Source organism: Scleropages formosus, chromosome 21 (genome assembly GCF_900964775.1).
Source record: "Scleropages formosus chromosome 21, fSclFor1.1, whole genome shotgun sequence".
Lineage (NCBI taxonomy): Eukaryota > Metazoa > Chordata > Actinopteri > Osteoglossiformes > Osteoglossidae > Scleropages > Scleropages formosus.
The window spans coordinates 21126134-21268956 of NC_041826.1; the positions used below are offsets into that span (position 1 = coordinate 21126134).

The 142823-nt window shown below is 44.5% G+C and overlaps 5 protein-coding genes across 12 annotated transcripts; 4 read left to right on the forward strand and 1 right to left on the reverse strand.

Moving 5' to 3' along the window:
• The first annotated feature begins 3184 nt into the window (after positions 1-3184).
• LOC108920970 (anoctamin-4) lies at positions 3185-34647 on the forward strand. Of its 2 annotated transcripts, XM_029247294.1 has the most exons (29): positions 3185-3637; positions 6737-6814; positions 9570-9794; positions 20433-20636; positions 20960-21093; positions 21878-22033; positions 22390-22490; positions 22648-22692; positions 22810-22941; positions 23494-23600; positions 23786-23841; positions 25173-25294; positions 25483-25617; positions 26027-26123; positions 26406-26466; positions 26996-27078; positions 27328-27468; positions 27870-28034; positions 28437-28473; positions 28595-28706; positions 28901-28958; positions 29137-29234; positions 29503-29645; positions 30098-30250; positions 30360-30507; positions 31480-31599; positions 32555-32660; positions 33618-33813; positions 34044-34647. In XM_029247294.1, exons 1-28 carry the CDS (start codon positions 3421-3423, stop codon positions 33807-33809), a joined length of 3426 nt encoding a protein of 1141 aa, XP_029103127.1. In that variant the 5' UTR covers positions 3185-3420; the 3' UTR covers positions 33810-33813; positions 34044-34647. The 2 variants fall into 2 exon arrangements, with proteins under 2 accessions (XP_029103127.1, XP_018585647.1); XM_018730131.2 differs by lacking the exons at positions 3185-3637; positions 6737-6814; positions 9570-9794 and adding an exon at positions 12323-12494.
• Positions 34648-38680: 4033 nt separating this feature from the next.
• On the forward strand, positions 38681-66989 carry LOC108920954 (sodium-coupled neutral amino acid transporter 4-like). 3 transcript variants are annotated; one of them, XM_018730102.1, is made up of 17 exons: positions 38683-38955; positions 42188-42301; positions 54907-55179; positions 57632-57722; positions 57863-57981; positions 58990-59063; positions 59148-59240; positions 60832-60913; positions 61371-61453; positions 61544-61602; positions 62403-62621; positions 62739-62818; positions 62943-63043; positions 63579-63703; positions 66043-66187; positions 66294-66382; positions 66761-66989. In XM_018730102.1, exons 2-17 carry the CDS (start codon positions 42264-42266, stop codon positions 66860-66862), a joined length of 1773 nt encoding a protein of 590 aa, XP_018585618.1. In that variant the 5' UTR covers positions 38683-38955; positions 42188-42263; the 3' UTR covers positions 66863-66989. The 3 variants fall into 3 exon arrangements, with proteins under 3 accessions (XP_018585616.1, XP_018585618.1, XP_018585617.1); XM_018730100.1 differs by having other exon boundaries at positions 38681-38955; positions 58990-59240; XM_018730101.1 differs by lacking the exon at positions 38683-38955 and adding an exon at positions 41206-42069 and having other exon boundaries at positions 58990-59240.
• Positions 66990-84437: 17448 nt separating this feature from the next.
• On the forward strand, positions 84438-90721 carry LOC108921018 (sodium-coupled neutral amino acid transporter 2-like). Of its 2 annotated transcripts, none has more exons than XM_018730213.2 (16): positions 84438-84722; positions 85584-85772; positions 85951-86032; positions 86125-86243; positions 87412-87485; positions 87581-87673; positions 87786-87867; positions 88159-88241; positions 88381-88439; positions 88630-88806; positions 89121-89200; positions 89439-89539; positions 89685-89809; positions 89931-90075; positions 90174-90271; positions 90455-90721. In XM_018730213.2, the coding sequence occupies exons 2-16, from the start codon at positions 85699-85701 to the stop codon at positions 90548-90550; spliced, it is 1488 nt and encodes a 495-aa protein (XP_018585729.1). In that variant the 5' UTR covers positions 84438-84722; positions 85584-85698; the 3' UTR covers positions 90551-90721. The 2 variants fall into 2 exon arrangements, with proteins under 2 accessions (XP_018585729.1, XP_018585728.1); XM_018730212.2 differs by having other exon boundaries at positions 85671-85772.
• Positions 90722-97582: 6861 nt separating this feature from the next.
• scaf11 (SR-related CTD-associated factor 11) lies at positions 97583-113319 on the forward strand. Of its 3 annotated transcripts, none has more exons than XM_018729990.2 (15): positions 97583-98138; positions 101452-101510; positions 103169-103332; positions 103560-103637; positions 103908-103996; positions 104446-104528; positions 104795-104847; positions 104932-105026; positions 105257-105379; positions 106823-106920; positions 107139-109529; positions 109847-110205; positions 110310-110522; positions 110642-110761; positions 110844-113319. In XM_018729990.2, exons 2-15 carry the CDS (start codon positions 101489-101491, stop codon positions 110958-110960), a joined length of 4005 nt encoding a protein of 1334 aa, XP_018585506.2. In that variant the 5' UTR covers positions 97583-98138; positions 101452-101488; the 3' UTR covers positions 110961-113319. The 3 variants fall into 3 exon arrangements, with proteins under 3 accessions (XP_018585506.2, XP_018585509.2, XP_018585508.2); XM_018729993.2 differs by having other exon boundaries at positions 110313-110522; XM_018729992.2 differs by having other exon boundaries at positions 104449-104528.
• arid2 (AT-rich interactive domain 2) lies at positions 111810-135248 on the reverse strand. Of its 2 annotated transcripts, XM_029247592.1 has the most exons (22): positions 134542-135248; positions 133500-133686; positions 133276-133369; positions 132319-132416; positions 126328-126461; positions 125902-126120; positions 125477-125544; positions 124820-124889; positions 124478-124728; positions 124258-124354; positions 123960-124169; positions 123479-123646; positions 123002-123080; positions 122239-122373; positions 121690-121883; positions 118968-121459; positions 117544-117710; positions 116263-116401; positions 116090-116172; positions 115025-115142; positions 114105-114196; positions 111810-113623 (listed from the first exon to the last, which is right to left on the reverse strand). In XM_029247592.1, the coding sequence occupies exons 2-22, from the start codon at positions 133589-133591 to the stop codon at positions 113512-113514; spliced, it is 5112 nt and encodes a 1703-aa protein (XP_029103425.1). In that variant the 5' UTR covers positions 133592-133686; positions 134542-135248; the 3' UTR covers positions 111810-113511. The 2 variants fall into 2 exon arrangements, with proteins under 2 accessions (XP_029103425.1, XP_029103426.1); XM_029247593.1 differs by lacking the exons at positions 111810-113623; positions 134542-135248 and having other exon boundaries at positions 114101-114196; positions 133500-134522.
• Between the last annotated feature and the right edge of the window lie 7575 nt (positions 135249-142823).

Consider the following 142823-nt stretch of genomic DNA (forward strand, 5'->3'; position numbering starts at 1 on the left):
CTGAGGCTGAACCCTGCGCACTGCATTGCTCGCAAGGGAAGCTGTGACTGTTGATGTCTGCACCACCAGAGCTCATGCAGTTTTCTGATTCTAGGACACACCTAAATTAAAGACTGGGGTGTACTAAGTGGCCAGCCAGGGATATCTGCCCCTATCCACCCTCCCAGGGTAGTGACTTTGCTTATAGAAAACCTAACTTGCCCAGTGCTCTGCAAAGGTAGGACTTCTCACTGATGGGAGGTTTTAGTGACCCTGCCATCTGGAGAGCCCAACAGAAGAAGTACATCTTCATTTTTCTCTTGGCAGCTTTTTCCCTTACCTCCTTGCTTTGGTACTTACCCTGCCGTAGGCTTGGAGATGTTGGATTAGTTCGTTATTTTCTGCGGACACGTTAATGCCAACTGTATGGAAGCACAGGACAGAATATGTCATACCTTTTGGTGAAAATCAGAACTGAAATCCTGTCCACAATGATCTGGCATCTGATCGGTTTAGGCAAGAAAAGTGACAGCAGCGGAAACCTTCTGTGGCTTTGATGAATAACATGTTTTATTGAACTCATACCCACTTTTGACAATGTCTTAATTTACATATATTTATCATACGCTTTTCTCGAAAGCGACGTACATCTCATAGAAAATACAATGTGTGCTTTGCATAGCAGAAAAAGAGACATAGTTGCAGATGTATGATTCTTAGTTTCTTTCCACCATATGCACCAATGTTCATCACATAAGTAGTTCTATAAAACTCAGAATATCGACAATTCCTGATCACCTTCCTACTCATTTTTTTTTGAGATACACAAAAACTTACGTACGTTACAGGAGTAGCTGCGTAAGGGCTTAAGGTCTGAATTTTTAATTATTTTAATTCTTAGGGTCTTAAATTTGCATGTATCAGCAGAGTTGTAGCAGCTAAATTACTTTATACCACACTGTCTAACATTTACTGTACTACAACACTTCGCTTTGTAAAATAAGATTTTAAATGCCCTGAACATGTTTATCTGAGTCAAGGTCAAAACAGAGGTGACATTTCCCTGATGTGATTCATTCATTCATTCATTTTCTTTAACTGCTAACCCTAGTGCAGATTCACATGAGCTTGAATCCTATCCCAAAAGCACAAGGCACAGGGTGGGATATACCCTGGATGGGATGCCAGTCCATTGCAGGGTGGTTTTAAGCAGCTTTTACAATTTTCCACATGGATACACACAGGATTTCTTTCACTCGGGGAAATAACACCCTGAGATTCAGGTCGTGATCAGAGTATGAACGTACACCTGGTAACAAGGTGCTTGGAGATGTTGCTGGAGCTGGGAGGTTCCTCGGTGCGAGAGAAGCGTGCGCCCTGCCGTAAAACGCAACGCTGAGATCTCTGTACCCCATACGGAAGGAGCAAATGTAGGAGTAGATTAATAGGGGTCTCACAAGCTTCAGTTTCATTGCGAACCTATTTTCTGGTTCGCAAATCTTATCTTGTGCAGCAGCTAGTTAATCTGGAACTGTGAGGTGAGAGGATCTCCAGCTCCTTCTCTCGCTCTCTTGTGAAAAATTGCTCGACGTATCTAGGCCAGTCCTCCCAGGTGAGGAACTTCCTCTTCTCTCTTCTTCACCTCTCCACCGTGTGTACAGCTGCCTTCCCTCCCTCGGTTCTCTCGAACCTTCAAAAGGGTCCTTTACAAAAATAATGAACCCTCTCGATAAATTACACGGACGACAAAAACAGTGTTAGATGTTTTCATGCACGCTGACGTTTTCCTCCTCTTTCCTTTCTTTGGGCACAAACAGCAACGTGATTTTAGGTAAAACACCTGGGGGATTAGTGGTAAAACCGAATTAAACATTTCTACAGGCTTTGTCTTAATGAGGAACCAACACCTACGGATTTTAACATTTCCTATGTTCCGTGGGCGGCACGGCGGCACAGCAAGTAGCTGCCGTCTCACAGCGCCTGGGTGGTGCGAGAGGACACGGGTTCGATCCCCACTCAGTCTGTGTGGAGTTTGCATGTTCTCCACACGTCTGTGTGGGTTTCCTCCGGGTGCTCTGGTTTCCTCCCGCACTCCAAAGGCATGCTGTTCAGGGTCACCCATAGTGTGTGATGTTTCACTGATGTATGGATGAGTGACCCAGTATAAGTACTGTATCTAGCAGTGTAAGTCTTCCAGTGCTCTGGTTTCCTCCCACACTCCAAAGACATACTGTTCTGATTCACCCATAGTGTGTGAGTGACAGAGAGAGAGAGTGTGTGTGTGTGTGTGTGTGTGTGTGTTCCACTGATGTATGTATGGATGAGTGACCCATTGTAAGTAGTGTATCTAGCAGTGTAAGTCACTGCGGTGAATAAGGTGTGTGGGCTGATTACACTACATAGAGTTCGTTGGAAGTCTCTTTGGAGAAAAGTGTCTGATAAATAAATAAATGTGTTAATCTGAGAGAAAACAGCCACCAGAGAGACAAAAATACACAAATTGTTGACTTGTCACAGTGTGTTAGTGGCAGGTTTTGACTGTGTTAAGAGCAGTGCTGAAGGGAATATGAACACACATCCATATTCTCTGGTGAGCCTGGACTCTCCAGCTCCAGAAGATGCTTTACATGCAGCTCACCTGCTGCAGCTGGAAGGTGATACTTACTGTCTCCGCACTAACACACAGCTGCCAAGAACACATTGATCGATCAGATCGATTGATCGGATTGATCAGCGTGCAGTCGGTGGGAATGAGAGTGTAGAGCTACTGGAGGTCTGTGTTGCACCGAACTGGACTTGACGTTTCTGCACGATCCTGCAGCAGCGCCGCTCATTTGGGCGGTAAATTCGCGGCACTGGGAGCGGGGTCATTTTTACTGTGTGTCGTCACGTTTTACATCGCACCGCTGTTCTGGGGAACTGGTGACTCTACGTGTGTGTGCGGGGATCGCGAGCGAACCCGCCTAAGTTCCTTCGCCTCCAGGGATTCCGGCCGGACAGATTAATACACTTCACAGTGTTTCCCAAAACGACTCTCCGAGGCGTGTTGCTCATAATCCTTTCACTCTTAAAAACGTACTTCGCGTAAACGGAATCCGTCCCGGACACTTGTCACTTGCGCCGGGGCGCGCGCGCGTCACGTGAGGCGACGCCACGCCCGCGTCCTGCGCCGCCGGCATCGGCGAGGCAGGAGAGTCCGCGCGCCGCCGCACGGCACGGGACGGGACCGCACGCTCCGGGCTCGCGCGCCTCCCCACACGCAGCGCGCGGCGCGGTCACTCGTCTATGGCGAGTCTCGAGTCTCCCGAAGGGCGCGCAGCCGGATTCATTCACTAGACTGAAGTAGCGGGACCGAGTCCATGTCCCGCGAGCTCCCTTCCTCCGCGCGCTGAGAGAGAGCGAGAGAGAGAGAGAGAGAGAGAGAGAGAGAGAGAGAGCAGAATGTGGCAGTATGCTCGTCCCGGGACAGAGGAGAATTTAATGTGTCAGGGGAGTCCGAGCATGAAAATCCAGCCCGTGATCTGCGGCGGCGCGAGCGACCTCAGCCCGTGCAAAGCGCGGGAGCAGGAGGCTGAGGCGGAGCGCGCGAGCGGGGTGCAGTCACCCAGCGACGGCAGCAGCCCTGGGGCAGCGGCAGCGCGGAGGCTGTGCTCGCAAGGTAGGTGTGTGTGTGTGTGTGTGTGTGTGTGTGTGTCAGGTGGAATAATAATCTGTTCGGTCCAGGCTCCAGGAAGAAACGAATCTACTCGCCGGTCATCATGTGCGAGCGGTAATAAATGTCTCTTTTTTGCTTTTCTTGGACTCTAAAAAATGCGTCTATGTTGTGAAAACTGCTGGCCAATAAGTGTGTGTTTTACACGCGCCCTGTAGGCAGTGTGTGTGTGAAAACACAAAGTTCGAGGGGAGCAAGCAAGTGAATCGGCCTTTTTCTCATTTTTATACAGTTACAGTACACACACACACACACACATAGAGATGTTATACACAGTACTGCTCGAAATGTGGGAACCCTACAGGGATGCTCATCATTCTTATAGAAGATATTCAAATAAACTGGTTAAATCTTAAACATATTACATGAGTAAACGACTATGATTTACACCCCTGACTCCACTCACCTACCTGGTTTAACCAGTTCAACTTGGGCCAACTTGGGCTTCACTCATTTTCACACCTGCATTACTTGTGTGTTTCTACCACACACACGATTTCCTCTAAGGAAACATATGGAATCGGTCTTTACACACCTATTATATCACATGAGAAACACTGATTCTCATTCAACACCCATTTCGTGGTAAAACTAAGGGACACAAAGGGTTCACATACTGTCAAGCAGCGCTGTACATCCACTCATGATGTCACACAACAGCCCTTTCGACTGTAAATAACACAGATATTAATGTAAGATCACGCATAATTTCAGGATTTGTCTATAACTTCATCAGCAGCAAACATGCTTTTGTGTGGTATGAGCTGCTGTTTCAGTACACAGTTTAAAGTAGAAATAAAGGGGACTGTTGTTTGTGGTTTTTCTCTTATTTTCCAAACAACTTCTGGGTGAAGGACAGCTTTAGATGTTTGTGTCGAGCCGGGAGCGCAGCTCTCAATCAGAGATGTGTTCAAGACGAGGGTCCAATTCCTCGGTTCATTATGGATGAATGTATTTTGCAAAGGTCTTTTAAAACCTGTTTCACGACAGTTTAAATCGCCCATAACAAGGACCCTAAATAATTCTTTAAATCAGGCAGTAGAATGTAAGTGACTTCTATGCCGGTACGGTAGTAGTTTAGTTTTTCCAGCTTGCCGAGAACATATATCTCAGTCCATGACATTGCGCACGTTCAGTGTGACAATACGCTTCGATACACACAGTGGGTCTTGGTTCCAGACTCTGATTTTCAGAAGCTTGACGTTGGGCTCTTAGATCTTTAAGATGATGGGTATTTCCAGTTGAGAGGTCCACGTGGCTTTCGCCATATTGCGCCTCTCATACATTTCTCCTCTGAATCTGAAATCTGTTTTTCCCGAATTCTAAGATGGGGAGGGGGATTCAGCTTGGAGTGTGTGTTCTTGGGGGTTTTACTGCACGGTACTGAATTATCCGGCCACTGCCTTTATGCTGTTTTCTTATTATGTATACGATGCATTCCTAAATGTAGTAAACTGGTATTTTCTTAGTCATGTAATCAATCCAGTACAGTTTTTCCACATACGGCACCCTTACTTACAGCTCCCCGTCCTTCATCCTTTATTGATTTAATCACTTTGGTCAATCAATTTGCCATCTGCTGCTATGTGGGCACAATGAAGTCACCCTGAAGGGCACACAGGACACCTCGGATTTGAAATGAGACTGATGTGATATCGGAACATTCAGTCTTGATGCTAACAAATTAGTTGCAGTATGTTTTATTAAACTTATTTGCCAGCAGTATACACACACACATTTTCTGAACCGCTTGTCCCATACGGGGTCACGGGGAACCGGAGCCTACCCGGCAACTCGAGGCATAAGGCGGGGACACACCCAGGACGGGACGCCAGTCCGCCGCAAGGCACCCCAAGCAGAACTTGAACCCCAGACCCACCAAAGAGGAGGACCCGGTCCAACCCACTGCACCACCGCGCCCCCCAGCAGTATACAATTATCCCATTAATTAGCTTATGTTGAATATGTTGGCCAGTAAATTATGTGATGGAGATGCAGAAGAAGACAGAAAAGGTTTAGGAAGCAAAAATCTGTGTAACTCAAACAGTTGTGTGTTTAGTGCCAGTGGCTTACGTGCTTTAAAGGGTTATCTGTGGTGTTTAAATGTCTCAAAAAGGCAGCGAAATACGTCTCAGTTGTGCTACTTCAGAAAACTCGAAATTCCCACACTGGTAAATAAGAACTTGCCGCGTAACACCTCTAGCAAACAACAGCAAACTTATTGAAAGTAATGGGGCTGTTTAACTCCTTGATGAAAACAAAGTATATGTGGTAAATATTTAAATCTCATACAGGTGCACTGTCTCGAAAGAAGTCGTTGCATGTACTTGTAGCATATATGTGGAGACTCGTTTCTGTTGAACTGGAAAGACGGTATCCTTTTTGTAAGCATTGTATTGATCATACTGCAGTACTGATGGCTTTAGGTAAGAGCAACAGTTTGAAAAGAGAAGTTCACTGGGAGGTCCCCTGGCTTTGTGTGCCTGGTGAGAGGAAGATGAGGTAGCTGTTGAGCTGATGCCAGTAAGCCTTTCTGCATCAAGCATTACACATTACAGAAGAATAATATAGTTATGAATGGTCATGTGAAGTGAAATTGAAGACTGAATAAACATTGCATGTTCTGTCCTGGGTTGCACGATGGTGCAGTAAGTAGCACGGCCACCTCATGGTGCTGAGCTGTCAGGGTGTAGGTTTGAATCCAGCTCAGTCTGTGTGGAGTTTGCATGTTCTTCTAGTGTTTGCATGGGCTTGCTCTGGTTTCCTCCCACAGTCTAAAAACATGCAGTTCAGGTGGACTGGGGATGCTAAATTACCTGAGGTGTGTGTGTGTGTGTGTGTGTGTGTGTGTGTGTGTGTGTGTGTGTGTGTGTGAGAGAGATGGCCTGATGAATCCACCCCCAACCTTGCTCTCAATGATTCCAGGACAGGCTCTGGACCCACGTGACCCTGACAAGGACAAGTGGTTTAAAAAAAAAAAAAAAGGATGTTCTGTCCTTCAGGACATGTAGTCATTATCTGTGTTTTATTGCTATACTTGAACAGACTGGGAGCCCAGCAGTGGCAGCTACAACCCCTCATCTGGAACCAGCTACTACAGCTGTGTTAGTCAGATTACCATTGGTAAGTATTACAGAGCAAGTCTTCTTTTTTCCCAGAACATTCTCCAGAATTCACTTTGGCTGTTCACAATTCTTTGTGCATTGCAACACTGCTGGCCGTAGAAGAAAAATGGTGTGCTTCTGTAACGTTACCTGCCAAACCTACCACTTTCTTCGCACACTAGAGGTCATATTCGACAACTAAAGCCCATCGCTGGGGGGAGGCCATCCGTCATTACTGACAATTTAATTGCACAATCACCGGGGTTTATATATTATGTATTTACTATTATTCATTTTGCTGATATATAACTTAAATAACAGGTTAAATCTTGTTGAGATCTTGTTTCTGCTGAGAAAGGAATACCCTTAGAAATTTGCAGATCTTAATACACTTAATTTGATATATGGCAATGGTCAAATGCCAACTCTCTAGTTCTTTTTCACTAACTGACAAAAAGAGCCACTGCACCACCATTGAATGCGATGTCATTTTGTGATTGTGACGACACATAGCCACAAGCTGAAAGTAATGTTCCGTTTATAAGTATGCATAACTCCTCTAGATTTCATATGTGTCATGTGACTGTGACATCAACATTGTGTGACAACTAATTTGTTGGTTGCCTGCAGCAGGTTTCTACATGAAGCTTGCAATCTCATGGAGCGGAATCAATAAGCATTTACAGAGTAGTCTCAGCCATTAGCCTTCAAAAAAATCAATATTATGAGAGCAAAATAATTTAAACATGACAGCATTAAGATGCGGCTGGAGGGGGAAAGGCATCAGCAACATTGGCAATAAAAATGCCACCTGATGTGGGAATCAAAGTCATTCTCTCCCCTTGAAATTGACCACTAATATTTAGATTAACGCTCAGTTATCATAAATAAGCAATATTGCAAATAAGTACTAAGAACTTCTATCCTTATGGACATCCTTATACTTATGGACATCTATAATATAGTATATATTCTTATTATGCCCAAATAATCCTCACTGTAAAAGTGTTTCCTAGCTGCTCTTGATTAAATGGGGTGGCACAGCAAGTAGCACTGCTGTCGCCCAGCGCCTGGATGGTGCTAGAGGGTGTGGGTTTGATCCCTGCTCAGTCTGTGTGGAGTTTGCATGCTCTCCCTGTGTCTGTGTGGGTTTCCTCCCACACTCCAAAGACATACTGTTCTGGTTCACCCATAGTCTGTGTGTGTGTGTGTGTGTGTGTGTGTGTGTGTGTGTGTGTGTGTGTGTGTGTGTGTGTGTGTGTGTGTGTGAGAAAGAGAGAGAGAGATCCACTTATGTATGTATGGATGAGTGACCCAGTGTAAGTAGTGTATCTAGCAGTGTAAGTCACTGTGGTGAATAAGGTGTGTGGGCTCATAACACTAAATAGAGTTCATTGGAAGTTGCTTTGGAGAAATGTGTCTGCTAAATAAATAAATGTAATGTTGTAGCTCATGCAGATTATCCTATGCTTACATGATTATTTTCACTGCTTAAGTCAAACTGATTTATAAGTGTTGCAGACTTGATTTTCATTATATGGTAATATCCTTGCACCTGGGGGTATGTGCTGAACCTCTGTGCCATTTCATTTGGATAAGTTTACAGATAATCATAAATGAATATGTGTGTGTGTGTGTGTATATAAAATATATATATATATATTCTCTGATTGTCAGCATATATTTACCCTCAAACATGTTTGTGTCGTTATCACAAGTCACAGACAGAAAAAGGAGAGGTAGCATTTGTAATCTTATCATTTAATGGCGTATTGCATTGCTCACATTTCTGAGCAGGTATACAGAATTTCTGTACAGACCTGTCCTACTGTGCGGACGCCACCTCGAGGATACAAGAGGTACTGCATAAATTAGCCTAAAATTGGGACACGTCCCATTGGACACCAGGGTTGCTGATATATAAGCATTTTTATGGCATACTAAGAAATGTATTGCTATTACATTCTGTCAGAATAAAATTCTTGTCTGCATATGGCTTCCACTAGGGTAAACCAGAAAAAAAAACACTTTCTGTATTATGTCAGTTTTTCATTTCATTTTCCCCTGCTCAACAAACGTTTATCCCAATTTCAGCAAAAAATGTAGCCCTTCGAGCATTGGTTACACACCAAAAGAAACGCTGGGAGTGGTGCTATGACAGGGATTCTTCACAGCATCACACCTCGTGATCGAAGGTGTGGAAACTTCTTCGTGTGGCAGCTTGCTGAGAGTCATCCCTCAGAACCAACCAGTTTTGATTTTAACATACACAGAAACAGAAGGCTGATGGAACAGTGTGAGCGCATTGAAAACCGTGGTCACGTAGCAGTAAAACATCACTTAGCTGGAACTCAAAACGGAAGTAGGGACGCAAATGCTTTGAAGAGCACCATAAAATCTGGCTTTCTCACATGCACAAACACACACTTCTAATGCACACAGTGAGAATCAACTTGCACATTTACATTTATTCATTTAATAGACACTTTTCTCAAACTTACAATGAATACTATGCAGTATTTAGCTGACACTTTTTTTTATCCAAGATGACTTACAATGGTAGGTACTTAAAGATGAGGAGTGCACTATGCAAAATGGCACAGAGGTGATTTTCAAAGTCACTGAGCCTGAATAGTAACAGGAGAGCAAAGTTCATAAAAGCAAATTCACCTGAAGTGGTGAAAGTCTTCACAGGGACCACTAACCTCTTAGTTTTAAGGTTTTGTAATTGCTTTAAATTTGAAGTTACTTGGAATTTCTGTTTTATGCTTCAGGGTTTGACGCTGGGGGTCAGGTGGCCATTGGGATCTCTCGTTGGAGGAATACCGTGCCCTACGATGGCCAGTCGTTGCCCAGTCCCGATGAGGTCCGATCTGAGGGGGCAGTCTTCCTACCTCAGGGCACCCACCCTGACCCAGCGTCTTGCCCCGCTTCTTTGTCCGTCACTCCAGTGCCTTCCTATAGCAGCAGTCAGGAGACCATCAGCGAGAGTAGCACAGGTACAGTACCCCTGGCGCCATCCACTTGTTCCTTTGTACCACTGTCAATAGTACCAGCGCCACAAAGGTCTTGTTACTGTACCCTACACATGTATAAACAAATAGATATACACATGGAATACCGCAAGGACAGCAACCATTCATTTACTGGTGGGCTGGGAACATCAGGACAGATATCCTTGGAGCTTTTATTCTCTGCATAAAATGGCATGCATAACCTTTAAAGGAAAATATATGGGAGTGTGGGAGATTGTGGAAAAAGACCAGGGGTGTACAGGTGTCAGTACAGACAGGATTATGTGGGGAAGTGGAAGACCAAAAGGGAACAGCTTACAAGAGGGACATGGTATTACGTGATGTTCCAGCTTGTTTCCTTCCAATGTAGTACGTGTTGTATGCATCTGCATGCTTTCCGTAAGTAGGCGCATTTGTTGAACAGCCTTCACAAGCTGAACACGTAAAAGCTGACTAATTTCACTGCTATGGATTTTGGCCCATCTCTACATCTGGATCTCTTTTAAATATGTCATTCCTGCGTGTTGTATGTCTAGCCTGTCTGTTTTTTTTGGCGTTAACGGGTAACTAGAATCACACGCAGTGCCTGATGTGGCTCTTAATACGCTAATTCCTCCATAAACTACAGGCCTATTATCAGCCCCTTTTTCCCAGCTGAATGGAGCTGTTATGTTACTCACATCTAGCATGCCAAACACAGCATGAATATGTTTCTCTCAGCTGCTTCAGATTCGTGCAGTATTCCTGCCTATCTGGATTTGGGATTTCAACCCTTGGATTTCCTTGTCACCACTGTAGAAGCCCCTCTATGCCATTGTCCTTCACTATATCTTGGTTTTTTTAGGCCTTGGATTAGAGCAGTGGATAATAATTAGCAAAATTCATTGATCTTTCACTCACAAATGCCAGGATGCCTTCTTTCATCCTCAGGAGCACCGGGATGCCAGTCTTTTTCTTCAGGGATCCCAGCTCACACTTTTTTCTTTAACTACTTTAGCCATCGCAGTGCTCTTGGTACTTTTTTCGTAGTTCCTGGCCACAACACGTCATGCCCAGGTTCCAGGGAACACATCATCTTATTATACAGATACTGCAACTACTAACCTGCAACATCTTATGTTGTCTTCATTACATAATAACACCTTGTTTAATTTCAGTGTTCTGTGTCTTCTTTGGGGGTTGCGGTGGCGCAATGAGTTTGGCCGAGTCCTGCTCTCTGGTGGGTCTGGGGTTCAAGTCCTGCTTGGGGTGCCTTGTGACGGACTGGCGTCCCATCCTGGGTGTGTGTCCTCTCCCCCTCCAGCCTTACGCCCTGTGTTGCCAGGTTAGGCTCCAGCTCACTGCAACCCTGTTTGGGACAAGCAGTTTCAGCAAGTGTGTGTGTGTGTGTGTGTGTGCGTGCACGTGCGTGTGCATGTGTCTTCTTCACTTTGTGAATACCCTGGTCAGGTTTCTATGAAGAAGCTATTTTACCTTCTGCTGTTTTTATTCATTCATTTGATTTATGGGCTTGGGGCAACACGGTGGCACAGCAGGTAGCTCAGGTGCCTCAAAGCATCTGGGCTGTAGGTCGAGATTTAGGTTTGAATCAGGCTCAGCCTGTGTTGGGTTTGCGTGTCCTTCCTGTCTTCACCTGAGTTTTCTCTGGGCACTCATGTTTCCTCACACAGTTTAAAGATGGTGGATTAGTCACTGTAAACTGCCTGTAGCGTGCGTGTGTGTGTGAGATTACCCTGTTATGGACTGGTGTCCTGTCCAGGATGCTTTACACCCTGTGCCTCCAGGATAGGTAAATCAATTGATCAACTGATTGATGATGATGGTAATAATTATTATTACTGTTTTTAGTATAAGCTTATATACGTTCATATAGATGTGTGTGTGTGTGTATATATAAACATTCATGCTGACACGTAAAAGTTGAGACACTCACAGTATACTCAAAGAAAAGCATATACACATCTACCAAATTAAATGACCAATAATTATTGTTTTTACTATTAACGTGATTATTTTTGTTTCTTGGGCGCATTGAAAATGGTCTTGCTATTTGAATCACACTGAATCACAGAATACAAGAGAAACAGTAAATGATACTGATGTCAGGACAGGAATAAATAAATTCTTTGCATGTACTTAATGCTTTATTTTCAGTGGAGTACAGTTGCACATGGGTGTCTGTGTGTGGGGGTGGGCAGTACTGAGGAGACTATTCACAGCCTCTGCTGCAAAGCTCGACACTCGCTCTAATGTCATTCCTTTGGTCCATTGTGTTGCTGACACAGCGTATCCGTTTCTGATTGGCTGACGGCGATGACTGCGATGACTGATCCCGCATGCCGATGCTCATGCAGCTTCCCCCTGCTCTGCATAAACGCTTTGCCTCGATCTCCTTAAGGAAGCTGTGCTGCGGCTCCAGCTGCCTGCCTCTGCTCGCCCGCTGCGTCCTGGGTGAGCAGAAGGAGCCAGCGCTCTGCATTTCGCCTCCATACGACTGCATCTTGACAGCCGGGAGCAGAAGTAAACGGCAGAAGGGGATGCTGCTGCTGCAGGGACTCTCCGTCATGCTGATCTGGCAGAGCGGACTCATGTTTCGCGCTTTCCTTCCGATTGTTCAGCTGTGACATTCTCCACATTGGACATCCAGATATTTTCCTGTGGGAGACTGTTTCTCCATCTCACATGGTAAGTGCCTGTGTGTTTCGCCTGAGCTCAGCTGGCCCCCCTTCCAGGTTTGCTGCAGTCTGCTTGATCTTTCAGATCCCAGCTGTGCAGTTCTCTGACCTTCAGTTTCTCACCCTGAGACGGGACTTTGCAGGTGCTCAGCTGTGACAAACGGAGAGCCTTCTTTTTAAGGTTTCCTCAGTCCTCTGTTATGCCGAGGGGGATGAGGGTCACGGCTTTTTGGTGAACAGAGCTGCAGAGATTATGGTCCATTCTGGACCTGCTGTGCGGCCATGCATGATCCTGTGCCTCATGATGAACCTGACAGCCCGGACGCTCAGCCGGCAAAGTAGCCCTTCACTCCTGCCCAACTTATTCCTTCAGTGTCATGTCCCTTTTCACGTCTTTATCATGCTATCAGCTCTGCCAGCTCCCACGGCTTGTTGAGTCATTTACCCTCCATACCCTGATTATGAGTTCCTTTACGAAAATGAAATGGTGTATTATTGTCTGTTTCGATAAAATGAAGAACATCTCTGCTCGGATACTTTGTGGGCTGATAGCTTGTCAGCACGATATCTAGGAACAGTGTGTTACACTTGTGTTGCCAACTCCTTCTGGCTGCTAAATGTGAAATCTGCCTTCAGTAGTGAGGCAAACATCTGGGGTTTGCCACTGCAGTCTGTAGTACTAATTTTTTAGCCACGAGATTTTTTTGTTTTTAAGTTGGATATGTATGTGTATTTGGTACATGCTGGGTGTACGATGTTATGATTTCAGCATTAGTTAGGAAAATACATATCACACCGTGATGCTAAGGAACCATCTTTGTGTTTTTGCTTATGTACTGGTTGTTGGAGGTGGCAGGAATGGGGAGTAAAATGAACCGATGCATTTTTTTCTGTAAACCAGTGAAAATGTGGAGCCTTGGCTAATAAAATACTTTAAAATCCTCTTTAAGATGGAACAGGAGGCTGTGTTTTAAAATCTGGCCAGCACAAGGTTTTGGGCAAGAACTTTTGTCTTATACACAATGAAAAAGAAATTGGGCAACTGTATACAGAGACCTTGTGACATTGCATGTTTGTGTTAACATTTCATTATAGAGAGTCCTTTAAAATGAAAGAGCTGGAATGGACATTCACCTTTTTTTCTAAGTCGTTGATTGAAAGTTGTCAGTACAAGCAAGCATGAGTGAATTTCCCTGCATACATATGTATGAACTGGCCATGACGTGTTGTTTTGTGCTGGGAAAGTGAGAGTGGGCGTTAGCGCTTGTGATGCATTATTACACTGTATGTGTAGTTTGGAGAGGATGGGCAGCACTTAGTTTGCCAAGTAGTATTGCAAGCATATGATGAGGATTTGGTCCCTAGAATATAATGCAAATAGGGGAACAGATTGGCCATATGTTACAATATCATGGCTATCATGGGAACACATTCTTTTTGTTCATAGTCCGTGGTTCAGTGTCTGAAACTGATTCTTTCAGCAGCAGTAGTAACTTTACGGAACATTTCAGCATACTGCAAATTACTCCCTTACTGAGTTAACTGCATTTTGAATCGCTGCATTTTAATAAACAGTTATTTCTATGCATTAAAATGACCAGAAGACTATCATTCTTCTGTCAGACTCCTGCTTCTGCATGGAACCTTATGCTGGGCTGCATGTGTTTTGCCCCATCTTCTTTTTGTTTCATTTCAAGGGGCACTGCACTAATTATTATTATTATTATTATTATTATTATTGTTGTTGTTGTTATTATTATTAATTTAGCTGATGCTTTCCTTGAAAGCAAGTTACAATGATTTATACATTTATATGACAGGCTAACATTTACTGTTCAATTCAGGATAAGTACCTTGCTCCAAATAGGGGGCGCGGTGGTGCAGTGGGTTGGACCACAGTCCTGCTCTCCGGTGGGTCTGGGGTTCGAGTCCCGCTTGGGGTGCCTTGTGGCGGACTGGCGTCCCGTCCTGGGTGTGTCCCCCTCCCCCTCTGGCCTTACGCCCTGTGTTGCTGGGTAGGCTCCGGTTCCCCGCAACCCCGTATGGGACAAGCGGTTCTGAAAATGTGTGTGTGTGTGTGTGTGTGTGTGTGTGTGTGTGTGTGTGTGTACCTTGCTCCAGGGTACTGCAGAGGTAAAATTCAAACCTGGGTCCTTTGAGTACAAGGTGACAACTAACCATCGTGGTACCTGCTCTTCTCCTTTAGTTGTCCATTTGGCAGTTAACTGAGATGAACTCTGTCAGCAAGTTGTTGTTCCCCTCACTCCTCATTTCCTGGCACATGGCGCTGGGTTGGTCCCTACTATCATAATCACCCTTAATAGTAATAACAACTAATAGTATCCTTTCTTGTAGCAAAGTTGAGGTAGGCCTCACTGCTATTCACACTTATAGAAGTGTTGACATAACTGTCAGCATCCTCACTTGTACAAGTGTTCAGCAAGACAACACGATTGTCATCACTTGTAGCTGTGACGCATTAACAGTCCTTAGGACCGTGATTAATAATAGTTTTGTGTTAGACCCACTAACATCATCTCATAGCTCTGTTTTCATTAGCTGTCTCAATAATAACTATCATGTTAGTCCTCACCAGCATCTTTATTTGTAGCAGATCTGCGTAACCCTTCACAAGCATCTGGACTTGTAGCACTGTTTGGTCACCTTTGATTAACATCCTGTCTCACAGTAATGTCGAGTTAGTCATCAGTAGCCTCTTATTCATAGTATTGTTGGGTTTGTTGGCATACAAGTTAGTTCTGAGACTTGCTGCAGTGTTGGGTTATTCTACACATGGTAATTACATAGTAATGGTTATAACAGTTGAGCTGGAGTTTGTTTCCACATTTATCTGGTCTTTCTGCTGGACCTGGGCATTATAGGCTTTTGTTCAGCTGAGCACTAAAGCGGTTGATTGAAGCAATTAATTCCATTACCAAATTGATTTAGTCCTCTCTCAGTGGAATCCTACAAACTCAGGGCCCTCTTGATCAAAACCTCTGCCTGGTACCATGAACAGAATCCCATGCTGAAGAAACAACAAAGGTGTTGGAGATACAGGGAGCACCAGAGCTTTCTCACTATGGTCACCGTTTGTCATTGTTCAGACAATCAGAACCACTCAGCCCTCTATTAAAGCTATTCACGCTTCAGCCGGACGGTGGATGCACTGCACATAGTGTACCGAGAGACGTCATTAGCTGAAGTTAGTAATCCGTGCTTTGAATGTAGTTAATGTACTTAAACGCGATCATGACTGCATGGGGAAAGTTACTGACTAAACTCAAGTTATCATTTTAGATAGTCTTTTATATAAGGTCTCACAGCAACCAAAGCCTTTCTTTGCAGTTCATTGATTTACTATTTGTTCTCTGTTATCCATCACTAAGCAAAGAAGGAATATACAAATGGCTTAAAAACGTCCAACACTAAATTAATTTTTGTGTATTAGCTGTACATCACATGAAGAAAATCTTCTGCTAAATTAACACAGTAGATGTAAATGTAAATGCAGGCTGATTTGCCTGTTAATGGGTAGAACCTGGATAACACTGACTATAGACACAGTAGATAAAAGAAACTACAACAGGATTAAAAAAAAAATATGCAGAGTTCATATATCAAGCGGTTCCAAAAATGAAAGTTTTGATATCTGGGGATTTTTTTTGATTCATACTTTTTAAAAAAGCCCTAGAAATTCAGAGAAAAACATGGATGGCACATCAGCATCTTTTTATTGCACAGAGGAGCTAAGTACTTATAAGACCTAAAAGGCTAAACAACTGAAAATGCAGGCAAGGTAAGTTCCCTGTGTGGGGGAAATATAAGGGCCTCATCAGCAAGTAATGTCTGCAGAGGCATTTAGAAAACTGGGGGATATGGAAATTGTCTCATCTTCTGTGTGCTATGCATCAATTAACAGGGCTGATGACTAAGGATAAACAGGATAGTGAGGGAGTAATGTGGGGAGCCATCGAAGTGCCACAGAACTCGTGTCTCCAGCTGCTCCAAGTGAGGGTTACTGTACCCTGCTAGCTGATGCTCTTCTCCAAGCACATTTACTCTGTACACAGATGGTCCCTGTTATATAGAACTCTGGTATACAGTAACACCCCATGCAGCCATTATAACATCATTGCTGACATTCATTTAGTCATTCACTGAATTTTGTGTTCGGTATGTGGTCTTCGCTGCTGTGCACTTTGTTTGGCAAATAGTGTATTTTTTCAATGCTTTTCACCCATCCTGTCTGGGGACAAAAAGGATGCAAAGGAAATGCATTTGTTTGTATGGTAAACAGTAAGTGTTAAGGTGGTTGGAAGCTGGTTGATGTGGGTCAAGTTGATGTCGATGCTTCTCTAAACTTGCCAATGTTCACAATAAGAACAATTATGAAAAATGCAGACAAGCCTCTGCAACTGTGCCCTCAAAATTGTAAGCAAATTAAAGTTCATTATTGTTCCACTGTATTTGTGTTTTCACCTAATAAAATATAATATTACAGTGACCCTGTTTAACACTGTTTCAGTGAGTGCTCCACATTTTAGGAATGTATGCTAAGTGCTACCCAGTGTATTACTCTACTGTACTTTACTGTATTATAGCTATGTTATTTGTGACCATATCTTCCCTGTAAAACACATTTTTCTATTTCCTTTTGTTATTCATCCTGAGCATCTCTAAAAGTTGACTGAACAAATTCTAATGTGCCCCCAGAAGAATATGAAAAGTCGCGTAGGACCTTTGCAAGTAATATAGCTGTAAAAAATTGTGATGGAATAGTAACACTGTCTCAAGTAACACAATGGAACTGCTCAGCTAATGGGCAGCATGGTGAAGCAGTATTTGGGTAGTGAGTGTTGAGGATTTTTACTCAACTTCCTGACCTCAGAGGTGCAGTAGCATCATGTGACCCAGATTTGAGACAAAAATGGAAAGTCTTACTGACTTCTTTCAAGTTCTGGCAATTAACCACCCAGTGTTAAATTTTCTTTTCAGAAATCAAGGCATGAGATAGCAGCTACAGATTCATCCAAAACTCTGCTGACAATAAGTGCAACTAAACAAGAAAAAAGGTATTTACATGTGACAGATAATGTTTAAATGATTCACAAACAATTTCAGCACTTGGGAAAAACTGTCACAATGTGTTCAGTAGCATCTTTTTTTTCCATTAGCAACAGAATAGCTCCTGTGATCAGATGCAAGTGCACAATGTATGATTTCTCTGGTGTGCCAGAATACTACATACATTTGTAGTGTTGGTCTTGTCCATTGTTAACAATAAACAACTTCAGTATTCCCAAAGTACAGTTTCTAATGCAAAATGCACAGAACTGAATAATCTAAATACAGGTGGTCCCTGACTTACGATGAGGTTACGTTCCGCGAAACCCACCGTAAATCGAAAATATCATATGTCGAAAATGCATTTAATACACCTAATACACACCTGCGTGACAGAGTGGGAGATGCGGATCACTGCCGCTGCCCAGCATTGCGAGAGAGTATCGCACTGCATGTGGCTTGCCTGGGAAAAAAATCAAAATTCGAAGTACAGTTTCTACTGAATGTCTATCGCCAGCTCACCCTCATGAAGTCGAAAAAAATCATAAGTTGAACCATCATAATTCGGGGACCACCTGTAAAATGGTTTTTTTTTTTTTTTTTTTTACAGAATTCTTTTAACAAAATTTAGAAGTATACTTGGGGCAGCAGGTAGCATAGTATGTAATGACATAGATTTCCAAATCTGAATGTTGGTAGTTCAAATATACTGAAACACTGCTATAGTTCCCTTAAGCAAGGTACTAACCCTGAAGTGCGCCGCTGAAATATTTAGTTTTATAAATGGGTAAAAGATTGGTTTTCAGTAAAGTGGCAGCCAAGCTGTCAATAAATAAAACACAAAAAAATGAACAGTACTACTAATTTGGTCACAATGTCTATGTGTCACAGGAGCAGAGTATGTTATACAAACGCAATTATTCCAGAAAGCCTCCTGAGTGAAGCTGCTTTGATGCGGGACCCAGCGCTGCCCAGTACAGTGGTGGACGGGCATCGGCAAGGGGACGCTGCCAGAGGCTGGGGCAGCCGGAAGGGGCTTATCTCTAGCGGCCAGGCAGCTAATCCTGGAGATGCAGGCGGTGCGTAGCGGGCAACTGCACAGGCGGCAGCAGATGTAGGAGAACGATAAGCAGACTGGCATTGCAGATGATGTGCATGAGCTAGGTTCGCATTACAGTGCCTTCTGATGCAGACGTCCTTAGCAGCATCCTGTGATGGTCATGCTGAATTAGTCAGTCTGGGGGGGGGGGGGGCGGTAAACGAACCATTGGCCAAAGTTTCTGACATCAGGAGTTCACACATATAGTCCCCCTTGCCTGTTAATGTCTTTTTAATTGGGTCAAATGTGTTGAATAGTCTGGATTTTGTCTTAGAAACAGTTATCTTATTTTAAATATTTAGTAGATACTACTGAAAAATATAACGGGAGCTGGATGACAGGATGGATGTTTCCGCTGAGGGAGTATGTCATTGGCTCACGTCGCTGTTAATCACTGACATGGTCCACTAGCGGAATAGTATGGATTCACACTATGGCTGGTTATTACAGATCAGGAAATCTGTGACATATTAACTAAACAAATAGTTTAAACAGTTATATCTGCCTTGGTATTGTTCATTATTTGAAAATTTGCCTTAAATTCATTAAGATAATTTGGTTTTAAACAACACAGAATTTAATTTTAACAGTTGACAATTTGAAGTCAGTCTTTCCATTTTTAATTTTTTATTTCAGATTAATATTTGCATTTATTTTCGGAAAATCTGACTCGGTATTATCTTCCTTTACATGAGTCTTTAGAAATAAATCTACTTTTCAGATTCTGGAGTTCAATGGAAGACTGACTTTACCAGCCTCGATTAATATTCAGTAATAACAGGGATTGTGGATTCATACATTTTGAATTAGGCTGAAGAAACACATAGTTTTATTCGTTGAGCATTGTAATTAAATTTTTCCAGTCTCCCATGACTTCCACAGAATTAAACTTCTTCACCATTTACTTGGACTGAGCCCTCAGTATTAAGGGCCTAGATCCAAAGGAACACTCTGAGATTCATAGTATAATGCTTGGTTAATTGCTAATGTTCACTTTCACTGATTAAAAAAGGCATTTTGGTTTAATATGTACCGAATGCCCCTCTTCTAATGCTTGTGTTTTTGTCGCTGTCAGCACATTCTGCACATTCAATCTGAAGGAATAATGATGTTTGCTGGCCTTACGGAGGGCAATAAAATGGACCCACTCCACTGATTTATTCGGGGATGACATGATGGCAGAGGCACTAGTGAAGAGCTCTGTCTTTTCTTTCCACTCATACAGAACCTAGACAGGCCTATTAAAACTGTGGTTGTCTGTAACAGGACTTTTGTTCTCCACTGCAGTACAAATGGGACAGTTCAGTTTTGGGAAGAACATTCAGCAACATTCTTTACCAGCTCAATTGTCATCAGTAGTCACTGTCCAGTGAATCCCCTCCCTGGCCCCATTCATTGAAGAGCTACCTGTTCTGCCTAATACTGTGGGTCAACAGACCAAGTGGTGATGCTGTTCGTTGGCATTGACAAAATTCAGTTTTATTAGCCCCGCAATATCAATACTGAAGCTGAGGAACAATGCAGAATAATGTCTTTTTCAGCAGGACAACAGCTCAGCAGAATATCCTGCTGAATCCCCAGGGCTGTCACCAAGGAGATGTGGAATGTGCACAGCAACCTTGCCGTAACATTGCCTTAGACAACAGGTTCCCCTCGTCTCAGGAAAGTGAATCACAGCTGTGCGTTGCGTTAAATCTCCAGTGTCCTTGGTCTGGCTCGCTACCCACACTACCCTGAAGACGCATTATGGGCTGCATTTCTTGCTGTCCCTTCCTCTGGCAGGTATAAGTGTCTCTCTACATGGGGCAGAACTCCAGTGGCAAAGCACCCAGCGACAACGCGTGCCGCAACCTCTGGCCCAGGACTGTGTGGCGGTGGTCAGGAACTTGCCCCTGCCTCCCATCAGGAAGCCTTTAGCCATGGAAGAGTCATCCTGTGGAGATATTGCCTCTGGAGCTGCCACTCAACTGGAAGCCTCACCCCCTGGTTAGTGATTTTAGCTCTTAGGGTAGTATTCCGTGTATGTTCATTCTGGATTGGCAAGCAGCACGATAAATGAAAAATGAGATGAGAACTCCATTGGAAAAGAAGTAACCAACACAAACTGGTAATCTGTAGCTTTACGGAGAAACAAAATGAAACCGAGAGATTGCAACTGGTCTACCTGTCCCGTTGACTGTGGCCTAAAATTTCCCATCCTTTTTTCTGAATCCAGGTTTGTAACACAATCTCAGTTGTTCTTGTATTCATTATTAAGGATACAGTTTATTGCTGTTACTGTTATTGCTGTCATTCCCTACCATTAACAGGCAAAGATGTCAACATTCTGCTGGAGCGATCAGAGGGAACGAACAGCTTGTCCAAAGATGATGACTCACTGCTACACCCAGGAACACAGACCCAGAATTCAGAGGACCAAAGCCAGCAGGATTTGACCACTGAGGTATGTGGCCACAGTATGACAAAGTATCTGAATGAAATCTTAAGATGAGAGAATATATTAGAGTCCAAAATGAACACTCCAGGGTCATGTTTCATTAATCCCTGGTTCAGATTGTGGCTTTGTCAATGGACTGTACCACACACCTTTTGTTGCTTGTTGTACGGGTATATCAGTCACAGTGTATTATGGTTTGAGTGCTAGCAGCAAGGTTATGTTTCGAACAGGCAGAAGGTCAACGTTTTCTAATTGCTTAACATTACACAGAAGAGAGCAAGTCTTTCCACCTTTCTCTTAGAAATTCTGAATCTGTTTTTCAGACACAAATTTCCTATGGTTCATAAAAGCTGTTAGACATCGTTGGAGTGAGCAGGTTCTTGAATGAGCTGGAAAACACACTCAAATGTAGCTGAATATAGTGTGAAAGAGCATGGTCATGTCTGAATAGAAACACCATTTCATTTCATTCAAGGGTCAGTGAGAGAAATGCGCAGCTATTTAGAATCAATGGGACAAAGCTTTCAGAATGCCCTTACAGTATGTCCTTCAACAGCAACCATAATATCTCAGCTAATGTTGGATAAAGCAGCTCCTCAGTGTGACTCAGGATGAAGGACATGTCTGCTCACAGCTCATTACCTCTAATTACCAAATTCATTTGTTCATATTTTTTTTGTTTTTTTAATTAATAGCATCTTTGCTATTGTAAGCACTGTGTTAACCGACGTGTGTTTGGCTATATTATCTCGGGTTGATTTGCTGTATTTCTGCAACATCCTTCTTCCAGCAGGGTGGCAGGAGCAAGTCTAGCGGCCTGTACTTTAGTGATGGAAAGTGTCGCATTGACTACATCCTCGTCTACAGGAAGTCCAACCCTCAGTCTGAGAAAAGAGAAGTTTTCGAGAGGAATATTCGAGCAGAAGGCATTCACATGGAAAAGGAGGTAAATGTTCAAGTCAGAGTATTTAGGGCAAGACACTAAAGAAATGGATATAGAGAAGGGACACTGGGATGAGTGCAAGCAGGAATTGTGCTGAATGTGGCTTGTGTGTGGGCAGTTGTGTTTCTGCTGACACTGATTCAGCAAGGGCAGGATCTTTGCCATCCTCTGCAAACACCCGCTGTTGCAGTTTCTTACTTTTCTCATCAGCACGTTACTTCATTTTTTTGCACTTTTTTTACTGTGAAATTTAGCCTGCTTTTAGCCTGAGAATATCAGCTGATAGGTCCAACTCTTTACGTTGACTTCATTGTTGTTTAGCCGAATGCAATAAAGAGAACCCGTGTTCTTCTTCCCAGTCTTCCATCACCAACAGTGACGTGATCTTTGTCAAACTGCATGCGCCATGGGAAGTGCTGTGTCGTTACGCAGAACTTATGAATATCCGGATGCCTTTCAGGTGAGGATGACACCATTTGTAAACTCTGATGAACAACTTGCATACTTAATCAGTTCCAGTACAATGGTCACCCTTCAACTGTGATGTAATGCCACACCCTGTGTACCTATCAGCTCTATCAGTCTCAAAGCTGTACATATCTGTATTAATCTTTCAGAAGGAAAATCTATTACCTACATCGACGGTACAAGTTCATGAGCAGGTCGGTGAAAAAAGGTCTGTTTGCATGTGCTATACAGAGTAAGATGTTTGCTCATTGATTATGTCAGTTTGTGCCAAGAACACAGACCTTGCGTTGTCGTTGTACTTTTGTGCTCAGGATGGAGAAGAGGATAACCAGGTTTCGTGGATGGCTACCTCGCAAGCCCATGAAGTTTAACAACGACACATTGCCTGATCTGGAGGAGAATGAGAGTTTCACAGCCCCTTTCAGCCAACAGAGGATACACCAGTGAGTCTCTCATACAAACACAAATTTTCTCCACGGAGATAAATTGACACAAGTGCAGTTATTATGCACATATTCATTTTTACCCATGCAGAACACACACTGTTTGTAAATCCATCATTACATAAGTGCACACACATCTTCCTGATTGCAGGTAAGACACAGATGCGCGGTTAAACACCTTTCTGTTAGTAACTAAATTCCTAAATGTAAGCTAAATAACATACAAGTTACACATGCTAGTTGACATGTGTAACAAATTAACCAGGCCAGCAACTGTGGTAATCCATGCAGTTGTATTTCAACTAGTAGGCATTATCAGACAGCAATATGTGTAAAAAAAAAAAAAATACAAAAATATAAAATCTCACCATCATATTCAAAGATAATTCCAAACACAAACAAAACTTACACTATAGAAGGCGTTACTGGTCTAAAAAGTCATGTTGATGCTTTTGGTACCTAGCTAGCCATATGCTGTAATTTTAACTGATCTGCAGCATTTTTGCAACATTTCTACAAAGTTAACATGACACCGTTTTTCCATTTTCCCAGTTTCATCATTCACAACAAAGACACCTTCTTCAGTAACGCGACGAGAAGTCGAATCGTTCATCATATTTTGCAAAGAGTAAAATATGAAGAGGGCAAAAATAAAATTGGTAGGTTTCTGCAAACTACAGTGGGGCTTCTTTCTCATAAATGACCTCTTACAAATACAAACTAACAGAATCTACAGGAAAATAAACAGCAGGCAAATGAACTTGCGCAAGTTTTCAGTTGTGTATCTGCCTGGCGGAGAATTTGCTAACTGATCTGGTATATTTGATGTGACATCTTCCCCTAGGGCTCAACCGTCTCCTAAGCAACAATTCCTATGAAGCAGCTTTTCCCCTGCATGAGGTAACAAACAGAGTTAGTGTGTGAGGGTTTGAAACACACTTTTACTCGGTGTACACTCCACCATTTAAGTATGCTGTGAATGTTCAAGATTGCAGCTTAAATAGTAACTTCTCTTTGGTACAGTCACTAAGTCCAGAGACTGGCCGCTGGGTGATAATGCTGTGCCACATGGGCCAATGGCAAGGGGTGTGGTGGTGCGGTGGTGCAGTGGGTTGGACCGGGTCCTGCTCTCCGGTGTGTCTAGGGTTCAAGTCCTGCTTGGGGTGCCTTGTGATGGACTGGTGTCCTGTCCTGGGTGTGTCCCCTCCCCCTCCAGCCTTACGCCCTGTGTTGCTGGGTCAGGCTTTGGCTCCCCGTGACCCTGTATGGGACAAGCGGTTTAGAAATGGGCCAATGGCTTACAATCACACCAGTTGCACACAGTGGACAGTCTTAGAACTTACTGACCTCACCTTGTGCTGGACATCAACCTGTCCAATTACTGTATTTATTTCTTTGGCCACTTGCAGGATGTAGCAATTCACATCATTGAAAACCACACCTGGAGGTGGAGACCATCCTGTGAAAAACAAATTCAGTAAAAGAAACCAATAAAGATCACTCAGTTGGCAAATGAATTTAGAATATGTGTGCTTGTCTGCATGTCCATGTGCATTGCTTTTTGTAGGCACTGTAAATGTCAACATTTGTTCACAGTAAATGTAATGATTTTGCTTATGCAACTGATAATGTGCTGGGACTTTGTTTTTTTTTTTTTTTTTTTCTGTTCTGTGATCCATTAAGTCACAAATGCAATTTAGCAAAAAGTAACAGATTAAATGACACTTCAATAATAAGGAAATATAATACAACCACCTTCAAAGACCTAAGCTTGCAGAGCTGTATTGGTGTCTAATAAGTTGTGTCTTTAATTATAAATTATCTTTGTGTGGTTCAAATTACCTCCACACCATTATTACATTATTTCCAGTTGCTAGTATTAAGTTACTAAGAGTAAGTCTGGTTTAACGTTCAAAATCAGAACCTGTATTTCTTTATGAGGAAACAGTCATGTTAATTTGTTGTCAATATCAAATCAAGTAAAATAAGTAAATATTCCCCAAACATCTTGATTGTAGAGTGCATTTAGATTTTTTTCTCACATATGTGATCAAATTGCCTGAAACTGAGGCTTGACAGATGTTACAATATTACAAGTTGGAAGTTCTTTTTTTTCGCTGAGAATGTTGCCTCCATTATGCACAATGAATGCTTACTAAATGTATTTTCAGATTCAGGTAATTAATATTTCTGAAATATCCTGAAGTTACAGCTTATATTTCTTTCTGCAGGGGACTTACAGGAGTAAGAACTCAATTCGGACACATGGCGCAGAGAACCATCGGCACCTGCTCTACGAGTGCTGGGCCTGGTGGGGAGTGTGGTACAAATACCAGCCCCTGGACCTTATACGGTACATTTAGAGCCAGCTGTGCTTTTGCCCTTAACTTTGTTGAAGTCTGATTATAGCCAAGGCTACAGCTAATGTTAGTCTTGCTGTGTTTGTCTGATGTAGAGGTAACTTCAAGTAAGGACAGGTTTGGGAAGGATATTCAAAGGTGGGTCTGAGCATATTCTTTTCTTGTGAACTTTTTGTGGCAGGAGGTACTTTGGGGAGAAAATCGGCCTGTATTTTGCCTGGCTGGGCTGGTATACGGGCATGCTCTTCCCGGCGGCCTTGGTGGGGCTGCTGGTGTTCCTGTATGGCGTCTTCACTTTGGAGCACTGCCAAGTCAGGTAGAGTCAACTAACTGCTTTCCCAGCCCAAGGTCTGAAAGACGACTCCAGCCAGGCCAAAGACCGTTAAATAATTAATGCGAGTTCACCTTATGCTTTCAGATCAGTGAGCTGAGATCGCTAGTCTATGCTACTGCCAGGCATAAATGAGTCAGAGTAACCAGAGTGTTCATATGTTAATAGGAATTAAATTAACTTCAGTGGACAAGATTCAGGCCTTTCATGTTGAGGAACTTTAGCTAACTAGTACAATCTACCTGATAGTTTGCAAACGCTCTAAACAAGAATGGTGCTTCCAGGGTTTGACAGCTTGTCATGGTAGTCATTATTGCTTTAAAGAAACTATTTATATTTTGTTAATGCGTTTGTGTGTAATAATTAACGCTAAAGACTATTTGTGCTTTTTCAGTAAAGAAGTCTGTCAAGCCTCCACAATTATAATGTGTCCCCTTTGTGACAAGTACTGTCCGTACATGAGACTGTCTGACAGCTGTATCTATGCAAAGGTAATGTGTGTGTGTGTGTGTGTGTGTGTGTGTGTGTGTGTGAGCAATTCTCAGATTCCTTTCAGCAACAGCCCTCATCATTTACTTGTAGTTTCTGATTTAAATGCACCTCTGCTTAACAGAGTGCAGAAGAGTTTTGTGTTCACCTTAACTTACTGTAGCTTAAGCGAAAACGTAAAACTAACGTGAAACAAAGAAATTTCATAAGCATTGTTTAGCAATTTGTTATTGTGCTTTAATTTCTTTACATCGGAGTGTGAAAATGGTTTGCTTTGGTTGCAGGTCACACATCTTTTTGACAATGGGGCTACAGTATTTTTTGCTGTATTTATGGCTGTTTGGGGTAAGTTGTTAATTTTAACCTTTGCAACAGAGATATTTTGTGAGATTATATTTATTGTACGAACTCAGTCTTTATATGGTTGTATTTGCCCTTTATTTGCATTCTACATTATTCACATGTCTTCAATAATTCCAGACGGTGACAGAAAGAAAGTAATGGTATCATCTGTGTTCATTCCCTAAGAAAAATGGTGAAACTTGATAGTTTATTACGTTAGACAATGAGACTCCAGTCTTGAAATCCCATACTGTTCAGGAGTGGAATTTCTGAATTTGTCTCAGTACTATAGAATGTGTACAGGATCTGTCTTACGGGCACGGTTCGCTGGATTCCTGCTTCAGGCAGGGATGCTGTTTTGGAGTTAAATGTCCTTCAGAACAGTAGGTTTATTTCATAGATTTTCCCGGTGGAAAACAATGTTGATCATATATTCTTTAAAGCTTGGTGGTATGGCTTAGGGGTCCAATTTTGAAGTCGTGAGGGCTGTTCTCTTCCTCTCTGCTTCTAAGTTGTGCACCTTGCATTTCAGCAACAGTGTTTTTGGAGTTCTGGAAGAGAAGACGTGCGGTTCTCGCCTATGACTGGGACCTGATTGACTGGGAGGAGGAGGAAGTATGTGATACAGATTTGTACTATTTCATCTCTGATTTTACAGCTTCCTAGAACAATATAAAATATATACAAATGGATTCTAACACTGGTACAGACAGCATGCTCTGTAGAAACAAGGGTTTTAATCAACCTTTCTCTGGAACATTTGCCTTTTAAGTAAAGTGTGAACCTTTAAATAGTTAGCATGAGCTTAATGCTCTAAGCAAAAGTAAGAGAGTGCAACACGTCTTTTTGCTTTTTCTTTTATAGGAGGAAATCCGGCCACAGTTTGAGGCCAAATATTCGAAGAAGGAGAGGATGAACCCCATATCGGGGAAGCCGGAGCCCTATCAAGCTTTCACCGACAAGTGCAGTCGCCTTGTGGTGTCAGCATCAGGGATCTTCTTCATGGTCACTCTCCACTCCTTCTATTGTTTTGCAGTGTTTGTTAGGGCGATTTGGAGGAAACAACTTCTGATGTATACACAAACATATAATACATGGCTCTGTGATTACATATACACAGGCCCCTCATTTAACAGTTTTCAAAGATGCAAACATTTTCCACCTTATTCATTTAATAAACTATTAATAGGTTTAACTACGTTTTCTTCAGTTACCCATTTGTTATCTAGTTAGTTATCCCTGATGCTTGCGATGATGAGTTTCTACCTATAGCGCATATAAAATAAGACAGGCCTGTGGGAAGATAATTGAATGTAATTTATAATATAATCAGAATATAGGTGTTTGTGTCAGCCTGCTTCCATTAACTACATGGAAGCTGTGCTCTGTCATCTTTCCTTTCTCAGATCCTAGTGGTGATTGCAGCTGTGTTTGGTATCGTGATCTACCGCGTGGTGACCGTCAGCACTTTCGCTGCCTTTGACTGGGCGTTAATCAGGAATAATTCTCAGGTTGCAACTACAGGCACCGCAGTGTGTATAAACTTCTGTATCATCATGCTCCTCAATGTGGTAAGTTCTTTAATGAGTGATCAGCATGTTTTTCATCTGTAGTTCCTCAGATGCAGTGATACATTTGAGACAATATTTTGCCACTGGATCGTAATGTTGAAATCACACATCACTATTTAGCTACATAGGAAACACTTCCCCCCCAAGACACTTACATAACATTTTTAATTGTTAAACTTATGCAGCCTTTTTATGTGACTGAAGTCACATAATAATGTACTCACTGAAACTTGGCAACAATGAAAGATAAGTCTTACATTTATTTAATTGAATTCTCTTCATTTAGATGGTAGTGGTATGTGCTTACGTGTTATGTTGTGTTTACGTGACATGCCCAATAACCTGGACAGTAGTTATTGCTGTATTCTAATGTGTTTTTGAATTTGTGTTTTTGTTTTCTAGCTATATGAAAAGGTTGCCCTTTTTCTCACTAACCTAGGTAAGCCAGGATTGGTCATAATTTCTGTTATCAAATATTCCTGTGTTTTTGTATCTAATGTAATGGTTCTCTGCATTGTTACACTAGTAGCGTACTCACAGGAACTCTGTGATCTTCACAGAACAGCCAAGAACAGAGTCGGAGTGGGAAAACAGCTTCACGCTGAAGATGTTCCTCTTTCAGTTTGTCAACCTCAATAGCTCCACATTTTACATTGCCTTCTTCTTAGGGAGGTACGGATTTGTCTGAATATACGTTATCAAACATGTTGAGTCCTGTGATCCATTTAGGGATTGCTGCCCTTGCGGGTCACATGTCTAACTCCCCAGTCGTTGCCCCCCCCCCTGCTGCTGCAGTGAAGCGTCTCAGGCTTCCTGCACACTAGTTTGCCTTCGAGCAAAGGTGAGATGGATCCCTTCCCTTCCAGGTTTACTGGCCGACCAGGAGCGTATCTGCGGCTCATCAACAGGTGGAAACTGGAGGAGGTGAGTGAAGTGAGGACAGGCGAGGAGATGAACCAGGGAAGTACATGGTTAAAGAGAACAAAATCTCGTGATGTTGTGATTCTGAAACTTTGCTTTTGTATCACTGCTGAACAAAGTTAGTTAGTGAGCACAATGACTGCCCTCTTGTGCCCACCCTCCTGCTGTACGCCTTCCACAGTGCCACCCTAGTGGCTGTCTGATTGACCTGTGCATGCAGATGGGCATCATCATGGTGCTTAAGCAGACGTGGAACAACTTTATGGAACTGGGCTACCCGTGAGTATCTGCAGGGGTTCAAATGGTCATCACAATCTCACGATACTTTACGCACTGTTGTTCAGCATCCTCTAGTGGTAGTTTTATGCAACGCGTTGCAGATGTTGCTGTTTATGTGGTGTCTAGATTTTTCTTTTTTTTTTTTTTTAAACATTTCAGTTGGTTTGTAAAGGATTTTGTGTTCTGATATTTACACGTTAAGTCTAGCAAATGATGTGTGGTATTGCAACCCAGTCCACCGTGGGTGAATGCTTCATTTCCTTTGTAGACTCATCCAGAACTGGTGGACACAACGGCGGCTGCGGCTGGAGCATGGGCAGAAAGTGATGGCTAGCTTCCCCCAGTGGGAGAAGGACTATAACCTGCAGCCCATGAACGCCTATGGGCTGTTTGACGAATATCTGGAGATGAGTATGTGTGTCCACCTGGTGCATCATTTTGGAAGCAGAAGATTTAAATGAGCTCCTACACAAATCATCGATAGCACTAAACAGAACATGACAAACATAACTGATCATTGATCACTTAATTTAAGTGTGAAATTCCTGTTCTCATACATCAAGGAAATAGTCCTTGTCACATGTAAACGTACAACACATTGGAAGCTTGGCACATGAACAGGTTTTCCCCAGGTAACGGGAAACATCAAGTTTAATTAGGAGTCTTTTGCTTTCTTCTCACTTACAATATGGCAATGTAGAGAGCATAAGTGGATATAGATTTCTGTTCTTGTAAATAGTGTTAAAATTACATTTGCATTTTAAAGTAATTATTTTATCAGTGCTTTGTCTAGTGTGGCACATAATGTCTGTTCTGCAGTATTTTCCAATGTGTATTTTCAGAATATTACCGCTTTCTTTCAGTCTTGCAGTTTGGCTTCACCACCACGTTCGTGGCAGCCTTTCCCTTGGCCCCTCTGTTGGCCTTATTGAACAACATCATTGAAATCCGACTGGATGCTTACAAATTTGTAACTCAGTGGAGACGACCTCTACCATCACAAGCTAAAGACATAGGTAGGAGCTGTCATCACTGGAAAATGGTGTGAACAAAAAGTGTGTGATTGTAAAGCACTACAAAGCCTTTCGAGGTGACTTATTTAAATTCTTTCCCCTTCATTTGAAGGCATCTGGTATGGAATCCTGGAGGGAATCGGGATCCTCTCTGTCATTACAAATGCCTTTGTCATTGCTGTGACCTCAGATTTCATTCCCCGCTTGGTCTATGCCTACAAGTACGGTCCTTGTGCAGGACAGGGCCGAGCTGGAGAGAAGTGAGTACCATTATGGTTACAACTGCTCAGAAGTGACATCTGTTATGAGCACACTTTAGGGAGAAGTGGATAATGTAGGAGCTGAGTTACAGGAGTCTTCCCATCATCCCTTGGCCTGCAGTGAGTATGTGTTGTCGTGGAACTGTTCGTCAAGTGATTTGGTCTTGAGGATTGTTGTGTGTGTGTGTGTGTGTGTGACTGAGATGACTTGTTCTATCTGCTCTGTTTGTTATGTGTAATTGCCTGCTGTCAGCATATGTGTTGTTGTGTTTCGGGTCCTCTTTTGTTTGGTGGCGTTTCTCATATGTGTTGAGAGCTTGTGACAACTCATGCAGTCTGTGTGAAGATAAATACAAGAGCATGGTGTAAACCGATTTTACCCAGAGTGTCTCGAGATACGTGAAATCCATAAGGGTGGGGACAAATGAGTATGTTCTAAGTTATGAATTGGGAGAAGCGAGTACTGCCGTATCGAGGGTTGAGAGACGCGAGCGCCGTCGTGACCGTGACTGGGTAGAGGACCGAGGACTCGAGAGTGGAGAGGAGAGAAGTGAGAGCCATCATGGCCATGGGTGGAGAGGTGCGCACTGTCATACAAATGACTGGGGAGACACAAGTACCACGACTGTCGCAGCTGAAAAGTGAATGACATCATTGGAAGACTGAGGAGAAGGGACTGCTGTCAGGTTCAAGCTTAAGGGAAAGGCAATACTGTCATGGTTCTCCCTGGAGAGGAGTGACACTTGTCAGGGCAACAGCATGGAGAGGGGACTACTTTTATTGTCAGATCAGTCCATCAGAGAACTGCCGTCATTGTCAAGGTTGGAGAGAAGTGAGTCTTGACAGGAAGCAAATGCTATCAGGTCTGGTCAGGGTTAGGTCTCAGAAGAGATCAGAGCTCCCATGTGTTTGTTTTCGGAGACGGATGTTTTTAATAATCACAACTTCTTTTTACTTTCTCTACTTTTCCAGGTGCATGGTGGGATATGTTAATGCCAGTTTATCAGTATTCCGGGTGTCAGATTTTGAAAACAAGTCAGAACCCAGAACCGATGGAACAGATTTTTTTGGATCACCAATACAGTACTGCAGGTTTGCTCCCTTAAGCCAACAAACACCACCACCAATTTTGCAAACAGCACTGGGTCACAATCTCACAGGGACAGAAGCCGTACACCGAGAAGCTGAAAATAGATCCATATACATAAAACAAGGGCAAAAGGTTACAGTAATTCACAGGTGTGATCACACAGCATTATTTAATAAGTTACAGAAGGATGTCAGTGCATTATAGAATTCATTTGCATTGTCATGCTGATGAAAGGTTAAGTGTTTCTAGCGGAAGACAGTTTGTCATTTTGCTCATCCACATACTTACAGAGGAGACTTCAGGTGTTGATCGTAAGAAAAACTACTTTTCATTGCCGGGTATATAAGAGCATCAGCGTATATTCCTTAACTTTATCAAAACAAAAATTTGGTTTGTGGTTTAAAATGAGGGGACAAGTCAAAATATGAGCTTTTTTCTTTTTTCTGAATGGTTCGATGAATCCCGAAATATGTTGGAGAACGATTTTTTTGGATGCATGCGACCACGGAACAACTTGACCCTACTGCTTAATCGCCACAATTTCAAGTACAGTAGAAGTTAAAGGGAAGAATGACCCTCAGTTCGCCTGCAACACAGCATGGCCTGTTTTGCCAGGGCAAAATTAGTCATTTTAACTGTTTAGTCTTTGAATTAAACATCTGTGAAAATATTTACAACAGTTTGTATAAACGTTCACATATTGGTGAATAAATATGCCGCTAGCAAACACAAAGAGCTCTGTGACAAGAGACTGAATATATGGGAGCAGGCAAAAGCCACTTATAGGTTATTTATCTAATTTTACCCATTTTTATCACTGTGTGTTTTATGACACAAATTAAAATCTAAAACTTCTCTGAAGGATACAAAAGCAGTTTGCTTCTGCTGTTGAAGTCACAAGTTTTGCCATTTAACCACAGCACTACCTGCCGGCCCCTGACCCTGTCATCTTGACAGATACCGAGATTATCGGGAGCCACCGGACTCTGATGAGCCATATTCATACACTCTGCAGTTCTGGCATGTGCTCGCGGCAAGGCTGGCTTTCATTATAGTGTTTGAGGTTGGTACACCTGCACGCTCTGCACCGGTTTGTCATCATGTTCCTGCTCCACGTTTGTCTCCCTGTTCATATGTGTCCACGTTTGTCTTCCTGTCTGCCTCCATGTTTCACGTTTCTCGGCCTCCCTGTTCGTCTGTCCCCTCGTTTATCAGTCCTCACGCGCACGTCAGCAAACCTCTTGACAAATTAATAAATTATTTACCCTATTTACGCGAATATAACTCGCCCTCGCATGTAGCTCGCACCCCTAATTTTACTTTACGAAAGAAGAAGTTAAAAAGTTTTGCATATACGTCGCACGTGAAAAAAAATTAAAAGTGTAAGAAACAGATAATGTTGTTACGGCAGTTTCAGATATTTTGGAATTCGGTTAAAGAGAATCAGCATTTCGGCAATCGTCGGCTTGCCTTTGTTGTTGAGTCCTGCAATCTTTTGTTAATAGCGCAGCGATCATATGCGTAGCGGCAGACCATTGCTGTCCGTTTCGCCCTCTGCTTTCAGATCACTTCTCATACTGTAATTACAGAAGCGTTGTCGCTAAAGGTTCATATATATCGCGTGCTGAAGGTGAACGGCCAGTCACGTAAATAACGTTGATAATTAAAATTTAAATGCATTCATTTCATAAATAATGTGAAAAATTAGAAATTATACTGAATACTGAGGATTTAATTATAAACATCAATTTAATTTTCTCCTGAAAAACTTTAGTTTCCGAAAATTCCTGCATATAGCTTGCACCCCGATTATTTATTTATTAAATTTGAATTTTGAGGAAAAAGTGAGTTATATTCAAGTAGATACGGTACTTTGCACAAATATTCTCCAGTATGCTTCAAATAACAGCAGAAGCGATCAAGCTTTAGACCAGATTCTCTGCATTCCTAAGAAATGATGGAATCCAAGCATTTATTCGATATCAGGGCTTTTGACACGTATCTTGCCTCTTTGTCGCAGCACATGGTTTTCACCATAAAAAACCTCATCGCCTACCTGATCCCAGACCTGCCAAAGGATCTTCGTGACCGCATGCGGCGTGAGAAATACCTGATCCAGGAGATGATGTATGAGGCGGAGCTTGAGAGGCTTCAGAAGGAGAGGAATGAGAAGAAGAAGCATGACAGGTCCCACCACAATGAGTGGCCCTGAACGGGTCAGTACAATGGTCAGTTTCAGCGGTTCGGTTAGTGCTCAGAGTATCTGTGAACTGATTCTGGATCAGCGCGGTGCTTTCTACAGGCAGTCTCAGCAAGCTGGGAGTTCAGTTACCACTAGCAGTTATCCATGTTGCGGTAGAAGAAGCAGCAGTAGTAGTAATGTGGTCGCCCTTTTCTGGCCCTTGTTTAATCTGCTATCTGTCATTTATCTCCAACCTGCTGTCAGGGGACATTGCTGTTGCGTGTGGAGAGCAAGCCAAGGCCACCTCAAAGCATGATGGGCCATCTTCGGTGGCGCGCCTGTGTTCACAACTGTACTGAGGATGGTCCCCGAGCCACGTGGAAATCAGCGATCATGTATATACTAGCACATCAAGCATGGTCCAACATCGTGTGCCGATTTGTATTTTAGAAAAGTTATATATAAATGAACATTTGACAATAGTTTGCTACTTTTTGCACAGATTGCGTTGTCCACAGTTTTACATTTCTTCAGAAACTGAATGTAAATAGAGTATTGGGGACTTTTACACTTTATTGTCAGATAAAGATTAAACATATTATTCATTTTGCTGAATAACAAATCCCTGTTTACAGTTCCACCAGTTCTTGATTTTAGCATCTTAAAAATGAAGACATACTGCTTTACTGTAAATATAAAGAAGTGATTGTAAATCTATCTTTAGTTGTTTATTGCTTGTATAGTGTAATGCAATAATGCATTCAGAACATATATGCACCTGAACTCTTAGCAGTGGGCCCAGGCTGTGGAAGTCTGATTCTCATGGACAATGGAATAATGATTATTATAATAATAAAAATGATTTATTACCAGGTAGGCTTGACTCACTGTGGTCATTCATCTTTGTGTTTTCATATTTTGTATTTAATGCACTTTCCAGAACTTCCCCTAAATGAATGAAAAAATGAAACGGGTGCACCTGGTTCTGTAAAACGGCTGTGTGTTCCTTAACCGTTTTACAACCGTGCAGAGCGATCATCCAAGCCAATAACTCACACAAGATGGCTGCTCGTACGATTATGGAGCCCCCACCGTGTTTAAAACTTTAACATAAATTGTGGGTTGAAGGCATCCTTTGGCTTTCTACAAACGTTAACCTCTCTGGAGGTTGAAAACAGGGTGAAAGATGACTCATCAAACCATGTTACTTTTGCGATTGCTCGGCAGTCCAGGCTTTGTGCTCGGACAGCAGGATATGCCTCTTTCTATCGGCCTTGGATACAAGGGGGTTTTTTGGAATAGCGGTTCCTGTCATAAATTTCAGCCTTGTAAAGCTTAGGACGTGCGGTTGTTCGTGAGACTCATTCAATTTCATGGTAATTTTTGAGGCTGTACTTCTGTGGCAATTAGCAACTATCCTGTGAAGAGTCTGTTCTCCCCTGTTGATGAGCTTCAACTCGTTTCTCTTCGTCACCCAAGTTTGCCCATGCTTCCCATATCATGTCGTTATTTATGAGACTATTCTCTTTGACATATTAAATAATTTCAGTTTCTGTAACCAATGCATCTGCAGTTCAGGCACCGACTAGCTGACCCCTTGGGAACTCTGTTAGTTGCCTCATGTTGCTTTGAAACCTGGCAATGTGTGGACCAAAATGCTCATTATCAGAGCTCTTCCATAGCGACACACACAGCTAATAGGCAGTCAACCTAATGTGACTCACCTTTTAACCTACGTTTCTAACTGTGATTCCATTACTGAGTTAAATTCTTTTCATGTGGTGTTTTTGTTCTCCCTAGAAAAGAACAATAAAATTAATTGTGGGAAAGAAACAAAACAAAACAAAACCAATGCAGACAGAATCGGGAGACTCAGAGGGCCTCACACTTGACCTGAGAGAAAACACTCCCAATTAGATTTGGACAATCATTTTCACATGATGCACAAGAACAGAATGTTTCTGTGTGGCCCTTGACACAGGGTTGCGTATTTTGGCTCAGGATGGTCTTGCGGGGTGGAGCCACGTGCAGAACTGCAGGAAATTTGCAGCAGATGAAATTGAATCGTCTGCTGAAAAGGCCAGAATATCATTGCAGGTCTAAGTTTTTAGGTCCACTGATTCTGAATGAAAGGTGATGTGAGGGCATGGCAGATTTTGAGATGTGCTGGAATTTTTAACACTCACTGAGGTCACGATGCAAATATATAAGGCAATATTTAACCGGGCAAGAAATGACTACAGGCAACAGCTGTTTCACAATTTGAATTGTAGACAAGGTCAAATTGCATTCAAATTTTAAACCAAAAATAAAAACGTAGGTCAAAATAGGCAAAGTTTGTTTTTATATACTGTGTATATATATATATGTATGAATAGGATTTACACCAGCATAAGGGAGACTGTTAGCCAGTCAATAACTGTCACACGTGGTAAAATATGTGGACATCGTTTTTTTCATGGCCATTTCTTAATTTACTTATTAATAAAGCATGAGTATAGTTTGATACATTTACTTATAGTCCAGTTTCGCGTTGGAACAGCGTCCTGTTTCTTAAGGGCTGTGACGCTGCGTGGTGGATCAGGACGGAGGTCTGTTTGGATCCTGCTTCCCACAGCTGTTTGTGGACAAGAGGACATGACCTGCAGCGTTAACCTTTTGCCACACTAGAGCTCAAATATGTTCTGCTGAAATGGAACATGAAAGCAAAACACGTTTACATAACTTTTCAGAGTTATTGGTCCAGCAGTCAGAAAGAAAACAAGGCCTGAATAAGAAAAACAAGAAAATGATTGTTTTCTTTAAATTTACTCATGGTCTACGACATTGAGGTGGTATCAAGACTAGGCAGTTGAACTGCAATACATGGTTCATAGCAGAAGGTATGGCTCAGATATCATAAATTTACTTCATTTGGCCCACAGCTACCTCACGGTCTGGATTCTGCTGGTCAAAATCCATAGAAATTCCAGGGCACAGAACCTCAACCTGAGTTCTTCACCTAAACTACTTCAGACAACTTAAGTGATAAGTCCACATCATTAACCACTGCAGTAAGCAATGCCTGAGCCATTCTGGGCTACACACAAAACAAGACCATGCCTGTCAGGAGGAACATAACTGATGACCTGCCTTTACATCCTCAGATCCCTTCAGGAACCAAAAGCAGGTATGTACTGACAGCTGGGTTTGGGCTCTAAACCTTCTTCATGTAGTTGGAGGTTTACTTTCTAAGATGCAAACTACGTAGCGGTAACCTGTAAATGTGACACACGGGGGGTGCTGCAGTGGACTTGCGAATCGTTCTTGAAAAAACAGTAACCATGGAGCAACCTGCAGTGTCTCCAATGGCCCCTTGCAGAACATAAATGTTGTGTCCTCTCGTCCTTTTTTAATCCTCGGCACATGGACATTGATCCCTTGATGTCAACCCACATCTGACAAGCTTACAGAAGGTCCCAGAGACTGTTGATTTGTCACATTATTGTGGAGAAAGAGGCTCCAAAACAGACCTGTACATTTCCAGCTGGGCATTGGTTTATTTGAAATATGCTTATATTTATTTACGTAAAGCCCAGATGTTGAGGATAGTATAAACATGCTTGTCTGTAAGGCCACAAAGTAAGGCCAGACAAACATTCCAGCTCTATTTATTTTCCAGTGAGCTTTGCAGTTTATTGAAAAAGAAATACATTTGTCCATGAAGCAAGGAGTCGAAAGCGCTCCAGCTGAAACAATAGACGTAATTGGTGGAAAGATGTTGTCAGCTTGCTGTTCGAAACTCTCTCTTGCGGGTTTGGATAAGCTCAGGGTGTTCCTTCTTCGTTCGCTAAAAATACCATGTCACTGAAAACAAACATGACTTTAAGGCCAACATTTTTGAAACCTGCACGTGAAGAAGAACGATTGTATAGTATGTATCTTACACAATCCACACAAAATATAGTTGAAAAAGCTGTATATATGGCTTGCAGAACAACTGTTTTTTCCTTTGCAGTGATTTATCGGTATAGTCTTGATTTTGTTAAGCAATAGTCGTGTGATGAACATTGACGCATATAGTGGAGAGAAACAAAGTAACTTCATTTAAGAAACACACATCTGCAACTATATCTTTCTGCTAATGTAATGAACACATTGTATTTTCTATGAGATGTATGTCGCTTTGGAGAATCCGTCTGATAAACAAATACATGTAAATGTAACATCAAAAAGAGAAAACCTGGGTGGAACACAGACTTTGAGCATTGCCTATGAGTGCCGTGAGGTCAAAGGGTAAACAAAATCCAAACTACAGCTCTACTTTACCCAAACGTGCCAGAGAACAGTTTTCCAAGAGTTTTAATGTGGTTTTTCCCAAATTAACACTAAGAGATTTTACAGAGAAATATTTTCAAAACAGCCTGAAAATTGACACCACATGCAATCATTGAATAATGGTTATTTATGAAATGACAAAGTTCCGCTGAACTGACTGCCTTACAAATCCTGTAATATGAATAATAATTTATTTCTCTGTACTTGTTGTATTCTGGTATGTGCTGTGTGCTCTATTATGTGTTTGCTATATCCTGACATGTATTGCAGAGTGATGATGTGTGCTTTACCCTGAGGTGTTAACAGTCCTTCTTAAGCAGGAGGTGTATGTTGCTTTGGAGCGAAATGCCTGCAAAATAAGTACGAGTAAATGTGAATATAACTGTATCCTGACACGGGACTCTGCATTGAAGGTTGACCATACCTTCCTTGGTCATTCCATGTTTCATGGCTATTTTGGGCAACTGGGTCATCATCTTGCACTTGTTACGTTCTACACTTTCCCCGAATACAAAACCCAGCAGCTCAGTAACACTACACTTGCGCGCTGACTAAAGTCGGAGTAAACAGCATTACTGAGCAATGAAGTGCAGTACAATACTCAGTGCTGGAGCTAATGAACAGTGTTCTCGAAGTAAAACAGAAAAACTGTCTCCAGAAATGACCATTTTTTGCTCATATGGACTTCGGAAAACACTGGATTTTTACAGTCATACCCTGAGATCAGAGCTTTCGAATTACTACAATTTGACTTTACGACAGGTTTCGTTTGATACTCCTACTTGTTTTTTTAGAGTATTTCTTTGCATTTATGAGAAGCGGATTTGGATTTTGCACACCTCCTGACACACAGTTACAGGTGAGTTAAGGGCAGTTCAAAGCCACCAGTTTACCTGAAATAAGTCATTCAAATACGTTTCATTAAAATGTTTGCTGTTATATGCTTCATACATTTTTGTGTAAGCCCAAATTTACTGTAGCTGATCCCTTTAAGGTTCATGCAGTAACAGGGTTTGACAGTTTTTGGATTTACATGCAGTTTCAGCAGCAGAGTGGTATAACACGCGCGCGCACGTGCACATTCAGACACTACAGGAAACTGACAGTCAACAGACCACCTGAAACACACACTTATACACACACAGGAAACTGAGGCAAACAGAGGAAACCCAGGCACTGTTAAGTGTACAGTGAATAATGGCTATGAAACAGCAGAACAAATGCAGGAATAAATACAGTCTAATAGAGAGAAGCTGCCTTGTGAAGTGGAATTATAACTAAAGGCAAATTATTTCATTACATAGCAATCTCTTCCAGGGGAAACTGAAGCGGAATGACAATCCTCCAATCCTCAAACTGAATCTTTTAAATTTCTACTAATTATTTATTATTTAAGGGGGTGCGGTGGCGCAGTGGGTTGGACCGCAGTCCTGCTCTCCGGTGGGTCTGGGGTTCAAGTCCCGCTTGGGGTACCTTGCGACGGACTGGCGTCCCGTCCTGGGTGTGTCCCCTCCCCCTCCGGCCTTACGCCCTGTGTTGCCGGGTAGGCTCCGGTTCTCCGTGACCCCGTGAGGGACAAGCGGTTCTGAAAATGTGTGTGTGTGTGTATTTATTATTTACATTGCTGCGTTCATCCCTCCAGCCCTGAAGTGTACCCCCCACCCCCGCTCCGAAATTAATTGGGTGGAGAAGCATAATTTCTAGACTTTGGCCAGATTGAAACAATTATAACTACAGTACACAGGATTCAACAAAGGCATTTACTGTATTTTTTTGAAAAACTATTTGAGAAGCTTGTCAGGCAGTATTTGTTTCTTTACATTTCATGTTAACAAACAAAATTCAAATGGGTTTATACTTGCAATTCTTCTATTGAATCACTTTTTTATATAAGTAACATATGGCACAAATGAGTATCAAACTGACAAAATTATTCACATATATGAGTAAGAAACTGACATTGACACAGCTCAGGTTCACATTATTTTTTCATTATGTTCATATACATGATGTTTTTTATGCTTTTGTGAGATATGTTGTAAAAATATTTCCATGGAAGCTGAAGCTTTGCCTGTGAAATATACAGGATGCTGGGTGCCATAATGGGTTAACTTTGCTATTGATAGATCTAACCAGCAGGGGGTGTACTGTGAAAGGCACTAACCAACACGAGCAAGAAATCACTTATTGTGTGTTTACACCCCCCTCCAACCAGTGTGTAACACAAGGGCTACTAGCACTGCATTTGTACCACACCAGAGAAACCAGTGTCTCTGCATCCCCTGCCCTGTGTGATACACACACACAAAGATGTTTTCAACCTAATTTACCTAAGCTTTGCATTCAGTAGGTTGCAACATCTTGGCCTCTGCTGTAACACCACCTTCAAAGGCAAAGAAGCATCATAGTGAGTCAGAAAACTACGGGTATTATTAGACATTAGTCAGCAAAAGTAACTTGTTACAGATGAACAAGATGGAATCTACAAAAGTGCCTAGTCACAATGGCCAAACGTACTGTTACTTTCAAAAAAATTTTACTCAAGGAAAAGTAGTCATCCAAAAATGTACCTGAGCAAACCCTAAAAAAACCTTGTAAATCACACTGGATAAAGGTGTAAACCAAACACCATATAATAATTGTAAAATGCTTTGAAGAAAAGTGTCTACTAAAAATATTAATGTAAATGTCAATGTAGATTTCCACCTGTTCAGGAAGAACTTTTTCCCAGTTAAAGTCTGAAAAGAACAGAGAAAAATGGTCATAATCACTGGTTAATTCAAACCAAATGGTTAGAACCATCTGGAAGCACTACATGACCTTTTCCTCTTCATGAAATAGCGAAATAAATGAGCCAATAAAAATGCTTCTTTATATGAATTGCATTTTGAGAATGAGTTTTATTGGCCAGTGTGTTGACGCACACAAGGAATTTGCTGTGGTTCTAGATGCTTCCAGTATTTACACACAACAAACAGCTGACACAGAATTTCAGAATAAACAACATATTTACAGAGTATACAAACATGAGAGTATAAATAGTAGTAGAAATACAAAAAAATGTAAATAAATAAGTAGATTACAAAAGCGATGGGATATTGTTGCACTGACAGGAGACCTAGGGGAGTGTGAACTCTTCATGAGAGTGATGGCCTGAGGAAAAAACTGTTCTCGTATCTGGTCGTTCAGGCAGACAGTGCTCTGTAACACCTGCCAGAGGGGAAAAGTGTAAAGAGTTTGTGCCCAGGGTGTGTGGGATCAATGACAATTCTGCTCGCCTGCTTGCTCAATCTGGATTTATAGAGGACCTGAAGGAAGGGCAGATGTGCACCAATGATCCCCATCTTGACTGTCCTTTGTAGCCTATTTCTGTCCAATTTGACAAAAGCTGAGCCAAACCAGAAAGTTACAGCAGTGCACAAGACAGAGACTGAAAGACAGCTGAATAGAACCAATTCAACAGATCCTGTGGCAGGTTAAATTTCTTCAGGAGGCAAAGGAAGTACATCCGCTGTTGGGCCTTTTTCACAATGGAGTCATATGATTTAATGGGTGTTCTGGGAGATTGTTGAACCCAGGAACCTGAAGGACTCCACAACTGAAATGCCAGTATTTGAAACAATAATATTTCCCTTCTACCGGCATAAAGCAGCCTGAAGACAATAACAATTTATGCGCCATACTTTTTTTTTGGTACACCATCACTTTTTACCTCACACACAAGACAGAGGTCTTCAAGGGCCCGCCGTGTTACACACACTTTTACTAATAAACACCCTCCGCGTCGACAAATGATCTGTGCGAATTCAGCGGATTCCCTCGCAACAAAACTGATTTCGTCGTGAAATTAAGTGATGCCACAATTAAGTGATGTACTTGTCTTCAGGTTTTCAGACCGCGCAGCGTAAGGCGGTAAGCTGAGGCCGAAGCGCTTCGCGGTACAACGAAGGCCCTCTGGCTCGCGCCTCATTGTGTAAAGTCTGGCTGTGACGGATGCGCGCGGAGCTTCAACGTCTCTAACCTTCCTGTGTCTTTACCAGGTTGATCCACGGTGCGCTTCTGTCTTTTCCTTTTTTTTTGTATTGGTCAAGGTGTACCTTTTCCTCGACGTCACTCTTCGCCGCACTCCCGCCATCGCCATTGGTCGCGTGGAGCCTCCGCGCCCTGATGAAAGACGACGCGGGAAGGAAGACCACCGTCACAAGGTGAAAATTTCCACTGTTTAGCGGTCGTTGTTAAATGGACAAGGTTGCCCATCCTTCCCATTCACTTCCCGCTTGTTCGGGGAGCTCCTTCTGTTGACAGTTAAGGTGGGTCGCCACGCAGCTTTCATCATCCTGTGTGCTTCTCAATTAATTTTTTTTTTTTAATTTATTTATTAATTTCCGCAAAACGGTTGCTAGTCTGTGTCTAGACATGAAACATTACCCTTTCTCAAACTTTGAGTCAAAGTAACATTCAGATTAATGCGTCACCAAACGCATCATGCTAACAAAAACAAAACAAAGAACGGCACGTGACAGGGCTTAACGCGAGCATGCACGTGGATACGAGTGTAACTGTGTACGTTTCCTAAAAAGTGGGCGGGTGAAAATGGGACACAGGTAGCTGGCTGGTTGGGTACAGTGTAGACCAGGGGTCACCAACATGGTGCCCGCGGGCCTGTTCTAAAAATAGCTCACCATAGCGCCACTTACCAGTAAGCTGCATCTAATTTTTTTTGTTGCTATTCTTTTTAAATCACACTTGCATTGGTGTAAATTTGAAAATGACAATATTAAAAAAAAACTTTAAAAAATATTTCATATTAGATTAGAGCTAGCTGGTCTCCACGGCAACCGTTGCCGTAGAGAGCAGCTAGCGGGCGCAGTGAAGGGGAGGAGATGATTTACCCCCGAAAACATGGCAGAAAAAAGAAAGAAAATATATCATTTTCACAGTGAATGGGAGGAAGAGTTCTTTTTTACCACTGTGAAAGATTCCTGCGTGTGTCTCATTTGCGGGGCGACTGTGGCGACGGCAAAGCGGCACAATGTTGAGAGACATTTCAGAACGTGTCACGCAAGCTACCATGCTAACTACCCACCGGGCAGCGCATTACGAGTGGAAAAAGCCCGCGAGTTAAAGGCAGGTTTGTGCAAACAGCAGTCTTTTTTCACGAGACCGGTGAAAAACCCCCAAAAAGCAAACTGGTAGCCCTTCACATTAATCGGTACCCAAGAAGTAGCTCTCAGTTTCAAAAAGCTTGGTGACCCCTGGTGTAGACTATCTAGCGCGAGCGTCACACCGTGACCGGGCTTTGCTCTTCTGGGCGGGAAGGGTGTCTTGCTAGAAGGTTCTTTCTAGTCACGTTTCGGTCGGCGGGCTCACGCTCGCTCACTCTCGAGACACAATAAATAACGCGCGAAAGTCCCCTCACGTTCTTAATAGCCGTAGCTCTGAAAGCGACCCGATATCCGCCATTTCATTTGAGTGAGTGGTTTGTGCTAGTGGCTGAAAGAAGTGAGGATATTATATATAAACACACCACGAGTTAGTAGTACATCCCAGGCAGATTACATACAGCACTGACACCTTCTGATGTACTGTGGTCTTTGTGTAAGAGTGAAATGGACCCTTACTAATCCCTACCACACCATGTAACATGAACGGGTCCAGAACCGTCCGGAACCCTCTGCACTCAAGTACAGGAGTTTGAGGCAGATCATACTGTAGTGCTGCCTGAAGTGTGTGAACCCCTCGTTTCCCTTAGTTTTACCACAAAATGCTTATTGAATGAGAATCAGTGTCTCTCATGTGACATAACAGTTGTGTAATGACCAATGTTTCTTTACAGGAAATCATGTCTGTAGTAGAAACACACAAGTAGTGCAAGTGTAAAAATAAGTGAAGCCCAAGTTTAACTGGTTAAACCAGGTAGCTGAGTAGAATCAGGTGTGTAAGTTGTCATTTATTATTTTTCATAAGTTTTTTTTTTTTTTGAAGGGTTAAACCTCCTAATATTTTTTGCATGAGTAATGAACATCCCTGTAGGGTTCACATATTTTCAAGCGTGTGTGTGTGTGTCGCTACTTATAGCTCACCTCACACCATCCAACTGTAGCATAAAGACGAATCAGTCAGGCGTAAGGCACAATTTCCTCCAAATTAACGGTCTAAACAAGCCTCATCGTTGTCAACGTCGTCCTTTGCTGTGTTCGGTCTAAACAAAAAAAGTAGATTTCATATTTAGCTAAGAAAAGTTGGCCAGGTAACAGATTTAAAAAAATTTTCCTGCTGTATAAACATTGATTCATGTACTATATGAGTATTATATTGACTTACACTTGATGTGAAATGGATACTTTGGATTATGTAAGAGCTAATATGAAAGTTTCCCTTAATGAGTATGAACAACGTTTGAAGCCGCATGTTGACGTTTTTCTCATCGCTTAATGGTTTAGCTGTTCCAAAGGAAAAGAACACTTGAGGAATATTATGTAAATATTTGTTCGGATGATCTGAGAGACACACTCATAAAAAGAGGTGTTCATCTGCATGCCTCGGGGTCTGGAGGGTTTGCTGGTTTTCGTTCCAGATAAGTACTTAATTTCTCATTTACATTTTATCTGAACACACTGCATTGATCCTTAATTACAAGTTCAGGTTTCAAGTTTATTGTCATGGGTACAGTACCATGTACATGTATCATGTAACTTCCTGAATGCTTCTCCATGGACAAGGACAGAAACAATAGAAATACTGCACAAGCAAAACAGTGACAATGACAGTAAGTAGTGCAATAGCAATAGCAATAAATAATGGTAACAGTAGTAACAATAATACCAGTTGACAGCCAGGGAACTCAGAACGAGAGAATGAGAATGCTTAAAGTCACAGTGTAATTCATGTGCTTGGGTGTAGCAGTCCAACTCTAGTTACTAGAGGTAGCACATTGGTTAGTGTTGTATATTCTTACAGCAGTGGGGTAAAGCTGTTCCTGTACTTAGTTGTACGGGTTCGAATACACCTGAGCCGTTTTGCAGATGGCAGAGAAGAGAAGAATGCCCGTGCGGGGTGACTATGATCTTTCATGATGCGCATCATCTTTCTGAGGCAGCGTGTGGTGTAGGTGTCCTGGACTGCTGGTAGCCGTGTGCCGATGAGTTCCTGAGCTGTTCTGACCTTTGATAGTGAAGTTAGAATACCAACTTACTGATAAACAGTAAGTTAGTAATTGTAATTCATAGTAATTGGTTTTGTTCAGTTTTACTCAAGAGGTCGTGATTTATTACTTCTGTGCAGAACTTTATACCAGTTATCTAAATTTTGATGGGTCTGGCACAGGTCAAAAACATGGCTGATTCTAAAGTAGCTGTTATTTTAGGTTTCTGTTTTTTTTTTTAATTTTTTTAAATCGGCCTTTTTTGCCTCCCCTACAAAGAAGTCTGAAGTTGAATTTCCCTGCTGTACTGTGTTAAAGGTAAAGACAGACTCTCTCAAGACCCTATAAATATAGCAGCGGGGCTCTTAACAGGGCACTGTGCAACACAGCGGAAAATGCAGAAGCATCTGCTAATGGAAATTATGAGAAGCGCTCCGCTGGGAATGTTATTAACTGATTTCATGTTGATAGTTCGAGAGACTGCAGTCCGCAACGTGTGTGGCGAGGTCTCCTATATGCTTAGGGGAGGACTGACTGTAAAATAAGTTCACCTTTTTAAATATCTCCAAGGTTACATCTGCTGCTTTAAAAAAGAAAAAAAAAAATTCACTATCACAGATGTACCCCAGTGGTAAAAGCAGTCAACATGAGTTTATTATCTTGGTGGCAACTCTGTATTCAGTGTGTCCTGGGGGGGGGGGGGGGGGGTTTCACTTTACACCATCCGCCCCCCACAGTGGTCATGCTATGATGCTATGATTCCAATACAGAACTCAAAATAGTTTGTGTGTGATTTGCTTTTTAACACCTGAAACTGTGTCTATTGAAACCTGTGGTTGTGAAACCTGGACGTGGCTTCAGGAAGCATATATATTTAATGGGAAGGAACATATGTGGCGTGGCACGGTGGTGCAGTGGGTTTGGCCAGGTCCTGGTCTGTAGTGGGTCTGGGGTTCAAGTCCTGCTTGGGGTGCCTTGCAATGAACTGGCGTCCTGTCCTGAGTGTGTGTCCCTTCCCCCCTCCGGCCTTGCGCCCTGCGTTGCCAGGGTAGGCTCCAGCTTGCTGCGACCCCGCTCCAGGCAGGTGGCTTCCGACAGTGTGTGTGTGTTTGTGTGTAACATATGTGGCAATAGGGGGGTGAGTTGTGTTTGGTGGAAATGACAACAAGTTAGAGGGCTGCCACACATTGAACTCTGAGGTTCTGTGTTCTGGAGAACGTAATGTTGACAAAGTGGGGAAGTAATGGATTTTTTAATGTACACATAAAAACTATGTAAAACATGCATTATTGTGAAAAATGAAGAATGCTATCTTGGCGGTACAAAGTCAAGTTTAGATGTCCACGTATTTTAAGATGTAATGGAATAATTTCAGTAATCATTTTAGTATATAAAGCAGTGATGTGTAATTTAATTGGTAATTTATGAAAAGTTATATATGAATGTTTGGAGAACCACAGATGAAATGTGATGTCATGCGTAGCTCTGCTTAAACCTGCACATAGTCTGTTCTGCAAACATCCTAGTACAGGTGAAGATTGTAACAAGGCCGGTGTCTTGTTTGAGTAATGCAGTCTTTTGTTGTAAACCAGATATGCAGAGAGAGGGACAGTCATCTCTTTGAAACATTACTTAGCTGACCAAGGTTTTGTTAACATGTTCAACAGGTACATTTGGATTTACTCTACTAAAAATTAGGTATGCATCAATCTTCATTAACCCGCTTGGCCTGATAAGGGTTGTGGGGGTCCGGAGCCTATCCTGGAATCGCTGGGCACAAGGGAAAGAAGGGGTATACCCTGGACAGTTCATCAGAGGGTAGCCACACCCACACACAGACATACCTGTTCACGCACTATGGGCAATTTAGCATCACCAGTCCCCCTGAACTGCATGTCATTAGACTATGGGAGGAAACTGGAGCTCAAAGGAAACCAACATTATTTTAACAATCCAAAAGGTTTAAGTTATACCTCCAACCATTTAATGTTCATTGTTGTAACATACTGTGTAGGTTCTTAAATTTACATTCCATTTATTTATCTAGCAGATACTTTTCTTCAAAGAATCTTGCAATGAACTCGGTGTGTGTGGGCTGATAACACTACATAATTCATCAAGGTAACTTACACTGCTAGATACACTACTTACAATGGGTCACTCATCCATACATCAGTGGAACACACACTGTCTCTGTGATTCACACACTATGGGTGAACCTGAACAGCATGTCTTTGGAGTGTGAGAGGAAACCCACACAGACACACGGAGAACATGCAAACCCTGCACAGGCTGAGCAGGGATCAAACCCACATTCTCTTACATCGCCCAGGTGCTGTGGGACAGCAGCACTACTTACCATGCCACCTGAAGAAATGTATCTTTTCTGTTGCACAGGGCTCTTTGAACACTTATTTTTCCATTTTTTTCCCATCAGTGTTGTGAACTCAACCTGCAGACATCTGCAGTGACACATTTTGCCTGCTGAGCTCCGTATTGATGTTGGCCACGTCTAAGCATCCTTGTGACCCCTAGATCTTTCAGTTGACATGAAAACAAATCCATGGCTTTTTTGACCTCCATCAAGATGTTTAGCTGTTTAATGCACAACTTTAAATACTGCTGGGAATGCTGTGCAGTGGTTTTTGCGTTTTGTACCAAGATGTTAGAAGATGACATACATTATGTAACGTGTTCAAGTGATGAAAACGTAGCCCAGATACATACAAATAGGTACCTCAATACATATGAATTACCACAAATGTAGGAGAAATGACTGCAGCATAGTTTGGACTATAATTTTGTTTTCATCATAATCAGTTGTATTGCATTCTGAAGAACAAAGGAATTCTGAGGAATCATAAATGATAGAATGACAATTTTAATTAGAGGTATGGATATCTGACCTTTTTTCTCCTTAAAGAAAAAAACGTTCCCACGAAAACACAGCAGCGAGATGAATCATGCTTTGACTTAAGAGTACAGGACAGAGAAAGAGTATTTTTATAAGTGCAGACAGTGTCTGGCACTTTGCGACGTTTGTGTTGAGCAAGACCATTTTATTATAAGCAATAGATGGCACATTAATCTCCAAATGGATTGTTTCAAACCAAGCTTGGACCTGAGAGACTGGGAGGTCTGTTCCCAACAAGGAGGGTAGCGTGTGTAATGCAGCTATGTGCAATAGTGTAGAGTGTGAACTGCGGATACAGCTCGTTCCATTAGGTGTGTGTCTGTCCAATCTGCTCCGTCAAGAACAATTCAGATGCATTGTGTGTTTAATCAGCTGTTTTTCACACTTCAGTACCTAGACCCAATTTTCTTGGCATACTAGCGTAAAAACACTGATGGAGTATGACTGATAGCTGCAGGATGTGTGCTGTGTATACGCTGCCGTTAAATCTAATTTTTAAATGTTCTTTAGAGAACTGGAAGCACTCTGTTTTTCAAGGCCAGTGTAGAGCAGTTTGTGGGAAAGTGATAAACGTGAGATGAGATCTGCTTTAGGTCTTCACAATCAGCAGAGAACAGGCCTCTGCGGTATTAATGCCCCCTACACTTTAGAGTCCTGTTACATCACAGGATTTATGGTATGAGGTTTTCTACAAGTCACATGTAAGAACTGCCCAAGTGGCACCATAAAATGTCACATTTTACCATTTCTTCCACTGATTCATTTTCGTCTGTTTGGAGCATTTGAAACCTGTTTCTATTTGCTTCATTGCAAGCGGAGGACAGCTGGTACTGTAGTGGTTTGAGCTGCTGCCTTTCAACCCAGTGGTCAGAGGTTTGAATTCCAGCTCCAGCTATAGTACCTGTAAGCAAGGCATTTACCCTCAAACTGCTCAGGTAAAATTACCCAGCTGTACAAATGGGCAAAGAAGCATCAGGTAAGTGAGTATATTCAACAGCAGTGTTTTACTGCACTGTAACTGCTCAAAATAGTGTACATGCTGTACTACAGAGGGTAATGCTGTGACACATATGTTCCAGAGAACTGAGAACCCAATTTTTTCCAGCCAACTGCTGTGCTGTTTGTTGGCAAATACAGCTGCATGGCCTTTAAACCCCACCACCGCCATGATTTCAAACATCTGGCCTGTGTTTCTCTACTTCAACCCTCGAACCCCAGCCAAGGGGTGACCCAGTAAAATTGAAGGGCTCGGCCTGTTTAATCTGTGCCCAGACAGGAACAGGGTGCAACCAGTGTTGACCAACAATAATATCAGCGAATAAGAGTTGATAACTCGGTATCTCCAGCTCTCAGGCTGGGGGAATGTTACCCAGTGGCCCAGGAAACAACCAACACCGATACAGGATGAAAAGACAAAAAAAGAGGTTATTGAGGTCTGGTTGGCATAGTGACAGAGAGATGACTCTGTGTTCTATAAACAAATCAGTGTAAGGAAGAGTGCCCTGTGCTGAAGGAGAATTTTTTTTCTCTGACTTTCACATGTTGAGACATAAGGTTTAGGGTTAGGGCTAGTGTGAGAATTTACTTTTTTAAAAAAAAAAAACAGGAAAACTGAGAACTTCCTGTTTTGTTTTTCCTCCCTTGTCTGTTTTCTGTGATTCGGGCCAAAAGATGGTGAATATTGTACTTCTTACTAAACGTCTGAGTTCAAAATAGAATTGGAGAATTAAGGAATTCCATAATGGAATGGGAATGTGTGTACTATGCAATAGTAGGTGTGTGCAGCTATGGTCTGCTCTGATGTTCTCATGAATTCACTCAGCAAATAACGTAGTGGCTCCTGTTGGATTATCTGTAAATTAATATAAAGGCACAAGGGTATCTATTTAATATATGTACTTATTTATGCCCAGTACACACACACACACTCTCAGAACTGCTTGTCCCATACGGGGTCGCGGAGAACCAGAGCCTACCCGGCAACACAGGGCGTAAGGCCAGAGGGGGAGGGGACACACCCAGGACAGGACGCCAGTCCGCCGCAAGGCACCCCAAGCGGGACTCGAACCCCAGACCCACCGGAGAGCAGGACTGTGGTCCAACCCACTGCGCCACTGCACCCCCTTTATGCCCAGTAATGAACCTTGTTTCTGGTCACATGATGAATGTCACACCGTCTGATTAGAAATTATATTCTGTGCACAAGGTTAGGTGTCCTTGTGTCAAAATGTGTAATTTTTTTAAGTATTAGTTTTTAGACCTTGTGGACATCTGTATGTTCGATACAGTTTAATGTACAGCAGATGTTTTTAAAAACAATAAAGATGCTAAAGGTACAGTATGGCAGTATTGGCTGGGCTTTGTCAAATGCGTGGAAGTTTCATACCACAGTCTCCTTTCTCAGCATGTGTTTATTGCTCATATTTGCAGGCTTATAGATATTTACATGTCTTGTAAGTTTTTCTTGGGGACAGTAGCCAGGGTGCAGACACATCGAAGGGATCTATGCTCATTTGTAAAGATGAGTTCCCTGCTGGGCATACCGTGGTGAGAGTGGCCGGCGGCACGTATTTGCGGATTGCAGTGGAAATGGGCCTTGGGGGGCACTCATCTTGGAGAAGGGAAGTCATTAGGAGGCCGCTGCCTCTAGATGGGTATACCCACCTGGGGCTGAGGGTAAAACATCCAGTGACTGGTATCCTGCCATCTGGAATGAAGCCCAGCTTTGGAAACAAAGGGTCTCTCCATATCCCCCAACTCTGTGTGTGTGTGTGTGTGTGTTTGTGTGCAAAACTGAAGGCGGGGCAGATCCTCCTGCCTTCGTGATTGGTTGGATGACACCCCTCCCTTCACTTTTAATGAGTGTGTCTGTACCTGATTCCTTAACTTGTGTGCAGAACTGCGGCATCAACACTTCCTGAGAAAAGCACGTCTCAGGGGTACGGTGGCACATAAGGTAATGCAGGAATTTCTTTATATTTGTGCTCTGACAACTTGTGAATAATAATACAACTTTAATATAAATACGGATTCGCTGTAAGCAAGTGTTTGTCCTCCTTAGAAAGGGAAGAAGAGGAGCTGTTTTGGATTCTACTGGTCCACATGGTTAGGGAAATTTGATAAGGCCGAGACAAGTCTGGTGCTTTGGATGGGGAGTACAGCAGGACCACCTGGCTCACAGTAGCTCAGTCCCAGTCCTGAGATGCTTTAATGGGAAAAGAGGCAGTGGGGACAGAGGGTGACGGCAGCATCTGGGGTGGCTCAATGGAGCACTTTGTTCTTCCATCTGTGTGCTTGGACACACTGTTGAAGGCGACATCTCTAAACCAACTGTCAGTGCTTCTGAGGCTAAATTCATTACAGCTTATTTCTAGTGAGAGTGACAAAAGGTTTAAAATTTTCACCCATTTTATCAAAAACAATACTTCCAGATGGAGTAAAAAGTCATATTTGACAATGGCTCTTAAATGAGCATTGTTTTCTGCAAAAAAAAAAAAAAAAAAAAAAAAAAATTGCAAACCTCAATGAATGGCCTCTTTAATTGTTGTCTTTATGTACTTGTGTTAACAGCTCTGCTGGCTATTTTCATAATGTATTGACTACTGTCAAATGATGATGAAAGCACTGTGTCCCATACTACTGTAGACACAACACCACCAACCATGACAGACCTGGCAGCTCGGTTTTATTTCAGGCTCTTAAACTGCAGGAAAAAAAAATCACATTTACTAATGTTTCAGCAAAGCTTCTCAATGATTAGTCATTGAACTATATTGACAATAGCTGATGAACTGTGTTTACATTTTTCATTTAGACGCTTTTCTCCAAAGCGACGTACATCTCATAGAAAATACAATGTGTGCGTTACAGTAGCAGAAAGATATAGTTGCAGATGTGATTCTTAAGTACAGTAACAGTAATTTATTTCACCGTACGCACCGATGTTCATCACACAAGTAGCTGCATTTAACTTTACCAGAATATCGACAATTCCAGAGCACCTTCCAAGTAGTTTTTTTTTTTTTTTTGAGATGCATATACACATTTATGTTACATTACAGGAGTAGCTGTGTAAAGGTTTATCAAGGCATGATCTTAAAGTTATAGTGGATAAACATTTACAGTATACCTTACATGAACTTATGAGATGATGGGCGCAGTGAGTCTGGAAGAGATGAGTTTTAAGACCCTTTTTAAATGTGGCCAGATATTCGGCAGTTCTGACTGAGAAGGGGAGGTCATTCCACCACAACGGAGCCAGAACCGAGAACCTTTCGCGCTTTACCTTTCGTTCGTGGGACCACCAACTGGGGATATGTGGAGGAGTGTAGCAGTCTGATTGGGGTGTATCAGATGATCAAGTCTTGTAGATATCTAGGAGCAGCTCTATTTATGCATTTGTAGGCAATAACCAGGGTCTTAAATTTGATCTGGGCAGCTATTGGAAGCCAGTGCAGAGAAACGAGTAGGGAAGATGCATGTGAATGCTTCAGCAAGTCAAACACAACTCAGGCAGCAGTATTCTGTATCAGCTCTAGAGGCTTGATGACAATAGCAGGAAGGCCACACAAGAGAGTTGCAATAGTCCAGATGGGATGTCACCGTGGCATGGACAAGTAGTTGGGCAGAGTCCGTCTTGAGGTAAAGACGGATCCTGCGGATGTTATGCAGGATATATTTACAGGTCCGGGTTGTGGCTTCAATTTGCTGAGAGAAAGATAGACTCGAGTCTATCGTCACTCCCGGACTTTTGACCGAGGAGGTGGGCAAAATGAGTGAGTTGTCCAGTTGGATCGATTGATTGTGACAGGAGGACAGGCCAGCTGGAAGGTGTAGGATCTCTGTTTTGGAGAGGTTGAGTTGGAGGTGGTGATCAGACATCCATGCAGAGATGTCTGACAGGCAGGCAGCGATTGCGCAGAAATGTCTCATGCTTCAGGTGGAAAGGAGAGGAATAGCTGGATGTCATCAGCGTAACAGTGATATTTGAATCCATGGGAGGCGATGACAGGGCCAAGTATTTATGTGCTCATGCATTCAAAGAGGTGTTTGATGTGGTATTCTGAGTTGTCTGCTGCATTGGAGAAAAGTGTGTGTTAAATAAATAAATGTACATCATCTCATAGTATTCCCTATTAGTATTTCCACATGGACAGGGTCTGTTTATACAGGTCTGTCTTAATTTGTGTCTGTCAGGAGGCAAAGAGGCACGAGAGAGCTTTGAAAGCCTTGGAGGGCATGCGCAGGTCTTCTGGGGGCCAGTTGGTGTGTGAATGGGCAGCAGGCTGGTTTTCTTCAGGTGGTAACCATCTAGAAATATGACAGCACAGTGTGAGTAAATGGTAAACCCAAAGGTGTGGTCACTCTGACCAATTGCGTTCACTGGATAATAGCAAAATGTGCCAGTGGCAAAAGAGATTTTCATTGAAATAAGAGGCCTGTTTATTAGTTGGAATACTTTCAGGTTAACGGGCAGTTTTTGCTCAATGGCATTTGTACTGAACTTGGCTGCGTAACCTTATTTCTGCCTACCAGTTGACTGTAAAGAAAACTTTCTTGTGAAATTTCACATCAGATTATATGAGAAAGAAATGGATGTCGGGCATTGATGGCAGTATAACAAAATGTTTAAAGAATTACAGGTTATAAATGGCTGGTTCTTCTGAACATTTGAAAGAGATGCTGCTAATGTGCTCTCTGGTCCTTTCGCCAAGCCGGAATGTGAGCTTTTTATTTTCTTTGTAGATAAATCAGTGCTTCAGTTCATAAAGGGTTTTTTTTTTTGTGTAGTGTGCGCAAAGCTCCCTTTCAGTGTTGTGGAAGTAAGAGGTCATGGAATTAAAATGACAAACTCTAGATTTGTCATCTTTCACACAGCACTTGTGGCACAGGGGGAAGGCTGTTTCTCAGTGACATGTGTAAAGACAGAAGTGTTTAAGTAGGTTTAACATTCCTAAAAATGCTGGTGACAGCTAATAGCGTACTGGTTAACTGTTGTTTTTGGACTCACAGATTGCAGGTTTGAATCTCACCTCTGACTGTTGTACCCTTAAGCAAGGTGTTTACCCTAAATTGTTGCAGTAAAATTACCCAGCTATATAACTGGGTGGGGGGGGCGCGGTGGCGCAGTGGGTTGGACCACAGTCCTGCTCTCCGGTGGGTCTGGGGTTCGAGTCCCGCTTGGGGTGCCCTGCGACGGACTGGCATCCCGTCCTGGGTGTGTCCCCTCCCCCTCTGGCCTTACGCCCTGTGTTACCGGGTAGGCTCCAGTTCCCCGTAACCCTGTATGGGACGAGCGGTTCTGAAAATGTGTGTGTGTGTGTGTGTGTGTGTGTGTGTGTGTGTGTGTGTGTGTGTATAACTGGGTAAATAATTGTAACCATAACACTGTAATTTGCTTTGGAGAAAAGCATCAGCTAAATGAATGAATGCAACAATCAGGCTGCTTTTTGGAAATTACTTAGATTCTGCCACCTGACCAGCCTGACTAAAAATTGTAACCTTGTGCCCTATTTACCTCTTGTCTGTGTATATTTTTGTATTTCTTAGTTTAGTTTTTTTCTCTGTCATTATGACCGAGTTCTGTGTTGTCAATTTTTAAAAAGAGGGGGATCAGATCAAGTGAAGCACTTGGCTTAAAGGAACACCAGAAGAAGGAACACTTGTTATACACCTCTTTTGGTAAGTTAGTTATTCTATAGTCCCAGTGCTCATCATCTGTGCTATTGTTGTTTGCTTTGGCTCATTTTCAGGGTACAGCGCCTACATTGTGAAGATCAGGATCCCGGGAGTATAAAGCTGCCCAAGTGTAGTGCTACACACTGTGTTCCAGCACTCTCTCCCTGCTGGAGAAGCGAGCTGCAGCCCTTCTGTGGTCCAGAACCCTATCCGTGTGGGGGGGAAACAATGCCTGTGGAACGCATGGAGCTGAAGAAGGTCTGCACCGAGGCGGATGATGACAGCACAGACAGCCTCAATGACCAATACACCGAGCCCATAGACTCTGAGAAGGCCACGATAAACAGGTTGGTCTTTGAGTACATGTTGAGTTCTCATTTAAATGATTATTGTGCTATGTGATTGACATATACTTCAGTCTAAGCATTTTTTCCAAGCATAGAATAATAATTTTTCCTTGTATTTGGAGGTTTTTTTTATGCATCCAGTGTTGGTGGTGGTCTACAGTGAACACCGGTGGTGAAGGCACCTTAGCTGGTGTAGCATGGGGGACTTAGAAATTTGTGATTCTTGGGTAAGATAATTCACCCTTGAGAATACATTATTTGACACGTTTCTCCAAAGCAACTTCCAATGACCTCTATGTAGTGTTATCAGCCCACACACCTTATTCACTGCAGTGACTTACACTGCTAGATAGACTACTTACACTGGGTCACTCATCCATACATCAGTGGAACACACACACTCCCTCTCTGTCACTCACACACTATGGGTGAACCTGAGCAGCATGTCTTTGGAGTGTGGGAGGAAACCAGAACACCCGGAGGAAACCCACAGAGACACAGGGAGAACATGCAAACTCCACACACACTGAGTGGGGATCAACTCCACATTCTCTTGCACCACCCATGTGCTATGAGACAGCAGCGCTACTCACTGTGCCACTGTGCTGCCTGGTTTGTTTAGAATAACAGATGGACTTAGATGAAATTTCATACGCACGGGTGTCTTGAATTACAGAGCCACTTAAAATCAATACTAAAATGAAGAAAAAACAAATGCAGGTAAGTGTCTGCATTGTGCTGCACGTATGAACAGTAGCTGTTTGACATGTGCAGTATTATGTAAGCGACTGATGCACAGATTGTGACTCAGAGTATAAGTTTGTTTTGAATACAGGCAGTCCCTAGGTTATGAACGAGTTCCGTGTCCTCAGTCTGTCTTTAAGTTGGAACAGTTAGGTATGGTGGGTATCTAATGTCAGTTTGTCAAATGTTAGTCAGTATATATTATATCGTGTACCTTTCTATGCACAGAAAAAAATTAAAGAAACACTTCTGGATACACTAAAACATCTTTAATGTAACTACTGTAATTATAATCACACACACTGTCTGCAACTGCTAGTCCCAAGTGGGGTCACGGCAAACTGGAGCCTAACCTGGCAACACGGGGCACAAGGCTGAAAGGGGAGGGGACACACTCCAAAGGGGACGCCTGTCCTCCACAAGGCACCCCAAGCAAGGCTCGAACCCCAGACCTGCCACACAGCGGTACCCGGCCAAGCCCACCACGCCACTGCACCCCCCTTGTAATGATAATAATAACTAATAATAATAATAAATGTAACTACAGTATTTATAACAGAGACAGACGTATAAAGGGATGATGATAAATGTTACTACTGTGATGATGAACAGAGGACATGGAGGAGTCTGGACCCTTGTGCAGGATCATTTATTCAGAATCAAAGGACTAGACATGTTCTCATGCTCTGGGATGGGCAAATGGTCGGTTGATCAGCGAACTAACCGAAGCGAGGATCTGAAATTGTAATCGAGGGACAAGGCAGGCAGTCGTTATCAAAGAGACGTGGAGCGGGACTGGGGAACGATGAGGGACAGGACTTGAAGAGCAGAGCGAGGGAGGTTTCAGAATGCGGGGGGGTTGTCTGGAGTGAGATTCTGCAACTGGGAAGAAATGTCTTTTGTAGCCGAGTGCGAGAGAAAGAGAGAAACAGAGAAAAACATTAAAGAAACTTTAATGTTCGCTTTTCCAGTGTTGGTGTTTCACCTTTTTCCGATCACTTTATTATTTCCACTTTAGTTTCAATCGTGATCATTTTCCTTTTCTTTGATGCATCAACATCACTTGTATCACATTCACGCTATGGTGCCATGGTTAGGAGGATATAAACAAAAAAAATTAAAGCCAAATACAGTAACACAACAAGACACTGTTAACAGCAACGTGGTCCAACTGAAAAGAAGGAAGTTTTGTCCTACCTCAGGCTCATGAGCCGATGAACCGCTGTAGATGCTCAATGTTTTGAAGCGCGTCATAAAGTAGCATCTGTTTGTCATTACGAACCATAATGAATGAACAATAAGCTTAATTTTGAAGTTTTCATTTGATTGTTACTTAAGGGGTGCGGTGGCGCAGTGGGTTGGACCGCAGTCCTGCTCTCCGGTGGGTCTGGGGTTCGAGTCCCACTTGGGGTGCCTTGTGGCGGACTGGCGTCCCGTCCTGGGTGTGTCCCCTTCCCCCTCTGGCCTTACGCCCTGTGTTGCCGGGTAGGCTCCGGTTCCCCGTGACCCCGTAAGGGACAAGCGGTTCTGAAAAATGTGTGTGTGTTACTTAAGGTTACAAATTAACTGGCGTAAGTCGGACGTTTGTAACCTGGGGACTGCCTGTACTTGTTTTCTCAGACAGTAATGGATGTATTTATTTTCATTTGTAATGAGTCCATGTGGAGATTAGTCATCTCCCACCTTTTAAATCTTTCCTGCTTTTCAGCCAATTCTGTGATGAAGATTGCACAGAGAATCAGAAGTTTTTGACAAATGGAGTGATGAAGAGGAAGAAGTATGAAGAGTATCAAGAGGATGTAAGTTTTCCTTGGACTTTGTTCCTCACTGATGCTCTACACATGAAATAGGTTGGCTATTGCTCTATCTCCTGCATCATGTGAACAAGGTTTTTAGATGTAAAACTTCAGCATGGGCTCATGTTCGCACTGCTTGTAAGGAGGAGCCGGGACATACTTCCTTTGGGATGTCAGTCTTCAACCTGAGCAATGCCATGATAGGCAGTGGAATCCTGGGATTGTCCTACGCCATGGCCAACACAGGCATCCTACTATTCGTGTGAGTGTTCCTCAGTTAATGTTCTACCCGCAAGTGTGCCTCATCTCTTAACTTCAAGGTTGCTTAATAGTAACTATTTGTTTTTCTTTCTGATACTCTTTTTTTTTTTTCTTTTTTTCTTTTTGCGTAGATGGTTATGTTGCTAAAGTGATGTAGTTAATTATTGAGGCAGAAAATGTCCTAATACTCCTAGAACTTTAGCCTTTAAACTTTCCATCAAAAGTACATTGATTTTCATCGTAGGCTGCTTGTTGGCGCAAAAGTCAAAAGGGATTTTGTGGTGTTCCACTTTTCTCATTATGGATTACATATTAAAGTACTGTGTGACATTAACCCAGTTGTACATGCTGTAATGGCCTCTCCCAATGGAGCTGAGCAGCTGGAGGTTTTACCTGAGCTCTCGGGAGTTCCTGGTATGCCTGTGCCTTGATCACAGTCAGAGAGACTAATCTTAAGACCACTGCCAGAAAACCTTATTGGAAAAGCAAGCGTTGTTTTTTGTTCTTTTCAAAACCGTTGATCTTTCATTGTCAAAACAATGAGATTCTGCACCCCACCAAAGTTCTTCCCCTTTCCTGTGAATATTTTTTGCCCTAGATACTAGAGGACGTACCGTTATGACACCAGAAGATGCATTTAGTAGCCGTTTCAGAAAATGTGACAAACTGTTAGGTAGGGTGAGTAGACAGTGCTCAGTGGAAATGTTGCCTCTTTCCATATTCTTATGTTAGACTCGTGCAAATTCCGGACCTTTAGCCAAAAAATGTTTTTTGAACAGTTCCCAAGAGGGGGGGGGGGGTTAGCTTTGTTCTTGAGCGAGGCATCCAACCCTATTTGCAGGTTTACTCAGCTGACTCTTGATGGGGAAGGTACACAACAAACCATGTTTGCTGATTTTTAGAGTTAATTGAATTAAAATATTGAATTAATCACAAAGTGAATATTTTTTATTCTGGATTAGGATGAAAAGAGTGGTTTGAGCACCTTGCTTGTGTTCCTGTGTTTCAGCATTCTGCTCTTCGGTGTGGCAATCCTGTCTATATATTCTATTCATCTGTTGCTTGTGGCAGCAAAAGAGGGAAGTAGGTACTTTATTTCTGTCATCCTTCAGGACATTACTTCTTCTGCAAACTTGCCATGTAAACTTGACGCACATCCTTCTGTAGGCTCCCTTATCTACGAGAAACTGGGAGAGAGGGCTTTTGGTTGGCCAGGGAAGATTGTCACATTTGGATCGATAATGTTTCAGAATTTTGGAGGTAATGATCTATGTCCTACTAAATGATATGTGATTCTAAATGCATTAAAATGGGTAAGAGTGGTAACTTCTTACTAAGTCAGTTTTATGAAACCTGCGCAGTGTCTTTGGAAGAGAAGCGTCCAGGTGACTTCATTCATTAATTCGTGCAGAACTTAGTACACTGGAATACCATTTACTGTAGTTGCATCTCCATTTACCAACTAAATTGGGACCGAGTAGGTTCATTACTCCCAGAGTTTAAGTTTGATGTTATATGGATCAGGCGAGAGGTATCATCAGTTCCATATGTAGCTACTCACGTAATGTATGCCCGCAGATCAGTGGTGTTGGGCTAAATGTGCGTGTCTGCATCTGTATGTCTCAATCTGGTCATGAAATGCACTTTTCTTTACTCTCAGTAACTCCATGTAATACTTTTTGTAAGTTGTCAGCAACCCAAACAGCACCGCAGGGGTATGAAAGTGCAAGTCTTTTCGGACGAGAACAGAGCAGACTGGTTTTCTCTCTCTCCCCTACTCTCCTAGCACCTCCTAGAGCCGGGACAGCTCATGCACGCACCTGGGTAGCAGTGTTTATGGCACAGCATAAATAAGAAGGCCCAGTTAAAAAAAAAAAAAAAAAAAAAAAAAAAAAAGAAAAACAGACCAGGGTAGTTGTGCTCATCTGCAGCTCTGTGATGCCTTATATTATCCCACACATCACTGGAAATTCACTAATTCCCTGTATGGGCATAAGAATCAGAAATGAAAGCATAAGTATAAGCATAGACAACAACTGCACATCAGCTTGAAGCTGGAGGTGTTACATGGAGGTACAGGATGACAGAGAGGAGGTACTTCACAGATGGGGCCCAAAACTGATCCATGTAGAAGACTGAGGATAATCTACAGCTTGTTCAGCAGCTGTTTATTTCGCCACTCTTTTGAAAAATGCAAGGCAGTTGTAATATGTGTTTAAAGTTTTGAGCAATGATGCAAAGCACACTTCAAGCTTATGGAAAAACTATTTCGGGACATGCCTCACGCCAATGTACATGTTTTGGCGGGAAAGCCTTCTTCGGCGTGAGGCATATTCCACAATAGAAAATTTTTCGGTAAGCTTGAGGTGTGTGCTCCTGTGTACAATGGGTGAGTGGGGGGGGGTTTCGAGCACCCAAGCACTTCGTTCCTAATTTTACTACAAGTTGAGCACATCTTTGTTTTTCTAATTTATTTAAATGACGATATTCTCTGCAGCTGACAGCTATCAGTTTGTTTTGCCCTATCAGACTGTATTGTAAACAATCCCAGGTATAATATTTATGTGAGATGGAAACATAAAGTGAAATTGAACAGCACTCTTCCTTGTGAGAGGGACACACCAGGAGACCTACATCCTACCTATGTTTAGCAGTGTGATGCAGAAATGCAAAGTGCAATACTGGCCAATAGCGTTCTACTGTGTGGGGCAGAAACATGAAGTGTGGTCATTTCTTGCTTGATTCCTCCACCACAATAAGGAATTCACAGTATTTGCCGTCGTGTTGGATTGAGATACTGCCTGTTCTTTGCACTGCGTTTCAACACTACCCTTCTGCTGCGACATCACAGCCATATCAAGCTACCTCTTCATTATAAAGTACGAACTGCCCGAAGTGATCCGCTCCTTCACGCACCTGGAGGAAAACTCTAGGTAAGTTTGTACTGGTTGTGGTCACGTTCTTGACACATGCAAGCGGCCTAGTTGAGGCAGAAAGATTCACAGGTTATGTCTCCCCCACATCTTTCTCAGGAGCTAGTCATGAGTGTGGAATAGGTGATGTGTGTTCCTAGAGGACCAGAGTCCTGCAGTAATACCTTTCACATACTTACATTTACATTTATTTATTTAGCAGATGCTTTTCTCCAGATCAGTTTCCAATGAACTCTATGTAGTGTTATCAGCCCACACACTTTATTCACCGCGGTGACTTACACTGCTAGATACACTACTTACACTGGGTCACTCATCCATACATCAGTGGAAAACGCACTCTCTCCGTCACTCACAGACATACTTGCATGTTGTACAGAATTATAGGAGATTATATCTAAGTTTTTTTCACTTGAATATAAAAATACATTTATTTTTAATTTTCCTTGTCCCTCAGTGAATGGTTTCTCAATGGCAACTACCTGGTGGTGATAGTGTCACTTTTGATCATCTTTCCTCTCAGCGTTCTCAAGAACCTTGGTAAGTCCAGCCGAGAACACATCGTTTCGCTGCAGAATGTGTTGCGGTGTCTGTCTCTCAGCTGCTTCTGCCTCATGTCTCTGTTCGCAGGCTACCTCGGCTACACCAGCTGCTTTTCACTCGCCTGTATGGTCTTCTTCTTGGGAACAGTAAGTGCAGTGTCTTCGGTTCACTTTGGTCACATCAGCTGTAGCGCCACAGGGAGCCGTTTCACATACTGTCACACAGCTGTCTTTTCACCATGTCGGCGACACATCGCCTGGTGCCTGCAGGTGTAATAGTGCAAAAAATTTTTTATTTTTTTTGTCACAAAGGCGCAGCGTTCGGCTCGTTATGACTCATGACTGACTCATATAGCACCGCGGTCACTGCTGACGAAGAAGACTGCTGCATTTACAACGCATTTATTTCATGCACAGCCAGTCTTGTGGATCTGCCTGGACGTAGACAAAGAGCTCAAAGGATATGTAAATCAGTTCCTTCAGCTGTGTTTCTTTTTTGAGACTCTGAAAAAGACGTTTTTTTTTGTGTCACCTAAAGTAATATAATATACAGTGGCTTTGACGGGAAAAAGAAACTATTTCTGTAATTCATGTAGCCTTGCCGTGTCTACTTCTTATAGTTTTTCCATCGTTTTAAAATGCTGTCTAATAAGTGTGGGTTCAACTCTATACTTCAATGAGAAATTATTTTAACAGAGAACAGGGCTCAGCTTCAGGCCCAGCTGTGCCTTTCCAGTCTGAATGGTGTTAAAATCATGGTAACAAAGGGGACACCCCTCTCCTTTAAATGTGTAATATTTCAAAAGGCAGTCACCCTGTGTTTAGTGTCACTCTAAACATGCGTGCGTGAGGAATCTCAGAAGTTCATTTTAGATCGTGACCAAAATGGACGGTCAGTAAAAAGGCTTTGGGAACCTTGCACACCTGATGCAATCTCCTTTCCACAGCTCATTTACAAAAAGACCCAGCTGCCCTGCCCCCTGCCCTTCCTCCTGGACTCTGTCCTCAACCACAGTGTCAATGGCTCCCAGCTGGAGCCACTCCACAACATGCCTCTGAATGACCTGCCTGACCCTACGGGGGCACTGTATCACCCCAGTGCTCACGAGGACCACGAGCAGCATGAGGACATGTGCCAGCCCAAGTACTTTGTTTTCAACTCGCAGGTACGAGTGTCTGAGACATAGGATGACCGCGTGGCACTTGCCGTTTGTTTGCGCGCACCCCTTCCATGTTCTCCCTGACAACATCTTTGTACCGTTCTTCTCTGCTTTCCTCCCCAGACTGCCTACTCCCTTCCCATCCTGGTCTTTGCATTTGTGTGCCACCCAACAATCCTGCCCATGTACAACGAGCTCAAAGAGTGAGAACACACACTTCCTTCCTGTTCCTTTGCCTCTTGGCCCAGAAGCCACCGCTGAGGCTTTTTCTGTGCGATCTCTCCCTGCACAGGCTTTGAATTTAACATCTACTTTTTGAATCTGCAGTCGGACGCGTCAAAAGATGCAGCGCGTGTCCAACCTGTCCATCTTCGCCATGCTCATCATGTACCTGCTCTCAGCCCTGTTTGGCTACCTCACCTTCTATGGTACAGCCCATTGATACACCGACGAGCACGTACATGTGCACACTGTCTCACTTTACATTTATTTAGCGGAAACTTCTCTCTGAAGCAATTTCCAATGAACTCTACGTATCCGCCCACACACCTTATTCACCATAGTAACTTACACTGCTAGATACACTACTTACTATGGGTTACTCATCCATACATCAGTGGAACACGCTCTCTTTGTCACTCACACACTATGTGCGAGCCTGAACAGCGTGTTTTTTGACGTGTGGGATGAAACCAGAGCACCCAGAGGAAACCCACACAGACACAGGGAGAACATGCAAACTCCACACAGACTGAGTGGGGATTGAACCCACGTCACCACCCAGGCGTTGTGAGACACAGCTACTCACTGTGCCACTGTGCCACCTCTGCTTTAACACGGAGTTGCTCCCGTTTACCTCGTCTCTCTACCTGAGTGGTAGAAGGCCTTGCTGCAGCTTTCAGGAAATGGTGTGGACAGTTTGTATTTATCAGTGGCATTAAATGTACTTCCTTTGCCTCGCAGATAAGGTGGAGGCAGAGCTACTGCACACATTCACCAAGGTGTACCGGTTCGACACTCTGCTCCTCTTGGTGCAACTGGCTGTGCTGACAGCTGTGACTCTCACAGTGCCCCTCGTACTTTTCCCAGTGAGTACAGTTTACACATTTCACACACGTATAACCCAATATCTAACTGCAGTGTGGACACTGCAGACACAGCGTCTCCCTCTGGTGTAAAAACAACATTTACATCATCTGCGTCTCTTCATTTCCTTCTGTGTACTTGGAGACCTTCCCGGCTCCTAATAAAGTGCACTTCACTACACACACTTAATGTACTTGGCTGCATTGCCCTCACTGCATGACCGGTTTGGGCAGTGTGGTCAAGAGTGCAGGAGAAAGGGATTTGTCACCCTGTGACCTCCTGCCCCTGATGCACAGGCAGCCTCAACAGATATGTTGGCAAAATGGGACAAAAATGGAAGTTTAGATGCACTCTTAGGGGATTCACAGGGTTTCATTTTCCTCTCTGTCCCATAGTTGTCCATTTACTGTGTGTTATTTTTGATCGGAAGCTCACCTATTACATTCTCTCCAAAAAGGTCTTTACAGGATGGTGATCTAAGTTTTGAACTGATTGTGCAAGATGCCCAAAAAAATAAACTTAATATTTTACTGTCATATCAAGCCTCCTTTCCCTTCACAGTGTTATTTGTCTTGAAACAGGTATAACTGTAGTTTTCATAAGTGCTTTGTGGGACATATGTTGCAGGAAATGGAAGGAACTGGCTCCAAATTGGCCGGTGAACATAAAATGTGCTTCAAGTTTAATGTCCAGCAGGGGGAGATAAGTGACTGGCTGTAGCCGGGGGCGGGGGGCAGTAAGAGCCAGTCAGCCCCAGATATGTTGGCCTGTCACCACTTTCTCTTGAACAGGGTTTGACTGAACACTGACTGTATTTCTCTGCTGCCCAAACTTTATTTTCTGAGCAACTTGGCTTACAATTTCAGCAAAGGGTTATTATTCATCATCATCTGAAACTGCTTGTCCCATGTGGGGTCGCGGGGAACCGGAGCCTAACCCGGCAGCACAGGGCGTAAGGCTGGAAGGGGAGGGGACGCACCCAGGACGGGATGCCGGTCTGTTGCAAGGCACCCCAAGCAGGACTCGAACTTCAGACCCACGGGAGAGCAGGACCCGGTCAAACCTGCTGCGCCACTGCACCCCCCGTTATTAGTTATTATAGAAGCAAATTAATACAACCTCATCAATAGTTAGTCACATTTTAAAGAAATCATTTCACTTAAAGGTGTCTATAAGATCTCAAAATGAGGATTATATTGAAGGGTTTGTCCAGTGCCCTAATTATGACAATACTGGGATTTCAAAAACTTACTTTTTCAGATTAGATCTTATATTTATATCATGTACTTTTGTGTTATTCTCTGAGATGTATGTCCCTTTGGAGAAAATGTTAAAAAAAAAAAAAAGAAAAAAATAAAACTGAATTTAAACTGTTTAACATTTCAGTCACTAAAAGTAGTACAGAAAAAATCTTGATCTACTCAGAAATGACTATCCAAGCAAATATAAATGTTATCAATGAGAGCCAGGTGAACAAATAATTTTTTTTATGGAAAGACAGATAGGAACAGGTACAATATGGCTACTTCTGCTGTGCATGGCAAATACCATCAGCTCCGCCCCCTCAGGCTGATGCAACCTTTATATGTGATTGCCCTACATGGTTTACAGGCAGACCTGTAATTTCACACCACAGTGCCATTGAAACCTCCCCCACAATCAGCTTTGCCACCAGCTGTCCTACACCACAGTCATCCTTCGTTCAGCTTTTCCCTACTTGTATGACGAAAACTTAATGGGATCCCATTCTTGGCGACTAAGGAGCACCTTCGCTCTATATGAGGGGGAGCCCCAGGTTGCTGAAACTGCCACTGGAGAGGTACAGTGGGTGCTGGTGTACAGGCAGCATTTTTTTTCTTTTTTTTCTTTTTTTGCATTTATCGCTGGTTTATGAAAATATCCAGAATGTACCCAGGGTGTGGTTAAAATAGGGCCATCAGTATTGGCAAGCACAGTCATCCTTTGTCCATAACTTCCATCTGTTTGTATACTTTTCTGTTTGTGAGATGAAGTAGCTTTAGATCCTGTCTTACTAATTTTTGCTATTAATGCTATTAACTCTTAATGCTATTAACCACTAATGAGAGGAGCAGCTCTGTGTCTGGCCTGCTGAAAATGTCCAGAAGTTACTTAGTGGTTGTGTAGGACTTCTAGTGAAGCCATACTGGTGCAGCCATGGGTCATATCCTGTTTTGACAATGCATACAGGTACAGACTGAACTTCACACGATCGATATTTACATTTTGTAAATACAGTTGTTCCCTCTCAGGTTTTCACTAAACCCTCAGCGCTGCGCTGTGCTTCTTCTGACTATGCTGTCCACTGCACGTTTCCCCCCAGATCCGCACATCAATTAACGCGCTGCTCTTCAGCGGAAGAGATTTCAGTTGGTTTCGACATGCACTCATAGCCGTTGTCATTCTGACCTTCAACGACCTCCTGGTGATCTTTGTCCCTACTATCCGTGACATCTTCGGCTTCATCGGTGAGTCGTCCTGTCCACTCAACGTCAGAGGGCTGACAATGAATCAGAGTTAGTTTTCAGGGGTGAAGGGAACATATTTGAGATCAGAGATTCTTTTCTTCGTTAGGCTCCTCTGCAGCCGCCATCTTGATCTTCATTCTGCCTGCTGCCTTCTGCCTTCGACTTGTGAAATTAAGTTTAATTCAGAAGATCTCGGTAAGATGTCAAAGCAGACATTATATAATTTTCTGGATTGAGGCGCATGCATGTCTTCTAATATGACATTTCATGAAATATGGCTAATATCGTACAGTGTGATTCAGCTTCTCGGCACGTCCCTATCGACATGACACAGCCTTTCAATGTTCTCACTTATACAGCTTGGTGTTTCACTCTAGAGAACCGTGTTCAGAATGCTTTGTAACCCTTTCATGAGAAGTCACGGTATTCGCTACGCCACCTCCTTAATGCCTTGTGCAGCAGACCTGTAATTTCACACCACCTTGCCATTGAAAGCAGACCCACAATCAGCTTTGCCACCAGCTGTCCTACACCACTGTCAGTATTAAATGGTGTCCTCTGACTCCTCTCCAGGCGCTCGTGTTCCTCATGGTGGGTATTGTCTTCATGATTGGAAGCCTGAGTCTGATCATCCTGGACTGGGTCCACAACCCATCTGATTATGGAGGCCACTAAAGGCTACAGAGCTGGAGAGCAGAACAGGCCCCCTCCTGGATGATCCAAGCTTGAGTAGGATTGCTGTGCAGGAGAGCTTCAACCCAAAGAGTTTCAAGACTGAGCTTTTCTTTTCTTTTTTTTTTGCTGTTTTTCCTTCTGTCAGATGTCTTGGTCATGTCGGTCTACAGGAACGTTCTTCTCGGACCAGAGCACGAGCCAAATCGTAACGTGTTCTGCTGCGTAGCTGCTCACCATAGACGACAAAGCAACAGTTTAAGTGATCGCTTTTACTCACGAAACCTATGACTGTTTGCATCCTTGTGCCTTGCCAGTGTAGCTGTGAGCACGTAAACCTCCTGGATGAAAAGCTGCAACAACCTCAACTATAAGTTAAAATTGTTGTAAAAAGTGACCAGATGAAACGGTTGTTGTACAGTGTTGGTGGGTGAGGACATGCTGGTGCGTTGACGCCCTTGATATTCATGCACTTGCAGGGATTCTCTGTATGGATGAACGGCACTTTTATTTTATGCTCATATTCATGTGTTTTCCACACGCAAACATGCCAACCAACCAAGAACTGTCAGGTTAATCAGGTGCCCTTGATACATGTTTATGTGTTTGTATTATGGGGGTTTTCTGAATTCAAGGACTGTCACCAATAGTGACTTGTTTTATTATTGTAAAAAAGTCAACACCCGTTTGCATTTTTATAAACATAGTATTTAAATACATATAGCCTTTTTATATTTAATTTAGTTTTTAAATTTTTTTAAAACTTATGAACTTCTAGGAAGTGCGAATCGGTACAATTTTTATGGTTATCCACATCGTACTACTAAATCTGTAATGTACTTTGCTATGTACTATATTCCTACTGAAAATAGATTCCTGCACCAGAGGGAACTCACACAAAGCAACAGTATGTCTGTGGTGATTTACTCATTAGTACTGTAATTTCAGTTTGCGTAGCAGTCCTGACCACATAACAAACTTTTTTAAAAAAAATTAACATTCTTGAAATATAATAAAATCGACCTTAAACAGTTGATTGGAAATATTGCTTTCCTGTTATAAAATGTCGGTTCTTGGAGAATTGTCCCTTGTAATTTCACTACATACAGTATGTTCACGTAGGGCAGTGTAAGTTTGAAAGGAATGAAATGAAAGAAACGGTACTTAGTATTACCTTCACTATCACTTACACTACTGATTCTTACTGTTAATGAACAGCTACAAGTGATTAATTGCTATCTAACAAAACCTTTTTTATAATTATTATTATAAATGTGCCTTGCCAAATACATAGGAACTCTGTCTGAAGTACATGTTTGGTAAAATAACTGATGACGGTAACATTTGCAGTTAAAAGATTGAATGACAAAATGTAACATCTTCCTTGAACAGCAGTGTTTTTCAATGAAAGAACCAAAGAAAGATTTCAGCCAAGTGAACAATGCGTAAACATACTGGTTTGTGAATCTACATATGGATGGGGGACGGGGGGATTTCAAATGAAATGGTTTAATATGTTACCCCGCCCGGTATGGGGTCACCGGGGCCCCACCCTGGAGCCAGGCCTGGGGGGGGGGCTCGCATGCGAGCGCCTGGTGGCCAGGTCTATGCCCACGGGGCCTGGCCGGGCTCAGCCCGAAGCCACAACGTGGAGCCGCTCTTCGGTGGGCTCACCACCTGCCGGAGAAACCATAAGGGGCCGGTGCGTTGTGATTTGGGCGGTGGTCGGGGCCGAGTGCCCGGCCGACCCGAACCTCGGGCGCCAACTCTGGTTTTTGGGACTTGGAATGTCACCTCACTGGCGGGGAAGGAGCCTGAGCTGGTGCGGGAAGTTGAGAGATACCGTCTAGATATAGTCGGGCTCACTTCCACTCACAGCTTGGGTTCTGGAACCACTCTACTCGATCGAGGGTGGACTCTCCACTATTCTGGCGTTGCCCAAGGTGAGAGGCGGCGGGCTGGTGTGGGCTTATTAATAGCCCCCCAGTTCAGCCGCCATGTGTTGGAGTCTACCCCGGTGAATGAGAGGGTCGTCTCCCTACGCCTTCGGGTCAGGGAACGGTCTCTCACTGTCGTTTGTGCTTATGCGCCTAGCGGCAGTGTAGAGTACCCGGCCTTTTTAGAGTCCCTGGGGGGCGTGCTGGAAAGCGCTCCCACTGGGGACTCTGTCGTTCTACTGGGGGACTTTAACGCCCACGTGGGCAGCGACAGTGATACCTGGAGGGGCGTGATTGGGAGGAACGGCCTCCCTGATCTGAACCCGAGCGGTGAGTTGTTATTGGATTTCTGTGCTAGTCGCGGTTTATCCATAACGAACACCATGTTCATGCATAAGGGTGTCCACCAGTGCACTTGGCACCAGGACACCCTAGGTCGGAGGTCGATGATCGACTTTGTAGTCGTTTCTTCTGACCTTCGGCCATATGTCTTGGACACTCGGGTGAAGAGAGGGGCTGAGCTGTCAACTGATCACCACCTGGTGGTGAGTTGGATTCGATGGCGGGGGAAAAAGCTGGACAGACCTGGCAGGCCCAAACGCATAGTGAGGGTCTGTTGGGAACGTTTGGCGGAGGCCCCTGTCAGAGAGGTCTTCAACTCCCACCTCCGACAGAGCTTCAACCAGGTCCCGAGGGAGGTGGGGGACATTGAGTCTGAATGGACTATGTTCCGCTCCTCCATTGTCGGTGCGTCTGTTCGGAGCTGCGGCCATAAGGTCTCCGGTGCCTGTCGCGGCGGCAATCCCCGAACACGGTGGTGGACACCGGAAGTAAGGGATGCCGTCAAGCTGAAGAAGGAGTTCTATCGGGCCTGGCTGGCTCATGGGACTCCTGAAGCAGCTGACGGGTACCGACGGGCCAAACGGTGCGCGGCTCTGGCAGTCGCCGCGGCAAAAACTCGGGCTTGGGAGGAGTTCGGTGAGGCCATGGAGGAAGACTTTCGGTCGGCCTCAAAGAGATTCTGGCAAACCGTCCGGCGACTCAGAGGGGGGAAGCGGTGTTCCACGAACACTGTTTACAGTGGAAGTGGTGCGCTGCTGACCTCAGCTGAGGATGTTCTCGGGCGGTGGAAGGAGTACTTTGAGGATCTCCTCAATCCCTCCGACACGCCTTCCGTAGAGGAAGCTGAGGCTGGGGACTCGGAGGGGGACTCGTCCATTACCCTGGCTGAAGTTGCTGAGGTAGTCAAAAAACTCCTCGGTGGCAAGGCTCCGGGGGTGGATGAGATCCGCCCCGAGTTTCTCAAGTCTCTGGATGTTGTGGGGCTGTCTTGGCTGACACGCCTCTGCAGCATCGCGTGGAGTTCGGGAACGGTGCCTCTGGACTGGCAGACCGGGGTGGTGGTCCCTCTTTTTAAGAAGGGGGACCGGAGATTGTGTTCCAACTACAGGGGGATCACACTCCTTAGCCTCCCTGGGAAAGTCTATGCCAGGGTACTGGAAAGGAGAATCCGACCGATAGTCGAACCTCGGATTCAGGAGGAGCAATGCGGTTTTCGCCCTGGCCGTGGAACACTGGACCAGCTCTATACCCTCACTAGGGTGTTGGAGGGTTCGTGGGAGTTTGCCCAACCAGTCCATATGTGTTTTGTGGACCTGGAGAAGGCATTCGACCGTGTCCCTCGTGGCATCCTGTGGGGGGTGCTTCGGGATTATGGGGTTCGGGGCTCGTTGCTACGGGCTGTTCGTTCCCTGTATGACCGGAGCAGGAGCTTGGTTCGCATTGCCGGCAGTAAGTCAGACCTGTTCCCGGTGCATGTTGGACTCCGCCAGGGCTGCCCTTTGTCACCGATTCTGTTCATTATTTTTATGGACAGAATTTCTAGGCGCAGTCAGGGAACGGAGGGTGTCTGCTTTGGTGGCCGCGAGATCTCGTCTCTGCTTTTTGCGGACGATGTGGTCCTGTTGGCTTCATCAAGTCAAGACTTGCAGCGTGCACTGGGGAGGTTTGCAGCCGAGTGCGAAGCGGCGGGGATGAGAATCAGCACCTCCAAATCCGAGGCCATGGTTCTCAGTCGGAAAAAGGTGGATTGCTCCCTCCGGGTTAGGGGGGAGTTGCTCCCTCAAGTGGAGGAGTTTAAGTATCTTGGGGTCTTGTTCACGAGTGAGGGAAAAATGGAGCGGCAGGTCGACAGACGGATCGGTGCGGCGTCTGCAGTAATGCGGTCATTGTACCGGTCTGTTGTGGTGAAGAGGGAGCTGAGTCGTAAGGCGAAGCTCTCAATTTACCGGTCGATCTACGTTCCTACCCTCACCTATGGTCATGAACTCTGGATCATGACCGAAAGAATGAGATCGCGGATACAAGCGGCAGAAATGAGTTTCCTCCGCAGAGTGGCTGGGCGCACCCTTAGGGATAGGGTGAGGAGCTCAGTCACCCGGGAGGAGCTCGGAGTAGAGCCGCTGCTCCTCCGCATCGAGAGGAGCCAGTTGAGGTGGCTCGGGCATCTGTTCCGGATGCCTCCTGGACGCCTCCCTGGGGAGGTGCTCCGGGCTTGCCCCACTGGGAGGAGGCCTCGGGGCAGACCCAGGACACGTTGGAGAGACTATGTCTCCCGGCTGGCCTGGGAACGCCTTGGGGTTCCCCCAGAGGAACTGGAGGAGGTGTGCGGGGAGAGGGAGGTCTGGAGTACTCTGCTCGGACTGCTGCCCCCGCGACCCGGCCCCGGATAAAAGCGGAGGAAGATGGATGGATGGATGGATGGTTTAATATGTTTTGGGTTGCATACGGTACTTTTTTTTTAGATTGTTGATTTACTGTAACTCAGGACGTTTCCAACGTGTTGGCTTTTAGACTTGATTTTTTTTTTTTTTTAAACTTGTGTTTTCAAGTGGTTTAAGTTGAAAAGCTGTCAAGAACATTTTCAGAAAGTTATGCTTTTTTTCCCACCTAGACCTCACTTATTATACACTCCTAGTAGACTAGTATGTGTAAATTGTTTGACGTTTGCTTCCTTTTTGTTCGTTGCATTTCAGTCTTTCTGTGGACATTGATACAAACAGTAGTGAATTCCAGTTTCCAGCCTTAAGTTTGTATGTAAACGGTGGATCTTTTCACAAATGACAGACTTGATTGTTAGAACTGCACCATGGTGCAGGCTGAAGGACCAAGGATTGTACCAGTGGTGCTGGTGATGTGTACTGCCAGGGTGTACTTTTGGTGTAACACACAGCAGTGCTGGTCAATAACTACTACTTCTTTCCATTATTCACACTTGAGCTGAGATTATAGCATTATATTTGGTCGAATGTATTAATGTAATATGACTTTTTTTTTTTTTTTTTTTCCTCTGGATATCTTTCAGTTTTAATGGAGACTAGGGACTAAGCCATCTTTTGCTGGGGGCCACTCAGTGCCAAACCTCGGCCTGAGAACAGTTTATTGGAGCTGGTGATGTGTCTGTTGGTGCAGTCAGTCGTCTTTCTTTCACGTATTTCTTTGGGCAGCATGGGGGTTAAGTGTTTTTCTAGACTCAAGCCGTGCCTTTGTGCCATTCAGGAAAACAGACATATGTCCTGCCTCCGCGTGTCTGTGACTGGCATTGACACAAACTAAGGAGGAAATAATAGGCGGACAGTTTATGCTGATGGACAGCCCCCGCCCTCCTCTTGTATAACTCGAAACGCGTTGTATATTTTCTGTAACAAAGACAGTTTTGTATGAGTGAAATGTTTTCAATATAGTGAATCGTGATCAATAAAAGTACTGAAAAAGGTCTCGGCTTGGTGTCGCAGCACACTTTTTGCATTACAAACTGGTGATTCTGTATCGACGTCCAGAACCTGAGTGCTGCGATCCACATTTTGGCAGGCGCTAAAGAGCAATCCAGGCTGTGGGCTCAGTACTCAGGTATGTTTACACAATGCCTTATGCTAATGTTTGCTGAAAATGTTAACTGAGGACAGAACAAACCAGTCACATTTAATTTTACTGCCTTATCCAGCTGCATATTTTACTAAAACAGATACCGTAACAAAGCAGGCCAACAATAGTTATTTGAACTGGCCACCTTCTGGTTTCATTCCAGTGATATGTAGCACATTGCCCATTTTTCCCTTAACAGCTAAACATGCCAGAATATACCATAGTATGGAGAAGTTCTGGACATGGATTTATAACCTGTGGGTTGCCAGTTTAACTCGCACTCTGCTGTATTACCCTGAGAAACTGCAGCATCCCGTCACTGGACTGCATTTCCCAGAATGCTGTTCAGTGCGGCTCTCAGCCTCTCTTCAAGGGGGCTTTTCCATTTTCATAGCGACACCTGCAGCATCCCGATTATACCCTGCGGGGAGGAAGCAGCGCCAGTATGTCAGTGTCATAACTGATCACATCTTTGGATCGCAGTAAAGCAGTGATTAAATGTTAAAAATACAAAATATTTTGGGTGGCTGGTGGCGTCGTGTTTGGAGTGGCTGCCTTTGCCTCTGAAGGTTGCTGGTTTCATCCCCGCCTCTAGCTGTAGTGCCCTTGAGCAAGATGGATGCCCTGCTATTGCACTAGTACCTTCACCTGGCTGTGTGCCTGGGTACCTACCTGTAGCCCTGTGATGGACTGGTGTTCCCCGACTGTCTCCAGGATAGGCTCCGGCTCACTGCAACCCTGCTCGGGACAAGCAATTTTTGAAATTGGTTGGTTACAATATTTTGTTTATACAGGACAAACTAAAACACAATAAAGACAAATGGGGGCATCATCCATGTACTGTTAGAAGGTGTGGCCTCTTCGGTCTCAAGCTGTCCAGTAATGCTGGAGGGACAACAAGCAGCTCTTTAACACCAGGAAGGAAGGGACATGTCATTGTCTCGTCATTCAATATTTCCACTGTTGACCTTTTAAATCGCAACTTCTCCTTCTTATCCCTTCTACCCCTCCTGGGGCTTAGGCCGCCAACATGGGTTCTCCAGGTGTCCCTAAGATCTGAGATGTCATGAAGTTTCCTTGTTGGCGTTTCTGTAGTTGGCAAGGTTTTTATGGAATGGGGTAGCTATCAAACGGGGGGCGCAGTGGCGCAGCAGCACAGCCGGGTCCTGTTCTCTGATGGGTCTGGGGTTCAAGTCCTTCTTGGGGTAACTTGCAATGGACTGGCATCCTGTCCTGGCTGCGTCCCCTCCACCTCCAGCCTTGCGCCCTGTGTTGCCGGGTTAGGCTCCGGTCCACCTCGACCCCACTTGGGACAAACAGTTCAGATGGTGTGTGTGTGTGTGTGTGTGTGTGTGTGTGTGTGTCTGCGAGTAGCTATCCCCATGCCCAACTGTCCTCTTTTCTCAGTCGGACTCGGGACCATAGATGGTGGAGTTAAATCGCAACTGGATTCAGCCAATTCATGGTACTGCATGAGCGGCGGTGCCGACTCCATACTTTCACACCAAAATTCCCACGACCGACTATGTGGTGATATTTTTATTTATATAAAAGCTTGCCACCTAAAAACGTCAATCGTCCGTCGAACGACAGCGCAGCCTGAAGCGGAGGACGTTGGTCCGAGAAGGAAAGGAAGCAAAGCGGAAGTTGGATGGCGGAGATGCGTGCTTTCGGGAACAGGCGTTCCTCCTAACCGTAGTGGAGAAATCATCTGCGGCGAAAGGAAACATTTGGCGGAACTTATAGCCATTTAAATAAGTTCTACCAGTTACGAAACACAAGGGTTCATATTCTTTTCCCCGTATATTTTTACCGAGTGCGATTGTTTGCGTGTTGCTGGTTTCGACAGAGTGCGGTTGTCTGTTAGTGTGACTGTTCTGAAAGTCACATGATGTTTTACGAGGAATAATCGCAGAAACCCAGGTCGTTCCAAAGGGTTCACTAAATTTTTCTTGCATTCATGCCAAACCCTAAAGGCCATATTGGCTACACGCTGCCTGCACATGACGTGCGTCAACTCTCTCGTGAAAAGGCTTGATACCTCAGCAGTTTTTTTTTTGGCAATTTTTAGGATAGAATATCCAAAAATCAAAACGCATCATGTCTTACCTTTATGAAGCACCACTGCCGAAACAAGGAATTTTCATACTTAGCAGAACAGACATTGATCTTCACAAGCCGACGTAAAAAATGTAGAACGAGGACCCTTTGCGAAAATTTTCTCTCCGTTGTACAACGTGGTCCACAGACAAAGGCCCTTTGTGTAGCGTGACTTATACAGAACCTGTTCTCCACGTAGTCGTGTTTTCTCAGAAAGGAAAGTAGTTCTGCTTTTCCCTCTCCATGTTTCCTGTCCATCTTATTGTGTATATTTATTTACTGTGATTCATAAGCATTTAATTGGGACGGCGGGTAGCGTTGTAGTTTCGGACCCAAAGGTTGCAGGTTCGATCACCACCTCCAGCTGTAGTACCCTTGAGCGGGGTACTTACCCTAAATTGCGCCAGTAAAATTACCCAGCTGTATAAAGGGGTAAATAACTGTAGGTAGACTTGTGCCAACTAACCCTTATTTCAGATTTTATACAACGTGTTGCTCTTGCTACGTTTCTGTGCTTAGCTAGAATAAACAGAGAGTCAAAGCAGCCCGTACATTTGTGTCCTTAAGCACCATACAGGAGAACCAAAGCAACTTTTGGCCCAAGATCAGTGCAAAACTGAACTCGATCAGTTGTCTTTGGATTCAAAGGCATATACTAATATTTTCTTCACAGAATTATTAGAGATACAATTATTGTTGGCGAAAGAGACAATGAAACAATTTAAACTTGTCCCATAGATGTTATATAAACTTCTATGGTGCAGGTTTCAATTGTTTCATTGTCTCTTTGTGCTCAGTGTAATTTCCCTTAAAAAGTAATCATTTTAGTCCAGGTTACAATTTAAGATTCTTAGAAACTCTTGGCTTCTAATACCTGTGGAATATCTCAGAAGAATTATGATGAGGCTCGTTTCAAAGTGCCATCGCACACTGAGAGCCCGACACCACACTGAGGGCGATTTGTCCTGTCTGGGCAGTTCAGAGCTTCTGTTCCTGGACATAATGTATCTGACACCCCAGATCACACTTTTATTCATTGCCTTGAGGATATAATTGGCTTAACAGTAGAGACAAGTCTTGTGACTCAGATATGTCTGATATACACTAAAGAAGCTTCCTCTGATCTCTCTTCGGAGAACGCCGAAGCCCCACGATGTCCTGCAAATGGAATGATGGCTTAAAGAATGGAACCAATCCCCGCGGGTGGTTATTTATGAATATGTTGTCAGCTTCTATTCTTTTATGTGAGACTATAATAGCGTTACTGACCTAACCACAGTTCCATCACTGCTTGTACAGTATGTGGGCAAAAGCAAAGATCTGTGGTGAGAAGTAACTTTTTTTTTGGTTATGTATCAGAGCTGCTGGAAAGGGCGGATAATGTGGCACAGCGCCTGGGGGGGCGCGAGAGGATGTGGGTTCGATCCCGACTCAGTCTGTGTGGAGTTTGCATGTTCTCCCCGTGTCTGTGTGGGTTTCCTCTGGGTGCTCTGCTTTCCTCCCACACTCCAAAGACATCCTGTTGAGGTTCCACTGATGTATGGATGAGTGACCCATTGTAAGAAGTGTATCTAGCAGTGTAAGTCACCCCGGTGAATAAGGTGTGTGGGCTGCTAACACTACATAGAGTTCATTGGAAGTCACGTTGGAGAAAAGTGTCCGCTAAATAAATAAATGTAAAAGGGAGGAAAAACAGGAACCACTTTCTGTTTCCCAGAAATCTACCTGCTCTTATCACACACAACAGCTACACCTGACACCTTCCTGCATTACTGTCCTATGAAGATGGCCATTGTCGTCCCCACATGTCCTGCCTGAGACCACAGCAGGCATTAGTGCAGCGAGGGGTTGTCACGTGGAAGACGGGGGCTGAGGAATGTTAATGCCACTGGAGAAGAAAAGATTAGGGTCAAATCCCCTCATTAAACTTACACGATGCAGAACGGAGAAAAGTACTGGTGTCAAAGCAATAATTTCATACAATTAATAATATAAATTACTAATCTAAGTCATTGAAAAAAGTCCCAATCCTACAAATTTATGTACATTGATGCACCTCCATGGAAGGCATCCATAAGAGAAACGTATGAATCCAGTCAGGACAACAAGAATGTTTCTTCAGCGCCTTCAGATCAATGGAAAAATGAGCAACTGACACCCTTTTTTTCCCCCATTATGAACATTTTTTTTATCATATGGAATTTATTGTGTTATACTTACTATATAGCAGCACGATTTGATTAGCACTCATAAGATGGTAATGTAGTGGTTAGAGCTACTGCCTTTGGAGGTTTGATCCCACCTGCCTTGAACAAGGTACTTACCCTAAACTGCTCCAGTAAAATTACCCAGCTGTATAAATGGGTAAATAAGTGTAGGTAGACTAAGAGTGTAAGATATTTGAGAGAAAGGTGTCAGCTAAATGAATAAATGTATGATTTTTTAAACAAAAAAATTATTTGAACGTAGGGCTGATTGAATAACGGAAGAGACCCAATACGATGGTATTACTAAACCAAAGCTATATTTTAAAAAAATGACATTTATATTCCTGTGTGAGCTAAACGCGCTGGATGATAGTTCCGCAGTGGTCAGAATTCCATTTTAGGACAGAATCTGGTTTGATTTAATTCATGCGAGACGGACTTTTTGCCTCGGCAGCTGTTACAAATTACGGGAGGAGTCGTCGTAATTGACACCAGAGTGTCAAAAATCACCGAGGAGAGACATTTTGAAGCCAAGAGAAACAGATTTACATTATCTTATATTAAAATCAACAAAGCCTGATTTGAAACATATCCGGAGACTATAGTGAATAAACAAATGTTTCCAAGAGCCGTAAAACGTATTGAGCAAATTCTCAAAGTCTCCGATCGTCGCTATGGCGTGTCACGTGAAAACGTGGTGGAAAGAAGAAGAGTGCAGCCTTCTCCCTGTGGTCCACATCTACTGGACGATGCACGTCCACCGCCTATAAGCCTCATTCCTAAACGGTCAAACTATTCATGGTAGTCAACAGAGAAAGGTCGCTCAGTTCATGCGTCTCCTACGATGAGCTGGAAGTCAAAACTTTACCAGAATACTGACGATTCCTGATCACCTTCCAAAGATTTTTTTTTGAAGAACTGAATACATTCACATTTATTTAGCAGCTGCTTTTCTCCAGATCACTTTCCAATGAACTCTGTGTAATGTTATCAGCCCACACACTTCAGTCACCGCGGTGACTTACACCGCTAGATACACTACTTACATGGGGTCACCCTGTCCATACAACACACACCCACACCCACATGCACTCTGGGGGAACCTGAACAGCATGTCTTTAGAATATGGGAGGAAACCAGAGCACCCACACAGACACAAGGAGATCGTGCAAACTCCACACAGACTGAGCAGGGATCGAACCCGTGTCCTCTCGCACCACCCAGGTGCTGTGAGACAGCAGCGCTACTCACTGTGCCACCACACCATGACTGAAGATTGATGCCCAGCCTTAAAATGATTATTTGCATAACTATAACAGCATTGCTTATGTTTAAACGTCAATCACATGTGTCTTTTCGCAGAACTAACTCATTCATTCACCCAAATTTACCCTAGTTCTCCTTGCCTGCCAGGAAACATTTTCTGCTTAGGTTATGTAACCTGCACATTCTGACCCGCAGTGACCTTGATATGACAGAGACGCTGAACGAAAAAGAGCCAAATATGGCGCAATCATTCATATCAGGACAAAATGTACCTGTCGATAGGGAAGGGGGGTAAAAGAAAAGCAAACCGACAAAGAAGACCGAGTACTTTTGGCAGCACTGGGGCTGTAGGAGAATTCTACACTTGTGTGAGTTTTCATTTAGAGCCAGTTCTCTGGAAAAAGTAACACAATATGTGTCCATATACTGTTACAGTTCCTGATCAGAGCTTTCTTATTCAAACAAGCAGACCGGCTGAGTAAGCCTGCGCACAGCCGGAGAGCGGCCCGTTCCCAGCAATGCGGACGATGGCGATCGAACCCCCAACGCGACCGACCTGCTGAGGGACAGCTTGGCAGAACATTTATGGCTTTTTCTCACGAACTCCTCCAGCCTTCTAAATAAATGCAACTGCAACGTACAGTATTTCCACTTTTCCTCCTACCAGGGGGTTCTGGTGGCGCTGGGTGGTTCGGATCTTACGGGATGCTTCACCTCGAACTTCGGTGACCTCGGGCTCAGACCTGCCTGTCAAACAGGAGGGGAGCTGTAGGTCTCAGTTGAGGAGGTTCATCCGTGCCTGTCCGAAATATTTTTCATCCGCGGACAAATCCCGTAAAACAAAAACTTAATGCCTCCTAAGCTACTGGTATAAACCCGCCAGATTAATGGAGATAATGACCCTCAGAGGAATTAAACATAGATGGCCTCTATAAGCACAGGCCGCCGGTAGCATAGCAGTTAGAGCCACTTCCTATTCCAGAACTGAAGGATGCAGGTTCAAATCCCACACACACACATGGTGACCACAGAGAGAACATGCCATCTAAACCCAACTTAAGCCAGATTCAAACCCATGCATAAACAGCCCACGTGCTGTGAGGCAGCAGTGCTCGAATCCTATTTAAACAAATCGAGCGTTCTACTAGAGAATAACGTTTCGTCTCACTTTACTTGATGGATACATTTCGCAGATCTAACCCGGCCTTCCCTACAACCAGCCGTATATCCTCCCAGAAAGTCTGCATACGCTGTATAGAATGAAAAAGCTTGCGTCGTCACAGCTGAAGAGGTATGTCGTCGAACTGAACGCTCCGACTGCCTTGGAACACCAGGGTTTAACAATAATATGCGGAATGTTGTATCAGTCTTGCTGAACCTGTTTGAAGGAGTGCTACATTTTTTAAGTTGAAAACTATTCTTTTGCAAGCAGCTAAGCACACCTTCATTACCCCAGCTGTGGTGGATGGGGAGTAGCACTGGGGGGGCATGGTGGTGCAGGGGGTAGTGCTGCCACCCCACCGTGCTAGAGCTGTTCTGGCGCAGGTTCGAATCGAGTTCGGTCTCTGTGGAGCATGTGCGTTCTCCCTGGCTATGTGCGGGTTTCCGTTCCTGTGGAAGGGACAGCAGGCAGTGTGGTGGTTAGAGCTTCTGTCTTCAGACCCAAAGATCGCAGGTTTGACTCTCACCTCCAGTTGTAATACCCCCGAGCAAGGTACTTACCCTAAAATTACTGCAGTAAAATCACCCAGCTGTATAAACAGGTAAATAATTATAAGTAGCTTAATGCTTTAAGTCACATGGTGCGAGAGGACGTGGGTTCGATCCCCGCTCAGTCTGTGTGGAGTTCGCATGTTCTCCCCGTGTCTGTATGGGTTTCCTTCAGGTGCTCTGGTTTCCTCCCACACTCCAAAGACATGCTGTTCAGGTCCACCCATAGTGTGTGAGTGACGGAAAGTGCGTGCGTTTCACTGATGTACGGATGGGTGACCCAGTGTAAGTGGTGTATCTAGCAACGTAAGTCACCGCGGTGAATAATGTGTGTGGGCTGATAACACTACACAGAGTTCATTGGAAGTCGCTTTGGAGAAAAGCGTCTGCTAAATACATAAATGTAAATGTTCCAAAGATGTATTTCAGGCCGATTGGTGATTCGGACCTGAACACAGACTGCGTGAGTAAAGCACCGTAGTACCAAACCCGCTTTTCTACCCAGACTAACACAATGTGGTATTCCTTTCATTTTTTTTCTTTCAACCTTTACCCCTCTTAGCAGCAGAATTGTCTAAATTTCAGATATGAGGACTGGGTGTGACCTTGAGAAACAAAGGTATAGCATCACAGGTTGTCATCTCCCTCGTACATCATAATTACTGTGCTGGTTCTTCATTCACATGGATCTTCAGCTCCGCGGGTTTGTCAGCCAGTCACAACACGCCCCGCTTATCGTTTGTTGAGGCTGGATTCTGTTGCCATGTCTCTTTCCCTGTGTTCGTTTATCCGCATGACCTGCAGAAGTATGTCAGAAAGATAAGGATGACCCAGCGCTCGCAATTAATTGGCATTATTGTTGTCTCTCAATGTTATTGTCATTATTTCAGTCTGGAGTACTACTCTTACTACAATCTCTTCAAGGAATCAGGCCAGTTATATACTTCTTCTTGGAATTCACTGACTGCACCTCAGCACATGGGATTCGAACAAGCCCAGGCAGAGGTGTGTTAGGTTGTGAGGCTGCCCTAAATCATGTCCTGCTAAGGTGTGTTTACCGCAATTTCCCCTTGATGAGTAATATCCCATGTTGACAATTCTGTACAACACCAAAATATAGCTATTATGAAGAGACACCTTCTACCACCTCGGAACCTCAAAGCTCCTCTGTAATGGTAAATGTTAAAATTTGGAACTCAAGTCTGAAATTGAATAAGGGTGCCTCACCCCTCCTGGGTTGTGGGTTTAATCCAGCTCTGTGATCTGGAATGTTCTCCCTGAGGGCACATGGGGTTCCTCCGGATGATCTGGATTTTTCTAGCCTGATGACAGCCGCGAAGCCGCAGCAGACAAGGAGTTATCGATAAGAGAAGGATGCAAATTTGATATTATGTTTATGTTGAAAAGACATAAATTCTAGGCAGCTTTAAAGAAGAGGTAACGATGTCGGATTTGAACATTAATTTAAATAGATTATTGTGAGACTGGCGTGTAATATGTCATCGTGCCCACATTTTGCCATGTCCAGGAGTCGATGAAACCGCAACTTGGATTCAACACAATAGCAGAAAAATACACTAAAATATCTACAAAAAATTTGGTATGCCGAGGTACGATGACTTTCAGGTTTGGAGCTGCCCTGCAAAGGGAACCAGGAAGTGTGTGTGTACCATGTTATACCACGCACAGCAAGGTCAAGGGCACCCAGTGATCACACACTGCTAAAGGCCAAGTTTTACCTGGTAAAATACCTGTAACGAGTACAATCACAGGACAGCTCTACTAGACAAGATTATTGTTCCTCTGATTCCTCACTAGCGGTACCGCGGTATGCTTGGCACAAGAAACCTGGCTCGAGTAAAGTTTCTCCCGTTTTACGTAAACATTTCATATTTTTCCTAGGAAATATTTTGACCGTTGACGATCTGTTTTGATTCTTCATCCAAGGTCAGAAAGAAGTGATTTGGGAAGTGAGGCAGCAAGTAAACTATGTCAGATAAGTGATGATTCTTTTCCTCCAATTCAGCACATTCACTGTACGCAGGAAATGGCAAAGGCGCCATTTCTTCACAAGTATTTCCTGGTGATAGCAGAAATCTCCTAGAGAGGATGTCCTACTCTGTCAGAACAGGCCCTGCGAATGAACGCAAAGTGGCTTCTGCTACCACCAGTAAGTATCACAGAGAAACCTGGTAACAAAGGCTTTATTTTAATATTGACTGTGAATATTTCATAACTCATATCTCACATCTTAAATTATTCCCTTCAAGCATCTCAGAACAAAAATATTGCTTCTTCATGGTCTTTTGAGCTAGAACTGCAAACATTCTAATAGTTTTGTCTCTTTGTTGTCGGAAGATGATTTTGAGACGTTTCATTCTTTTTTTCAATGTGGTCTTTAAAAAAAAAAAAATCTCTGCACCTCTTTAAACATACCCTATGCAAAAAAACACGTTTGGTTTTCAAAAGTGAATTTACTAGCATAAGTATTTAAATTTTGGTTTGGCTTACGCCATTAAAAAGTATTTTAAGACCCTTAAATTGGTCATTATCAAAACTGAAGATTCACCAAACAAGGAGGAACAACTGGTAAAATTTTAAATTAAATATCTAAAGAGTTGTATTGCAAACAGCCTTGCTGAGAACATTTGCAGAGACGATTCAAGAAAATGACAAATCATGTGGACGTACCACACTTATATGTGAACAGGTAGGCATTTTGCCACCTAAGAGTAAAGACACTTTGCTGTGTCATTGTACTGTGGTTCATCCTGGATTTTTTAGATGCCATTTCCACCCACCCACAAGAATCAACCAATTCAGCATCAAGGATTACTCTGACTCCTCTTGGCCAGATGAACAAAGTAAATGTAAAATTTCCCAATTGTTTGCATACCTGATAAGGAAGTGCCGAGTCATGATATCAGACAACTGTTCCAAATACAAAATACTACATAATGTCAACAGTGTAGTTTCAAGCTAAATATTTTGAGTGTACTGTTTCCAAGACGAGGAAAAGGTGTTTTACCTCAAGTGTTCCCTGCAGTGTCTTTAATATGACACTTTTCCTTCACTGCCTCTTCCTCGTTCTGCGACGTTTAGTTAGTAAGTTTGTGTGAAATTTAGCCAATGTCGACATTGTTTTAGCCAGTTTTTTTCTGTCAAAACATTGTTTACTTTAACACAATCCAAAAGAAAATATTACGGTAATTACCTGTTCCTCAGGGTTATTTAATCTCAGAAAACTGCTGCATCCTGGATTGATTGATTCATTCATTCATTGGTTGGTTGGGTTGGTTGGTTCCCTACTTTCCATAATGCCAGGAAACCCATGCTGGAACCTCATGTTAAATGCATTGGAATACTTTGTTAGGTCAAGCACATCTCAAGCCTGTATCAGCTGGAGACGTTTGACGGCTGAGGCCGGAAGACCAGACCAGACCAGTCTAAAAAACACAACTCGCAAGGTGTGATGGGGTGGACAAAATCTAATCTGTGGTTCACTCAACTCACCCAAGACAGGGAGAAAAATGGTACATTGAGATGCATTGACAGTCCACCAGAGTTAAATGCACTGTACCCACATTCTCTCTAATGGATCAGATGAAAGCAGCCCATGCTGAAGGAGACTCTAAGAGCGACGGCGGAATTACGGATGAGGATCTTGTGACCTGCTGCATGACTCTGCTCTTTTACCTCCAGCAAAGTCCCTAACTTCAAATGCTTCCTTAAGCATCTACTCACACGCAGGAAATGCGAAGGATCTCGGAGAAGAGCACCGTTCAAAATAGGCCAGCAGGTGTCCTGACCGTGTAAGAGCTTCGCCCTGACTAACGAGGTCATTCAGTCATGAAGGGATTGTGTCGGATTAAGTGTTCCGCAAACCCTATGTCACATGATGAAATCTGCGCTTTCTGAGCAAAGTCTTCGCGGGATTCTTGATGGATAAGGCCAACTCTTCAAATTCCAGCCATGTTGCCGAACCAGAGGCGTAGCCGGGCCACCGCAGTCAGTTGCAACTTGCAAGCGACTCATCGGTGGAATAACAAGAAGTTGTGTGAGGCAGCGAGGGGCCCAAAAATATTGGTACTCGGTGGGGCATATACAGACTCACGGAGGGTTACTCGAACGATGGGGCGGAGGCCACCCTCGCGACCTTCTACATTACTTCTATGGGAATTATAAGTCATTATTTAGGGCCGAAAGTGAAAGACTGGGAGCACCAGCTGAATCAGAAGGGAGCGCGTGGTGCAGCTACTCCCCGCTACTCACGACCCTATTTGTACACAAAGGCGCCATGTGCGCGCGCATTCCTGCCTTCACCACGCCCCTCTTTCTGATGCAATGACGACGAATAAAACGCAGCTCCGCGTTTCTCCGTGCGTCAGAGTCGCAGAACCGGACAGTGTCACGTCGCGTCGCGTCGCGTCGCGTCTGCTAGGATCCTTCCGACCGTCGGTCCGTTAGTTCTTCCGTATCGGGAAGAACCTCCTTTAAACCTTATTATTTTTTTTAACTTCTCTATTTAATTGTGTAGAGTAATTTAAGTGTGTTTTTTTTTTGTTAATACTAGTATTTATTTTCTGTTTTTTTTTTAAAAATATTTACAGTTATTACTGAATATATATTTTTTGGACTTGAGAACGTTCCATAATACTAGTTTTTATTTTCCAATCCGCCCTTAAGAGGATTTTATTCATCGCCGATATCTTGCCTGAGGTAAGAACTGCTCTTCGTCTGAAGTGATTTCCTACTAGTCGTGTGAACCGATGATGCCAGCGGCTCGAGCGCCGCCGACGTCTGTCGCGAGCGGTGCGCGGTGAACAGCGCTGTACTCTGCTTTTTTTTTTTTTTTTTTACTTCGTTTCTACCGTTAGTGTGTCCTCCTCCTCCTCATCCTCCTCGCGCCTTCCCGCCCGGGGAAAGAGGCGCGTGAGGATGCGGTGTCCTTCGGACACTCACTGTAGGTCACCCGGCGCCGAGGCGCGCGCTCTGCGGCAGGCTCGTGACCCGCCGAATCATCATTGATTGATGCTGCGAGGAAGAGGAGGGTGTGATGCGGCGCGAGGGCCGTGTAAACACTGCCCCCCCCCCCATACACACACACACACACACACACCACAAAGCCAGGTGTCAAACGACACTGAACGATGGATGCTGCGATCCGAACGGACAGCTATTTTTTGTGACGCTCATTATTGTCGGGGATGTTGAATAAATGGAATATTTTAATGTGTCATATTTATTGTTAATAGAACGATGAATGACACGTTTAAAGAGAAAAGATTTTTATTCTGCGAGCCTCGTGCAGGGAGCGGTTTACACAGTATTATTAGGTCTCTGACTATACATGGACTCATGATCACACAGCACCACAGGAGCCGGCTGGTATTTTTCCATTCTGCATGAGTCAACCCCCCCCCTTCCCTCCTCTCCCCGCCCCTCCCCTCCACCCCACCCCTCCCTCCCTCCCTTCCTCTTCTCTTCTCTGCCCCCCCTCTCCTCTTGCTGGGTTTATTTGTAACTGGCTGCAGCCTCTCATTGTCTTGCTCTCATCATTGGCTCACCATTGCAATGCAGTGGCACCGAGTCCACCGACAGCAGCCCTTGAAGGAGACCCACGAGTCCTAGCGGAAATCGCTGACCGCGCCCTCCTCTCATCCACAGCGAAAGTCGAGGAAGCCCTGAAAGCGCGATGAGCCACCCTCTCGAGTACAATGGCAGCGTCAACCCCAGCAGCCCGGCCCTGGAGAAGGGGCACCTGTCCAAGTAAGGACACCTGTCAACGATTTCGTCTATTTCTTTTGGGACTGAGCATTGAGGTGGATGGATTTTAAAAAAAAAAATACACACTGGATGAGAAACGGCGTTATGTAAATCAGTGCATGTCACTTTAAACACATTTGTAATGCTTCAGTAATCACATATGCTGTTTGTGTTGCATTAGTTGTTGTGCCGACGTGGACGCGGAAAGGCAGAACTTCCTCGATGACCATGAGCTGGGGAAAAAGAAATATGAAGCCGAATATGTAAGTGTCCAGATGTCAACTCAAGATGCACTTATTCCCAGTTTCATGATGTTCCTGCCAAACACTAACTGTGTTGTGTGACTTCATTCCAGCAGCAGCAGGGTACTGCCTCCTTTGGGATGTCTGTCTTCAACCTTGGCAATGCCATCATGGGCAGCGGCATCCTGGGTCTTTCTTATGCCATGGCTAACACGGGGATCGCCTTGTTTGTGTGAGTGTCAAACTGGGGGTCAAAAAACCTTGCTGTGAGCTCTTGTCGGGAATTGGCGGTGTTGAAGCGGGTCAGGTGCCAGTACCCCAACTGTGGGTGTTTTCTGTCATTATGGGAATATATATATATTATATATAATATACACACACACACTACTGAAACATCTGTATCTAATGTTTACAAACAGATGGAGCAGAACTGGTTGAGTACTACAACCTGACTCTTAGCGTGACTGAAAGGAAGCGATTAATGCGTAATCCTCTTTTTTTGAATGCTCAGTCCTGCCGAGTTGCATAACTCGGAGGTTTGTGCCGTGAATGGATGACTCGTAGTTTGACTTCGATATGAGCAGTAATGTTCAATAATGTACATCAGACAGTGCTGCTTGAAAGTGTGTGAACCCTTGTGTCCCTTAGTTTTACCGCAAAATGGTTTTTCAAATGGTTGGACCGCAGTCCTACTCTCCGGTGGGTCTGGGGTTCGAGTCCCGCTTGGGGTGCCTTGTGACGGACTGGCGTCCCGTCCTGGGTGTGTCCCCTTCCCCCTCCGGCCTTACGCCCTGTGTTGCCGGGTAGGCTCCGGTTCCCCGTGACCCCGTAAGGGACAAGCGGTTCTGAAAATGTGTGTGTGTGTGTGTATTAAAGAATAATGACCATCTCTGTAGGGTTCACAAACTTTCAAGCAGCATTGTGTTTCAAATAATTCCCCCACACACACACATACAGTATTAGAACAGCTTTCTTCATCGTTTGTTGCTTTTGCCAAGGACAGGAAATGATTAGTTTGTTGCCATTCGTAATAGCAGTAAAATATTCTGTTAATAGAAATGTAAAAAATAATACATATTGGCAGTTTAGTTAATGTGCCCTTAAAATGCTTCTCGTAAGTATTTCCTTTTTGTGTTTTTTGTACTGTGTTTGGACAATGGTGTTGCACCTTTTATCTTTGACATATTTGATTAGTGAATGAAAAAGATTGCAGTCCCACACGTAATCACAACTGTGAACTTGATATTTCTTGTGTGCTCAACGCATATTTCTGCAAAGGTGGCAGTCAGGCATCTTATAGTATCATTTGGTAATTGGAAATTTTACTATTTTGAACCATTTCTGCATTCGTCTTACTTGGGCACCTGTGTGTTAAGTACGCTCATGCTTCCTCTTCTCAGGATTCTTCTAGTAGCTGTACTGCTCTTCTCCCTTTATTCTGTGCATCTGCTGCTGAAGACTGCGAATGAAGGAGGTAATGTATTCTGCTGCTTAACAAGTCATAGTCATTGTTTCCTCTGGCATGAATTAGTGATGTGACTGAATGCAAATTATCTTTCTCTTATCCAGGGTCATCAGTGTATGAGCAGTTGGGGTACAAGGCCTTTGGTTTACCTGGGAAATTAGCCACTTCCTGCTCCATCACCATGCAGAACATTGGAGGTAACTCCGTTTCCAGGGACATACAATTCTGGAATAACATTTTGTAAAGCACTGCTGCTAAAACGTTCATTGGTTGCATGAGTGAAAATCTGAAAATACTTTTATTCTGCAGCCATGTCAAGCTACCTTTTCATTGTGAAGTATGAGCTCCCAGTTGTCATCCAGGCTTTCCTGGGGATCAAGGAGAGCACGGGGTATGTGGATTAACTTCCTGTTGCAGCAGTTTTCTCCTTAACCCTTGTGGATCAATGACCCCCCCCAATGCTAAACTGTCAGTTATATCTGAATATAGTTACAAGTTACTGAGCAAGTAGAGGCTTCAGTGTGTGTTTATATAATATGCATGCAATACACTGAATATAAATCTGGATTGCTTGTGAGGTTCCAAGATGTTTGCAGGTTAAGTTTATCACTTGATTGTAGGACAGTTAACCTCTTGTGCATTTATTCTCTTAAGTGTGTGTGTGTTTTCCTTCGTTTTGCAGAGAATGGTACCTCGATGGAGACAACCTTGTGCTGCTTGTGTCCCTTGTCATTATATTACCACTGTCATTGCTACGAAACCTCGGTAAGCATGAAAAGAACTACTTCTATGGTATAATTACGTACTCTTTCTGAGAAGAGTAAAGGTGTAGGCAAAACTGCTTTTACTATCAATGTTTAAACGCAGCAACAATGTGTTTTAATTCTCGTATTCTGCTTTATAGGTTATCTTGGTTACACCAGCGGTTTTTCGTTGCTCTGCATGGTGTTCTTCTTGGTTGTGGTAAGTCTGGGCATCACAACTGCCTGTTCTTGCTTGTCTCTCCTTTTTACTGTGTGCAAGGTGACAGAATTTGAACCGCAACAGTACAAGTGCTGTATGTTCCCTTTCTAAAGGCAATCAACAGATTGGTGGTGGATTCCTGTTGGGATTTTGTTTTTTAGTGAGACTATGTCGCTGCACTGCCCTGCAGGTTATCTACAAGAAGTTTCAAATCCCCTGCCCCCTGCCGCTGGAACAGGATGCTGTGAATGCAACTCTCAATACCACTGTCTCGAAGATGGCAGCCTACTTTCTTGAGCACGTGAACAATGCCACTGACTACAGCGACGATGTGTGCGCACCAAAATACTTTGTGTTCAATTCTCAGGTATGAGCTTAACAGGCATAATGGTGCTTCAGATTCCGAGTATCTGAGAAAAGTTTTGTCCTTGCAATCGTAACGTTCGCAATGCCCTTACTGTGTGTGTGTGTGTGTGTGTGTGTGTGCGCGCGCGCGCGCGCATTGCGTTGCTCTGCTGCATAAATGGCTCAGTGATTGTAAGGAGTGTGAAGCTCTGCAAGTACAATAAGGATAAAGGTGTCATCTAACTACTAGTTGTCATTATATGTCACTTTGGAGGAAAATGTCTGTTAAATGAATAAATGTTTTCTAAACAATGGATGTTTCTTGTTGATTTTTAGACAGTTTATGCTGTTCCCATCCTGACGTTTGCCTTTGTCTGCCATCCTGCAATTTTGCCCATGTACGAGGAGCTAAAAGAGTAAGTACCTCTGCTCTCCTCACTAGCTTCTAGATATTTAAACGTTTAATATGTCCTTATGAGGCATTAGGTATATTATTGGTTGAGGCTTGTAGCAAGACGGCTCACAGAAGGTTTATTCACCATTATACCGCTGTCTTGACAAGTTGCTGTATATTTAGTTCTAGTAGTGAAATAGAGAAACGGTGGAACATTTTAGCGCCTTCTATAATGCTCACTGTGTTCCTTCTGTCTCTAGCCGCACCCAAAAAAAAATGCAGAATGTGGCCAACGTCTCCTTCTTAACGATGTTCATCATGTACCTGCTGGCAGCGCTCTTTGGTTACCTGACCTTTAGTGGTAAGTGCTTTTCTTTGCCCTTCAGGAGATACAGTGGGGAAAGCAAGACCTCTTTCCAGCCTTTCTAGATGTTGAGAGATTTGCATCACACATGCAAGCAGTAGATGCCGACAGCCTGATATAACCCTGGTTTGTTCTCCTGCAGATAATGTGGAATCAGAGCTGCTGCACACCTACTCCAAGGTGTACAAATTTGATGTGGTCCTCCTGGTTGTGCGGCTAGCCGTGCTCACTGCTGTCACCTTGACCGTTCCTGTGGTTCTCTTTCCAGTACGTACCCTCACTGACTACATGCAGCTCTATGAATGAATGTAATGCATGTTATCAAAGTGAACGCTATTACGATGAACAGGTGAAAACTGATTTTCCACTTCTGTTCTTCTCGTGGCAGATCCGCACCTCTGTGAACCAACTCCTGTGTGCCTCCCGTGAGTTTAGCTGGCTCAGGCACATCATCATCACCGTTGTCCTCATTGGTGGCACAAATATGCTCGTCATCCTGGTGCCCACCATCAGGGACATTTTTGGAATCATTGGTAGGAATTAGTGCTTCATGATTTGTACAGCCTTTCACATTCTGTCGCTACTGGTATGCTGTTGTATTTCACTGACGAATGTCTGACGTTATGTCTAGGTGCTTCTTCTGCTGCGATACTGATCTTCATTCTCCCATCTGCATTCTACATCAAACTGGTGAAAAAGGAGCCGATGAATTCGTTCAACAAGATTGCGGTAAGCAGCAAGCACTGCACTAGCTCTTCATCGGCTGTGAGGCGGTGACAGGATAATGTGCAGTTTAACCTATAGAGGTCAGAAGTATGAGAATGCATTTAAGTCTTTCAGTTCTATTCTCAGCAACATTTTTGTTTTTGTAATGGCAGAAAGCAAAGGCCTTAATTTGTCTTTTTCCTTCAGGCGACACTCTTCCTGTGTACTGGCTTTTTGGTCATGATCGGCTGCATGACCCTGATTGTCCTGGACTGGATCAATAATACTAGTGGGGCTCACTAGGCACCAGTGACAGTCAACCCTGCAACACCACCCTTCAGCAGGAGGAAGGTTCCAGCAGCACCTCCTGGTTGCGCAGCAGCAGCAGCAGCACTACCACTAAGCTGACAGCTGTTGCCAAGATTGTAAAGGCTGCAGGCTAAAAAAAAAAAAAAAAAAAAAAAAAAACTTGCTCAAGTACAATTATGAGCAGTGACCTGTTCCATTCCAAGAGAATGTATTGAACTTTGTACAGTATGTTTTTAGACCACATGGATGGTTTTGGGGTTTTAATTGTTTCTGTCTTTACTCTGGTACAGTGTAAACCTTTTGATTGTGCCTCAAATAAGAATGTAGAAGTAACATTTTCACAATGCAGTGAAAGTTCTATTTCATATTCAGGATGGTTCCACAAGTGGTCATATCATGTTGTGTTATTTAACTGGATCTATAACCTGCAGAAGCAGAGGCACTAAGTTTTTCACTCTGCTGTAAAACTTAATTTGACACTTTTCCAAAAGCATGTACTGTTCAGCATACGTTCAACTGTTGTATGTTTGTGTGTGAATTCAAATGCCAGTTTGACAGTATTTTGCCCAAGAGTATTGGGCAGAGTCGATTTAACTTGATACAAGTATTACACTGGCAGTAAGGTACAGCTAGGGACAGCTGGTAGCATAGGGCTTAGTGCTGTTGTCTTTGAACCTAAGGGTTACAGGTTTGATCCTACCTCTGGCTGTAGTACCCCTGAGAAAGGTACTAACTCTGAAGTGCTCCAGTAAAAAATAACCCAGCTGTAGAAATGGGTAAATAATTGTAGGTAGACTAACATTGTAAGTTACTTTGGAAAAAAGTGTCTGCTAAATGAATTAATGTAAACCCTGTCAACCTCAGTGGGAAGATATAGTGGTGTTATGCAACCTGTTCCAAAGCTAACTGCTACAACAATTCAGATGGGCGTCAGCTCCTGTACGCATAATTTCCTCACAGGTTCCCGTGGTTACGCTACAGTTGTAGTGACGTTAACACTGCACAAGATGACGGTTGGGTCTAATAACGTTATGAAAGGAAGACTGGTGTCAGGCATTACTTGAAGTAGTGTTCAGAAGCCTGTGCTTGTTACCAGGATATTTGATGCTATGAAGCGATAGATTTTTACATAAAATGTTTGTATGGAAAACGTTACACTAAAGTGTTTTTTGCTCAAGTAAATGATGAGCTACAAACTGAACTTTTCTAAATGTTTTTCCAAAATGAAAGATTTTATGTAGCGCTTCATGTTAGAATGTGTGCTCTGAAGGATGTATACCATGTTTTAAGACTGCTTGAGACCTTCATCATTGCTGTAGACAACCTTGTCTAGTAGTACTACTGTATTTTTGTACATCAGACTTATACATGCAGCTTTGTTTCCACCAAAACAGATCTTAGTGTCACTGTGCTTCCACAATATTCTTCAGTGATCATCAAAATGTACTGTCTAAAGTTATTTAACATGAAATCAGTGTAATGCATCTTACTATTTAAATGTTCTGTAGATATGTGTATATATATATATATATATATGAGTGGTATTGAATAAACCTAGATTTAGTCTTTTTGTCAGTTTCCTAAAAATTTGAGAGACATAAATGCCTGGTAGATTTATTACCACAGTAGTCTCCTCTCACAAAAATAAATGGTAGGTCAGTTGATATTTATGTTTTCACTATACAAGTAGACTATCATTTGTAATGTTAAAAGACTTTTCAGCAAAGCATACCAAAAGGAAGGATACTTTTTCATATTACTAATTTGCTTTGCCTTTTGTATTTTGGTTCAATATACTTTTATTCCCTCTAAATATCATTAAGCTGTGAGTTGAACTCTGTAGTTACCCTGGGCACACAGAACTTCTCTGCCAGTGCTATCTGCCTCTTCATGTTTCAATGAAGCCTTCTGTACATTATGTAATTATTGTTGAAATAAAAGAATAACTTCTACCTTCCTGTCACACTTTGCAGGATTGTTGCTATCAAAAAGAATATTTAATAATGTGCTTTCAAGGAATTTTTGTTGATCCTGTCCACAATTACCATTTTGTGTGTGTGAAAAATATATATATGCAGCTACTGGTGAGTGTCTTAACCTGGATCATTAACCTCTGGAGTATGGCAATGTGTTGGGGGTGTGGTGGCGCAGTGTGTCTGGGGTTCAAGTCCCACTTGGGGTGCCTTGCGATGGACTGGCATCCTGTCCTGGGTGTTTCCCCTCCCCCTCGGGCCTTACACCCTGTGTTGCCAGGTAGGCTCCAGTTCCCCGCGGCCTGGTATGGGACAAGCGGTTCAGAAAGTGTGTGTGTGTGTATGTATGTATCTCAGTGCAATCACTTTAGAGTCATGAAATAACCTTTTGTTAATTAGACAGCAATTAAATGTAGTGTACAGCAATGAATGTCTTACATCTAGACAGATTTAATTAGACAGATTGGGACTAAAGAAGCATATACCTTTTTCCTCTATGTAAAATGCTAGACACTAAGGGCAACTAGTGTCACAATTCACCTGAAACGTCTCTTTAGGCCATGGAGGAAACTGGAGCAACAGGAAGAAACTCATAAAAACACAGGGAGAACAAACAGCAAGATTTGAACCTACATTAAAACAGCTCATACGGGATCAAGCACCCATGCTACATTCTGCACCTCCTTTTTTTTTATACAAAGCAATAAATTAGGCTTCTCTGTGCAACTGAAACTCTCTTCATTTGCTCACGCTATTTGCGGCCCTCAACGGTTTCTCCGGAACTGTTGACTAAAGAACTCAGCAGCACAAAAACCACATCCTGATTTTAAACGCTCCTCTGTGAACCGCCACCTTACCGTGGTGGAGGGGTTTGAGTGCCTGAATGAGTCCAGGAGCTATGTTGTCTGGGGCTATATGCCCCTGGTAGGGTCTCCCATGGCAGACAGGTCCTGGATGACAGACGAGACAAAGCGTGGTTCAAAAACCCCTTATGAAGGAAAAATCAAGGCTTTCGTTTACCCCGCCCGGTATGGGGTCACCGGGGCCCCACCCTGGAGCCAGGCCTGGGGGGGGGGCTCGCATGCGAGCGCCTGGTGGCCAGGTCTATGCCCATGGGGCCTGGCCGGGCTCAGCCCGAAGCCATGACGTGGAGCCGCTCTTCGGTGGGCTCACCACCTGCCGGAGAAACCGTAAGGGGCCGGTGCATTGTGATTTGGGCGGTGGTCGGGGCCGAGTGCCCGGCTGACCCAAACCTCAGGTGCCAACTCTGGTAATTGGGACTTGGAATGTCACCTCACTGGCGGGGAAGGAGCCTGAGCTGGTGCGGGAAGTTGAGAGATACCGTCTAGATATAGTCGGGCTCACTTCCACTCACAGCTTGGGTTCTGGAACCACTCTCCTCGATCGAGGGTGGACTCTCCACTATTCTGGCGTTGCCCAAGGTGAGAGGCGGCGGGCTGGTGTGGGCTTATTAATAGCCCCCCAGTTCAGCCGCCATGTGTTGGAGTCTACCCCGGTGAATGAGAGGGTCGTCTCCCTACGCCTTCGGGTCAGGGAACGGTCTCTCACTGTCGTTTGTGCTTATGCGCCTAGCGGCAGTGTAGAGTACCCGGCCTTTTTAGAGTCCCTGGGGGGCGTGCTGGAAAGCGCTCCCACTGGGGACTCTGTCGTTCTACTGGGGGACTTTAACGCCCACGTGGGCAGCGACAGTGATACCTGGAGGGGCGTGATTGGGAGGAACGGCCTCCCTGATCTGAACCCGAGCGGTGAGTTGTTATTGGATTTCTGTGCTAGTCGCGGTTTATCCATAACGAACACCATGTTCATGCATAAGGGTGTCCATCAGTGCACTTGGCACCAGGACACCCTAGGTCGGAGGTCGATGATCGACTTTGTAGTCGTTTCTTCTGACCTTCGGCCATATGTCTTGGACACTCGGGTGAAGAGAGGGGCTGAGCTGTCAACTGATCACCACCTGGTGGTGAGTTGGATTCGATGGCGGGGGAAAAAGCTGGACAGACCTGGCAGGCCCAAACGCATAGTGAGGGTCTGTTGGGAACGTTTGGCGAAGGCCCCTGTCAGAGAGGTCTTCAACTCCCACCTCCGACAGAGCTTCAACCAGGTCCCGAGGGAGGTGGGGGACATTGAGTCTGAATGGACTATGTTCCGCGCCTCCGTTGTCGGGGCGGCGGTTCGGAGCTGCGGCCATAAGGTCTCCGGCGCCTGTCGCGGCGGCAATCCCCGAACACGGTGGTGGACACCGGAAGTAAGGGATGCCGTCAAGCTGAAAAAGGAGTTCTATTGGGCCTGGCTGGCTCATGGGACTCCTGAAGCAGCTGACAGGTACCGACGGGCCAAACGGAGCGCGGCTCTGGCAGTCGCCACGGCAAAAACTCGGGCTTGGGAGGAGTTCGGTGAGGCCATGGAGGAAGACTTTCGGTCGGCCTCAAAGAGATTCTGGCAAACCGTCCGGCGACTCAGAGGGGGGAAGCGGTGTTCCACGAACACTGTTTACAGTGGAAGTGGTGCGCTGCTGACCTCAGCTGAGGATGTTCTCGGGCGGTGGAAGGAGTACTTTGAGGATCTCCTCAATCCCTCCGACACGCCTTCCGTAGAGGAAGCTGAGGCTGGGGACTTGGGGGGGGACTCGTTCATTACCCTGGCTGAAGTTGCTGAGGTAGTCAAAAAACTCCTCGGTGGCAAGGCTCCGGGGGTGGATGAGATCCGCCCCGAGTTTCTCAAGTCTCTGGATGTTGTGGGGCTGTCTTGGCTGACACGCCTCTGCAGCATCGCGTGGAGTTCGGGAACGGTGCCTCTGGACTGGCAGACCGGGGTGGTGGTCCCTCTTTTTAAGAAGGGGGACCGGAGATTGTGTTCCAACTACAGGGGGATCACACTCCTTAGCCTCCCTGGGAAAGTCTATGCCGGGGTACTGGAAAGGAGAATCCGACCGATAGTCGAACCTCGGATTCAGGAGGAGCAATGCGGTTTTCGCCCTGGCCGTGGAACACTGGACCAGCTCTATACCCTCACTAGGGTGCTGGAGGGTTCGTGGGAGTTTGCCCAACCAGTCCATATGTGTTTTGTGGACCTGGAGAAGGCATTCGACCGTGTCCCTCGTGGCATCCTGTGGGAGGTACTTCGGGATTATGGGGTTCGGGGCTCGTTGCTACGGGCTGTTCGTTCCCTGTATGACCGGAGCAGGAGCTTGGTTCGCATTGCCGGCAGTAAGTCAGACCTGTTCCCGGTGCATGTTGGACTCCGCCAGGGCTGCCCTTTGTCACCGATTCTGTTCATTATCTTTATGGACAGAATTTCTAGGCGCAGTCAGGGAACGGAGGGTGTCTGTTTTGGTGGCCGCGAGATCTCGTCTCTGCTTTTTGTGGACGATGTGGTCCTGTTGGCTTCATCAAGTCAAGACTGGGGAGGTTTGCAGCCGAGTGCGAAGCGGCGGGGATGAGAATCAGCACCTCCAAATCCGAGGCCATGGTTCTCAGTCGGAAAAAGGTGGATTGCCCCCTCCGGGTTAGGGGGGAGTTGCTCCCTCAGGTGGAGGAGTTTAAGTATCTCGGGGTCTTGTTCACGAGTGAGGGAAAAATGGAGCGGCAGGTTGACAGACGGATCGGTGCGGCGTCCGCAGTAATGCGGTCATTGTACCGGTCTGTTGTGGTGAAGAGGGAGCTGAGTCGTAAGGCGAAGCTCTCAATTTACCGGTCGATCTACGTTCCTACCCTCACCTATGGTCATGAACTCTGGATCATGACCGAAAGAATGAGATCGCGGATACAAGCGGCAGAAATGAGTTTCCTCCGCAGAGTGGCTGGGTGCACCCTTAGGGAATTTTTTAGGGTGAGGAGCTCGGTCACCCGGGAGGAGCTCGGAGTAGAGCCGCTGCTCCTCCGCATTGAGAGGAGCCAGTTGAGGTGGCTCGGGCATCTGTTCCGGATGCTTCCTGGACGCCTCCCTGGGGAGGTGTTCCGGGCTTGTCCCACTGGGAGGAGGCCTCGGGGCAGACCCAGGACACGTTGGAGAGACTATGTCTCCCGGCTGGCCTGGGAACGCCTTGGGGTTCCCCCAGAGGAACTGGAGGAGGTGTGCAGGGAGAGGGAAGTCTGAAGGACTCTGCTCGGACTGCTGCCCCCGCGACCCGGCCCTGGATAAAAGCGGAGGAAGATGGATGGATGGATGGATGGATGATTTTAAACGCAAGAGGTTTTAGATTTGAGGAACTGCCATTTTCAAAGCAATGACCTTTTGGCAAACTTCATTTTAAATGTAACATTGTTATTACCACCCCTGGTTTTCATGTATTGATTGTCTCTACACAAGCCTTCAAATACATAAAATAGCATTATCAAGTCAATAGAAATACACAGATGTGATGGATATGAGATAAGACCTGACAACATAAGCTCCAGGCCTCCTTAACAGAAGCACAGTTATAATTCTCCTTATTACAGACAGTAAACATACCCTATATCCATTAATTTTTCCTGGACACCAGCGGACATTTAAACCACACGAGGTCGCTTCATTGGTCCTTGATATGATAGTGGCTCCCTCTAGTGGTCAGTATTTGCATGCACTTCTGCAATTTAAAAATGACGTAGAAATACAGACGCTCTCAGGAGAATTTTAAAACCATGAAGTAATACAGCTAATTTAACAGTAACACAGGAAGGTGGTTTAGTATGTTACTAAACGTATTATCATATGTTCTGTTATTAAAACATCAACGAATCTAGATATGATGTTTAGATTTGGACGTGGCACAAAGACAACCCTTTGTAATCTGCACTAGCTGAAGATTGCTTGTGTCACAGAAGTGACATTGTACTTCGAAAACTTCCGAATATGAAAGAGCCTTTCAAAGGAAGTTCAAGTTATACTTTAATAATATGTTCAACGAAGGCTGCGCGCGTCCTACGTTTACAATTTAATTGAGAACATTTCATGTTCTGGCGGTAGGTGGCAGCACTGCGCCTTTTCTATTCTCGGAGTCTTGAAGAAAACAACAGCGACCCCTAGCGGCGCTGTCGTTTAGTCCTAGACGGACAAGGAGCGGAAGCAATGGCTGGCGGATTTGATAGTCTCCACCTGATTGGTTGAACGGTACACGTCGTTGCATAGGTTTAAATGATTAGTGGCGTTTGTTTCATTCTCCCTGAAAAAAATAAACGAATTACGAACGTGGGAAGGTGTCAAACGGTAGTAAACACAAGCAGGAGCCATTTTTCACTTTGCGCTTTACTTCTTCCCAAAGCTCGGCGCCCAGAAGCCATACTCTGTGGCAAAGAACAGGCGAGCAGGGCGCTTGGCTTTTATTTTGGTACTGTGGCGTAGTCGTCGTGCGAGTCCTTTTGGTTGCTGGTGACGCAAGTCCGGAATTAATTCAGAAATCGGCCTAGCGAAGCTCGCTTCGACGCCTCCGCGGACCTCTCGGGGCTCTTCTCGGCTCAGTTCGCTCTCGAATCCGCAGTCGTCTGGAACGGGCTCCCGGAAATACTGAGACGGCGCGGATTAAAGAGACTCCATGTTGGTTCCTGGACAGAACGGCCACTTTTTTAGTGTCGGCTTAATAGCTGCTTAGCTTCTCAAAGGCCGGGCGGGTAAGTGGGAAATAATAACTATTCCGCTCATTAATGATTAAGTTGAACTAAGTATCTCGAGTCGGCTGAGTATTAACTATGTGCTGTGTTTCCATGCTGAAGAGAAGATCTTGAGTTGGGCAATAGTAGAGAGCAGCGATGTTTACAAGTGTTTTATTTCACCACGGAACCCGTTTTGTTGACCAGATAGCCAATCCAATCGGTTGTGTGCGGATTTCCAATGAAACAACCATGTCGATTGTTTTAAATCATCATCCAATGTAATTAGCAAATACTCCACACGAAATTAGGCCTTCGTTGGGAGTTGAAAGGTCACGTTAGTTTACATGTAGCACATGGCGGTACAACTACTAGCCGCTTAATTGTTGTTTTTAAATCTGAAGTGTTTGCTGGGGCTTGTTTAATGTATTTTTTGAATTGCGAAGTTTTTGTTCAGTTTGGCGATTTGTGCTGCTACGGCCGGATCTCTGCGACAACGATACGACGCACTTTCAGTGAAGTAGCTGTTGAGCTAATCTCTGTTTCTGAGAAGCGATGTATTACCTTAGTTTAATATTTAAATAAGTGTGATGTGGTGGCAGTGGCCTGCAGAATGAAACCGTAAAATACCGACGAATTATTTTAATTAATCTGCATAGACATACATAGTTGCTCCATAGTTCATTACTTAGTTTACCGCACTTGCCAATTCATTTTTAAAATATGTACGTTAATTTAAGGGAAAATACAGCGATGTTCACTGTTGTGTGTTGTTTGTTGTTGGGAGGACTTGGTCAGACAGCTGAGTTACCCAGAGCCGTAACAGCGGCCTGTACGAAGGCGGTGTTTCGTACATCTTTAACGTGCTGACGAGCTGCCACCTCCGGCTCCGAGGCATGGGGTCATGGGGGAACAACACAAAGACTGAGCACGAATCCATTTCAGTTAAATAAATTAATTTCAAAAGGAGGAACCCTACTGTGTTCTGTTGTTTCTTTTTTGTTGTTGTTGTTTTTCACCCCTTCCCTTTTCGCCTGACTAACTTGTTCGGTCGCGGACGCGCCAACGGACGCGCTCGTGACAACAATGGCTCCAGCGCGCGCTTTCCGTGCGCATCCAAACTGCCTGAATGACAAAATTCGGCAAAATAAATTAACCGTAACAGCGACTAACACTGACTGTACCCTGTAGTTTTCGCTTTTAGATCGGTATAGTTACGTTGCTCCTATGCAATATGAAAATTCTCATCATGTCCGTGTGAATAGGGGTTTGGAATTAAGAGTTGTTGAACGCAAAAGTTTTGGAGTACCTGTAGTTCACCAAAGAAATAAACAACATCGATTTCCTGCGTGTGTTTTCGCTCTTTTTTGGTCAGATGACACCTGCACATTTACAGAAACAAACTTCTGTTCCCAGCCAGGTCAATAACTGATGTCGGTTGAATGAAAAAGTCACCAAAACAAGTTGGGCCCTTCCCTGAGGCAGACGACTTGCCCGCGGCTAGTTCAAGCCCGTGCCTCTGGTGGTTTTTAAATATTCCCAAAACCATTTTATATAAAATATTTATTATTCGTTAAAGTTGTTTTGGGCTTAGTTTGTAATTGGTGCAAAAGACATTACTGGAAAAACTGCACTGAAGCCCTGGGTAGCGGTACTGCTTACCTGTGTTGGAAGGTACTGCATATTTCTCTATACCATATGTTTGTTGTTTTTTTTTGTTTGTGAATTATTAACTCGTCATTCTGTCCGAGTTTATATTTCCAAAGTGGCACTTGTACACTCAACCACTTTCAGTAATCAGTTGCCCTGGTGAGGGTTGTGGTGGTCTGGAGCCTATCCTGCAATCGCTGAGGGGAAAGGCGGGGGGGGTACATGCTGGATAGGATTCTAGTCAATGGGGGGGGGGGGGAATAGGTAACGCTGTAAGATAACCACACACACACACACACACTATGGACAAATAAGTGTCCCGTTCACCTGAACTAGCATCTTTGGGCAGTAGGAAGAACCCCCTGCCGACGCAGGAAGAACGTACAGCTCCACGTAGACCGAACCGGATTCAAACCAACGCACAAACGGCCCAGGAGCTGTCAAGCGTTAGCGCTCTGCGCTGTGTTGCCCTCCCGCCACGCGCTTGTTCAACTTGCGCTGAAACGGCTAACCGAAAGAGCTGCTGACTTTGGAAAACCTCCGTTGAGATCTCATGATGCGAATATTTTGGATGAACTTTTACTGTCAGTTTCTGTTTTAATCTTCACGCTGTATTACTTTCAGGTTATACTACGGAAAAAGTTTCGTCCGATTGTCATGGTTTGCATACGAAACAGCGCGCCATTTTCATAATTACTTCTTATTTTATAAACTGCAATAGACTGGCATGTCATCCGGGGTGTGCTCTCCTCAGCCTTGCGCCCTGTGCTTCTGGGATAGGCTCTACGTCACCGTCACCCTAACTTGGACAATTGATTACTGATATATAGCATGTGCTGCTTGACAACATTTAATTTAACAACTGACCGCATATACAGTGGTGGTCCAATACAATTATAATGGAGCTGAAAAATTGTTATCGATGTCGTAGCGCAATGTGTTACGTGTTTGTGGTGGTGCTGCTGTAAACAAACCTACTACACTGCCACTTGTATAAAAGTATAGCACGTATAATTATGTACAGTACATAACACTTGATAATAAGAAACACCTATGTTACTGTTTTATGTATTCACTTTACTTTTTATCGTTTTACAATGTACTCTCTATACTTAGAAAAAAGCTTACTGTAAAGCCGTATGCTCTGTTACGCTGGCAGTAGCGTCATAAATCTCTTGTTTACCGAGTCTCTTGACTGCTTTGAGGCTGTACCATCTAGATTTGTGTAAGTACACCATGATCAAGGCTATACCATCTAGGTGTGTATAAGTACACTCTATGATCGAGGCTATACCATCTATGTTTGTGTAAGTACGCTCTATGATCGAGGCTATACCATCTAGGTGTGTATAAGTACACTCTATGATCGGGGCTATACCATCTATGTTTGTGTAAGTACACTCTATGATCGAGGCTATACCATCTAGGTGTGTATAAGTACACCCTATGATGTTCGCACAATGACGAAACCGCCTAACAATACATTTCTCAGAACGTATCCCCGTCGTTAAGCAACACATGTCTGTAGTAAGTGAGTAAATTGTATAAACGTGCCTTTGGCTTATTCATAAACCTGTGTGCAGTGTTAAAATGTGCATTATCTGAATGAAAAAAGGACAAAAAAAATGTCACTTGTCGTAGTGTCCTGTGAGGGTTATGGGATTTTTCTTCTGTTCCATGGCAGGCATTGAGTTGAGGGAGTGTAGAGCGTGGTGCACAAGATGGCTGATGGCACAAGAAAAGGTGAGCATGACATGGAAAAGATGAATGTTTACACCAGCGTTGTCAGTTGTCACTGATAGTTGTCTAGAATTGGATGCAGTGATGGCACGTGAAAGGAACAGCACCTTGATCTAGATAAAGTTTTGCTCTCACGTATGTGACTGCCCGTAAAATAATTTATTGAGGCTTCTTTCTGGAGTCCTTATGCAGCTTAATGGTAGTTTTTTATTGAGTTCATAGCTCCTAAGTACTGTCATTATCCAGTACAGTTGACCCTTGAACAACACGGGTTTGAACTGCGCCGGTCCACTGATGCGGGGATTTTTTGCAATAAATACATTGAAAAATTTTCTGGAGATCTGCGACAGTTGGAAAACTCGCAAACGAACCACGTGGCCTAGAAATATCAAAAAAATAAAGAAAAGGTTAGGTATGTCATGAATACATAAAATATATGTAGATACTGGTTTATTTTATCATTTACTACCGTCAAATATACACGTAATACGTATAACAGCTACTGTGTTTTGTATCATAAGATAATATTGATGTAGGTACTGACAGGCAGACAGAAGAGTCATCTTGTAAACTGACAACGTAAACTTACGGGATCGATAAATACAGTACTGCCAGTGTATTTTCTTTTCCTTATGATCTTAACATTTTCTTTTCTCTAGCTTTCTTTATTGTAAGAATACAGTATATAATACATAGAACATACAAAATATGTGTTCATCGACTCTTTATGTTATCTGTAAGGCTTCTGGTGAACAGTAGGCTATTCGTAGTTAAGTTTTTGGGGAGTCAAAAGTTATACGCAGATTTTCAACTGCGTGGGGTGTCATCGTGCCTAACCCCCGCGTTGTTCAAGAGTCAACTTTTCATTACGTGTGCCGTAGACAATCAGTTAATACTTCTAATTTATGTGCAAATAGTAATGACAGCGTATCGCTGATGGTCTACTAGCTGCTTTTGTTGTATCAGTAGTTCATAAAGGTGCGAGTAATGGGTCATTCCTGTCTTTGAGGGCCACACTACTGCTTGTGACGCATTAACTTCGTTTTAACACGCAGCTTTCGATTTGACTTGAAACATACAAGTAATGAGCAGCACGGTGATGCAGCAGGCAGCGCTGCTCCCTCACAGCGCCTGGGTGGTGCGAGAGGACGTGGGTTCAAGCCACGCTCAGTGTGTGTGGAGTTTGCAAGTTCTCCCCGTGCCTGCGTGCGTTTCCTCTGAGTGCTCTGGTTTCCTCCCACAGTCCACAGACATGCAGTTTGGATCAATTGGTGACGCTCAGTTGCCCTTAGTGTGTGAATGGGTGAGTGTGTGTGTGTGTGTGTGTGTGTGTGTGTGTGTGTGTGTGTGTGTGTGTGTGTGTGTGTGTGGCTACCCTGTAATGGACTGTACCCCACCTCTGCCTTGCGCCCAGTGCGACTAGGATAGGCTCTGGGCCACCGCGACTCTGCTCAGGACAAGCGGTTATTGAAATTTTATGGATGAACACATAAGCAGTGTTATGAATACATGGAAAGCTTTTTTTTTCAGTAATGTACAGGAACTTTAATGCTTATGACTGTAAATATTTCACAGTGTGTTTATTGTTGAAGTTTGTTCATAGTGTTCACAGTGAACGTGAATTAAGTATGTGCTGCAATTGACTCCTTTGCTGTTGACAGGGGGGAATGATCAGGAGGATGCTCTGGACGCTGCTCCTGTGGTGGTGGGTGATGAGGCAGACAAGTGTCCCATCTGCCTGAACCCGCTGCTGCTGCGAGACTTGGCTATTCTGGCCAGCTGCTGCCACAGCTTCTGCCTCCGTTGCATCCTGCAGTGGGCAGAGGCAAGTTTCTCAAAACCTGTGAATGGGGAAAGGGGGTCTGTGTGCCATGTATTGTTTTTATTGCTCCATATCCTGCTGTGTCACAATCCATAACTATTAGCTGTAAGGCACGCATCTCGGTGCTGATGTAGCGATCTAGGTAATTCAGTGTGCTGTAATATAAGCGGCTAGAGACCCAAGTACTGAATCCCACGAATTTTTCTTAGTTTAATGTTTTTGCCTTGCAGATAGCGCCGTCTTGTCCAGTAGACCGAAGACCCTTCAGCATTGTCTACAAACGGGACACAGCCCTGGGCTACATAAAAGTATGTTGATTATGTGTAGCCCTGTGTGAGTATGAGAGCAAATGGGACATAACCTGTTTATTGTTAATTTGTACGTTTATTTAACTGACCCCTTTGTTCAAGGCTACTTAGTGTCAATGTGCAAGTTTGGTATCATTACTAATTCAGTTGTGACTTTTAGCTGAGGTTTCCTCCGTACAGGGAGTAATTGAGTGGTATAGGTGTATGCATGTAAAGGTGGCTGTAGTTTGTGTTTTTAAGGTCTTTATTCAGCTTAAATGTTAAAATCAGATTCCTGTGAAGAAGACGACCAGCAAAACAAGCCTGGAGACATGTGGCTGTAACAAGAGGAGTGAGAAAGAAAGGCGGAGTGTTTTAAGGTGCACTTTTTCGTTATACTAACACAAGAAACTTAATCTTTTTTTCAAATGTATACTTTTCAAAATATTTAGTAATCCCCAGATCAACTTCATGCTTTTCTGAATTATGTGCAGAATTTTTATTTTAGTTTCCTTACTGTTCGTATGGGGGTGCGGTGGCGCAGCGGGTTTGGCCGGGTCTGGGGTTCAAGTCCTGCTTGGGGTACCTTGTGATGGACTGGCGTCCCGTCCTGGGTGCATCCCCTCCCCTTCCAGCCCTCGCCCTGTGTTGCTGGGTTTGGCCCCGGCTCTCCGCGATCCCACTTGGGACAAGTGGTTTCAGACTGTGTGTGTGTGTGTGTGTGTGTGTGTGTGTGTGTGTGTGTGTGTGTGTGTGTGTATACACTGTTCTTAGTTTAATTGGTGCTCTATCATTCACTGTGCTTCATATTGATGTTTACCACTATCAGCAGGAGAGAATTCAAGAAGAAACTGACTGTGCGTGGCAACTGGCCATCCCACCCTAAAGTAAACAAGGACTCTGAAAGAAAATGTATGTTTTTCAGCCTCGCAATTCAAGCAGTAATTATTGCTGTTAATTTTGCTTGACCAATGAACAATTAATTGAACAGAAATTGTAGTGATGTGCCAATTTTACACTTTCAATGAGATGGCTGTCCAAAGTTTTGATTATTTACAATGGCAAAGACAATTATGACCCAACGACTGTCAAGCTATATTGAATCTCATTCTAGTACTTTGTTTTATGATTGAACATTGTTTCTGTGATCTAATGTAATCAAACTTGCTCTACTAAAGGTGACTCAGTTGGCTGCAGTTGCAAGCAGGACTTGTCTGCTCTGAAGAAAAAGGTTAGTATTTGATCATTTCTTGATCCATGCAGAGTGGCTATTTTTGATGATTTGGGTCTGATGGGAATCTGTATGATCCTATAGGTGATTAGAGACCCTTGCAGCCCTTGGCCTCTGCCACCCTATGCTCCCTGCTCAGGACTTGGCGTCAGGCAGAACGGAACCCCCACATGTGCCTTGTGAGTGCACTACTTTTAACACAGATCACAGAATTAAGTCTGGCACCGGATTGTTCAGTTTTGCTGTGATGTTGCATGATCCTGTCATGTTGACAGTTTGTCAGTACTGTATTAGCAGTATTGTGAAATAAGTAAAGTTCTAGAGTAAATGGGATTGCCCTCTAGAAATTGGTACCACTGGAGAACATCGATGTGTCTGTTGTACAGAACACCTTGCCTGTGTTTTGCAGTGCAGAATTAATCTCTGCGTATGAGGAGGAGCCCTTGATTGTCCGCAAGTATTGCGGGCTGGAAGTCCAAGGCCGGGCCCAGCTCACTGTTCCAGCTGCTGTCTCCACTGACATCCTCTCCTGGTGGGTTCCCCACGTCACCCGCCCCTTTTGCTCACTTTAATGTACCTGCATAGATAAAAACCTATCCTAAAATGTGATCTCATCCTGCTCTAAATCTCAATTATAAATTAAGGCAGTTGTCCTTAAATGTGCATACATTTTACTTTTGCTTATGTTTAACAAGCCAATATTTTAAACAGGCAAAGTCATTGATGGAAGAAGCTTGTGAATCCTTATATTTTGTAACATGTGGAACCTTCTTTACTGGCAGCAACCTTAACTGAACTCTAGCTGCTGATGAAACCTCTGCAGCAGTTGGGTGTAGTGGCCTTTTCCTTTATACAAAATGTTTCAGTTTTAAGTCACTGACACGTCATGATATTCCGCTGTAGAATTTACTGATACAACTTGGAATTCCACTAACCATAACCCAGTTTTTGTAAGCTGTCCAGGACCTGAGGCAGCAAAGCGACCCCGCAGCATTATACTCCCACCTCCACACTTCAGATACGTTGCTTTTATTCATTTAGCAGGCACTTTTTTTTCCTCCAAAGTGAAGTACATTTCTGAAAACTATTGGGATGAGGTTTTGGTTCTGGTATGCAGTGTTTGGTTTTGTCTAAACACAATGCGGTGTACATTTACCAAAAAGTTAAACTTTTCTTTCATATGTCCTCAGAACATTGCTTCAGTAGTGCTGTGGAACATCCAGGTGGCTTTTAGCAATCTTGAAACAGGCAGCAGTTTTTTTTTTTTTTTTTTCTGGAGAGCAGTGTTTTCCTCCATTGTAACCTTTTGTGAACACCACTCCTGTTGAGTGTTTTTCTTATGGTAGGCTTGTTCAAACAGACATGACTGAGTGCGAGAGATTCCTGCGGATCCTTAGCTGTCACTGTAGGGTTCTTTGCCACTTGTTTTGGGGGTTGTATAGTGTGTCCTTGCGCTGACCTTTGTAGGACACCAACTCCTAGGGAGAGAAGCAACAGCGCTTAGTCTTCCATTTTGTAAACAGTCTGCCTGATTGTAGACTGATGGAGGTCCAAGTCTTTAGAAATACATTTGTAACCCTTTCCAGTCTTAGAAGGTTCAACAAATTATCTTCCGAAGTACTTTGAAAACTCCCTTGATCGGGCGCTATTGCACTTCTGCAGAATTCTATTGTAAAGAGCAGGTAATCGCAATTGTGAGTAAACAAAATTTATACAGCAAAGCAGGTCAAACCCGCATGTGAATTGATTGAAACGAGTGACTCATTAATCTGAATACCTGATGTTATCCTAGCGGTTTATGTATTTTTTCCATCAATGACCTTCGATAGTTTAAACAAAAACTACATTGTTTTGTTTTAATAGTCCTAGTTACTGCTGTTAAAAAAATCTTATAATTATGTGCAGATGTTTCTTAATAGCTGTTTTGGTAATTGTGGACTACAGCAAAGTGGTATTATTTTATTATGTCTCGCAGGCAGTCAGCTCATTCACGTGACGTGAGCAGAAGACGGTGCTCTCTTGGATTTCCAGTACCAGGCTCTGCTGTACCTCTTTCTGTGGTTGGATGGTTAGGTGGGTTTCTGGTTTTGCTCATGATGGTGACTAGTAATAATGACACTGCAAGGTGAAATATGCATAGTTCATTTGTAGAGTTTTGGTGTGTTAATGTCTATTTGCATGAAACGTTTGCATATTTTTTGTGCATGTTGGGTTGCCACAGTACACATTTTTAACAAGGGTATTGTTGAAATAGGTGGCGCATACTAAGGTTTCACTTCGCTACCTTTTAGGTTTTCAGGGAAGAGTGTGTGCTGTCACATATACAAAAGGAGATGAGAAAAAGGGTACTAGGTCCACCGATACAAAGGGTTCCAAGAACAATATGGATGCTTTGCCTAAACGATGTTCTGCTCGAAACAGCAGATTACAGGAGTCGCACCCCACACAAGAACCTTGTTCTTCACAATCTGGACATTCAGATTCAAACTCATTATCAGACCCGTCACCGACAGCTGGTGGTGGTTCGAAATTGAACAGCAAACCCACTGGCAAGAGGAAACCAAAGCAAGTGGCCAAACGGAAACCAAGTGTGAAGAAGAATACAAGAGCAAGGAGAAAATCCTTACAGGAATCCCAAAACAGTTCAGAGGAAGTTGATGACCAAATGCATCAGGATTTGGGGGATGAAGAGAAACAAAAAGAAGATGAAGATGAAGGAGAAGAGGAGGAGAATATAGCTGAAAGGGTGGACTCACTAGTGTCAGATAGCGAAGAACTTGTAGTAACAGCTGCTTCCGCTAAGGACTTGAATGTGAAAGATGACTGCTCAGAAAGCTTGTATCATAGCACAGAGCATGAGGATAAAACTGAGGTAACGGAAAACTTGTTAGCCACCAGTAATCATGACACTACAAATGACAGCATAGATGGTGAGGAGGCAGTGTACCAAAATAATATTCCCCCATCTTCAGAGGAACAAGTGCACAAAAGGGAAGATTTGGAGAATCTGGACATTCCGTTATCTGCGGAGGAGGCACTGAAGAAAACTGAGATGTCCGTAAGTGAAGATAATGTATCAGCATCCGATGGAGGTAATGATTCAGTGATATGCAGCCCTCCGTCTTTTCCTGAACATGAGGAAATTCAGTTGAGTCTTCCTAGGTTAGTTGACCGGCTTGGAGATGCTGACATTGCAGTCTGTTGTGATATTAATGAAGATACTGCAAAAGAGGAAGTCATGGAGACAAGTGGAGTCAAACAGCCTAAAGAACACTATGTTTTAAGTGGAAACCAGAATGATGGTTTTCACCAGAGTCAAGGTCTAGAAATATCCAAAAGTAATTTTTTACAGGAGAAGGGAAATGCCCCTTGTCCAGAAGTTATGGATTCTTTGGATATCGAGAGAGCCAGCAACGTGAATTTTGTTTCTGAGGACAACACGGAAATGGTGCCTATGGACTGCGATTCCCCCAAAAATGATCATGATGAGTTCACGTCTGAACCGAAGGTTAAGAATGAAAATACTGTCTGTGTCAACATGGTTCCTGCTTCTGACAGTCAAGACTCTGAAGCATGCCAGAGGCCTACTGAAGGTGAAGAGGTCTCTGTTGAGCAGAAAGAGCAAGGTGCCAACCGGCAGCGGAGGTCACGCTTCCATTCCCCATCTACTACCTGGTCACCAAAGTCAAAAAAGGAGCAAGAACAATCAGAATTCAGGTCCAAAGATAATGCCAGTCGGTCTAAAGCAGAGCAGAGAAGGTCCCGCTCTAGATCCAGGGATCGTGATCGTGATCGTGACTGGGACCGCACCAAAAGTTGGTCCTCCAGATACAGGTCTAGAGCCAGCAGCAGAGATCGAGATGGCCAGAAAAGTGAGGAAGTTGGAAGGAACCGGCACAGAGAGAGAGCTGGTAGAAGGCGTTCTAGAACAAGGTCTCGTTCTAGGTCCCGGACGCGTTCCAGATCCCGTTCCAGATCTTGGTCTAGAAACCGAGGTTATGGCAGAGGGTCATCAGTTGAGCGTACAGAGTCGAGTGGACGTTCCCCTCGGAGGAGGGATAGGCGGGATAATGATGGCAGGAGAAATCATAGGGGGAGCTACCAACAAAGACGACACGATCAGGAAAAACCAAGCAATAGTTTTAGCACAGAACTGGCTGAAAGTGAAAGCCAGAGAGAAGCGTCTCTTGAGTGGGCCAGAGCGAAGAACCCTGACTGGGTAAAAGAAAAGATGAATGCCGACTCAGAAGCACGAGGCCAGTCCGTAGGGACAAATTCCCCTCGTTGGGAGGAGGGCTGCAATAATGGCGTGGGAGACAGCTGGACACGCAGCACTAAACAAGGGGGCTGGAACCCAGACCACAGACGCAGCTCAGGCTGGGGCCAACGGGGGGAACCAACACAAAACTGGTGGCAGGCAAGAAATTCTTCTTTCTCAGGATCTTCAAACCATTCAGGGAACGACTCCTATTCACGGTTCAATGAGAACCGTTTCAACAGGAGAAAGGGGGAGACGGATCACTCGGAGCCTCCAGTTGACCGCTCGGGCTGGTCTTCAGCTTCCAGCTGGGCCGTTTGCCGGACACTACCTGCTGATGTGCAGGATTATTACTCCAGAAGGGGACGTGGTTCGGCTGCCTCGGGAGGCGGGTGGAATAGGCAAGAAGAAACCGCAGTGCAAGGTACACGCTTCAATTTTTTCCCCCCCAACCTTTTGGTGACCTTGTTAGCGGTTCCGTTGGGTAATGCACCTGATTTGCCTTTCTAATGCATTAAATGTTATATTGCTTTAAAAATTATCCCCTTTAAATAAAAGCGGTAAAACTTCCAAATGCTGGGCTTCAGGTTGCCTGTAGAAAATGTGAAGCAGAACTTGTACACTGTCTCACGCTATAGTTAGTTGTATTTTGAAAGGAACCTGCTTGCTGTTTAAAGATCTTTTAGGCAACTTTTGTTGTTCGTTTGGACCATTTTGTTTCCATTTTATTGTCATGTCCAGAGCCTCCTCAAAGTGAACCGAACACTCAGGGAAGTGGAGGACCACAGCTCCCCGTGAATATGATGCATCACCCCCAGTACCCCCCGCAGGCCGTGGGTCCGCAGGCCGTGGGTCCGCAGGCCGTGGGTCCGCAGGCCGTGGGCCCGCAGGCCGTGGCACCCCTGCTTCCGTTCCCAGCTAGTGCACATGGCCAGCCCCTCAAACTGCCACCGGGACCCTTTGCTGTGCCCCAGCAGGTCCCGATGTTCATCCATCCCCCTGTTCCACTGTTGCGGGTTCCGGTGGCGACAACTCAGGGCTTACCCCCTCCCCCACCCCCTCCGCCTCCCATACAGCAAGTAGACGGCCACTCTGCTCAGGTACAGTGTGGGGAGAGCTCGGGGAATTGTTACTCGCTATAGTACTTGGTCTACTTCAGCTTCTGTTGAGATCCATGTTCTTAAACTGTGCTCTGCTCCCCCAGAAGGTGCTGAGTAGTGTTACTAGCCAGGGGGGCAGCAGACCCGGAGGCACCGTTGCCCCTGGCCCCTCCAAAGCCCAGGGCAGCGTATCCCAGGGGGTGCCCGGAGTCGCTCTGCCGTCCTCCACAACACAGCCCCGCTCCACAGACAAGCGCCCGGCGAGTAAAGGCAGCGCAGACGGGGACACGCATGCAGACAGCTCCAAGAAAGAGAAGGTGCGTTGAGTATAAATCGAAATCCTTTCGGAAATTTAGGGAAAGGAAAACACTCACAGGTACTTATGCAGAAGTGGGATCATAATCCAGAGAAGTGAAGTTTTTGGTGTCCTTCACAGAAGCTACAGATTCAGGAAAAGGCTGTCCAGGAAGTCAAAATGGCCATCAAGCCCTATTACCAAAATAAGGACATTACCAAGGAAGAGTACAAAGAAATAGTGCGAAAAGCGGTGGAAAAGGTGAGTGTAGAGTGGTGCTTTAATACTGGACTTGTTAGCGGCACCTATGCAAGAAGCGCTGATGATGAGTTCTGTATTTCAGGTTTGCCATAGCAGGAGCGGAGAGGTCAATTCCGGAAAGGTTGCAAATCTGGTGAAGGCATACGTTGAAAAATACAAGCATGACCGCAGGAATAAGTCTGAGAACCACAAGTCTTGAAGACCATCCCTCTGACCGTGTGCTAAGTGCAATTTCTACCAGCTGTATCTTGATATCCCATGTTTTGATATCTTCTACCTTAATATAAGATTTTCTATAGAGTTCATATTTTGTTTAATAATTGAATTGTAAATTATAGTATGAAACCCTTTATTTTAATTAGATGGGGTGGATTGGGAACTGCTGTAATTGGCCAAGCTCCTCCCCTAATATTTCACCATAACTTTGCAAAGCAGACCTGGGGGCTCCTGTTTTTTATTAGGACTTGTACAGAACAAGGAGCAGTAGCTTCTAAGCTGCATTTCCCTGGTCAGTGATCAGTATAGGAGCAACATAGTTCTGGCTTTCTTCATCTCTCAGCTATTTAGTTTAAAGTTGATTTTGTATTGTAGTTCATAAGAGCCCCATAAAAATGTAGACTTTTTTCTCTTCCAAAACGGAAGATGGCGTGGACCTGATGTCATGTATGTTGGATGATTGAGTACCTGTTCAGTTCAGAGAGCGAAAGAGCAGGTCTTTGACCAGTTGTGAAAATTTTATGAAGCTTTATGAATTCGGGGGGGGGGGGGGGGACTGGAAGGCATCCAGTAGAAATCATGCAGGTGAATCTTGTGAAATGTGCCGCATGAGCAGCATGTGAATCTGGAGAACGAAATAAATTTGCTGCTGCTGCTTCATCAACCTGTCTTGGAAACGAAATGGAAACCATCGAATATCTTGCACTTTGGGTAGTATAAGGGGTCTGTATGTATGGGGCAAGACCACATTTTTCTTTTGGCACCTGTTCTCTGGTACTGGTCCATCCCTGGTCTCCTTCATGGATCTGCTCTTCAACCTGTGCTTTGTGTGTCAGTGGCACAACAGGAGCCGCTTCCAGCACCTATCAACGGATTAAATTCCAACCTTTACTACATGCTGTCCTGACCTGTCACAAGAAAAATGTTTTTAAACAAAGGACCAGTATGTATTTAAGGTCTTTTTTGAAAGATGATCAGCTTTATTGGTGTCACAAGTGTACAAATTTTATGGAAAATAAAAGTAACTGATTTTCAATATAAAAAAATATTTAACAGCCTGACCTTGTCTGGTCTGTGTGGTCAAACTATAGAGCATCAAGACAGCTGTGGTTAAGAGTTCAAAATGAAAAGACAAAAAAAAGGTTCAGTCTTTTATTTAAAAACTATAAACAGTCACCAAAGTAAATAAAGGCAAATCTCTAACAGACTGTTAGGTCTATTCATATCGCACACCCTACTGACACAGCAGAAATGGTGAGGGGACAAGGACCCCCCGTTCGGATGCTAATACAACAGGCAGTTATAAATGTCACACAACACGCTGTAAAGGAGACAGCTGGGGGACGAGAGCCGGAATGTGGCATGACAGTAAGAATGGAAAAGAAAAAAAAAAAAATAGTATAATAAAACTCCACACTATATTAAGATAGAAAAGGTAGTGAAGAAAATATCATACCTGCACAAAAAAGCAAATATAACACAGGAGAAAACCTGTATAAAACTCCATGTATTTAAACCAATTTACAAATACAAAAGAATTTGTTCAAGCACTGAGCTTGTACAATGACAACTTTTACAATGGATACATGTTAGGGGGGAAAAATATCTTGAATAGTTTTTCTTCTACAAAAATGACAAGATATATTATTCCATACTCTTTCAGCCAGCAAAATGAGTTCTACAAGGTATATTACAAAAAATACCAGAGTTCCACAAAAACTGCCCCCCCTCCCTCCCCCCAAACTTTACAGCATCAGTACCTTTGCAGAACTATGTACAGTTTTCTAAGAACATTCATCCACTGCTGAGTATACATCACATTTGATACAACTGACAGGGAGCATTAAAAAACTACCAAAGTAATGCTTTTTTATGGCACCACAGAGCACGTACGTCTGTGGCTGCAGCGGCATGGAAATGGGTTCATTTCTCATTTATATATCTATATATATATATGTATATATAAATATTCACAGACATTTACAAGATTTTCATTTAATCATATTGGTATTTATTTTAATAATAAATAAGTGAAAATATATCGGCTCAAGTAAGAAAACCAAGCTACCGGGTTGTGAAGAAAAGCAATCTATCCAGTCATTAGCTGCAGCACCAACTTTGTCCAAGTCCCAATCAAGCCCCACTGAAACTCATATTCAAACCAGTTCAGCTGAACAGTCCCAGGGTTACAAAAATGTGCTCATATTGGTCTGGGAATACAAATCTGGTCTGATTGTAAAGTATGGACTTTGTGGCTGGTAAGGAGACTCTCCCGCAGAGCGCTATCTAAAAGGCCCTCCCAGACAGCTGGTGGAAGATCCTGTGGCAGTTTGTGGAAAAAAGGCCCTCAAGAGCATCATGGGAGCAGTGGGCTTCTCCAGCCTGTAGCCTCCCCTTTCCCCACCTTCAGTGACACCACCACAAGCGTCCTTCTCCTTTGTTTTGTATCCAACCGCTCTCCTTCGGTCCGTGGAAGAGAAGCAGAGTTGCCTCGGGTGGCGAGCCTGGGTCCGAATTAAGAGTCACGGCTCGGCTCACGCCTGCAGGGAGTGGGTGAGTTCGTAAAGGCATTTGGCAAGCGTGGTGGACACCTCCATGTTGCTGAGCGCCAGCACGGATAGCTGGCTCTCGTACCTCTTCACCAACCTGTCGGGAGGACAGGAGCTAGTTAAGAACATTCCGGATAAAAGGTCTACGGCGCAAGTTTATACATCGGTGAAACAACTCAGCTGAATGGCTCTGCACTGAGACCGTATGTTATGACGACACCTAGAGGTTACAAGTTAATCTGCGTTTTCCCAAGTCAAAACTTTTACAGAACATTCTGCCTGTTGAATGAAAGGCAAAAAACTTAGAGCGGGGGGGGAATTCTCCCTATATACAGGTATGAAAGTTCAAATTTGAAAGCAAGCAGAAATGGAAACAAGGCCCTGATCCTTCACTGAAATGCCTTTCAAGAAGTTTACTTACTTGCATACTTACCCCTGTCCTTTAAATAAAAGGACATACAAACAAATGTGTAAAGTGTTTAAAAAAAAAAAAAAAAAAAAAAACCACACCTCTGCTTACCACTGTGAAGGAACACGAATGTACTGGAGTAAATGTCACACCTCTGCCAACAACTTACTTTCGGCCACAGCTTGAATGCTTAGCGATGTTCTTCAATATTAAGGCAGCAGTCAGTCTGATGTGTTTGGTTATTGGTCCCTCTTTCTCATCCTATGGGAAGAAAAACACGTTCAGATACACTCATCCCACGTATGTACTAGCAGGGTCATTTTTACTGGCGCAATTCAGGGTAAATACTTTGCTCAAGGCTACTACAGCTGGAATGGTATTTGAACCCAGCTCCTTGCAGTGCAAAGCTCTAATCTCCATACTACGTTCTGTCACTTAGTAGTAACTCGTAGGAATAAACCAAACACGTTACAGCTGTACCCTGAACCACAGCTACTTGTGCTGGGAGAAACAGACTTTACAAGGAACTTTAATACCCCACTTCACCTTAGCAGCCATTGTCAACACCTACCCGGACCAAATTTCGACTTTGGACAACGCCCCCTCCCCCTCACAACATCTGAGAAGAACTGAGAACGGCGTCATCGTGTGCTCTTGGTGCTTACATTACAGCTTGTGTTGCGTTACATTCTCATCCCCCATCACCTCGTTTGCCAGTTTCACCTATTGATAATCATGCCCCCCCACAGACTGCCCAAATCTACTCATTTCAAATGCAAATTTGCATTTTGCTCATTGTTTTGCCTTTGCCATTCATGAAAGGAATAATTCTGAAACACAGTATCATATTCATGCATGTTTGAGTGTCAACCCCATCATGTAAGGGATGGTGTAATAAGCTAAAAATGAATATGAAAAGTAGCAAAATCCCAAATACATTTGTTACTCAGCACACACCTCAGTTCATGACTAGCTGCGGTCAAATGTGAGATACAGCAACACACATTTAGTGCAGCTTGAACCCTGGGGGTGGGGGGATCCCACAGGGTGCGAGTTTCCAGCAGCCCCATTAGGTGGCACTGTACTCACAGTGAAGTCCCTGAAGGTCAGGTTGCGGGAGCCGCGCCTCAGAGCCATGAGGGCAGCGCTGGGGTGACTGGCTACCGTCTTGGGGGGCCTCGGCGTCGGGGTACTCTCAGATGGGGGCCTGCACCGGGAACACAACGCAGGCCAGTTACGAGCAGGATGACAGGGAGGGAAGAGGAGCGCCAACTCCTGCCCTCGAACTCAGGTGAAGGAAGAGGAGCAATATCTGAGGACTTGGTCACAGAGTCACTGCGCTCACCCGCAGATTACGCACAGAATTACGTATAAAAACAGTACTTACCCATTGAAACCTGTAAAATTGCACCGCCTGCTATTTTGAGATAGACGTGAATAGGCTAACATTTTAAAAATCTTAATTAAACAAACAGTAGGGGTCAGCAAATCAGCAAAGAACAAACCAAATTCCTAAATTCTGCACTGTGAGTTGGGGGGGGGGGGGGGGGGGGGGGGGGGGGTCATTGGTCACCTCAAAAGCCCACAGCAGAGCGCCCTGCGTGTGTGCGCGCGTGTGTGTGCATGCGCGCCATCCGCGGCAGGGAAACGGCTGCACTGTTTGCGCTCGCTGACACGTCTCATCTGGCCGCCGGGCCAGCCAGCCTCCCACCTAACCGGGCTGTTTGTAAACACACCATGCTCAGCGAGTAACACCATGGGAAAGTGACGTCAGCGTTCTCTTGGCTCCATTTCACACAGATCCACTGAGCACTGCTGCTTCCGCCGAGGCACCAGCAATCGCCAACGTGTCCATTGCAGTTCTGACGGTTTCACTGGCTTCCCTTTAACCACTTCCTTTCATTCCCAGACATGACTTTTCGCCACTCGCTGCTAACAGACTCCCCGTAAAACATTTCGGTCGTTAATGTTCGAACACGGTGAACTCTCACTAGGGAACCCCACTGTAAGCAGGCGCAACACACAGCCTGTGTTACCGGGGTATTTAATATCCAAAGTAACCTGGCCGTCAGTGAACTTATTCGCTGAACGCACACCGCACGGCTGCATGTTCTTGAACCTGTGTGTGAGGGACGGCGGATGCAGCGCACATACTTGGAAGTGTTCTGACTGCTGTTTAACATCTGCTCCTCCAACTTCAGGCCAGCCAGCAAAGCATCCCGTGAGCAGTGCTTGTCCTGGGAGGAGGATACAGGTAAGAAGGTGCACGCAGCCCTGGGGGGGAGCCAGAAGTGCATTGTGGGAAAGTTGCTGGGGGAGGGGCTTGCCTGCAAGTGGGTGATGAAAGAAAGCCTCTGTCGAGGGAAAGGTTCACAGCCTTCCCAGAGACACTGGCCAGGGTAGACGTCCTTCCCTCCGTGCTGGGTGGCCGCGTGGTAGAACACCTGCGATGGGGTCTCAAACCACCTGGAAAGAGCAGAATGTTCCATCAGTGGAGGCAGCGGACAGGCGAGACTGCTCTCACACGCAGAGAAATTACAAAACACAAAAAAGACAACTCATTTGTGATTTGCGCTCTTAAAATTAGAGCGCACAACAGATCACGTACAGGTGGCATGTGACAATAAAAGGAAGCTAAGAGAAAATAAACAAAACAATCGTAATGGACTGACCTGAAATAAGCCACCTGGCTACTGACTGGGAGGAGGGGGGTACTTAGATGAAGAACACGGGAAGAAATTAAACCTTACAGAAGCTACTTACAATGGCTGCCGTTTCGACTCGTTTCCAACACCTCTATGGCAGCGACTACAGCATATCACAAGGTACGGAACTGTTCGGGGTAATTATAGTGACCGTCACAGTGTGTCATCCACACCCCTGTAGAATAACCCTGTATAACCAGCACGCATGCATGCATGCATGACACACACATCTAGTCTGTACCACCTGTGACATCAGGGTCATTCTGAAAACCCAGCCACCACCACACCTTGGTTTTGAAACCAAACCACATTGTTCTGGAGTTCTACGCAACTTTACAACTAATAGTACTCTGGGATCAACCATCATTACAGTAATGACAACTTATCACTCATTCGCCACGAGTGTCTGTGCAATCACGGTGAAACATTACTAAACAAAAAGTGTTCAGACTGCATTCATTCATTTATCTGACGCTTTTCTTCAAAACAACTACTGTTAATCTACTTACAGGTATTTACCTACCCAGCTGGGTAATTTTACTGGAGCAATTGAGGGTAAGTACCTTGCTCAAGGGTACTACAGGTGGAGGTGGGATTTGAACTCAAGACCTTTTGAGTTCAAAGGCAGCAGCTCTAACCACTACGCTATAAGCTGTCCCTGTGTAGATCCAGTCCCCCTAAAGAACTGTGGTGAACTGGCAGATAGGCCACTTTACCCAGAACACTCCTCTCAAACATTTATCAAGGCAAGAGAGTTCTGACCATTATGTTGCACATTTAAGTCCTGATAGTGAAACAAGGAAAGTTGTCTCTCGGAACTTGAATTTGAAGCCATCCAAAAAAAATTCAAGTTGAGAAAGTAAACACAGTAAAGTGTACCACCCCAAGAATGCTGATACTCACCTTTTACAGGACTGCCACAAGCACTTGAAGTTCTGCCCTGGCTTCCGGGCCTGTTCTGCTGGTTCCGCTGGGGCCTGGGGTCCGGCCACAGGAGGGCCAGAGTTCCCTGTGCTGATCTGGGCAGGTGGGGGAGGGGGAGGTGGAGGTGTTGACGGCGTAGGTGAAGTCTACAAGGAGCGGACAGACCCCAGTTTTCATCTGACCTCACTTAACATTTAGTGAAATTTGCAGACATACCACAACCATTACATCTGAGACAAGCCTGATAACATAATGACCTCAAATGAGCAGAATATTCAGCATACTAACTATATATCATCATAGAAAGAGCTATAATGACTGCAATCCAAACAAAACTGCGTAGCAGGTGCTGCAATGGTTAAGGTACTCAACCGGAGACTGATGTTGCAGGGAAAATCCCTGGAGACCGCTAATGCCATGTGTTTCACGTGAACCGCTTCAACGTGTACACTAATTAACATGTTTACACGTGTACAACAGCAAGCGATATTGAGGACAGCACTGGCTGAGAAAAGCTTTACCAGGAGGTACTCAATACAGCGCATTTCACAGCCAAGATTTGCAGCGGCATTTATTCATTTCACCGACGCTTTTCTCCAATGTGACTTACAATTATTTACGCAGTTGGGTAATTTTATTGGAACAATCAAGGGTAAGTACTCAAGAGTACTACAGCTAGAGATGAGATTCAAACCTGCAACTGTAGGGCCCAAAAGCAACAGCTTTAACCATTACGCTACCAGCTGTCCCTACGAAATATAAGGGCCTCTCAACATAAGCATCACAATGGAACAAAGTGTATTTCACGAGTTAAGCACATGGACTGAACACCAACACTAGGCATCAACAGTGCGATCAGACCTGTGGAAGGTCTACATTCAACTCTCCACACTCCCAAAACAAATATTACTTGATGATGTAATTAAATGAGATCATTTGGAACCCAAGGGTGCCCTGCAATCTCATCTCCTCAGGGATGCAAATTAAGTTATTTCTAAGGAGGAATTCCCCTTTAACACACTTGCTGACTGAAGTGCAAGTGGTACGTTTACCACCCACTAAGGCGTTCACATCAACCACTGCATTCAGAAACAATCTGGTATTCAAATTCCTCCCTTCCTTCTGCCTCCGGAGGATGGAGATACATGGAACACCTTGACATTCGCCGCTCCTCCCTCCACATCTGTCTATCCCGGTTCCATCCCAGTCATCCAAGTGAGACTTGGGTTAGCGCACTGCTAACAGGACAGGGATGTGTGGGTGACCAAAGAATGGTTTTATAAATACATGCTGCAAGAGAACCCTATGAGAACAGGTTTCTGGACATGGTAGCAGAAGTGTGATGGTGCGACTAGACAAAGACTATGGTGGATGAGAGAAAATGCAACGACCGTGAGACTCACCTGCGATGCCCCAGACTGCACAAACGAAGGTGGGTTCTGCTTCTGCTGAGCTGCGTTTTCTATTGCTACTTTCGCCACAGCAGTTGGGTCAGCACCTGCTGGCACAGCCACCATCGTCGCACTGCAGCCAGCATTGTTGGGGTCGCTAATAGTCACTATCCGCACCCCAACTTTATTGGGTATCCCCGAAATAGCTGCCCTGTCTGTGTCGTCAGCTAGCCGCTTCACACCTCGACCGTCACCGGAGCCATTGGTCGGCGAGGGCTGCGGCAAGGCCGGGGCCACGGGGGGCAGGGCCTGCTGCGGCTGCTGCTGCTGCTTCAGTGGGGGCAGGTCCAAGCTAGAGCTCAACCCCACAGGTCCGTTGGTGAGCTCGGCGCTATTGCTGGTACCCTCCGAGCAGACAAAGGGCGCCGTTCCCGGCTGCACATTGGCGCCATGCAGGAAACTGCTGACCGGCAGAGGCCCATTCGGCGTTCGGTCCGACGGATCTGCTTTGGCAGTGTCTTGCTGTGAAGGGTCTGGGTTCTTCTGCGGCTTCTGTCGAAGGATTTCCCCGTTTCCCAAGTGTTTGGAAGCTTTGTGATTTGGAATGTTTTTGCTGAAATGAGAACTATCTCCTTTATCAGAGTCACACACACCATTTACAAGGCCTTTCTTCAAGTCACTGTTGGACTCCTGCACATCAACCTGTCCCTTCGCCTGCATCCCGTTGGCGGGGCTGTCATTGACCTCGGGCTGCGGCCCATTCACCTGTGCGCACTCGCTGGCCTCCGACTGGTTTTTCCCTGAGTTGAAAGGAGGTAGACTTGAGTCCGTGCTTTTTCTCCCGTTCACCAGTTTGCCCGCAGTCCCGTCGGCCTCCACGGCGCTCCCATTGCTCGCCTTGGTGGAGCCCTCCACAAGAGAGGAGTTCTCCATCACCTCGATTTTGCGTTCATGTATGTGCAGCCCCGTTGCGTCTTTGGCCTCCTCCTCCTTTTGGCAGATAATCTTGTCCCCTCTGAAAGGCGGCATGGGGGCTGGACTTGTTGGCCTCGGCTGAGACGGGTTAAGTGGCTGGATGTGCAAGCCCACTGCTGGTTGGGACCCACCGAGTGGGACACCAGCTGGAGCCACAATCTGGGTACCGCTTCCTGGACTAACTGCTGCCGTGTTAAAACCAGTATTTGGCACCACTGCGAAAGTCACCTGGTTACCAGGAGTACCTTGGATTATGGTTGCAGGGCTACTAGTGGAGATGAGCTGTCCAGGCAGCAACTGTAGATTGGAGATGGGCATCGTCTGGACCGCCCCTTGGGACTGAAGGGGGCTGGGAAGAAGCAGCTGCTGTGGCTGTGCTGGTCCCTGTACGCTGAAACCGGGGCTTTGGCTGTTGGCAACTTGGTACACCACCTGTGGGCTGGAGGCCCTCGTGTTATTTGGAGGAGGAATCTGGGGTGCGGGGAGGATGAGCTTCCCCCCTGGAGTCGAGGGACCTCGCTTTGGAAGGAGTAACTGTTTGATCAGACTGGATTCTGTGGAGGTAGGCTGGGCTGGTGGGGGCTGGTGGAGCTGGAGCTGCTGTTGCTGCTGCTGCCTTTTTACTGAAAGCATCTGGCTGACTGTGGGCAGCGGCCCCTGGGAAACACCGTGGGGCACTTGACTGCCCACTGGGGCACAAGAGGACGGGCTAGCAGCAGGGGGAATGCCCGGTTGCCCAGGAAACTGAACAGTTTGGCCGCTGGGCACTGTGGAAGGGTTGGCCAGAACTATCTGGTGGATGGCAGGTGCAAAGGCCTGGCCCTGCTGAGGGGCAGCACCAACAATGACGACACCCTGCTGCTGAGGTGGCATTGGCTGAGTGGGTTGTGGGGCAGGTTGGGCCAATAGTGGTGTCTGAGGAGGGACAGGCTTGGGGGCAATATTCTGAAATGTAACACGGGAGCCCTGGGTATTGGCCACGCCAGCAATGGTGAACACCTGGCCACCAGGCACCTGGAAGTTCTGAAGTGATGAGCAGGGGACAGAGGCAGCTGCATATGGCTGGGAAGCTACAACAACAGCCTCCTGCTGTGGGACATGGGAGCCAGGCTGAGGGGCTGAGGATGCTGCTGGTTGTCCCAAGGGGGTAGGAATGGGGGAGGTGACGCTCTGCACCCGGCCCGTCAGGACATGGGGCTGGGAGAGGCCTTGCTGGAACACGGTGACAGGTGTGGACGAGAGGACGGGTGATGGCTGCAACACAGGCTGGGTGGAAACCACAGCGCTTGATGGATGGGCCACCGTGCTGTGGTTCGGGACTGCTGGATGGCCCGGAAGGACTGCAGTGACCGGAACAGAGATATGGGCTGGAGCTGGTTTCCCAGATACTCCAGTCACAATGGGATTCTGGTGCTGCTGGGGCATCCGGGGCATAGCTGGAGCTGGGCCAGGCCCTCCTTGCGTCGCAAAGGCTGGGTTCCCAGTAAGGCTGACTGGTGTCTGGTGGTACGAAGCCCCCTGAGGCAAGCCTGCAGCGGGTGAGAGTCAAGTACAGACCCCCATGAATAACATGCAGTGGCAAATGTCTCTCCTAAACTCAAGACAACTCACAGCTGAGCTGTCCAACCATCCCAGAACAAACGTGGGGCACAGTGTCATCAGTGGAATAAACAGAATTCACAAACTGAATTAAGGGGTCGCTATCATTCATACAGGTCCGTAAACTAGACTACGTGCGCAGCCCACTAGGCTTCCGTACCTGACGGTGGCACCTGCGGAGGCTCTGCAACTGTCTCTTGCCTCTGCCCGGGTACCAATCCTTGCTGCTGCTGCCAGTACAGTTGTACCGGTAGGGGTATTGTCCTCCTTCTGATGCCTACCACATGAATATGGCCCTGCCCAGCTGCCCTGGGGTCTTCTACCCTCTTCACTGTGTGGTTTGGGAAAATATTCCTATGACATACAGAACACATTTCAGAACACGTACACAGAGGACCTACATATTGCCAGATCTCCCCATTGTATCTGCAATATCAAATCTGGTTTTTCACTACAGTAATAAATTATTACATAAGTCTGGGTTGGAACACAACATTACCAACATCAGTTACCAATTAACAATAAAAGATTCAGTGTGTCGAATGGTCTTGATCATGTTGATTTTCACACAGTTTTCAGACAATCAAGACAACTGCGATGACCACTTGCGTCAGTTCGTTGTATCCCTGGGATACCGCCGCCAGCGGCAGAGAGTGCTGCATTGTAGAGAAACTTGGCAGTTTCCGCTTGATGCGGAGAAGCGACAAACCTTAAGCATTTGTAGAAGCCAGTGGACGTCAGGATACCGGCACGAGCCAGTTTGCTGCATGTGGACAGGTACTCGGAGTACATCTCCGAACGGGAGACAGAGCTGTCGCTGTTCGCTTCAAAGTGTGCGTTCAACCTGCACAACAAGCAGACAAGATCTGCTCACACACAAGCACACTTTACCAACACTCAAGCCAAGGGCTATTAATTAGACAGTAAAATGGGATTTCCTACAAAAATAAAGGATTAATGAATAAAAATAAACAAAGCTGCAACTTCCCTGAAGGGTAAACAGAAACTAGTTCGCTCAATAGCAGTTACCAACAGTTCCCACTAGTCAAATGCAGTGTGGGACACACAAAGAATGTGAGTGCAGCAATACTAATTCTAGTAAGACAAGGCAGGAAATTCAGCATAAAGACATCAAATACAGTCCCATACAAAAAAGAAAAATATAATTCAGGATTCAACATTCAGCGTAGCTCACTATTCAAAGTACCTTGAAACTTACCATTTTAACACTGTATGGTTTTAAGCATGGACACAAGCAGTGGGTGCTGGGCTGGACTTGGTCTCCAGAGGTTTTCCCTTCTCCTGTCTTTGTCTTCCATCTCTCCCCCCCACTATTTAGCAGTGTATTACTGCTCAAACACTACTTCATATATTACTGCATAATTCTCTAAGTGGTCAGAGCCCATATGTTGGGAAGGTTGAAATTAAAGAAACTGAACAACAGTAATAATCTTGAAGGGTTTTATACTTACCACTGAGTTGTAAACTTCTCTCCATCAATCTCAACAATGCCGGGCGGAGCAGGACCCGCCTGCACAGGGAGCCGTGAACCTTAGGATAAGAGGGAAACGGGGGGGGGGGGGGGGGGGGGGGGGGGGGGAAGGACTTAAGACAGCCAAGCCAACAGATGTGCAACTGCAAGAAACCACTAATGCATTTGTACACTTGCTTACCAAGTATGGAATCTTCCATAAAATATTTGAAACCAAAACTAATTCATGAAATCAAAGCAATTGCAAAATTTGAGTATTTTAAATTGCATTGATAACCCAGGTGCTGACAAATGGTTTTATACAGCAGTAAGAAAGAATATTCTATTTTCTAACTTCTCCTATTCAATATGCTTTGATGGCCATCAACTAGAGCCGCTCCAGCAAGGCTGCAAAGTCATGATGAAACTTTTGAGAGCTTCCGGGCATCTCAACCTGCCACGGGTAGGGGAAACCCACCTGGTGCAGGTGTGCTCTGCACCTGCATGGGCAGGTGCTCTGCCAGCTGGGATCGCACCTCAGACAAGGTCTGGCTGCTTGAGCTCTGGTGCTCAATGAGCTTCACGCCCAGCACGCCATCTGGCCCGAAGGTATGGATGTCCACCGACACGAGTCGTACCAAAAGATCTGACACAGAACACACCACACTGCTTGATGCATAAACAGCACAATGCAGAGCATAGTGAGCATAATGAACAGCACAATGTTGTCTACAGAGCCCAGCATAACATTACAGCTGCATGGTCATTGCTCATAAGCACAACTACAATTTCCCATCAATCGCTTAAGATTGTAGCTGTTTCCTAACCTCCAGACCACCATCTGTTCTCATCTATGTCTAACCGACTGTTCTCCCTCTCATTAGTACACAACAATTCATAGAGAAATGTGAGACGTTTGGGATACAAAGTAAGGAATCATAAGACCTATTAGGACATACCTATACTCCTGTCCACAGAAGCGATCTTTGTGCAGGTGAGCTCCCCCAGCTCAGCCAGCTGGTACAGGACCTCCAGCGAGGAGATAACTAGCATCACGTCAGGGAGAGTGAGGTGGCAAATCACCTCTCTGTAGGACTCCAGGTCCACATACTCACAGATGAGAACTCCATTGTCTTCGCCTTTACTGAGGTTTGCCAGAATTTCCATGGCTGTTAGGACAAGAAGGCAGGGTCCAAAGGTAACGCACCAATCGCACGCAGTGGAGACAAACCACAACTGTAATCAAAGAACACTAACCTCTCATTTTCAAGAACCTATCCCGAGACATTAAACATTTGGTGATGGTGTGAAACATAAGATGCGTTGTTCGAAAATCAACAGGGTCCAGCTGGAGCTGGAAGACAAACAGAAGAAGGAAAACGTGGTGAAGGAAAGTCTAACACTACTCAGAGAGGAAAGCTCAGCTGACATCCTAGACGGTGCCAGGCAAGGGACTCCATGTGTACAGTGACCATACCTCAGCTGCAACATTGCCCAGCGTGTCCAGCCCCAGCTGCCGCAGCGAAACAAAGCCACAGTGAGCACACAGTAAGAGGAACCTCAGACAAGTGCGATTAGCTGCCAAAAGCTTGACATTCGCCTCCTCAAATGAAAGGTTGCGTAGGATAACAGCGATCTGGAGCACTCTCTGGCCCTCGATATCACTAATGCCGACGTCCCGTGGAGGGTGGAAGAGGACATCCCAGCTCTCCTCCCTTTGGGTACCATCTAAAGGAGCAATGCAAAAAACCAGAGTGGTCTGCATAAGAAATCCTTTACCACGGCTCAAGTTTGCATAGACGAGGTGCTGAAGCTCTACCTTGTGGTTTGATGCTCTTGTCTGAAATGAGGTCCCGAACTTCAGCATCATCCACAATATCCTTCCAAAACTGCAATTCAAAAGTACTGAATATTAGATAAGCCTCGAAGCATTTTAAGTAACGACGATAATAATTCAGACTCACTTAATTCAGAGTTGGATCAATAACATAAAATAAGCAGTGGTTTAAGAAAAATCTTCATTTACTGCAACTGGTACAGTTCAGCATTTTTAATATGAGCATATTATTTCATCACACTTTTGCTTTACCTCCACACCTCCCTGAAAAGTAATTTACCCAGTAATATTTGGCAAAAAAGAAACCATAATAATGGGTGTATTCATCTAGTGCGGTTCATAAAAATATTCAAGCATGCCACTAGAAACATTTCAAAATATCAGATTTGTTCATATTTGATTTAATTCCTGCCCAGATATCCAACTCAGGAAGTATAAAACAGCAAAAATGTGACAAATGCACCAAAGATGGCATAAGAATTTAATGTCCATGCCACAGCTCATGATATGCCCTGATGCCATTTACCATCTACACAGACTGCTGGCAAGGAGAAATACTGTAGGCCTTTTAAACACCTCATTTTGTAACAAGAGACCAAGCAGATGTACACTCACAGCTCATGTTGAACAATTATTTACCTTCACAAAATCACGAGAGGTCTTCTCCTTCCAATCCATTCCAAATACTACTGAAAAACTTCCTAAAGCTGAAAAAGATAAAAAGGGTTCAAAGAAACCCAAGCACAAGAACCGCAGGATCATTTAAAAACAAGCCGGTTCAATTACATATCCCAACATCTAAATCAGCTCATGTCACCTATCTTCATTGCAGTCCTTGTGAAGCTTAGCATACAAGTGTCAGTTTTTAAACAAGTGAACTTACTAACAGTGCCCTACGTTCTCCAGTGGAGGAAGGAGAAATTAGACAATGGAATGTATGAATATCTTTAAACGACACTGGATTGTATGGCAGTGGAACAAACAGAATGAACAGAGCAGATTTATAAATGTCAGTACATAGATGATGAGGCATGAATCATTAACAGGCAGTACAATAGACATACTATCATCAAAGACCCCGGCGTGTGCCAGCAGCAGCGTGATGAGTTTGGGATCCTTCTCAAGCTGCATGACGTGCTTGCTCTCATTGGAGAGCAGAGTGCAAACGTTGATGGCGAAGTCGACTTCATTTGGGAGGCCAGAGAGAAGGGCTAGGACGAGCTTGTTGTAGTCAGACGGTGGGGCGAACTCTGTGGACAAGCCATAGCTCTGTCGAAGGTAATCTGTGGACCAAGGCCACGGCAAGTTTAAACGCTTGAGGATGAACACACACACACACCGCCTCTAAATCGCACCAAGAAGCCATGACACTTATGTCCCATGTTCATGAAACGCTGCAGTGCTTTCAACAGTTCACACAGGAAGAGGAGGAGGAGGCAGAAAGGCCTAGATCCCCAGAACCGGTCTGTCACACAGGTGCAGCAAACTACCTGGTACAACATGCTGCTGGTAGTTGTAGGAGCAGGGGACGGCTCCCACTGGAAGAGATGGCTTGGGATTGCCGGGTTGAGCTTCCTCCTCATCCTCACCAAAGTGATGGACCTTCTCATACTTCTCCAGATAGCTACAGACAAAGGAGATGGATTAAAAGTTAGAAATATGACAAATACACTGAAAGCTATAAATGACATCTAAAAATCGTCACACAAAATTGGATACTGTCAAAAACTGTATAAGTTTAACATGGAAAAAACATGTAAAACCCAAACACATCAGCTCCTGATAAACATGACTAACATACCTGCTGAAATAAAACAGCAGATTTGTGGAGAGCAACACAATGTTTATATTTCCAGCAGAAACATCACTGCACTTTCCCTACACTCTTGACATGATCATCCTCACTCACTGCTGAAAATAACTTTCAACATAAAGGGAACACATAATGCAGCTTCAAGGCAGTACACGTGAACTGTAAACATACAAGGCCATTCACAATTACAGCAGAACCATTTCCACAACTGTATTGGATCAAACTGTTGCCATACACAAACTAACAATGAGTAAAAACGCAGTCACACTATTTAATCTATAGAATTTTGAACATACCACATACTGTTCATCACAGACATTCTTCCAGCACTGTGAAGAATACACTGCTCCTAACCTCAGTAACTTCAGCAGTAAATATTGGCAGGATGACCACCACGCAATTACGCACACCTTGCATCTTAAGAAGGCAGACGATGCCAGCCTGCAGCACAAGCAGTAGTACGCACAGCAATGACTTTCACAACAGCCACATGGATTACTCATCACAGGGCTGCAGAAACCATTTATCACTGCCTTCCAAGTATAGTAAAACAATGTTTACAAATATAAGTCTTGACACGCTGGACATTAGGTTGCTACATAACTTAAAATAAGGGTAGTTAATTACGCCAAGCATACATTAGCTGTGGGGGACCATCAACAAAACAACCCCTCTGTCAAAACTTGAAAGTACTGATATTGCACTCTTGAGAAAGGATCCCAAAGACTATCAGCTCGTGAGACAAAAAAGCAAAAATCGCACAACTGTCTGGACTAAACATGAGGACTGGTTCCTCCCTCCTGTCAGCGAATAAAACAAACCCTTGACCTTTTAACCAAGTTGCACCACAATTAAAATGAAGCACGCTCATGTGTCGCGTTCCATCAGTGTTGGTAAACAGTGTCTTTAACCTTAATGAAGCCACACGCAAGAGTAGCAGTGGTGCAGAAAAATCCCACCTGGGGGAGAGCCTGAAGTCACTACAGGACAGCTTCCCGCAGGTTTCGACTGGGACACGTTTTTCCAAACACATGAACTCTCCAAAGCGCTGGAGACCACTACCAGACTGCTGTTGGGCAGCTTGCAAATTGACTAAAAATTGAGGTGGAATTATTTTGCATAACCACTTTAACAAAATGCCAAACACCTTTGAGGGCTAACACACACACAAAAGTCAGGCAATGCTTTATATGAAACTTTTGACAAAATATTGAAAATCACTGACAGATTGATAAACTGCAACCAAGGGAACCCAAATTTTCACCCAACCACAAGAGCTAAAAATGTCACATTATTCCTCTATATATGATTCTCATGTCTTAATCAGACAATACCATCTTTAAATCCTAGACATTAAGCAGAAAAACAAATGTATAGGGAACTCTTGTTTGGGATTGCCTCCTCCCTTAGTAGAGGCATCCAAAGGTACATGGATAGGAGAAGAAACGTCTCCTCAAACCTGCTACGGACCATTCAGGCTCCAGTGTCACCAGAAACACATACATGCACAGGATAATCATAAAGGTTTATATTAATAAACATTTAAAAGCCGTAATGCATCATGGTTTAGCAACCTGAGACAACAAAAGTTTGTTGCCAAGTAGCTTTTAGCACTGGCTAACAGTCAAAGGAATCAAACTCTTACAAAACTTTGATGCAATGTTGAGGAAAAAATTACTAATAAAAACAATAATGAGGGATGCCATAATGAAGCACAGTCCAAGACAAAGATTGTAGGTTTTCTTATGCCTTCCACCCCTCCTGGGGCATAGGCCATGAAGGTTTTACCAAACCCAAAAAACTCTGCTTACTGCTCATTTCTGTAGGAAATGTAGGCATGATCTGACTTAACTTGTTTGCAACCAACTTTAGACCCAAGCTAAAAGTGAAGCCACAGCTGTAGCTGCACCTGCGTTACAGCAGCTCAGGATGCTCATATGTTCTAACGCAAAGGTCCTTGACCCTATACTGGCTGCGAGCCAGACAGATTCAAGCCTCAGACAGACAGTGGGCTGGAAACTACTAGGGTCATGATTTACAAAAAAAAAAAAAAAAAAAAAGATTGTATTAATTACTATAAGTATAAAACTTGCACAGGGAAAGAGAGGGATTTGAAGTGTAAAACACTGACCCAGGACTGTAGTTCAATAAACCTGCCCATCACAACGGGGAAAAGAAATTAAATCTGGCAATTCAAAGATGCATCTGACCGAAATGAACCATTTAATGTCTTCTAAACAAACAGTGCATCTCGGCACCATAGATAGCAAAACTAAATCACATAAGATATTTTTTTCAAATCTGTTACAGCAAAATTGGATAAAACTAAATGCTCAGGCAGTGCAAAGCTCTGTCTCATTTTTTAGTTCCTCAAAAGCAGCTGGGAGAACACGGAGAAGCAAACTCGACGTTAGTGGACACAACCCAGAATCTATTGGAACAAACAAATGGGAACCAAGGTGGCATATTCTATAACCAGTTCACTGACATTCAGCAAGATTTGTAATTAAATAAAGAGGAAAGACATTAGAAACAAACCCAGCACACTCAATCCTTGAATGTCAACTCGATCCTTTGCAAGAATTCAGTTACGTTCCCACCAGGACAGCAAGACTCCATGTAAAAAAACATGCCCAACACCTTGTACAAAGAACTGATTGGGTAGTTTAACAAACACTTCATTTCAGCTATAAAATGCCTACTAACCATAGGAAAACCCATCTCCACTTTTCTCCTCATCAATGAAAGCACGTCTTCATGTGTGCTGCAACCGTACGTGGACTTGCTTCCCATCCAGTGTATTCCATGCCTAGCCCATCGCCCTATGCATCCGGGATAGCCTCCAGACTACTGCAACCCTGAACTGCATAAACAGCTGCACATACTGAGTGAAAGATGGAGAAAAGCAATTATATGACCCACACTATTCCTTAGACGCTGCTAAATTCACAGACTGGCTAAAACGCCCAAAGAACAGAATGCAAAGCTGCATGTTCCTAGCAAATGATGAAAACAAATGGGCTGACTACAAGATTTACTAAATGAAGCCAAGGAAACATCACTGGAGAATACCTTTTGAGCTAGCCGGCCACCAACAGACCCTCAGACACATAGAAAAGCTGATCTGTGCAGATGAAGAGCCAGATTAGAAACCTTCTTTACACATCCTAGAAAGTATGACCAACACAGCACCAGAGGAAAAAAACAAAAAAGGGGGAAACCACACTGTAGAGATAAAGCAGTAACAGCTCAAAGGTTCATGTCACTGTTCGCAACCGGCACCACAGGCATTTCTCTTCTCCACCTTCCTGTGTTGTGCCCAACACCTCTCTGCCCCAAGCTCAGAGAATACAAAGTGCAAGAAGCTACTAACCAGAGATTACTTCACTCAAACCTTGATGTAACTGCACTTGAGGCAATACAAGTCCTCATTACCATTATTCCTTGAGGTACATCAATCACAACTTCAGCATTTGATCAATGTCCCTGGACCACCGAGACTAATGCACACTGAGCCTGCCGATATTCCATACACCCAAAACTAAGAAAGGTAACAATTATGGTAACACTACCCTTAGCCTTTTAAATGATACACCACTGACTTTACCTACACTAAATATGCCTTGCTTACCTCCATCAAAAATACAAACTATATCACATCAACCCAATTAAATTAGCAAAGGCAGAAAAGTAATGGATGACAGCTGAAATTCCAATAATTTAAAAAAAAAAAAAAACTTTTAAAAGCAAATGTTTTTTTTTTCCTCCTAAGGAGTTCAAATATGGTCAATTGTTATATGCTAACTTAAAATGAGACTTTAGTGATCCATGTTATCTACTTCAATCTCTTTGCAAAACATCCCAGTTGTAAATTACGCACATCTAAGCTTTTTGTCTCCATTTAAATGGGGAGCAACCCTCAGTAACCCTCCAGTTTTGCCCGAGGGACAAGATAGCCAGATCGACTGCAGAAGAGAGTTGTGCCCTAATGACAATTGAGAAGAGATGGCAATCCTCCTGAAATCTAGATGAAATAAAATTGCACTTGCCACTCAAAACAAAGCATGCCATCAGGTGATTGACATGGGAGGCGTACCGTGGTGCAGAGCAGTGCGAACACCCAGCTCGTCTCCTTATCTCCAATAACCCGAGCTCTGAGGGGAGCTTCGCGCTGGTAGCACAGGTACTCCCGCTCTTTCCAAGAAAAACACCAGACACATATGCTTGTGTATTTACCTAAAAATCCAAAACTATGCAAAAATAAAGCAGGCATGAACTCTGCAGAGACAATGGCCAAGTGACAACACCCCTAGTTCCATAGAGCAAAGCATAATTTTGGCAAATTACTTCACAGTGAAACATTGGGATGCGGTCCAACTCATGGGCTACCAGTAATATTTTTAGTAACATCTAGTAAGTTTTTAGGAATGCACTTTGGCTGATTGGAATTGACAATATTTTGAAACTTGATGCAACAACCGACAGCCAAGAGAAGCCAATCTTTCAGACCTATCCACCACAACTTTTTAGTGTGTGACTTAAATGCAAACAACAAAGTAAATGCAAAAAGCAGCGAACGAGTAAAGCATAGATATTAGCTAAAGTCAAACCACAGTGGCCTCCAAAAAAAACCCAACAAATTTAAAAACCTGCACAGACATTTGACAGGACTACTACACAACAGAAGCATCACAACTTCACGAGTCTGTCCTCGCTTTTCTGAAATAAAATTTTCGATAAATACGATTTCGCCAAACAGCTGAACGGTGTCATCTGTCCCAGGGCTGTTAAACGCTGGATGAGAAATGAGAAACCATCTCCAATTTACTACAGCTACACAAGATTTCCAACTGATTTACTCAAGCAAACAGTTCCCACACCTAACAACAAACCTAGATGTTACTTCAAAACTAAAATACGAGGCAAAATGGCAGTTGTAGGGGAAAAAATTGAGCAAAACCATATGGTCGTTCTGCATGAGAACACAGAAACACTCCCCCACAGGAGCAGAGCAGGTTCAAATCTTAGACCAACTGTTTTGGAGGGAAAAAAGTATACAGCCAAAGGGGAGCGAAAAATCAATAAACATTTGAGAGCCTGTGTCCACAAAGAAAGGAGGTTTGGTTGTAGAGTTCCTGGGATTCAGATGAGAGGGAGAGGAAGGACAGCGAGGAGTTTCCTCAGCATCCCCATCATGTCTCGAGCCACCGGTTCTTGGTGCCACCTCACTGTGTCCAGAGCGGTGTATCTGCACTTTGCTGAGAAACAAGCATCCAGTCCAGCTCCTTATACACAAACACACACACCTGCTCCCAGTCAACCGCATTATTAATTCAGAACATAAATAAGTTCATAACGACTTAAGGTCTTTTTATAGCGCGGCGGGAACTGCTTTCCCTCCAAGTGCCACCTGCCCTCGTGCTGAAACCGTACAATAACCACACACGTTTTGCGCAACAGCAACACAGCAACTTTAAAAAAAAAAAAAAAAAAAAGAGAAAAAGAAAGGAGAAAACGACTTTTAAACGCCTGAAAGGGTTTAGCTGTATTATTCATATTTCTGGGTGCCTGACTTACGAGGGGAGCGCGAGCGGGCGGGCTGGCGCACGCAGGCGGGCCGCCGGCGCCCGAGGTGCTCGCGCCGGCTCCGCGTGCCTCACTCACTCACCGCAGGTAATACTGCTTGAGCACGAAGGCAGCGTTCGAGCAGCTCCTCGGGAAATTGAAGTCCTCGCCGAGTTCACTCCACAGATTCTTGTCAGAAACCTGCAACAGAAAAGGGTACCGACCGTCACTGAAGCGCGGCATTCGCCTCGACACGAACGCGAATAAAGTACGCGAACTGTCTGAATGAGCAGGAACTGCCATCGTTCCAAATCACTTCATTACCCTGAAGAGCGAACATGTGCTGCGTTTTACGTTATTCGCTCTCGTGCTGCTACAGTGGATCGCTCCGTACAGTTTTATTTTCAAAAATTAAGAAGGTGCCAGGCTACAGTAACTTCACCCCCCAAATCCCGCTGGCTGGCCGACTATTATAAAAGCAGAGCACATGTCAAGTGAAATAAACACGAATAGGGAGACCCAGTGGTCGCTATCACTGACAGCAACCTGTCAAAAATGTGGGATGTGTTCCTACGAAAGTGTGTTTAAAATGCGGGCCTGTACGAGGCCTACGTTTTGTATTGAGCCGCGAAGCCCAGGACGGTTAGGGAGCCGCTTTCTTTGTGGCTGCCGTGCGGAGAGGTGTCCCCGGGCAGCAGGAGCCGCCGCTCGGCGCCCTTCATCGATGTTGCGCCCGCCCGCCCGCTAATTCCGAGCTGCCCGCAACTGCGCCCGGACGCCGAGCGGAGCCGCCCGGCAGCCGCCGAGCCTCGTTGCTCCGGCGCCAAACCGGGCACTGAGCGCTCAGAGCACAGCAGAGCGAGCTACTAGCCCCACACTGCCGTTAGCACAGCGAGCTAAACAACAAGGCCGGCCTCCAACCTGCCTTTATGCTGCAGGTTTACACCGTGCGAAATTAGCCCCGAAACGCCGGGCTGAGCCGCCATCGGGCGCCGCGACGAGCCGATGCGAAGCACGCCGCGAGCCGGGGGACAGAGATCCCCATGCGGGCTCCGCTCACCTTCGCGAATCCGCCCAGAGAAACGACTCTGGTGTAGAGCGCGTTCAGATCCAGCTCTTTCCCACCCACCACCGGGATCTTCTTGAACGGCGAGCTAAACAGGGGGGAAAAAAAACAGTAAGATTAACAGCAAGAGCTCGTCCCGGGAGCCCGATACGACTCCCAGTGGAAGTTAAAGGCGGTTTTAAAGTTATATTGTGCGCGGTAAAGCCGCCCCTTCTCACCCTCTGCTCTGGTGAAACTGCCGCAGTTCGTCCAGGAAAGCCAGTCCTTTCCTTCGCTGATCTGGCTGATTTTTCCCCGTCGAGTTTGCCATTTTTATTTGTGCACAAAACTGGTAAAACGCCCGCTCATTCGCTTCCTAAGACACCCAGGATCCCATAGTCCACCGGCGCGCAGTCACTCGCGGAGCTGAGTGTTTAAAAAGTTAAAGAAATAAGGGAAAAGAGCGACCGCTCGCTAATGACTGACACACACCACAACACACAGCACGGGAGCTCGCTTTAGCCCTCTGTAACTTCTAGCCAACAATCGACATCACGCTCTGTTTTTGACGGCGAAATGAAACTGTCATTGCACTAATGGTAAATGGACTGTTTTGGCTGCAGTTGAGTTCGTTTCGGAGTGGTTTCACAGTGTGTAACGGAGGCGGCTCTGAGCGAATCGCGCACACTGCGAAGCGGCAGCGGGATCCAGCTCTCAGACAAAAAGACCCGAAGGCCGGGAGCGCGCACCGCCACGCGGCGCCCTCTGCCGAGAACGGCGGTACTGCAGGCTCCGGAGCCGTTTGTTAGAACAATAGACAGTGTTCTCGTCTAGGGCTCATCTCAAACTTCCCAAATCCGTTAAAACTGAACACAACAATACACAGACGTGGGGGAGGGGAGCGCGGCATGGAACAACTTTTTCTTCTTCTTTTTCTTTTTCCTCGACACACACTTGACTTCAGCGCGAGCTCGAGCTGTACAATCTCATCATCATCGTGCCACCCGTGCGCGTTTTTTCTTTTTAAAATTGCTTTCCGCGTTTTACTCTTGTGTGGTACGGAGTGTGTTATCGGTGCTGCCCGGCGCCGTGCACTTTTGCCCCATCTTGAAAGAAAGTTTTCAATGAAACGAGGAGTGTGACACAAGTGGCGGCGAATCGCGGCGACAATATTCTTCGCGGGCTTTAATTAAAAGCCAAGCAACGTTACTTTAAAGTGGATATTAAGGCGATTCCTCTAATGCGTTATCTGATTACTCGCACCCAGAGCTGAGCACTTACCATGTGGACCCCGTCTCCCTACATCAGTGCCAGAACAAGCGTTCCTCTTTCGTGTTAACACGGTTCAAGAAGGTGCACTCATTCAGCTCGAGCACCTTAATAACAAAGTAATGCAAAATAACATACTCATACTCATCAGTGAGGGATCGGTGATATCGGATAGAAGTGCAAGTAATTATCGGTCATATCGACTTTTTTCTTGTTTGTATTTGTGTCGTTGCTATAGTGAATAAACTTCTAAAAACACACAAGAATCAAACAAAGCATGAACCTCGTGTGCACGACACGCACACTTTTCGTGATCTCATTCATAAAGACTTATTCCTCCTCCTCGCGCTGTTCTTACTCTTATTCGGTAATCGTATAAAAAATGTGGCCAGGTCGAGGTTGTTAGTGACGCCAAGATCAGTGAGTCTACCAGAGATGAGCCTTACTATTACTATTATAGTATTACTATTATTATTATTATTATTATTATTATTATTGGGCTGCGGTACCACGAAAGTAGCAGGGACCGTTACTCCGGGCGGCGCGTGGCGCCGTTTACTCCTCTATTTATGTTTGCACTAAAAAAACAAAAACGGAGTAGAAACTGGAAGAGTTTGAACAGGTACGAAGCGTCCCACGACACTGAGAACGCGTCGACGTGCACGACATAACGCCGCGAACTTGCCTTTTGCAAGAGTTTGTTCTCTGACGAACACAAAACCGGGCTTTTTTTTTTTTTTTTCTTTTCCTTTCGCTAATCTGTGTGGCCGTCAACGGTCTAGCAGGGCGCGCGGGGACGCGGCGGAAGCGGCGGCGCGCGCTGTGCTCGCCGACGCGGAAGTGTGTCGCGTGCTCCGTAGTAAATAGAAGTTGTTAATGATCCCTGTCCGCCGCCACCAGCCGGATACGCGCTCGAAGGGGGTTTGTACCACATGCAACCATTACACGTGCCCGCCATTGATGTGCGGCACTAACACAAAATGGCGGAACCCACGAGCCGGAGACGGCAGACCCCATTTTGTGGAAGTTAGACAGACAGATGCAGAAACTCGCGGCGTGGCGGCGAGCTCTGTGACGACAGACTCGTTCGCGTGACTTCACGGAAAGGGGCGCGAAGGGTGCGCGAGCAGCCGCCACTCTCTCTCTCTCTCTCTCTCTCTCTCTCTCTCTCTCTCTCTCTCCCCCCCCGCCGCCACTGCTTTGCCGCAAGGACACGCACACGGACACTTCACTTGCAGTGAACGTCGCTGCCCAGCAGCGCAGAAGAGCTCAAGGAACGCGCGTGGCGGGGAGGCTCACGCGCTCAGAGTTTCCCCAATAACCCACGTGCCCTTCGCGCACACTGACACTGACACTGACACTCTCTGTTTCCTGCTGCTGCTCAGCTCGCCGCAGCTGTGTCCACCGGGCGGCCCCGCAGTCGGCTTACAGTCGTTAGCGAGCGCATCGTCGCGCTGTGTCCTTTTCTCTCTTCATACATGTAAATGAGGCAAATTGGCGAACTGCATTTGCGTCGCTGCGTAGCAACGGACCCCCCCCCCCCCGTTGCTATGTTGACGGTGAAGCGCGACGCAACAGGACACGATCATGTGGATACATTTTAGGACACGGACTGGAATTCCGGCCGCTCCACTGAAAAACCATTTCGGTCCTTATTTAGCCCACGACGCACTTGCACTGTACGGTTTCCAGTAAATTTGTAGTAAATCAGGGTAAGCGCCTAAGGCTTAATCGACTTTACGGCAACAGGAGGGTGGGATTCGAACTCAGAACCTTGGCGATACAAAGGAAAAGCCCTATAGCTTATGAAACAAAACACACAAGTCAAGTGGAAGTGCATGTACAAGATACGGCTAAATGAAAGGGAAGTCTGTAAAACAACAGCGTTGTTATATTATAATGTAACAAATTAAAAATAAGTAAAATAAAAGGCGACTTTTCGTTATGAGAAAATTGGGGAAATCCACGTTATGTGTGCTGTTAAGAGATTTCGCATATACTTCTATACGCATTGATACATTTTGATTAGTGACCAACAGTCACATTAAAGCAATTCATTTAAGTAACAAAATTGATTTATAAGTCCTGTTACGGATTTCTTCACTGTTTTGAACATAGTTTTTTTTTTTAATTTTACATTTATTCATTTATCTGACACTTTTCTCCAACTTAAATGTTAAGTTATGTCAATCTACTCATTTATACAGTTGGGAAAATTAAAGGTAAGTACCTTTATCAAGGGTATAACAGACATGGGATTTGACCCTGCAACCTGCAGGTTCAAAAGCAGCTCTAATCACTACACTACCAAGATTTCTGGTGGGTTGTAGAGCCATCTGAGGATCAGGATGCTTTTTGGAGTAATCCAGGTAAAGGCCCAAAATGTGCTCCAATGCTATGCCGACCAAAGTATTTTTTGTAAAAACTATATTCTGTATTGTGAATCAGTTTTCAAATCAATTCCTCTATTTTCTATGCTTGACTGTTCAGAAATCAGACCGCATTCTTTGTTGATTTTGTGACGATCAGAAACTACAGTTCATCCAGCATGACGTGCAGAAGTTGCCTTTTCGTTGTTCGGAAAGCAACCCTGAAGAAGAGAGTAAAGTAAAATTTGAAAAGCGAAAAACGTTGCAACGGTTTTAAAGATACAAAATAAAATATGTTTTTTTGGTGGAACAAAACTGCTTAATGGGGCATGAAATGACAAAAAAGAATCTCACTGATTTTAGTTAGCTTTCTTACAGCCTATAGATGATTCCCAGCAGTGTCCTTTTTACACAACAGATGAAGTAAAACAGTGTAAATGTACACGTGCCTTCAATCTCGCTCAGTCGGAGTGCGGTGAACGAAAAACACAAAATATTTTGTCAGTGCAGGTACCGCGGCCATTAGGAAGAGACACTAGTCTCCTGTAAGTTGTCTTGGGAGGAACGATACCGTAGTATGAAGGTACAAATCTAACGTCCCACTGTGATCTCCAGCTTTACCATGGTACATCTGCCAGTTGCTTTTGGTAAAAATGACAATAAAGTCACTGCACCAGCTGTATATGGTTGAAATGACAATAAAGCCGCTTTATTGTCATTTCAACCATATACAGCTGGTAAAGTTTACAGTGAAACGAAACAACGTTCCTCCAGGACCATGATGCTACATAGAACCAAAACAGTTACCTAAACAATAAACATATATAAACAATAAACATACAATGAATGATGTAAATGTAAACGTACTAGTTAGGTTTTAGCAGCAATTTAAGAAGAGTGCAAAAAAATTCCAAGGGAGCGGAATGGTCAACTCATGGTCAACATCTGTAGTGTCTACTAAAAAATTATGGACATTGTTTCACAAGCAGTTATTAAAATGGACTAGATTGTAGGTAAAGTTAGTTGAATGTTTCAGTTTCCACATTTTTTTTTTTTTTTTAGGGATTGAGAAATACTGTGTTAATTCATTTTTACTGCGAGGTGTGAATCCACCTTATTTTGCCCTGGGCAGTACAGTAAGACAATTTATTGGAATAGGAGCAAGAGCGCCACCTCGTGTTAATTTCTCATTTATGACATTTATGTGGAGCCCAGTGGCTCCAGAGGTCGGGGGTGGGGGCTGAAGGACTAGCTCACATGCTCAACCTGAACAGCATGTCTTTGGAGTGTGGGAGGAAACCAGAGCACCCGGAGGAAACCCACACAGACACGGGAGAACATGCAAACTCCACACAGACTGAGCGGGGATCGAACCCACGTCCTCTCACACCACCCAGGTGGTCTTGTAACTAAAACTGAGACAGCAGCACCGCTCGCTGTGCCGCCGTGCCCCTGTACACCTGTAATGCGCCTTTAATTTGCCACCTGGGAAAAAGCTTACTGCCATTTTCAAACCGACTTATCTATATCTGTTTGAATAGTGTGGGTGGGTTCAGCCGGTGCCCGCTGTGTGGCGGTCTGGGGTTCGACCCTGCTTGGGGTGCCTTGTGATGGACTGGTGCTCCACCCTGGGTGTGTCCCCTCCCCCCTTCAGCCTTACGCCCCTTGTTGCCGGATAAGGCTCTGGCTCACGGAGACCAGGCTCAGGACAAGCGGTTGTTGACGATGGATGGATCTGTTTAAATACACTTTCCATGGTCCCTGCTGTAGTAGGAGAACCACTAGGATTTATCAAACATAAGATTTTACCAAGGATCTTGTTCTTGTCAAATACACACACACAACTTACCACGTGGGGGGGGTGGTCTTGTAATCGACCACTGTGTCACGCACACTGAGTCCTCATTTTGCGAACACAGTAGGGATACCTCAGGGTACCTCAAGCAGGATTCGAACCCCAAACCCACCACACAGTGGGACCAGCCAAGCCCACCAAGCCCTCACACCCTCCTCCAACCACTACCCCATAATCAAAGCTTAAGCATCTACTATAAGACTAATGAAGATAAAAATAATTCCCACAACCTCCTGTTCAGTGTGTTGTGTTATGCTTTATATGTGTAACAGTGCTGTGTTCATCCTGAGTGTGTCTTAAGTGAATGAAAAGCAAAGTAAAGAGTGTAAGTTGGAACGTAATGGGGTATAGCGTCAGGAAACCGTATTAAAAAGTGTGTGATTTTAAATACTGAATATATTTCATTTGTTAGTGAGGACACAACGAACTGGCAATGAGGATGGGGACCAATTCGTCACACAAACAATGTTCTTAATTATCTGGCCACTTTCAGTTTGCTTTGTAATCTATAAAATCAAACTAATGATAAAACCTGACGTCTTTTGATTTATTCACTGGGCGGGTTCTGTAAAAGTCTCAGATGTGGAATAATAAAACCTGATGTATTTGAACATTTCTATTAACTTTGAGCTGCGTTCAAATTAAAGCTGATTTAACATGATTAAAAATGTAAATTATTTATCATTATTATTATTCTTTTTATTTTTTAAAGAGCATTCTTCTCACGTAGTGACACATATATCCAGTATGAAAATTTTTAATGCAAAATGAAAACGTGTACATCACCTATTGTCAATACCAGGGTTACTGTGGTTTTACTGTGCTTTTACTGTGGGTGGCACAGTGAGTAGCACTGCTGTCTCACAGCACCTGGGTGGTGTAAGAGGACATGGGTTCGATTCCCACTCAGTCTGTGTGGAGTTTGCATGTTCAAGCCCCGTGTCTGTATGGGTTTCCTCTGGGTGCTCTGGTCTCCTCCCACGCTCCAAAGACATGCTCCTCAGGTTCACAGAGTGTGTTTTTGCAAATTAACCACTGGAATACACTGTATGATGACTATTTACACTCCATCATCCCGAAGGGCCCCACTTTGTAACTCCAGAGCTCCCTAACAGAACCCGTAAAGGCAGCGTTCGCCACCGATTAATCGCTGAATACGCATCCTTCTCTCTGTGGGTGTACACTCAGATGACCAATGATGAGGTTACCGTGGTTTACTGATTGCGGGAAATAAAGCAGCTGATCAATAAGCAATCAATAAACAAGTTGTGGGTTCCGAGATGGCTTATGATTTGAGTTTACCTGTCCTCCCCATGTTTGTGTGGGTGTCCTCCAGGTCCAACCCTGTGCGGGACACCGGTCTGTGGGAAGGTCACCGCAGACACACACACACATACACACATTATGGGCAATTTAGAGTCAACCGGCCAGTCTGGAACACATTTTTCTGACTATTTAACGTGGACATTTATTTACGTTTTGATTAGTTTTATTCATTAAATTGAGTGCTGGGTCACAGTGAAAACCTGCAGCCCCACTAATGCATGACTGGAAAGTGTTGGACTGATGATAAACATCACTTTATGATTAGAGCGGAATTGCTCTACGTTTTTAAAAAATTACAAAAACTGTATGGAAATGGAATATATGGGACTGCTGCTAATGTAATGCACACATTGTATTTTCTATGAGATGTATGTTGCTTTGGAGAAAAGCATCTACTAAATTAATAAACAGAACAGAAAAAGAAATAATATGACCAAGTTGTGATGTAGTTGTGTTTTTAGTCAGCTGGTGGCAGCAGTTGCATCCCTTTCTCCCCTGTACTGTGATGATGTGAAATAACAGAGCATGGCGGTGATTGTACAACTGTTACATACTGTAGGTTTTCAGAGGAGCGCTGAAAACATTAGATTTCACCCAATACAGTACATTTCTCAGCCTAAATGGGTAAAAACAGTATATGTCTAGTGGGGGGTGCAGTGGCGCAGCGGGCTTGACTGGGTCCTGCTATCTGGAAGGGTCTGGGGTTCAAGTCCCACTTGGGGTGCCTTGTGATGGATTGGCGTCCTGTCCTGGGTGTGTCCCCCTCCAACCTTAGGCCCTGTGCTCCCGGGTTAGGCTCCGGCTGGCTGCGACCCCATTTGGGACAGGTGGCTTCAGCCTGTGTGTGTGTGTGTGTGTGTGTGTGTGTGTGTGTGAGTGTGAGTGTTTGCATGTTGTATACTTCTGTATGAACTAAATGCATTGTCATTTACTGTACGGGTGACACAGTGAGTAGTGCTGCTGTCTCACACACTTCAGTGGTGCAAGAGGATGTGAGTTAAATCCTCACTCAGTCTGTGTGGAGTTTGCCTGTTCTCCCCGTGTCTGCATGGATTTCCTCCGGGTGCTCTGGTTTCCTCCCACACTCCAAAGACATGCTGTTCAGGTTTCTCCATAGTGTGTGAGTGGCAGAGGGAGTGTGTTCCACTGATGCATGGATGAGTGACCCAGTGTAAGTAGGGTATCTAGCAGTGTAAGTCACCGCGGTGAATAAGGTGTGTAGGCTGATAACACTACATAGAGTTCATTGGAAGTTGCTTTGGAGAAAAGTGCTAAATAAATAAATGTAAGTTGAGCTTGCTAGTGCTGGTCAGTTGTCCTCACCTGATCATCACCACTGTGTTGGGAATGGGAGTCCTGTGCTTGTAGAAGGAAGCGTCAGCTATACTTTAAGGCCCAGCGGTATGAATGTGTGAAAACTAGATGCGATAGATGAGGTGTCATTAAATGGGCGTTAAGATGTACCCTAGGCTTCCTTCAACTAAGCAAAAAAATACTCACGGGTACCGAAAAAGGATCCTTTTCCAAATATAATTATGCTGTAACTGTCCATTAAGCTAGCCACCTCAAAGCAAACACTGATTGTGGTCACTGCAAAAACGGAAGACAGAAAAGAAGAAAACGAAGTGCTCCCCCTCAAAGGCACCGGAGCAGATTGTTTATAAGTCTTCTCTGAGTTGGGGAGCATTTCTGCCGGCAGCACGCAGATCACAGACTAAGTTAATTGGTGGCGTGTAAAGCGTGGAGCACGGTCTTAGTCAACGAGTTCGGCAGGAATCCGCTCACCGGGTGGAATCGCACGGGGCCCTCGGAACATGAGGCCTTCTGGTGGGGGTGGCAGAGCAGTGGCTACGGGGCTCCCGTTTCCACTCCCGAGAGGGAAATCGCTAATTGATGCTTGAGAAGGAGCAGTTAACCTAAAGTGCTCCAATAAAATGTCCCACCGTGTAAAAACAGCAAACCGAATCGGACCGGACCAAGCGCTCTGAACCCAAGTGAATAAATATCGAGAGTAACGCTTCGGCGGCTTCGCGTAAAGCGCGCGATGGAAATGTTTTCGCAGCGCTGTCATGCGCACGCTGGGAGACGGTTGCGTGCGAGCTAAGGCGGGCGTACGCTGTCGAGGAGCTTGCTGGCCTGCTCGAATTGCCCCTCTCACCGAGGTTGTTTCGCGCCAAGCTTTGCCCGGCCGTCTGAGGGACGCTCTTCGTCGTCGCTTCGGAAATTAGCCGCGTGCTAATTGCGCTACGACCGCGATTTGGAAGATTGAGCGCGGTAAAATGTGTAGTTCTCTGGTGGGAAGAGGTGCACTCAGGCTGCTTGTAAGCCTACTGATGCTGAGGTATCAGGCTCTCGGGGGGTGATGGGACACATTAGAGCAGCGGTTAGTGACCGAAGGTGGTAGCCGCTGAAAGCTAACGACCGCAGGCCTCCTAGCGTCTCGGGTGCTAGGGACGGGTAGCGTGCCGCTCAGCTTCACGTGAGAGATACGTGGCTGCAAATTCAAGTGGACCGAGCAAAAAAAAACGCAGGCTGCTTTTGCTTTGCTGCAGATCTTGAAGAAATTAGATCGGTCCTTGCAGCGGGATTTTGCGAAGACGGCTACGTCGGGCTTGGCAAATTTAAAGAAAGACTGGATGTCAGCTTGCAAGTGTGCGGATGCACAAAGGGGACTTGATGTGAATGGAGAGTTCATCTGTGTTTATGATTCCAGGGTGGGCGCTTGCGAAACACCTGAAGGATGT

Coding starts and splice junctions, on each gene's coding strand:
- LOC108920954 (XM_018730100.1), top strand. CDS start 42,264: ATGAAAGACGACGCGGGAAGGAAGACCACCGTCACAAG. Junction 57,982..58,989: donor ACAGGCATCCTACTATTCGT/GTGAGTGTTCCT, acceptor CCTGTGTTTCAG/CATTCTGCTCTTCGGTGTGG. Junction 66,383..66,760: donor GTTTAATTCAGAAGATCTCG/GTAAGATGTCAA, acceptor ACTCCTCTCCAG/GCGCTCGTGTTCCTCATGGT.
- scaf11 (XM_018729990.2), top strand. CDS start 101,489: ATGGCTGATGGCACAAGAAAAG. Junction 105,027..105,256: donor GGAACCCCCACATGTGCCTT/GTGAGTGCACTA, acceptor TGTGTTTTGCAG/TGCAGAATTAATCTCTGCGT. Junction 106,921..107,138: donor TTCTGTGGTTGGATGGTTAG/GTGGGTTTCTGG, acceptor GCTACCTTTTAG/GTTTTCAGGGAAGAGTGTGT.
- LOC108920970 (XM_029247294.1), top strand. CDS start 3,421: ATGTGGCAGTATGCTCGTCCCGGGACAGAGGAGAATTTAATGTGTCAG. Junction 30,251..30,359: donor ATCACAAGCTAAAGACATAG/GTAGGAGCTGTC, acceptor CTTCATTTGAAG/GCATCTGGTATGGAATCCTG. Junction 31,600..32,554: donor TCACCAATACAGTACTGCAG/GTTTGCTCCCTT, acceptor TCATCTTGACAG/ATACCGAGATTATCGGGAGC.
- LOC108921018 (XM_018730213.2), top strand. CDS start 85,699: ATGAGCCACCCTCTCGAGTACAATGGCAGCGTCAACCCCAGCAGCCCG. Junction 88,807..89,120: donor ACTTTGTGTTCAATTCTCAG/GTATGAGCTTAA, acceptor GTTGATTTTTAG/ACAGTTTATGCTGTTCCCAT. Junction 90,272..90,454: donor ATTCGTTCAACAAGATTGCG/GTAAGCAGCAAG, acceptor TTTTTCCTTCAG/GCGACACTCTTCCTGTGTAC.
- arid2 (XM_029247592.1), bottom strand. CDS start 133,591: ATGGCAAACTCGACGGGGAAAAATCAGCCAGATCAGCGAAGGAAAGGA. Junction 124,890..125,476: donor CCTCTCGTGATTTTGTGAAG/GTAAATAATTGT, acceptor TTTGAATTGCAG/TTTTGGAAGGATATTGTGGA. Junction 121,460..121,689: donor TCCGCAGGTGCCACCGTCAG/GTACGGAAGCCT, acceptor CACCCGCTGCAG/GCTTGCCTCAGGGGGCTTCG.